Source organism: Schistocerca cancellata, chromosome 4, assembly GCF_023864275.1.
Source record: "Schistocerca cancellata isolate TAMUIC-IGC-003103 chromosome 4, iqSchCanc2.1, whole genome shotgun sequence".
NCBI lineage: Eukaryota > Metazoa > Arthropoda > Insecta > Orthoptera > Acrididae > Schistocerca > Schistocerca cancellata.
In genome coordinates, this window is record NC_064629.1 from 558,074,972 (window position 1) to 558,213,708 (window position 138,737).

The 138,737-nt window shown below is 41.9% G+C and overlaps 1 long non-coding RNA gene across 1 annotated transcript; it reads right to left on the reverse strand.

The window, feature by feature from the left end:
• Positions 1-25,834: 25,834 nt before the first annotated feature.
• Positions 25,835-70,002, reverse strand: LOC126183841 (uncharacterized). The gene is made up of 3 exons (XR_007536820.1): positions 69,726-70,002; positions 64,719-64,778; positions 25,835-25,968 (listed from the first exon to the last, which is right to left on the reverse strand). It is a non-coding gene; the product is annotated as an uncharacterized LOC126183841 (long non-coding RNA).
• Positions 70,003-138,737: the final 68,735 nt, after the last annotated feature.

Sequence of the window (138,737 nt, forward strand, 5' to 3'; positions counted from 1 at the left end):
TACCTTCACCGAGGAGTCAAGCAATATATTGCTCCCTCCTACGTATATCTCGCGAAGAGACCATGAGGATAAAATCAGAGAGATTGGAGCCCACACAGAGGCATACCAACAATCTTTCTTTCCACGAACAATACGAGACTGGAATAGAAGGGAGAACCGATAGAGGCACTCAAAGTACCCTCCACCACACACTGTCAGGTGTCTTGCAGAGTATGGTTGTAGATGTAGAAACTCTTGCCTTTGATCATGATGAAAATTCTCTTGAGCACAAAATAACAACAATCATTACAGAGATTTTTTGTGTTTATGCATGTAAACTGTACTTGCATCAAAAGTAATTTTTTTGGTTACATAAAAGCGCACAAGTTATGCGAGCAGTTAATTTTTATTACTGATACAACAATTTATATTTTTTAAGGACGTAAAATACTTAACAGACTAACACAATGGGTCTCAGTTCCTCTCTCACACATTCACTTATGTTCCTTTCCCTATCAACACAACCAGTAATCTTACCATTATATAGTGTACCAAAACTACCAAACCACAGTTTTGGTAGACTGCAAATCTACCCTGTCTACATGTATTACTCTTCTTTATGAAGAACTTGAGTGTGCCAATGCTTGAGCATGCAGCAGGATGGGTCGTTCTCTCTCTCTCTCTCTCTCTCTCTCTCTCTCTCTCTCTCTCTCTCATTATCCTTTAAACATTCTGTCCACCTACCTGGATAGACTTCAGATTGTCTGCCCCTTCACTATGCGACGGCAGATACTTGTTTAACTGACAAAAGCAGCGTTGATGATAAATCACTGAACTATCAACCATGCGAAGGCCGCATAACTCCATTCCATGGGCAGTAGCTGAAAGTTAGTTAAACTATCGAGTGTTTGGGATTATTGCAAGACTTATTTGAAAAAAAAGTCTAAAATCTCCTTTTAGTTGGTTTATTGTCTCTAAAACAAGGAAAATGGCTATCAAGTCCTTATTTAATATCCCAATACTAATTATGCAATGTTACTAATTGTCTCTGTCACAAGTTCACACCCAAAAGCAGCCAGAAGTTACTTAGTCCAACCTGATATTTTAAACATCCCAAACCATCACTGACCCACAACTAATTGCGAGTTAATACACTCAGTCGTTCAGTAGGTTTCTTGTACAGAAGTGCTTACCATAGCGTCTTGTAATTTGCATGAAACGCACCATGCGGAGTTTAGGTACAACTTGAAATGTTCACATTTGAAATCTCCCAAAATAAGTCACTTACAAAGCTCAACCTTTCTCAAAATACTCCACACTGTAGTCACTTTTCATCAACTACATGAGAACTGCTCAGATGTGCAGATTTCTTCATTTTGGTACAAATTTCATCAGTACGATTTAACATAGATGTTAATCAGAATATGACTCCAAGCGACCATCTCAACTCATAGATCTGAAGCACCAAGCCCTACTCAAAAGTGCAGGAAATGCTGAATCCCTATTGGCTAGTATGTTAAGGAGCCAATCAGATCACTTCTATACTCACAGTATTTCTAATGTCAATCAGATTAGCACAAGTAATTTATACTGGACATCTCTCAATTCCAGAACTAGACAAAATGTAATCAAAAACAAATATGATTCCTTTTCACAAAATAAATCATTAATAAATTTAATACTCGGCACCCCTTCTGGCTGCCCTTTTCTGACACATTTACAAATGTTTTGATAAAATATCACATTCTCACTTTACGTATGTCCTCCCTTCACTCTGAATCTCTCCAAAACACTCACACAACCAAAACACAATGAAATAATAATTTTCCAAGGTACTGTTAATTACATCAGGAATCTATAACAATGAAACCAAAGAAAATTTCAGAGAATTAGATTGTAAGAACCTATCCTCTTGGTTGTTTCAACTGATACTATAGATGTATAAATTACAGTCCCTAACTTGGTTTCACAATGCCAGCACAGTTATTATGTGTTTTAGGTGAACATTTATGTCTTCCAAAGCACTGAAGTTACTGATTTGAAATTTCAAGAGTACGGTTGTATTAGCAATAGAATCAGGCATACAAAGTATGAAAAAGATTGATTAATATCTAATAGTACTTCTTCACATTCACAGAGAGAGTGAGTGTGAGTGTGTGTGTGTGTGTGTGTGTGTGTGTGTAATGTATTGTATGCAGCGTCCAGATCTACATCAAGTTGCTCTTTTAGTGCAAGATGACAACTTGTAATAATTTGCTAAGTTACAAGTGCACAACCTTCACAGTCTTTCCTATACAATTCTGTCATTTCTATTCTGTGAGCACCCTGTTTAGCAGGAGTATTTGGGGTCAGCAGCCACCTCATTGATGGGTTTACTTTTGTGCGTGTTCAATTTTTGTTTGGTGACCGCCATAATTTCAGTAAGCACTTATATATAATTTTGTTTTTGTTTCCCCTCCCCCTCTCAGCTAGGGCACTACTATGAAGTAAGTACATGTAGCTGGTTGGAGAGACATATGTATCATTTAGCATCAACAGTAAGCACTGTTTCTAGTATTCTTTACTCCTCTAGCAAAACTGAAAATTTGCTGCCTCATACCAGGTTACTACACATACAATTCAGCATCCTTGTAAAGCATATGACAATGTCATGCATTTTGGGACCCCTTTATCAGCATATTCTTCCTAGGAAGAGGAAATATGTATATCATGGAATTTTAACACAACTTTACTATCATAAGAGGTTTTTTGTGTTTCAATTACAAAGATTTATTTCCATTGTTTGAAACTTCCTGTGAAATTAGTCTCAGCCAATAAGGTTGCACTGCCGTCTCATAATTTCCTGAACCCAACATCTCTTCATGGTATTTTCTGTATACAGGACGAGAAACTCATGAAAATCAAATCATTAATTTTATCATAATGAATAAATCTGCATTATCATACTGCATAATCCTGCTTTTTTTCTGTACTAATTCTTTAATGTCTGATGCCATCCCATGCTAATTTCTGTTGATGTGGCATTGGCACCTGGAGCTGCCCAGTTGCTCACACAAACATTCTTTTTGGTTTGTTTAGAAGCCATTCAAATCCCACAGAGAGTTAGTCCATGCAGAGACTTCCATTTCAACACACACACACACACACACACACACACACACACACACACACACGTGTCACACCCAACATTGTCAGATATGACCCACTGTTGTGGTGGTGCAAGTATCTGGCTATTTTTCAATGGAGCGAAAATCTATGGGTCAATGGAAAATGTCCTACATCAGGGATACCGAAGGACTCTGCACACATGCATAGCTCTAGCAAGTGTACAGAACTCTCATCTAGCTGCAAACTTTCTCCATGCCACGTTGTCTGGGTGGAAAGATGCAGAAAACGAGAACACACTGCATTAGATGGAAACGGCTTGCAGCTTGTTTTCATATTCCTTATTACTGAGGAACACAGATCACAAACACAATTATTTTCATCAATATTTATTTTTGGCTCGCTGAACACACAAAATTTATATCAAGCACAAACTGCCTGCACACAGAAGCTCACAGTTATGCAAATTTTAGTCAATTTGCCAGCCATTCAAGAATACTTTAGTTTCATGATACGAAAAAAAATTCACAAACATGTTCATCAAAACATTGATATCATGTTTACAGCCTCAATATAAAGATGAAGAAACTTATGCTGAGGAAAATTTTGCAGAACTCCTGGACACAATGTTCCAGAACTTATCTTTCAAATGGGAATTAGACTGCAGGTTGATCAACTCCATCTGCACTTGCACCAGGGAACCTTCAACTGAAATGGAAAATGGTCACAAAAACAGATATGGTTTGCTGTTGTACTGAAAGCATTTACATAATTATTCTTGTAATTTTTTCAATGTTGCAATGAATTCCTAATATATATATATATATATATATATATATATATATATATATATATATATATATATATATATATATATATATATATGCATTTTGTTTACTGCCTGGGAGCACTGTTGAATGTTCTCCTTTCTACCAAGTGATATTTTTTTTTAAACAGATCCACTTTCCTAATCAGATCAGAAATGAGTTGCTTCCCACATAGCAGCAATGTGTGCATTATGTTCACTAGAAATACAACATCTGGGATCTCTTCCAGATCTTCTAAGTTTGTTTCCCACTTTTCTTTTTCCTTCAGAAGTTCAACAATAGTAGCGCTTAAATCAGAAAATTGTTTCACACATGAGCCTAGAATTAACAGATGTATTTCACAATAAGATATAACTTCTCCATACTCTTCAGAAAGTTCCATCAGAAACTGCTGAAAGTGACTTCAAAAAATTTACTAATTGAGTCACGAATTTCATCACTTGCTCCAAGCCTACAAATTCTGCACCAAGTGCTTCTTGGTGTAGAAAACAATGACTCCTGTACAAATCATCTGTTGATCACTGTCATTTTTTGCTTTTTCATCAAGTAAATCTTTAAATACTTTTACAATGGTGTTGAAATTCCCTTATTTAGCAAATCTAGGGTACCTGTTGATTCTGCAATTGCATAATTAATAGAGACTTCTTGTTGTTCTCTTTGACAAATAACCGATTCCTGTTTAGTCTTAAGAGGCTTGCGAGTATAAATCACTAGACTGCCTCTTTTTGTGCAAATAACCACTCAACCTATGCACTTCCTTTATACCACGAGTAAATAGCTAAGGTTAAACAGTGCTGCCACTACAATTCTGCTGAACTGAGGGAAATCATACTGCTCATAAAATGCCACATCAAATTCCAGAAGAAACAATGTCACACCGCACTGATAAATGAAATGGACAGGCTGAGGCCTGGACCATGCATGTGCAGCACACTGTGCAACAGTGAAGTTTTGCATGCCATGGCTGACCCTGTCCTACAAGGAGAAAAGATAAAATTACCTCATTTCATGAGTGACTAGAAGTATGTCACAGGAAAGCGATTGATCTTATTGTCTCACTTCCAATCAATTTCTCATCATCCTCTGTAACACTAAACTGAAAGTTATCATAAGGAGTCACAGATGGTTCTGAACAAGACCTCCAGTTTGCTTCATCTGCCACATTACAATGGGGATTTTGATTTGCTTAGTACTTGATGGTGACACTTTTTTAGCATATTTCGCATTTTTTCTTTTTATTCTCAGTTACCGAGACTGGATGTCTTGAATGTCAAGATTAGTCTCTCTGCTGTTTGCATTCCCTACAATCTGATATTTACCCAGGAAATGTAAACAAATGAGTTTAAAATATGCAATATTTTACACAACTTGCAATTTTCTCCTTGCTATATGCAAATAACTTTAAAATTATACTGATCCTATCAACTGAGGTAGCTGACCTTCATGTCAACTATACTGCAGTCCAATGTGAACCATTAGACTGTTTGTAGTAGACTGTTCCAATGTTGACCCACAGAGTAGGGTCAATGGGGGGTGCCCACCTGTGTGCTCACAGGCAGGTTCGGCTGGTACAGGCAAATCACCAGGTAGCCCTATTGCACGTATTCTGTGCACATGCGAACCACTTAGCCACCCCAGCCCCAGGCACAAGGCAAGAGCAGTACACTGCACCACAACTACATAACTGCCCAAACTGTCTACCACAGCCCATGGCAGGCAAACACTCAAGCTGGAACAGCCTAATTTATGTGTCTGATACCCTTGGGCTACAGATGAATGGATTTCTGTCGGTGAGTGAGAAAGTATATCAAATGCAAGAGATAGTGAGTTTGATTTAGCACTAGAATCATGTTTCATGCTGAGCATCTGCCAAAAAATTGTTGGATGTGGTTCACTAACTTCTACACAAATGCTAGGAATCATGCATGCCGTACAAGACCAAACTGCAAGTGTAACTGCCTCATACAGCATTGCATTCAACGTAAATTAATAAGGGCAAGCTGATGTCAGAAGTGCTTCAATGGGAGAAACTAGGAAACAGTAATGTCTTCTACAATATTTTGGATATTGTTTCAGTCTTAATTATGCAGCTTTTATTTATCAGTTTAACCTTATCTTCAATGCATGGCCCGATAGATGCTTACACAGCTGGGGCATATAGAATAAGACAACAAGATAAATTTGACAATATTTTACTACGCATAAGATGATTCACATTGGGTCCTAAATTTTCATAATAGGGTTCAGCCAACCCATCTGACCCACAACGCCTTTTGTTGATGGAAAAAGCTTAGTTGGTTGGTGCCATATCACCTAGAAAGGGATTTTCACTGTATTATCACAAAATTTATTCCTTCAGGTGGAGGCATCTTAATCCATGAGGTACATAGTGAAATACAAATTGTGCATGAAGAAACTGTAACATACTTCATTTTTCAACCAAACAACCTTATGTAGCCGTATTATTATTTATGAGACATGGTTACATTTGTCACACTATAGTTAAGGCATCAGTCTCATGTATGCCATCACCAAGGATGACAACTACAAAAATTTGAACAATCAATTCTGGTGAAGGTTGCTGAAATTACCACATTAACATGGAGGACTGATCCCATGCAGAGCAATAAATCAGGGCTGAGTGTCTCACTGATGATGTTATTAGAAGGATGCAAAGTCGGATTGGGAAAGGATGAGGTAAGCAAACTGGTTAAGACTTTTTGAAAGGAAAATCCCTGCAATTACCTTTAGAGATTTATGTAAACAATGGGAAACTGGATGGCAGGACAAGATCTGAACCATGGTCCTTCCAAATGAGTCCAGTGTCTTACCACTGTGCAATGTCACTCAGCATCAATAGACTGATACAAATGCTGAGATGTATGTTCTTTATATACTCATCATGAATTAATTATTATACCCCTTAATTTGTCAGACATTGGGACAGATCCATTGCTGATTGGCATCATCTACATCATTTAGGTCAATGTACCTCATGTCTCCTTCATTTGTTGAGAGAGCACAAAAGTTTGAAACAATTTAATGATTGTGTTTCAGAGAGAAAAATCTCAGAATGCAACAGTATGAAGAAGATTCGTATTCTGGTAAACTATAGTATGATGAAAATCATTAATTCTTATTAAACTCCTGGAAATTGAAATAAGAACACCGTGAATTCATTGTCCCAGGAAGGGGAAACTTTATTGACACATTCCTGGGGTCAGATACATCACATGATCACACTGACAGAACCACAGGCACATAGACACAGGCAACAGAGCATGCACAATGTCGGCACTAGTACAGTGTATATCCACCTTTCGCAGCAATGCAGGCTGCTATTCTCCCATGGAGACGATCGTAGAGATGCTGGATGTAGTCCTGTGGAACGGCTTGCCATGCCATTTCCACCTGGCGCCTCAGTTGGACCAGCGTTCGTGCTGGACGTGCAGACCGCGTGAGACGACGCTTCATCCAGTCCCAAACATGCTCAATGGGGGACAGATCCGGAGATCTTGCTGGCCAGGGTAGTTGACTTACACCTTCTAGAGCACGTTGGGTGGCACGGGATACATGCGGACGTGCATTGTCCTGTTGGAACAGCAAGTTCCCTTGCCGGTCTAGGAATGGTAGAACGATGGGTTCGATGACGGTTTGGATGTACCGTGCACTATTCAGTGTCCCCTCGACGATCACCAGTGGTGTACGGCCAGTGTAGGAGATCGCTCCCCACACCATGATGCCGGGTGTTGGCCCTGTGTGCCTCGGTCGTATGCAGTCCTGATTGTTGCGCTCACCTGCACGGCGCCAAACACGCATACGACCATCATTGGCACCAAGGCAGAAGCGACTCTCATCGCTGAAGACGACACGTCTCCATTCGTCCCTCCATTTACGCCTGTCGCGACACCACTGGAGGCGGGCTGCACGATGTTGGGGCGTGAGCGGAAGACGGCCTAACGGTGTGCGGGACCGTAGCCCAGCTTCAAGGAGACGGTTGCGAATGGTCCTCGCCGATACCCCAGGAGCAACAGTGTCCCTAATTTGCTGGGAAGTGGCGGTGCGGTCCCCTACGGCACTGCGTAGGATCCTACGGTCTTGGCGTGCATCCGTGCGTCGCTGCGGTCCGGTCCCAGGTCGACGGGCACGTGCACCTTCCGCCGACCACTGGCGACATCGATGTACTGTGGAGACCTCACGCCCCACGTGTTGAGCAATTCGGCGGTACGTCCACCCGGCCTCCCGCATGCCCACTATACGCCCTCGCTCAAAGTCCGTCAACTGCACATACGGTTCACGTCCACGCTGTCGCGGCATGCTACCAGTGTTAAAGACTGTGATGGAGCTCCGTATGCCACGGCAAACTGGCTGACACTGACGGCGGCGGTGCACAAATGCTGCGCAGCTAGCGCCATTCGACGGCCAACACCGCGGTTCCTGGTGTGTCCGCTGTGCCGTGCGTGTGATCATTGCTTGTACAGCCCTCTCGCAGTGTCCAGAGCAAGTATGGTGGGTCTGACACACCGGTGTCAATGTGTTCTTTTTTCCATTTCCAGGAGTGTATTACTCTAGTAGTAGTACGTGACAAATTCTGTAATACTCTAGCTCACCTGAATTACTTCACACTCTTACATTCCGATCTCTCTCTCTCTCTCTCTCTCTCTCTCTCTCTCTCTCTCTCTCTCTCAACCAAAATAATCAAATTATTCCCAACTTCAGCCTGGTTTAACTGTTCTATCATTTCTCTTTGTATTGCGGTCCTCTTGTTTGAACCTAATAATGAAACAATTGATCACACAGTCGCTGTTCACCTAACACATCCTCTCCAACACTGTTTTCTATGCCAACAGTCAACAGACTGAACTTTTTAAATATGAACAGGTAGTAGTAAATCTATGTGTTTTTCTTTTTGTATAGTATCCACATGTCTCTCATGGGGAAAAAAGAATGAAAAACAACTGTTATACAGGCAGTTTCATCTCTATTTTTGTTCACCATGAGCTGTAGTGAAACCATATTGCAAAATTATTAAATGTAATCATTTTGCAGGTGGAAACTGAATGAAATACACAATGAGATGAACAGAAATAACACTTATTCAGAGACAACAATTACTCTGAAGTCACCGCAATTTACAGGTGGGACAGTGTTCTTAATATGGTGTGTGAAAACCATGGATGGCAATGCATGGTCTGCAATGTGCTCCCAGCTGGCCACCATGTTGCAGTTCTTGTGGTAGGGCATTTCACTCCACCACCAGTATGGTTGACAAATGCCTCCACCAGTATGGTTGACAACTGTTGGATGGTTGTTAGTGCATATAATGTCTACCCAACACATCCTACACATGCTCAATGGGAATTACCTCAGGGAAATGCGCATACCAGTCAATTTGCTGAATATCCTCTTGTTCGAAGACCACCTCCATCTGCACTGTTCAATGCAGTCATGCTTTGTCATCCATAAAAATGAAGTCAGGACTGAATGAAACCATAAAATGGTGTACATGGGGAAGGAGTACAGTGTCACAATAATGTTGATGGGTGACTGTAGCATGTTCAAAGATTTGGAGGTCAATAGGCCCATGGAAATTTATGCTCTCCACACCATAACAGTTAGACCTCCAAAATGATGATTTTCGACAATGTTCCCGGGAGCATTACATATCCTTGGTGTATTACATATTCTCATATAGTGAGAGGTGGGAACACACAATAAATTCAAGAAAAAAAATCCAGTAGCAGAGGAGCAACAACTATACACAATTTATCAAATTTATTTGGTAAAGACCAAACAATCCAGTGGCAAAGCAGATAGGAAGAACAATCTGGTAGTGTTCTGGCTGTAATATCTTTACTTGCCAGAATGCTTCAGACCGTTTTGTACGTGGAATACACATGAAGTTGTTTACATACAAAATTCTCTGGACTGATGACAAAAAGTCTTAAGTGACTGATTTTTCAGAGCTGAAAATTTCCGAGTGTATGGGTGGCAAATTGTTAATGGTGAATTTTTCATATAGTGTCGACATTTAGCAGTGAATTTGAACAGTTCTGGTTTCAACAGTTTATTTTACGTGCGCTACAATTCACCATGGCTCCATGGTAAAAGTGTGGAGGGAAACAAATGAAAGTAGGCTTTGGTACCAACCAAAGTTTTGCAATATGATACAACTAATGGTGATAAACTGTGCAAAATTATTGTAAATTCAGATAGATGTAAATATAAACTTTTAATGGTTGGACAAGCACAACATACACTTATAATTGCAGTCAAAAGCTTAACAATGTTGTCCACCTACCACTATGACACACTTTTGTTTAATGTGACTTTTACAAGCAGTGTAATCACAAATACCTTTTCTACCACAGTAGCAGATTTACAGAAATAAATGGACGGTGGGTAGACTACAATTTAATGTCTGTTGATGATGTGGACATTAGAGATGGAGTACAAACTTGAATCTGAGAAGGACATCTGCCTGTCCTTTCCAAAGGAACCATCCCAGCATTATTCTTAAATGATTTAAGGAAATCTGAGAAGACTTAGCAACCAATGGAATTTAACATATAAGTATACAGAAATTATGGCAGAAGCAGACTGCATTTACTTAAGTGACCAATTGTCTGCTTGAACCAAAGTTTGTAGAGGTAAATATTTTGCCAAATCATGTTGAAAACTTGAGGACAAGAAGGTTCTAACCTCAGCTTCCATGGATGAACCGTCCATTTACATGACTACTCCATCAATAGTTCTGTGTTAAATGGATTCCTGTGATTACAGAACAGGAAATCAACAATAAAAGCACACAGGAACACTACACAACTTCTCCTCATAAAAAAACTTTGTGTACAAATCAGCTTCCTGAAGTTGGGTTACAAGGTGTCAGTGTAGTCAAGCACACACGTAATTCGTCTCCTCAGTCACACACATACAATGTTTGATAAAAGGAAAAAGGGTTAATTTATTGGGAGCATTTAACCCAAATGACATAAAAATAAAAATCTTTATTTCTGAGAAATTTATGAAATAAAAATACAGTAACAAATATACCACATACCTCAGATCTGTATACATTATAAATATTTTGTACATATCAACAAAATTGACATTATCTTGATGTAAGACTGCAGTGAATTATAATATATACACATGAATGTCTTTAATGTCCAATTATTCACTGCAGTCCAAACGGTGGAATTGTGTTGTCCATCAGCCAACGTTCCACTGAAAGAGGAAGTGTAATTAATACCATTGAAACAAAAACACAAAAATGCAATCAGTATAATTTTTCAGTGTTGCAAAGTATCTTCTGGTATTGTGAAAATTAATACTGCCCTATGAGACTTAAAAGGGAAAGGTAAATTAGCATTTAAACATCCCAACAACAAGGTCATTGCAAATGTCACAAGCACACACTGAACAAGAATGTGGAAAAAAATCAGTGTCCTTTTCAAAACAAGCAGTCTTTCTCCCCATCCCCCCCCCCCCCCCCAGCCCTCCAGTTGATTTATGGACCTAACGGAAACCTACAAAAAAATGACTGGAGATGGGTTTTTCACCACATTCCTCTTAAAAGAGTTAGAGTTCAGTACCCTAATACCAGTGTCACATCACACAGTGACTGACAGGGTGGTAAATCCTACTGTGTCCTGCTCTCTTCAAATACAACATATCTGTAAATGAATTACAGATTCTAGCAGTCAGATAAGATACACATTATTTCTACACAGTGTGGCTGACAGAGGAAATGTACTTTAGTACATACAGAAGCTTGCACCAGTATCACGCACATAGTGGCAATGCTACCATTACCGTGTATTTTGTTCACACACAGTGACAAATATCAAGACAAATAAGAAAGGACACTGCAGCGTCAAAATACAGATGAAAACAAATTAAAGCATTTCTTTAATATGGAAGAGAGAAAAACACACAGCACACAGCATTATGAGAAAAAAATGGAAGATTAATTGGGTCACTGACAACAAATTAGAAGTTGGACCAGAGAATTTTAGAATTTCTATATGTGTCATTATTACACCTAAACAATAATGACCAGGATATATGTAATAATAAGGGCAATAATGTAATAAGCATGTAAAATACGTAGATGTATAGTTTATGGGGCATTTGTATATACTAAACATGTCATTAGCAAAAAAGATAATGCAAATTAATATCACAAGGGGTAGGATTATTTAAACACCTCACAAAATTCATTATCACACTACATAAATTATTATAGCAAGGAAAAAGTAAAGGTGAACAGTAAATCATGAAAACAATGTAGTGGTTTGAACAAAAACTTGTTCTGTTATTGCAGTAGCAGTATCTAGAATACACAGTATAGAAAACCTCAAAACTACTTAACTACCAGAGGGTGCAATATATGCACTACACACAGAAGGCCATGAACAACAGCACACAAAATAATACATGAAACATGTTCTTGGAAAATATCAACGAGCAAAATGAGTTTCATAGATAAGCTACTTAACATCCCATGGCAGAATATACAGAGTAACAAATGGCTTCTTTGGCACATGCAGTACACAGTTGCTTGGAGACACTAGGTGGTTGTAATGTACTCTAGTAGGTTGTTGCACTACTTGTGTGCCAAATTTGATGGAACAGTAAAATTATACTTTTGATGTGCTAACTAACTGAAATAAGGCCCTGCTTTGTTTAACTGAATCTACTGTTCAGAGGATGCACAAAAACTGTTGGCCTTTACTGTTGCTGTCATCATTGGCTTCTTCTTCTTCATTCCCAAGACTGGTTTGATGCCACTCTCCATGCTACTCTACCCTTTGCAAGCCTCACTATCTCCAAATAACTACTCCAAGCCACGTCCATTTCAATCTGATTACTGTATTCATCTCCTGGGTTCCCTCTACAATCTCCCCCCCCCCCCCACACACATACACATACAAACAAACAAACAAACATTCTTCCAGCATTAAACTTATGATCCATTGATGTCACACAATGAACATCGTGAGTGCAAGGTCGCACAAGGTCAATTACATTTACGATATTCGACACCCCACATATTTTCTACCATGCAACTTCAAATGCTGGCACAGCTCATGGCAACAGGGGGAGGGACTGGAGGTATCCAATGGTGAGCACATCATTAGGCTACAGAGCATCGTTGAACTGTTTAGTCGACATGTAGCTTACAACAGCGCTAGAGTGTTAGTGGTATCGATACAAAGCAACAATGATAATCAAAGCAAACATTGCATTATAACTACAACAACAGTTGCTAAAAGTGAAATTTCGTCAGAAAGGAACCCTAGGAGTCTCGCAGAGTCAGAAAGAAGTGACAGATGAGAAATTAGCGTTTCTGCAAGATGAGTCAGTGGAATGTGTGGTGTTGTATATGCTCAACTGTGCAGACAACGTACACGAGTGTAATGATCATCATACATGCTTAACAAGTGAGAGCGATATTGAAACAGGTGTTGAGTCATTTAGTTCATCATCCTCGTTTCTACAGGGAGCCATAAACCCAGTCTCCAACGAAACATAGTCAAGCACAATCATTATACAAGGAGCTGGTACTAAACACAATTATGTACATGGAAATCATTCACAGCATAGCAAAATTAACCTTCATTAACAGATTTCAAGCAAGTCCACAACAATATGACTGTGTAGCGAGTAATAAAAACTATGGTTATTCAACAGAGGACAAGGCATACTTATTATAGAAACTACTGTTTCTGCATTTAAAGGATGCCCGATACAATTTACAGGATGTGCATGATAGTGACCTACTACGTTATGCACATCAAATTATGTGCGACATACATTACGGTGATTTCAATGGCAGGAGTGGATGGTTGCATTACTTCAAACAGTGCTACAGAGTTGGAAGATGTATGACAACAAAATTTCAAACAAAGCATCAATTTTACAATGTATGGCAAACTGCAGAATCGGCCCAACAATTTGTAGATGACAAACTTATCGTTCAGTATGGCATTTGTTTTCAACTCAGACCAATTGGGATTTGACGAGGTAATACATATGAAAGGAACCCTGGAAATCAGAGATACCAAGAGAACTGTATGGAAATTAACTAACATAAATGCCTTAATGCATTCATATACAATTATGCCGACTATTAATTGGATGGTAAATTCAGTGGAAAATCATTTATTGTGCTGCAAGAAATTGGAAGTGGTCTGCCCCCTGCAATTCTCTCTCGTGTGGGGTCTTCCAAGGGCAGTAGGAAATATTTATGTCACAACAAGCAATAGTGGGTTGGGGTTGTTTTGGGAGAGGAGACCAGACAGTGACATCGGTGTCATCTAATTAGGGAAGGACGGGGAAGGAAGTCGGCCGTGACCTTTCAAAGGAACCATCCCGGAATCTGCCTGGAGTGACTTAGGGAAATCACAGAAAACCTAAATCAGGATAGCCTGACACGGGCTTGAACAGTTGGTTGGTTGGTTTGGGGAAGGAGACCAGACAGCGAGGTCATCGGTCTCATCGGATTAGGGAAGGATGGGGAAGGAAGTTGGCCGTGCCCTTTGAAAGGAACCATCCCGGCATTTGCCTGGAGCGATTTAGGGAAATCGCGGAAAACCTGAATCAGGATGGCCGGACACGGGATTGAACCGTCGTCCTCCCGAATGCGAGTCCAGTGTCTAACCAGCTTGAACAGTCTTCCTCCCAAATGAGAGTACAGTGTGCCAATCACTGCGCCACCTTGTTTGGTGCAACAGTGGGAAAATGGGTGTATGAACTACAATTATGGTATGAGCACTGCTTTGGGCCAACAGCTGATCAACATAACTTGCTTCTACTTGGTCTGCATATAAAAATCACACTCTTTTAGAGCAAACTATCCTCCTGAAAATTGTGTGACATTGCAATTCATACAACCCAGAATCACTGCACAAATTTAGCCTCTGGATGTTTGTTTTTTCTATGCCTATAAAACCTATGATCACACTATATGCAGCTATGCCTTAAAGAACAGCCAGTTTCACGATACCCTCTACAGCAGACTTTTGCATTCAGTTGTGTACCATACATTCGATCATTTCTCATCATCATATGCATCTATATGCATTCTTTAAGAGTGGATACCTGGACATTCATGTCCTGCATGGCTTGTAGCTGCAAAGGAGTTCGCCTTCGGTCTTGATAGTGGAAACCTTTTCTTTTTCAAGAATTTTGGTTAAAGCTATCAGAAGAGAGATTGGGCAGTAGTTGCTGGCATCAAACCTAATCGGCTTTTTATGCGTTGGTTTAACAATAGTATATTTCAGTCTATCAGAAAAAAAGCCATGTGTCAGTGAGCTATTAAGTGGTTGAGGATTCTACTTATCTGTTGGCAACAAGATTGTAGTATCTGCTGGAAATGCCATCAATTCCATGCCAGATTTTAGTTTTAAGTGAGTGTATTATTTTCCTGATTTCAAAATGACAGGTGGGTAGAATTTCAGTTTTATCAAATTTCATAGGTACTGCCTCTTCCGTATATGACTTTTGCCATTTCTAATGGACATCATGACCCTATTTTCTCCAAAACATCTAAAAAAAGATTATTAACAATATTTCTAACTACTAATTTTTTGTTAATAACCTTTTTATTCAGTTTGATGATAATTCAGTCTTCCTGTACACACTGGTTGCCCCGTTTCTCTTTCAACAATATTCCAAATAGTTTCACGTTTATCATCAGATGTGCTAAGCTCAGACATAATAAACATGCTTCTGGACTTTTTAATAGCTTCCATTAATACAGTACAGTAGTTTTTATAATATTTGACTGTTTCCAGGTCATCACTCTTTCTTGCTATAAAATAGGTTTTCCTTTTCCAGTGAAAGATATTTTTATCCTGTTAGTAAGCCACTGTTTTTTTACTTGGTTCTTTTATAATTACATTTCACTCTTTCCTTAGAGAAACTATTTTCAAATATGTTTGTGAGTATATCATGAAATAAGTTATATTTTAAATTAGCGCCAGATACCAACTAAACCTCATTCCAATCAACCTGCTGCAAGCTTTCCCTAAAATATGCATTTGTTAAATCGTTAACTGAAAACACCATTCTGGAGGGCTTTTTTGCTTTATTGTCTGAAGCTATATCATACTGTAACTAGCTGTGCATCATAATTAGAAACACCATTCTTAACACCATGAAATGAGCACATTTTTCTTATTTGAATGTAGTTGCACTTACTGGTGTCTGATGCTGATGAAACTTGGCAGACATGTTTTTATGATATTATAATATTCTTGAAGGATGTGACAATTCTCTTAACACATGCCTTCATGTAACAGTACTTCACAAAACTGGCAGTAATATCTCGTTTCACTTCTTTTACGATGCACTGCGCAAACTCTGCAAGGCTGTGCTGGACATTTCTCTTTTCCACTTCCCATGACAATCGACCAGGTGGATCCTTATTAGGTGCTCATTCTGTAGATCAGACTGCTTCAGTTTCCTCCACAATTGCTGCGCCGTCTTGTTGATCACTTGTCCAGGCTCTTGCAACTTCTTTTAGGAACATTTTATACTTTTTGTATATCTGGATTTAAGTTTCTGTACCTCTTGTATGCATTAAACAAAGCACAATTCATTAGAAACAAAACTACTTTGTCAATTTATTGGTTTTTCTCATTATTCCACAATATGAAAGATATTGATCAGCTCTGTCCACACCTTTCATAAATTTACTGTATGTCACAATACATTTTAGGTTCTGTATAATTTCCCCTTGTGTTTTTTACCTGTCACAACCATGGACTCATCATGAACTGTTATTCTCACCTCCCTTTTGTCTTTCCATACCTGCAGCAAAATGTCACCTTGTCTTCAAAAGGTAGTGTCACCTTTCTTTAGAGGTTTGGCTTTTGTTTGTAGACACTGAGGGAGACCTCTATTGATTCATGTTGTACCACAAAGTATTGTTTTCCTTTCCAGAAGTGCTTTGGCAACAGCTGTACTATTGTCACAATTGTCTTGATAAATGTAGTGCCATATTCCAAACTGAGGTGAAAGTACAGACAGAATAGTGTCTTGAAGCTTTTTTTCTTCCCTAATGTATATTTGTAGATAAAGAGATATACCCACTTATGCTTTCACAAACCATACGAACATGCAAACTCCAGGATTACCTGTCTGGAAATGAAGATGCCCTCCTCTTCATGGTACAATTGCTTCATGAAGTGAAAGCTCCTGTTCAGATTTGTATATGGTCTGAAATTCATCTAGGAGGTACTTTAGCACAGGTTCATATCTGCTGAAATTAATATCGGCTCATTAGCTTGCCAAAAATCTGTTGACCAATAGTCCATCAAATAATCATGGCCAGAAATTTTTTCAGTTCAGCAGCAGTGATTTTACAAATTAAGGAGACTTGGGAGATTCTTTATAAAGGTTTTTGCTTTGTTTGTAATAAAAGTTAGTTTGTGTCGCCATCTGACCAAACAATTCATCCTCTAGAAATAATTCCACAGTGCTTATAATGCTATTGATATAACTCAGAAGCGTTTTTACATCTGGAATTCCTCTAAATGTTTCTAAAATAATTATCTTGACCTCCTTCAGCCAACTTTCACTGTCAAAAGCTTAGTCATCTAAATTGTTCACAATTATCTCACTTGGCTGATTATAGCCATGTTGTTTTCTTCATCACTTCCACTACCAGTATCAGTATCATCACAATCACTTGGAACACAGAACAATTGTCTACAAACATTTCAGCAAGAATCTCTCTTTCTGTCAACTGTTTCCGCACCATACTGCACAAGGCAATAACTAAAGTACCGACTATTTTGCAGTACTGATTGTTGGCAGTATAACGAAATATAAAAATATGTCCATACTGTTGTTCATTGCACTGAGCCCTCAAATTTGTATATAACCTTTTGTTAAATTGAAATTGTTACTGGCATGAGAAACAGGTCTCAGAAAACGTGTGGAACGAAAAACGTAAATTTATGTGAGCCGTACACAATGTGTTAACAGGATAAATGTTTATTTGCTTAAATTTATCTTGGCCTATGAAAATATTAGCTATCAGTGTGCTGCTTTCCTATACTACCCAAGTAGGTACATCAAAAACTGATGACAAACTGGAAGAACCGATAATACTTAAAGGTCATTCTTCCTATCAGACTCTTTCAAAAATCTACACTGAAATTCCCACAAATAATAATTTGCTTCCCTCTGTCCGACAGATAGCAGAACAAAGAACCCAAGTTTTTTTAGTAACAGCTGAAAACTTCCCAATGGGACCTATATGCAGTTACAATTACAGAAGTACCACAACTTATTTTAAGCTCACAGGAACATGGTTCTATACTTTGCTGTTCGCAAAAAATTTTTGATTTTAAATTTTTCACACTATGATGTCTCTACTTAAATGTACTGAAAGGTTATATCTGCTTACATTTTCTTTTATCAAATCTGTGACTATATTATGTTCAGACAGGCATAGCACTTCTATTATATCCTGAGTTTCCAAATCTTCCAAACAAGAAGCTCATCTAGCTTGTTTTTAATCTACTGATATTCTGATACAAAATAGTAACAATATTTTCAACTTTACTTTTATGAGATTCTTGTGATATTTTGACATTTTCAGTACCTGCCTCTCTCAGCTTCTAATTAAGCTTAATTCCTTTTAATGCTGAATCAATGGACACTGAACTTAGCCTATGAAAAATGTACCCCTTGAGTTTCAGTGCCATCCCCCTTTAAGGATTTTGCTATCAACCCAGCCTCTTTCTCTTTCCTACTGACATGCAGGCCATGCCTCGTGAAATCCCTCCCTCCAACAGCATCAACAGGAACCAAATCCATGTCTCACCCAGTAGCCACCCAAAGCAGCCAATCTATGTCGATCCTCCTTACAGAGCTGTTCAACTGGGCCAATCATATTGCTTGAAAGCGGTCACCAATCCTACATTTGTATGGTTCAATGTATAAGATATTTTTACTGGGTCACTCTCAATATTGTGGCCTTAGTCCCTATCAATACTGTTTCATGCTCCGCACACTATCACAACATGATCCTGCTTTGTAAAGCCCTTTCACAAGGCTCTTAACATCATCTACCACATACACTGGGCTTGAAAAATTTTGTGATCTAGGACGTGTCACCTAACTTTTCCAGCAAAACCTGGCTCACACCTCTTCCACAACTACTTCCTAGCAACAAAACTCTCCTCCTACTTCCTACCTTTTTTAAGTGCTGGTTTCCTGATCAAAGTTTGTTGGGTATTAACTACTCGTACATCTAATTTAGCCTCTCCCTTGCTTAACTGAGGTAGCAAAGCAAATCGATTTTTTCTGCCAATGATGAAACTGATACTGTTCTCTTTCTGTGGCCCCTGTGGTCCTTGCTACCACTTCCCACTTATCTTTACCCATCCCCCTCTTAGCCTCATCAGTTCCTTCCTAGCACTATCCAGCTCAGCCTTAAGGGCTCTGATCTTCTCTCCTTGTTTAGGTATTTTCCTGTCTCTTGAACATACTTTGCAATACCATAGAAAAGTTATTTACTTCCTCAATTCCCATGCCACTACATCTCCCCTCCCCCCCCCCCCCCTCCCACCCAGTGAAACAATCAGTCACAACAGCTGTACAGAACCCCAGAACTAATTTTCCTCTGGCAGCTCAAAACACTTTGCACTCGTGGCTGTTCACAAATTTATTCACTAAATTTAGCTAAATAATAACTACAATATTCTATTAACTACAGACCACATCAGGCTTTTAAGTTATGTAGGACACTAACATATGTATGTACTATTAATATAGTAATGTAACACACAAAATTATGATAAATTGCTAAACTTGTACGCTCAAAAAATAGGGTCTAAAATTGTATAATCACAACATGGACTTCATGCATTTTAATAGAAATAAAACACAGAATATCAAATCTTTAGTTCTTCAATTAGATAACACTCTGCTACATATATGTGAAATGAAAACAAACTAAATTCTGCAAGTAACAAGTTATACAGACTCGTTCAGTTTGTGTAAACCTACATCTGGAACACGCAAAAACTGATCCTTAAGAATTTTTTTCTTTTCTTGAAAAACACGTTTGAAATAATGAAATCTTCAATAGTTAAGTTGGAACAGATGCTAATTAACTTCTTTACAATATAATCTTAAATTAATTAACAGCTATTAACAGTTAGCAACTTATCTTTATGAGCTCAATATTCCAGTCTCTGCCATTTGGGTCAGGGCTGCCCAACTTACACGAGCTACTGTCTAATCTTTAGAATTCTTCTGTAGCACCACATTTCATTTCAAAAGCTTGTATTCTCTTCCTGTCTGACCTGTTTACCATCTACATTTCACTTCTGTACAAGGCTGCACTCTAGACAAATACCTTCATAAAAGACTTCCTAGGACTTAAATCTTTATTTGATGTTAACAAGTGTCTTTTATTCAGAAATGCTTTTCTTGCCATTATCAGCCTCCATTTTATATTCTTCCTTCCTAAGCTATCATCATCAGTTAGGTTACTGCCCAAATAGTGAAAGTCATCTACTACTTCTAATGTCATTTCCTAATATATGAGGGTTGCCCAGAAAGTAATACAAAGCATTTTTTTCCAACAATTCTATATTGAACATAATGAGAATTACACACACAAAAGAATGGTGGTTTATCTACACACCCTATTTTTCTATGTAATCTCCATCCAGTCATTTGGCCTTCCCCCAGTGCGAAACAAGGGCATGTACGCCCTGTAGGTACCAATCCTTGTCCTGGTAGTGGAGCCAGTGCTTCACAATCTGAATCACCTCCTCATCGTCCTCAAAATGTCTTCCATGAATGTCATCCTTTAATGGCACAAACAAGTGGAAGCCCGAAGTGGGTAGGTCAAGGCTGTCAAGTGTGACAGTCGTGGATGATCTCCCTGAGCACCGCAAATTGTGGAACTCTACCGAATTGTCTTTTGATGACCTCACCCTTCCTGGCCAGGGACTAACTGTACTTCTGTCAACAGCAGATACTCCATGGACTTTGCATAAGCTTCTGTGAATATTCCCACAGTTTCTTTCTCTGCAGTGAAAAATTCAATGATGACAAGTTGCTTGTAAAGTACATCCCCTACAGACACCATTTTGAAACTGTCCTCCAGCTACACTACCTGTCAGGAGTGATGGAAACTTGGCACGTTCACTCAGATTTCAAATAATACATATGTAACATTTTGCATTGGTAGCATTGTTTTTGACTGAGAAAAAAAAGTGGTGAATTACTTTCAGGGCAACCCTTGCAATTCCCTCATTGTTCCCTGATTTAACTCACACCTACGTTCTATTATCCTTGTTCTACTTTGTTGATGTTCATCTTATATCTTACTTTCAAGACTCTTGCCTATTCTGTTCAATTGCTCTGTGAAGTCCTTTGCTGTCTCTGGCACAATTACAATGTCATCCATAACCTCCAAGTTTTTGTTTCTTCTCCCTGAACTGTAATTCCTTCTGCAAATTTTTCTTTGGTTTCCTTTACTGCTTGCTCAATGCACACATTGAATAACATTGTTGATAAGCTACAACCATGTCTCACTCACTCCTCAACAAGTGTCACCCTTTCATGTACCTCTAGTCTTACAACTAACATCTGGCTTCTGCAGAAGTTGTAAATAACCTGTTGCTCCCTGCATTTTACTCCTGCTACCTTTAGAATTTCAAAAAGAGTATTCCATTCATCTTGTATCAAGTCAAAAGATTTCTGTAAGTCTACAATTGCTATAAATGCAGGTTTGTCTTTCCTTAACCTATGTTATAAGACAGGGCCATCCATGGTACCATTTTACGGAGCAGCATGATTCTGTTCTTTGCTCTGGCTCTGTCAGTACACTGCAAGTGGGAGCACAGAGCACTTGACTGTTCATTTGGCAGTGGCAACCAAGTGGCACTGCACAAAGCTGGCTTATTCTTCTTTTGTTCAATACTGTGGTGTCGTAAGCAGAAGATAGCATTTGGAATTATTTAGTCACGAGTAAATCAATACTCTAGTGAGCAATTGGGGATATGCTTACTAAAGGAACTGTAAAAAGAAACAGCAATTCTGACTAAACATTTTGAACATTTCATGAAGACACGAATTACAATAGTCTTAATGCCAAACAGATTGCCAGTAAATAAAGAAGGGCAAAAATGAATGTAATTACATACTAAGTACAACATTTAATGGATGATGGCAAACTGTAAGGCAAAACTAGGAAACTGAATAACAAAGAAAACACAGAAAATTAATCCACCTTAGTTTTCTATTGCTGATTTCTACATTTATTTATGTTTCTTTGTGTATGAGCTTCAATGCTGGGACTGACTGATTCAGCACAGTTCAGTCTCAAAAGACATTTCAGATGATAATCTGATATGGAACAGCTAAGTCATGTTTTACACAGTTTCATTAGTGAAAAGAACTTTTCACAACTGTGCATTGATCTGGACGGACTAAGCATTCATGCTGCATGTCTATGAAGTTTCGGGTAATGCTTCTGTGACAAATGTTTGTAAAAGTCACTTGAAGTCCACAAAGTATGGAGTATCAAAGGTTCCTAAATCTGTTTACAAGTTCGAAATACCAGTTAATCTTGTTTCAAATAAAGTACGTAATTTTCTTAAAACATCTGCATACTCTTCAAAATCTGCAACAATGGTAACATTTGTTAATGCTGACCATTTTGGACAGTAACAGATGTTTATAGCTGCCAGCTGCCTTGCCCAGAATAGTAGTTTCATCTTGAATGCCTTTATTTCAGCACAGAAATGGACAATGAGAATATCCTTCCCTTGAAGCAACAAAAACAAGACACGAAGGCGATCTGTAGCAACAGTTAAAAAGGTTAAATTACATTATCCAGCAATCATCCGACGGTTCAGGTACACTTTCTCCCTTCAATTCCATGAACAACAATATTTATTTGTGCCACTACATGAAGCATTCCAGAACTTTAGCACAACTGTGCCAGCAAACCTAACAGTGATGGGATAAATCTCCATATTCACAGTCAACATCATACAGAAACACTCTGAACAAGAGATTATTGAATCCTTTTGCTTTAAGAGAATTAGATTATTCAGTTTTATGCTGTTGCAATACAAATGTTGTTGATGAATCAAGCAATGTATAGGGATAACCGGAAGATCATGAATCCTGATTTTTCTCTGGAAGCAGCCTTCTAAACCACTGATTTTGCCAGTCATAGCTGGAGCAACGTCTGTTGATACGGAAGTTAGTAATTCCCACAGCAGACCAAACTTCTACACAATCTTTTCAAGTGCATCGGACATGTCTTTATCTGTTGTTGTGTCCTTCAATGGGATGAGATCTAACATCTCCTCATGAACTTCCTGCATTTTGTTTACGGTCCTGATGAAAATTACCAGCTAAGCTGTGTCTGACAAGTCAAGAGAGTCATAAAGAAAACAACACTGTCATTAATATTCATTTTCAGGTGAGCCTCCACATCTTCTGCCAATTCTTCAATTCAGCCTGTATTACAGTGCCTCACTATTACAAAGCATTCTTAATAAATTCACCTTCAGCAAATGGCTTCAAGTTCACAGCTATCTGATGAGAAATTCTGTAGCTTATTTTCACAGAAGAGTCTCTTCCAAGATGATCAACACCCTACAAATAATACAAAATATTTTTATCAAATAATATCTGTAGCACGAGCTCTCAAAACTGGCATGGTGACTGTTGAAACAAAGCAATTTTGTTTTATTTCTTCCACTGTCACCATATTACAACAGAAAGTTATTAAGAGGTGACTTACTTTGTTTGAAAACCTGGCTTTCAGTACAAGGATTATTGTGTTTCGTTTGCTGTCAACATATCTGTCATATCTGCCACATGATGTACTGCATAATGACATCATAAATTGAATTTCCTGATGTGGTTTAATACTGTGTGACACACTACATTTTACACAGCCATCATATCCAGTAAAAAGATATAGATCATCTCATGTAGGATTAAAAGAAGGTGGTTCTGAGGGCCTGCTGTTGGGAGCTGCTTCCTGCTTCTGCCACATCTATGTTCACAGCTCGAACTGGCGGCCAACGAGGCTCACAATCTTTCAGTTGCTCTTGCCTGTTGCTCTGTTTATTTCCAGAGGCTACATGATCCTGACAAGCACTGCTGAATGGTCTTGTTCTAAGCAATGTTTTAGGGTCAGTATTGCCTCATGTGTTCCTACATTTCTCGGAAGTCCACACTCATCTTGCCAAGGTAGGCTCCTACCAATTTCTCCTTTTTCTGGAAATAATTCATGTCAATATTTTTCAATTACGACTTATTAGACTCATAGTTCAGTGATATCCACACCTGTCTGCGACCGCTTTCTTTGGAATTGGTATTATTACATTCTTCTTGAAGCATGAGATTATTTCACCTATCTCATACATCTTGCACACCAGACGGAAAAGTTTTGTCATGGCTGGCTCTCCCAATCAGTAGTTCTAACAGAATGTTGTCTTCTCCAGGGGCCTTGTTTCCAGTCAGATCTTTGAGTGTTCTATCAAATTATTCTTGCAGTGTCATGTCTCCCATCTTGCCTTCTTGTATGTCATCTCCCCTATCAATAATAGTGCCTCCTAGTTCATTTCCCTTGCACAGCCTCTCTATACACTCCCACCTGTGAGCTTTCTCTTGTTCGAACCCTTTATAATTCATACAGTTGCTTCTATTTTCCCGAAAGAATGCTTTAGTTTTTCTATAGGCTGTGTCTATCCTTCCACTAGTTGTATATGCTTATATAGCCTTGCATCTGTCCTCTAAGCCATTTCTGCTTAACCATTCTGCACTTACAGTCAATCTCATTTCTGGGGAGTCTATATTCCTTTTTGCCTGCTTCATATGCTCTACTTTCCCTCCCCCCCCCCCCCCCCCCCCCTCTCCTTTCATCAATAAAATTCAGTATCGTCTGTGATATCCAAGGATTTCTGAAAGGCTTTGTTTGTTTACCTATTTGATCATTTGCTGCCTTCACTATTTCATCTTTCAGGTTACCCATTCATTATCTTCTGTATTTTTTGTGGTAAGTTCCTATGGGACCAAGCCTTCTGTATTCCTTTCTTGTTTCTACCCATTCCCTGTCTTCTGTATTGCCTAACGCTGCCTCCTGAACTCTCAAACAATTTCTGGTTTGTTCAACTTACCTGGGTCCCATATTCTTAATTTTCTACCTTTTTCAGTTTTACTCTACAGCTTGTAACTCATAAATTAGGGTCAGAGTGAACATCTGCACCTGGAGGAGGAGGAGGAGGAGGAGGAGGAGGAGGAGGAGGAGTAGATGATTAGTGTTTGATGTCCCTTTCGACAATGGGGTCATTAGAAATGGAGCACAAGCTCCGATTGTGGAAGAATGGGTACGAAAGTCGGCTGTGCCTTTTCAAAGGACCCATCCCAGCATTTGCCTGAAGTGATTTAGGGAAATCACAAAGGACCTAAATCTGGATAGCTGTACACAGGTTTGAACCGTCGGCCTCCCGAAGATCTGTCCCTGGAAATGTCTTACAGATTAAAATCTGCTTCCTAAATCTGTATCTTACCATTATATATAAGCAATCTGAAACCATCCTGTGTCTCTGAGCATCTTTCATGTATACAACCTTCTTTCAGGATTCTTCAGCCAAGTGTTAGCAATGATTAAATTATGTTCTGTGTAAAATTCTACCATACAGCTTCCTCTTTTATTCTATTTCCCAAGTCCACAGCCTACTATTTTTACTTCTCTTCCTTGTCCTACTATTTAATTCCAGTCCCTCATCACAATGAAATTTTCCCCTTTCTTAACTATCTGAATATCTGTCCCTTACCATAAAATCTGAAGTTGGAATAACCACAGTGCAACAAAACCATTAAAATATTAGTAATATGACTTTATTCTCTTTACCTTCAGAACTGCATTAGAATTTTCAGGTAATTCTGCTGCTGGCATTTTTTTCCGTGGCTGTTGAGGATTTTTCACTCCCCTTGACTCCTGCTCCTTTTGTCGCCTTTCTGCTGCCTCCGCCATCTGTTTCCGTTTTGTTTCCTGAAATTAAAAAAAAGAAAGGTTCAATGGTTGCTATACATTATCACCAATGTACAAGGTGTGTTAAAAAAAATATTAGGATTTTTGTAATTTCATGAACTGTATTAGTCCAGTTCACCCAATTTTGATTTGTTGTGTTGGTAAACATGTCTGAAACATGTCTGCACACTGGTAGCCACATTGGACGTTTGGTCTATCATCAGTTGTCATGAAGGTTATGTCTCTCGGCTTACAACTGAGGATTACTGATTTGTTTTAAAAATGCATCAGAGAATTTGCAATAATTTTGCTATAAATATGGAATAAAATTTAAGAGAGTTTTAGAAATGTTTACCACTGTTTTTGGTGAAACGTCTATGAGTAAAACTGGGATTTATGAGAGGTATAAGCATTTCCAGGATGGCTGTGAAGAGGCTGAAGATGACCAACATTCTTGATGCCCCAGAACAATAACCACCAAAGAAAAGTCGGTAAAAGTTAGAGAAATGATTATGAACCATCACTGACTCACTATCAGAGAAGTTGCTGATGGTGTTGGTATATCAATCAGCTCCTGCCTTGAAATTCTTTCTGATGTTTTGGGTATGACACATGTAACAGTAAAATCTGTGCTGGAGGTGTCAAATTGCGAGCAAATCCAGTCGTGAATGGATTGCTAGGGAGTTACCAAATAATGTCAACAACGCAAAACTACTGAAACGTGTCTCAAAAGGTAATGAAACATGAGTGTATGGGTATGACATCAAAACTAAGGCTCAATGGTCTGAGTGGAGGCATCTGGCAAGTGTGGTCGAATGTCAAGACTATGCTCACCGTTTTCTTCAATTTTAACATCATAGTGCATCACAAGTTGTTGCCAAAAGGTTAAATCATCGCCAACAAGTACTATCTACAAGTTCAGTGGCATTTGTGGGAAGCAATCAGAAAAAAAGGAACCCAGATTTTTGGCAAAAAAAATTTGTGGCTTTTGCACCACAATAATGCATTTGCTCACACTTCATTGCTTGTTCACGAATTTTTTGTGGAAACTGACACCATAATGATGCCCTAGCCTCCCTATTTGCCAGATATTTTTCTGTATCCAAAAACAAAGAACCTTCCAAGATTAGACAAGATTAAAAGCACATCGCTGAACGAGCTAAGTGCTAACCCAAAGATCAAATTCCAGAAGTGTTTTGGGGATTGGAAGAAATGCTGGCCCAAGTATATAATATCTAACTGAGTCTACTTTGGAGGAGATAGCATTAATATAAATAAAAAAATATACTTATTTCTGGAAAACGAAAATTCCCAAGATTTTTTTAACATTCCTCGTATAAACTGAATTTTGCAGGAAAGTCTGCACAGTGCAACTTGCAAACCATAAAAAGGATTAATAGTCAATCAGCACAATGTAGCTGTACACATGAAAGAAGGGCGGGTGGGGTTGGGGGGGGGGGCACTGGGGCAACCGTGGGGGGGGGGGGGGGGGGAGGGGCGAGAACTGGGTGGCGGGGGCTGTGGGGCAAGACCAGGTGGAGGGTGGGTGGGGACAGTGGGTTAGGCTGGTGAGGGGGTGGTAGGGAGAGAGGGGGACAGAGAAGGGGAAGAGAGGTGTTGGTTGGTTGGATTAAAAGAGGGGGAAAGGGACCAAACTATAAGGTCATCAGTCCATTGTTCCAAATAAAACAATGCAACAAGTGTGAGATAAAACAAACGAAACTGACAACACAAAACAGAATGAAAGGAAAAATCCCAAGAACGATGAAGGGCAACAAACATGTAAGTGGACAAAATGGGACAAGTAAAACACAGGAACGCAAGAAATGGGATGAAGAGATTAAATTAACAAAGCAGATTACCATGGCTGGCTGACCATGAGAATAAAGAAGTAGAAGCCAGCCACTCTGCAACCATTAAAACATCCACCCTAGCACTAGGGTGGCGGACAAAGAACATGTGCTAAAACTTAGGTCAAATGACAAAACCCACCCTCACGAATAAAACGTAAAACTATATCAGCCAATGAGGCGTTGTCAGATAAAATCAGCGGAAATGAGTCCGGTAACCCAAGAATTCGTCGTTGGGCAGTAAAAGTGGGACAGTGTACCAGAATATGGGCCACTGTCAACCAGGCACTGTACCAACACTCAGGTGGGTCTTCACAGCGCAGGAGGTAAACGTGGGTCACCCAAGCGTGGCCAATGCAGAACCGGTAGAGAACAACTGATTCCCTCCGAGAGGCCCTCATGGAAGTCCTCCACACATGGGTAGTTTGTTGTGTGTACTGTTATGCCATTCCATCTCCCAGAGCCGAAAAACCCTGCAGGGTAAGACAGAACGCAAGTCAGGCTCAGAGATGCCTATCTCCAGAAGCGGTTTCCACATAGCTTGTTTGGCCAGCCTGTCGGCAAGTTCATTGCCTGGGATGCCGATGTTTCCTGGGGTCCACACAAACACCACTGAACGACGGGACCGATCCAGGACACAGATGGACTCTTGGAGGGACACTACCAAAGGATGGCAAGGGTAGCACTGGTCAACAGCTTGTAGGCTGCTCAAGGAGTCAGTACACAGAAGAAACAATTCCCCGGGGCATGAACGGACAGTTAAGTGCATGAGAGAGGGTCACCAGCTCTGCAGTGAAAACACTGCAGCCATCAGGCAAGGAATGCTGTCCAAAAAGTCCTCTGGGGATGTAGGTGAAGCCAACATGAACATCAGCCATTCAGCCATCAGTGTAAACCACTTCAGAGGCCCAGAACACGTCACGAATCGAGAGGAAGTGGCAGCGGAGAGCGGCAGGAGTAACCGAGTCCTTAGGGTCATGCAAAAGATCCAGATGAATCTGTGGCCCAGGTGTACACCATCGAGGTGTATGCGGACAGACCCTTTAGGGGGGGATCCCAGTTCAGACAGAAGGGATCACAAACGAACCACAATCGTTAGCCCTGACCTGGGACGCCGATGCAGGAGATGAACTGCCATGGTTGGGAAAAGAAGATGGTAATTCAGATATGCAGGAGAACTACGAATGAATGCAACATATCTGGCAAGCAGTTGTGCACGTCGGATCTGCAACTGAGGGACTCCAGCCTCCACCAGGAACTGGTCACCGGATTTGTTCTAAAAGCTCCTGTCACTAGGCGAACACCACAGTGGTGCACTGGGTCAAGTACATGCAATGCTGAGGGTGCTGCCGAACCATAAACCAGACTCCCATAGTCAAGGCGGGATTGAACAAGGTCTTTGTAGAGCTGCAGCAGAGTAGAGCGATCAGCACTCAGGCAGCGGAGGGCATTGAGGTGCTGCCAGCACTTCCGCTTAAGCTGACAAAGGTGATGTAGCCAAGTCAACGGGGTGTTGAAAACCAATCATAAGAATCGATATGTCTCCACTATAGTGAGTGGATCGTCATTAAGGTAAAGTTCTGGTTCTGGATTAATGTTACGACGCCGACAGAAATGCATGACACACGACTTTGCGGCTGACAACTGGAAGCCGTGGGCTAGAGCCCATGACTGCGCCTAGGGAATGACTCCCTGTAGGTGCCACTCAGTACCACCAGTACTGGAGGAGCAGTACATAACGCAGAATTCATCTACATACAGATAGGGTGAGACAGACAGCCCTACAGCTGCTGCTAGACCATTAAAGGTCACTAAAAATAGAGAGAGACTCAATACGAATGACATTCTCATTAGTAGGGGGGGGGGGGGGGGGGGACTATGGGAGGCACGGATTTGGCCACGGAAAGTATGGAGAAACATGAAGATTTAGATAAAAATCGGGAGCAGGCCTTGGAGACCCCACTCATACAATGTGGCAAGGATATGATGTCGCCAGGTCATGTCGTATGCTTTACGCAAGTCAAAAAAGACGGCAACCAGATGTTGGCGTCTGGAGAACACTATTCGGATGGCAGACTCGAGAGACACAAGATTATTAGTGGTAGAGTGCCCCTGGCGGATGCTGCCCTGACATGGAGGCAGTAGACCACGTGACTCCAAGACTCAACCCAACCGCTGACAAACCATATATTCCAGCAGCTTACAAACAAAATTGGCAAGGCTGATGGGCCGATAGCTATCCACATCAAGCGGGTTTTTACCGTGTTTGAGCACCAGAACAATTTTGCTCTCCTGCCATTGCAATCGAAAGACACCATTGCACCAGATCCAGTTGAAGATGACAAGGAGATGTCACTTGTAATCAGAGGAGAGATGTTTAATCACCTGGCTGTGCATCCGATCTGGCCCAGGAGCTGTGTTGCAGTAATGTGCAAGTGCACTGAGGAGCCCCCACTCCGTAAATGGGGTGATACTGGGTTCACTGTGGTGTGTAGTTAACAAGAGGACTTTACATCTGCCATTTGAGGGTGCGAAAGGCTGGGGGCTAGTTCTCCGATGCAGAGGCTCGAGCATAGTGCTCAAGCCAAGTGCTCAGCAATCGTGTTTGCATCGGTACATAGCACGCCATTGATGGTAACACCAGGGACACCTGTAGGGGTCTGGTACCCAAAAAGACACCTGATCTTCATCTAGACATGGGAAGGTGATGTATGGCACCCATTGGTCAAGACGTTTCTCGACCAACACTCCTGCTTCCGTCATTTGATAAGTTGGCGAATGTGGGCACAGAGCAACTTAAAGGTTATCAGTTGCTCTAGGGAAGGGTGCTGTTTATGTCACTGTAGAGCTCACCGACACTCTGCAATTGCTTCAGCGACTTCCAGCAACCACCAACTGACTGTCTTTCACTGGGGGCACCCTAAAGAGCAAGGGATCGCATTATCTGCCGCAAAAACAATTGTGGTAGTGACCTGCTCAACCATCAAATCGATGTTGCCATGTGGGGGAGAGTCAAAGGTGACATCAGACGTGGTAGTTTCCCAGTCTGACTTGTTTAAAGCCTATCTGGGCGCGCATCCGTGGGCCCGACACCAGGGCAGTGACAGGAAGAGGGGGAAGTGGTCACTACCACACAGATCATCATGCTCTGTCCAGTGGATACATGGGAGAAGTTCTGGGCTGCAAATTGATGAATCAATGGCTGAGTAACTCCCTCGAGCCACACTGAAATGTGTGGTGGCCCCAGCATTTAAGAGGCAGTAGTCGAACTAATACACTAAAGTTTTGACATCTCAGCCTTGCCATTAAGCATGGTGTCACCCCACAAGAGGTTATGCACATTAAAATCTCCCCAAAGTAGGAACAGTTTAGGGAGTTGATCAATTAGTGCAGCTAATACATTCAGGGGTACTGCACCATCTGGAGGAAGATATACATTGTAGACAGTTATTTCTTGCGTTGTCCATATTCGACAGCCACAGCTTCAAGAGGGGTTGAAGGGGCACAGTCTCACTACAGACTGAGTTTAGGACATGAACGCAAACTCCACCTGACACTCGATTATAGTCACTACGTCAGAGAGCAGGTGTAAAGTTTAACAGTTGCTGCAGCTCAGCCAGGGAGTGGAAAAAACTGCTGCAATTCCACTGGAGGATGACATCATGGTGAGACTGGGAAGGCATGGAGCATTCAATGAGGCAGTTTACGCCGCAGTATCACTTGCTGCCACCGACTTTTTGCCTGAGCAATCTATATCCATGGTGTCTGAGGGTCCAGCGAGATCCAGGTCCTCAGCGGACAGCAGAATCTCCACCCCATCTTCAGACACAGAGCTTGTAGGCAGTGGTGGTGTGGGTACCAACACAAGTTCCTTGTTCTTGGGGGTCTTCTTTTTCAATTTCTCACACTGTTCCTTGGGTTTCCCTGGCTGAGAGGACTTCACTGAAGCAGTCTCCAGGACTGAAGATTAGCATGAAGCCCTACAACCAGCTGCTTTTGGGCTCTTCAGCCACTGGCTGGTGTCATCTTTGCCACTGCCAGAAACCTGGGAAGGGAGTGACCCAAGGGATCCCTTCCTAGCGAGAAGAGCCGAAGAAGCCTTATGTTTCTCTGGCTCAGAAGTGGGGACTGAAATCCCCAATGGGTTTTTTTTTTTTTTTTTTTGTGGTTTTAGGGCGCAAAACTTCTGTGGTCATTAGCGCCCAGCCCGTGACTTAAGACAGTAAAAAGCCGAAATTGAAAACCAGCAGCAATGGGAACAAACTCATAAAATTGGAGAAACTAAAAGTAGAAAGAATGCGTAAAAATCCACTACAGACAGGGGGTGGTTGTCCCCAAAAAAAAAAAAAAAAAACTTCAAATGACTGACGTCATTTCACTGTCACTAATAAACTGGAGAACGCGGTCGGCTGAGCGCGTGTCATCCGCTAAAATCGACGATAGATCAGGCGATAGCTGTAGATGGGAGCATAACGGATTAAAATAGGGGCATTCAATTAAAAGGTGTCTGACCGTCCACGGCTGAGAGCAGTGGGGACAGAGTGGAGGAGGATCACCGCTTAAAAGATGTCGATGGCTAAAAGGACAGTGCCCTATCCGGAGTCTAGCTAAAATTACCTCCTCCCGACGACGCGTTCGGGAGGAAGAGGTCCAAGCGCAAGGAAGGGCTTTCACTTCCCGCAATTTATTACGGGGAAGTGTTGACCAATGCGCATGCCATAAATGAGCAACTTGGCGACATAAACCGCTCCGTAGATCGGTGAAGGGAAGCGACTGAATAGCTGGCCGAGGAAGAGAGACTGCAGCCTTGGCCGCCATATCGGCCGCCTCATTCCCACAGATACCAGCGTGTCCCGGGAGCCAGAGGAACGCCACCGAGACGCCCCCCAGGTGGAGCAAGCGCAGACAGTCCTGAATCCGGTGGACCAGAGGGTGCACAGGGTAAAGAGCTTGGAGACTGAGGAGAGAGCTGAGAGAATCGGAGCAGATAACGTACTGTATCCGCTGATGGCGGCGGATGTAGTGGACAGCCTGGAGAACAGCGTAAAGCTCCGCAGTATAAACCGAACACTGGTCGGGAAGTCGAAAGCGATTTGGGGTGTCGCCAACAATATAGGCACTCCCTACACCTAATGATGTTTTCGAGCCGTCGGTGTAAATAAACGTGGCATCCGTCATTTGTGCACATAGAGCAGCAAATGCCCGACGATAAACAAGTGTAGGGGTACCATCCTTGGGAAATTGACAAAGGTCACGGAGCAGGCAGATCCGGGGACGGAGCCAAGGTGGTGCTGTACCCCAAGTTATCAAGAAGGTTTTCGGAAAGCGGCAGGAAAGAGAATGGAGCAATTGACGGAAGCGGACTCCCGGGGGTAGTAGGGAGGAGGAGCGGCCTGCATACCCTACATCAAAGGAGGCGTCGAAAAAAAGGTCATGGGCTGGATTAGCAGGCATGGAAGACAGATGGCTAGCATAACGACTCAGGAGGACTGCTCGCCGATTGGACAGCGGAGGTTCAGCAGTCTCAGCATAAAGGCTTTCCACAGGGCTAGTGTAAAAAGCTCCAGACACTAAACGTAATCCACGGTGGTGGATAGAGTCGAGACGCCGAAGAATAGACGGCCGAGCAGAGGAGTAGACTATGCTTCCGTAATCCAATTTTGAGCGCACTAAGGCGCGATAGAGGCGGAGAAGGACCACTCTGTCCGCTCCCCAGGAGGTACCATTCAGGACACGGAGGGTGTTAAGCGATCGCAGACAGCGAGCCGAAAGATAGGAAACGTGGGAGGACCAGCACAGTTTTCTGTCAAACATAAGACCCAAGAATTTAGCGACATCTGAAAACGGAAGGTTGACAGGACCTGGATGTAAGGAGGGCGGAAGAAACTCCTTACGTCGCCAAAAATTGACACAAACGGTCTTACTGGGTGAGAAATAGTAGCCGGATTAGATGCTCCACGAGTGGAGGCGATCGAGACATCCTTGAAGACGTCGTTCAAGAAGGCTGGTCCGTTGAGAGCTGTAGTAGATCGCAAAATCGTCCACAAAGAGGGAGCCCGAGACATCAGGAAGGAGACAATCCATAATTGGATTTATGGCGATGGCAAACAGTACAACACTCAGCACGGATCCCTGGGGTACCCCGTTTTCTTGGGAGAAAGTACGGGAGAGAGTAGTGTTCACCCGCACCCTAAAAGTGCGCTCTGCCATAAATTCGCGAAGAAAAAGGGGCAGCCGGCCTCGAAAGCCCCAAGAGAACAGTGTGCGGAGGATGTTCTCTCCAGATCGAAAAATATTGCTACCGTTTGGCGTTTCCGGAGAAAATTGTTCATGATATAAGTGGAGAGAGCAACAAGATGGTCAACTGCAGAACGATGCTTCCGAAATCCGCATTGGGCTGGTGTTAAAAGACTGCGGGATTCCAGCCACCAAGCTAAACAGTAATTCACCATACGCTCCAAAACCTTACAGACACTACTCGTGAGAGAAATGGGGCGATAGCTAGAGGGGAGATGTTTGTCCTTTCCAGGTTTCGGAACAGGAACGACAATAGCTTCCCGCCACCGTTTGGGAAAGGTACTGTCGGTCCAAATTCGATTATAAAGGCGAAGGAGGTAATGCAGACTAGGGGTTGATAAATGCAGCAACATTTGGACATGGATACCATCCGGTCCTGGGGCGGAGGAGCGAGAAGATGAGAGGGCATGTTGGAGTTCCCGCATGGAGAAAACAGTATTATAGCTTTCGTGATTTTGAGAGGAGAAAGCAAGAGGTCGCACTTCCGCTGCACGTTTCTTCGGGAGAAACGCTGGCGGGTAATTTGAAGAGCTCGAAATCTCAGCAAAGTGCTGACCCAACGAGTTAGAAATTGCGACGGGGTCCACTAAGGTATCATGCGCGACAGTGAGCCCAGAGACCGGGGAGAAACTAGGCGCGCCTGAGAACCGTCGAAGCCGACTCCAAACTTCCGAGGAGGGAGTGAAGGTGTTAAATGAGCTAATAAAGAATTTCCAGCTTGCCTTCTTGCTATCGCGGATGACGCGACGGCATCGCGCACGGAGCTGCTTATTGCGGATACAGCTGGCCAAAGTAGGATGGTGACGGAAAATGCGAAGAGCACGTCGCCGCTCACGTATTGCATCACGGCATGCCTCGTTCCACCAAGGAACTGGGGGGCGCCGGGGCAATTCGGAGGTGCGTGGTATTGAACGTTCCGCAGCTGTAAGGATAACGTCGGTAATATGTGTGACCTCATCGTTGACGCTGGGAAAGCGACGGTCATCGAATGTCGCTAGAGACGAAAAAAGTGTCCAATCGGCTTGGGCAAACTTCCAGCGTCGCGGGCGCATATATGGCAGTTGAGGCTGCAGTCTGAGGACACATGGAAAGTGGTCACTCGAGTGTGTATCATCAAGGGCGAACCATTCGAAGCGCCGAGCTAGCGGAACAGTACCGACCGCAAGGTCCAAATGAGATAAGGTTGTCGTGGAGGCAGACAAAAATGTGGGGACCCCAGTGTTGAGGCAAACTAGATCCGCTTGGTGGAAGACGTCTAGCAATATGGAGCCACGTGGACAAGGATGTGGAGATCCCCAAAGCGGGTGGTGAGCATTGAAGTCCCCAACCAGCAAATAGGGGGGTGGAAGCTGACCAAGAAGATGAAGGAGATCAGCTCGTGCCATTGGTGTGGACGATGGAATGTATACAGTACAAAGAGAGAACGTGTATCCGGAAAGGGAAAGACGGATGGCGACAGCTTGGAAGGAAGTGTTTAAGGGGATTAGGTGATAATGGAGAGTATCATGGAGAAGAATCATGAGTCCTCCATGGGCTGGAGAGCCTTCAACAGAGGGGAGATCATATCGGACAGACTGAAAATGAGGGAGAACAAAGCGGTCATGAGGACGCAGCTTTGTTTCCTGAAGACAGAAGATGACCGGCGAGTAGGATCTTAAGAGGATCGACAATTCATTCCTATTGGCTCGAATGCCGCGGATATTCCAGTGGATAATGGACATGGGGTGAACAGAAAATGGAGGACTGTGACCAAAGTTGCTGTCAAGTCAAAGACTGCTCGGAGCTAGCGACCGACAGCATGGAATGGCAGTCAGCCGAAGGCAGAAGATCCTGATCCATAGGTTGGTCAGGAGCAGCTCCTGCCACCAGCGATCGGCCGGTTGATCGGCCACCAGCAGTGCGCCTCGGCGACACAGAAGACGGCCGAGGGCGATTTCCGCCAGGTGGTGCTGTAGATGGGACACGCCTTGGCGGAGAAGGAGAGGAACTGGGTTTCTTTGTAGCCTTCTTGGAAGAATGATGTTTAGATGAAGGAGGAACCGATGGTTGGGAAGTTGCGGTACGTAAAAACTCTTCACGAGTATGCTCTTTTTTCGAAGACTTGGCGTCCGACTTTTGGGCTCGAGATTTAGCAGAACCCGACGAAGGGTGAGCCATAGAGTGGGCAGGCGAAAGTGGTGAGGTTGAACGAGCGATCTTTGCGCTGGCCGATCTGACGACCGTGGCACTAAAGGTGAGGTCGCAAGTCTGCGTGGCCGCCTCCTTTGTTGGCCGAGGTGAAGCAAGGACAGTGCTGTATTTTCCTGTCTGAGGCACGGTGGGCTTGCGACTGGCGAATAATTTTCGAGCAGCAAAGGTCGACACCTTTTCCTTCACTCTTATTTCCTGGATGAGCTTTTCGTCCTTAAAAACGGGGCAATCTCGAGAGGAAGCAGGGTGGTCACCCATACAGTTGATGCAGCGAGGGGATGGAGGTGGACAAGCACCCTCATGGGCCTCCTTGCCACACGTAACACATTTGGCCGGATTGGAACAGGACTGGCTGGTGTGATTGAACCGCTGACATCGATAGCAACGCGTAGGGTTTGGGACGTAAGGGCGAACGGAAATTATCTCATAGCCTGCCTTGATTTTCGATGGGAGTTGAACTTTATCAAATGTCAAGAAGACAGTGCGGGTTGGAATGATGTTCGTGTCAACCCGTTTCATAACTCTATGAACTGCTGTGACGCCCTGGTCAGACAGGTAGTGCTGAATTTCTTCGTCAGACAATCCATCGAGGGAGCGTGTATAGACGACTCCACGCGAGGAATTTAAGGTACGGTGCGGTTCCACCCGGACAGGGAAGGTGTGGAGCAGAGAAGTACGCAGCAATTTTTGTGCCTGGAGGGCACTGTGTGTTTCTAGCAACAGGGTGCCATTCCGTAATCTGGAACAAGACTTTACAGGACCTGCAATTGCGTCGACACCTTTCTGAATAATGAAAGGGTTAACCGTGGAGAAGTCGTGACCTTCATCAGACCGAGAAACAACAAGGAACTGTGGCAACGATGGAAGAATCGTCTGTGGCTGAGACTCAGTATACTTACGTTTGTGAGCAGACATAGTGGAAGGTGAGGAAACCATTGCGGAAGAATCCCCCATGATTACCGGCGTCTCCGATGGCGCGCTCCTCCCTTGTGGGGGCCCTCTCTGAGGGCACTCCCGCCTTAGGTGATTGTTCACACCTCAGGTCACACCTCCCGACAAACGGACGGAGGGACCAATCGGCACTTTCGGAAGGTATCAGCTCGGGTAATCACCCCTCCCTGGGCCTGGCCGTTACCAGGGGGTACGTACGTGTCCTACCTGTCTACCCGGGGCAGGGAATTACGCGTTACCCCGTCACCGGCTACGCACAAAAGGCGTGGGTCGGCCTTCAGACACGCACAGGGAGGAAGAAAGATCAAGGGAAAGGAAAGAAGAGTGGTCTCAAACGCCGCAGCGGAGAAAAGGGAAAGAGAAGAGGTAAGGAAAAAGGAAGGACAAAGGAAGGAAGAAGACATAAAAGCAAGGAAGGCGAAGAATGCAGTACATTTACGAGCGTCCGTCTCCGGACGTAGGCACAAACCATACTCCCAGATGGGGAGAAAGGGAAGGAAAGAGCCAGAGGTGAGGGGAGGAGGGGCGAAGATAGGGATGGGGAAGGATGCGGAAAGGGAAGGTATGCAGCCCGGAAAGGAAGGAAGGCCACATTAGCTCGGGGTCCCGTGCTCGCTACGCACGTATCCACAAAAGAGCTGTGGACCCCCTGGGGGGTCCCCAATGGTTGGGAGGGGAGAGGGGGCGGAGGTGTTGCTCCCAAAGTAGGTGGTGCAGGAGCAACAGGGAGCGAAGTGACCCCCACCATCAAGCCATCAAGGGGGCAGGTGTAGTCTCCCAGTTCTGAGAGGTGACATGAACTTGAGGAACTGATGGAATGACAACTGTTCTCATAGCAGCAGCATGTGAGGAAGTCATACCCACAGGATGTAGGCACTCAAATTTCCTCTTAGCCTCAGTGTAGGGCAGTCAGTCCAAGGTCTTATATTCTATGATTTTCCTCTCTTTCTGTAAAGTCTGGCAAGCAAGGTGAGTGATGCTCTCAGCAGTTGACACAAATGGGAGGTGGGGCACATGGGGTATCGGAATGCGATGGATGTCCAGAATCTCAAGAGGTGGGGCTTTAAGTACAGTGGGAAGACATATGGCCGAACTTCAAACACTTAAAGCACCGCAGGGGGAGGGATATATGGCTTGACATCACAGTGGTAGACCATCACCTTCACCTTCTCAGGCAATGTGTCACCCTAGAAGGCCAAGATGTAGGCACTGGTGGCAACTTGGTTATCCCTCGGACCCCGATGGATGCACCCGACAAAATGAACACCTCGCTGTTCTAAATTGGCACGCAGCACATTGTCTGACTACAAAAGAAGGTCCCTGTGTAATATAATACCCTGGACCATATTTAAGCTCTTATAAGGCGTGATGGTAACAGCAATATCCCCCAACTTTTCCCAAGCTCATGACTGGGCAGAGGATGCTGTTTTTATCAAAACTGATCCAGAGTGCATTTTGGACAAACCCTCCACCTCCCCAAACTTTTCCTCCAAATGTTCCACAAAAAACTGAGGCTTGATGGACATGAAAGATCCCCATCAACTCAGGTACATAAGAGGTACCGGGGCGATTAAGCTTTACTGCCATCCTTAGCCTGGTGTTCCTCCCATGGTGTGGACAGGGAGGGGAATGACTTGGCGTCATATTTCTTAGCACTGAAATTAGACTTTGCCCGCTTAGAGACTGCTGGTGTTTGACCACCAGCAAGAGATGACGTACTACACTTCATGGTTTGTCATCCGCCCTGATGACACCCACTCCGACCAGGGGCCCTCCCCATGGGCACCACCCAGCCGCAGAAAAGGCCACCTGGCAGGATGGCCATTGCCGGAAGTCCCGATGTCCCAGGGTGACGGGCATCTACTCCTTGGCATACATGGGGATTCAAAGGCGCAGGCATCAGCAGGGTGATCCCTGTGTTGTCAGGGGGCTACAACCAACAGGGTACATGGCGGCCCCACCACAACAAACTAGCTACCATACTGGATATGAGGTGCAAAGAAGTCTATGGTCATCGTCAGCACAGAAAGTGACACTGCATAGTGCATGGCGGAAAATGTGTGCAGGAAGGTGTCTTCGCCCAAGAGATGGAGAATGAGCGGGACTGCAATGCAATGACGAGAAAGTGGGCTAAAGATCTCAATGCACAATAGACACGATGCACCATGTAAGGCGCCCTTCCCCAATTGGCTCTGCCTTCAGGAAAATTTCGAAAAATTGACTTCAAACCCTACAGGGGACCACCAGATAAATGCCGAAATGTGAGAGACTCCTTTTAGTCACCTCTTATGACAGGCAGGCATACCTTGGGCCTATTCTAACCCCTGGACCTGCAGGGGGGTGGGGGTGGGGGCGGGGGTGGTGGGGGGGGGGGGAGAGACAAGCGCGTACAAAACTGTGCGAGCACAAGCATGCTTGTGTGAGTGTGCCCATGCACACACTAGTTCAAAAAAGTGTGTGTTTACCTTCACTCGTAAAAATTTTCAATCTACTGAACTTCACATTACCATAAGTATAATAGCAAACTTAAATACATTGAAATAATGATGACCAAGTCTATTTTCCACATTAGAAACACATTTACTGTAGTTGCTGTTTAGGAGCTGAGAACTTAGAAGAGGCAGATGGGATGATCACTACCCAGAGATACGAGAAGCAATGAGAATGTATACAGAACTGCAGTGAGAATGTTTAGCAATAGTTAAAATCGAACAAGATACGAACAAAGAGCAAGACAGAAACTAGGAAAGAAAATACACCTGAGGCCACAAAACAAATTCAAAAACCATAGCATCAGTGGAGAAGAGAGAAGGAGTAAATACCGATAGGGGCAATACAGGTGTAAGAGATGAGTGGTGGGACAAGAGCACCTGTAGTTGAGTGACTTAACCTAATAAGGTCTGAGCAGTAAATGTGATGAAGAGGTCAGGGTTATTTTGTCACAGACCATGCTCTACAGAAGGTATTTCATGACACCACAAACCTAATCTGTGTCCACACATCTTCACTGACAGCTTTGTGCTCACATGTTGATATGAAAGGACAAATAACAGTTGTACATAATGTGATGTATACCACAGGTTGCCTTAAAAATGGGTATCTTTATGACTGAGCAATTCTTACCAGCAACATAGCAGAAGATTTTAGTAAGAGAGTGCACTAGCCCCAGTCTCGTAGCTGAAGTGGCCATGTGGATATGAAGCATTAAGATGTGAAGAGTGTGTGTGATCTATATATTGCAGAGTTTGGAAAGGGTGGTGTGAGGTTGCCCAAAGTTACTCAGGGTTGTATGGAGAAAAGAATGGCTAAGTTGGATTTAATTTCAGAATAAGATGTCCTACAATGGTGAACACTGGTTAAGACATTCCACTTGTATTTGGGAGAAGTAGATTCCAGATCTCTCTCTGGCCATTCAAATTTCCTTTGGAAAGGACATAAGCCGATTTCTTGCTCCTATCTTTGTCGATCCCTATTGACTTCACTGCAATCGGGTGTTAAACTTATCTTCCTTCCTTGCTGTAAGCAAGCTTGACATAGTTTAATGTACTCTAGCAGCACTGTTTTCTGAAGAGCAAGTAGTACTACAGTCACTGGAGGTGCAACATGCCTGAGGACCAGGCTGGTGAGAGAGTTTGAGTTTTCATGCAGCAAATCAGCATCTACACCAATATATTTGTCAAATTCCAAGGATGTAGGAGGAAAATTTCACATGAAGAGGATGACATTTAACATACTGCAAATACTACTATTTGTTATGGGTTATATGTCTTTGTCGATAGATAATAATACAGAAGAGTCCATGGAATCTGCACAGTTCGGGAGGACACTGTTCCAAGATGCCCTTCATCACCAACAGGCTGCTGATCATACAGCCTACTTCCCATAAAGGACACAACACAGACTGGCCACAGTGATTAGGCCTATAGTGTATTCAATGCTTTGTTGTTGGAACACTAAATGATGGGCCTCACCCTCTGCATACTTTGTCTGGACTTGCTCTTCAGAACACTACTAACCTTGCTCCGATGTAAACACTTCTAAGCAGTCATTGTTGTGCATCAATCACTTAATGAACTTAACATGTTCTGTAATACTATTCATGATTGTTAAGAAAGCAGATGTTGATGTAGATGTAAATCTAGTGAGGAGAATTCTTGTACTCTGGAGTGCAATACGAAGAAATGGATTCAGTGTCACCAAAAATTTTTGAATATCAGCAGCAATCACTGTTACAACATTCGCAATATGTGGAACAGCAGTACAGGCATCAGATATAATAAGAAGCATGTCATCAGGTATGTTTGAACAACAGCTGCTCCTGCTGGACTGGTTGCTGCAGCAATAAAAAAATCGTGAGCATCTGTTTCATCAGCACCACATCCTCTGTCTTCAGTCCTGTCCACAACATCTGCACCTTTCAGTAAGCCAAAGGAACCTCTGTACTCATTGAACTAATCTGACAACACTTCCACACTTTCCATGTGACTGATCAACAGGTTCAAATATTTTTTTCTCTCTTACTGAATGCAGATCTTTAATAAATGATACAATACATTTTCTTATCAAGGAGACACTATCCTTTCCCTTGTACAGATACATGTGACCTTTAAAGTTATCAATTTGTAACCATTTCCAGCTTGTGATAACTAAAGTTGCATCAGAGTGAATCATAGTGTTTTCATTACTGCTAGGTTTCATGCTTTCCTAGGTTAAGTTGCAATTGTTGTTATACCTGGCACAAATGTCAGTCATATGCAAACTCCTTCAAAAGTGATATATTGTTAAGATCTACTAATGCAACAGGAGGCATTAAAACTGTAAGATCCCTCTGTTGACTAATTATCACAGCATTCAGTGTGCCACAAGCTATTGGCAAAGCAGTTGCAATAAAAGCTGGACATTTCCGAAGTATAATATTCACCTCATTACCACTTATCAGATCTTTCCAAGTAAATACTGTGTTGCACAGTTGTGCTTGGCCATAGCAAACCATCAGGAAATAAAGATCTTTGCTGGCACAGTGTCACCCAACCAGTTGTGTACAATAAGAGGTGATTTTTGCCCTGAAATAAAATTCTCACCACAATGTCATTTATGGTTAAAATCAAAACCATCACAGCAATGTTATGCATATCCATCTTTTTCTAATGTTTTGTTCTTCATGACTGATCAATATGCCCAATGCAGCAGGAAACTTGCAGCTACTGTAACAAATGTGGATACGTATCTCACTATGTCAAAATTGAACACCAGCAAAAACTGAACCCCTATTTCACGTAAGTACCAATATCAACAGTATGAGATTTTCACTCTGCAGCGAAGTGTGCGCTGATATGAAACTTCCTAGCAGATTAAAACTGTGTGCCCGACCGAGACTCGAACTCGGGACCTTTGCCTTTCGCGGGCAAGTGCTCTACCATCTGAGTTACCGAAGCACGACTCGCGCCCGGTCTCACGGCTTTACTTCTGCCAGGCTGTGGCTAAGCTATGTCTCCGCAATATCCTTTCTTTCAGGAGTGCTAGTTCTGCAAGGTTCGCAGGAGAGCTTCTGTAAAGTTTGGAAGGTAGGAGACGAGATACTGGCAGAAGTAAAGCTATGAGACCGGGCGTGAGTCGTGCTTCGGTAGCTAAGATGGTAGAGCACTTGCCCGCGAAAGGCAAAGGTCCCGAGTTCGAGTCTCGGTCGGGCACACAGGTTTAATCTGCCAGGAAGTTTAATATCAACAGTACTACGCAGGCTCTAAAACATCACATCAGCTTTCACTTTAACTCCATCCAAAGAATCAGAAAATTGATTTTCAAGGAGCTACAGGGTCATCTGCCACATTAATTAACAAGGCTACATGTTAACTTAAGTACTTGGTATAACCCTGTTGTTATCCTAACAAACAAATGTCTTCAAATCACTGTAAATCATCCACCCCTCTAACTGGGACCACTCTAAAAGAGAAAATGATAGAAGCTGAAAGGGGAAAACGTGCACTAAAAGGGAAAAAAGAAGTAGAAGGTATTAAAATAATATAGCAAATGGCCTGGGCTGGCTGATCACAAGAATAAAGAAGGATGGGCAAGCCACTCTGCAACACACTAAAATGTCCAGACTAAAAATACATGACTACAGATACACAGCTAGGGAAAAGATGAACACCAAGGCACGCAAACAGCAAAGAAAGAGCAAGGAAGAGTTGAAATGGAGGGAGGGTGAAGGTCTAGGAGAGAAGGCCAGACGCCCTCCCTTAGATTGAGTGATAAAAACCTGGTTCACAAATGAAACGTAAAAGTAGATCACCCATCGAAGCAGTCTCCCTAAAACTGTAGGAAAGGTTAAAAGTCCGCCTCATGGAGGGCTAAAACTGGGCAGTCCAACAAGATGTGGATCACAGTCAAGTGGGAACCACAGCAACACTGAGGTGGGTCCTCATGATGGAGGAGGTGACCGTGAGTCATCCGAGTATGTTTGATGCGGAGCTGGCAAAGGGGAATGGAGTCCCTGCCACTGGCTCATATGGATGACCTCCACACATTCATTGTCTCCTTGATAACACTTAGGTGTACTGAGGATGCGTCATTCAGTATCCCAGATCCTGAAAACTTTACTGCGTAAGACTGATCGCAGATCAGTTCCAGGATCAGTTTACCAGTAGCCTGTTTGGCCAGACTGTCAGCAACTTCATTTCCTGGGATCCCGACATATCCAGCAGTCCAGATGAAGGCCACTGAACATCCACGGTTTACGAAGGCATAAACAGAGTGCTGGGTAGTTGTCACCGGAGGATGGTGGGGGAAGCAGTGGTCAAGAGCTCGTAACCTGCTTATGGAGCCACTACACATGAGGAAGCAGTCACCTGTGCAGTAACTGATGTGCTCAAGAGCACAAGAGATGGCTACCAACTCTGCAGTGAAAACATTGCAGCCATCTGGCAAGGAGCACTGTTCAGTATGTCCAGCATGAGCAGCAGTGACCTCTACATGAGCATCGAGCCATCAGTGTAAACTATTTCTGAGCCCTGGAACTCACCAAGAAGAGAAAAAAATGGGCAGCGGAGGACTTCAGGAAAAAATGAGTCCTTTGGGCCTTGCACCAGGTTCAGATGAGGCTGGGGCTGAGGCATGGATGATGGAGGTGTATGCGAGTGGACCCAGTGGAAAGGTGGTAGAAGGGAAGACTCGAGTTCAGTGAGAAGGGACCAGACACGGACAGCAATTGTAATCCCTGATCTGGGCCATCATTGCGGGAGATGGATCACTGTGTTAGGAAAAAGGAGACTAATTGGGATGTTGAGGCTAACTGCGAATGTATATGGCAGAAGTGGCAAGCAGTTGCTGTCACCTGATCCGCAATGGAGGAACCCCAGATTCCACAAGGAGGCTGTTCACTAGGCTCGTTTGGAAAGTTCCCGTCTTAAGTTGAACACAGTGGCGTATAGGGTCCAGCATCCACAATGTTGAGGTCAAAAGTCGAATTACACACCAGTCTGCCATCATCAAGGACAGGACTCTACCAAGGCTTTCTAGAGCTGCTACAGTGCAAGGCGATCTGCACTCTAGCTTGTATGGCTAAGACAGCGAAGAATGTTAAGATGGGGCCAGCATTTTTGCTTAAGCTGACAAAGATGGGGAAGCCAAGACAAGCGGACATCGGAAACCAGTCCTAAACAGCAGTAAGTCTCCACTATGTTAAGTACTTGATTATCAAGGTAAAGTGCTGGATGAGGGTGGGCAGTACGCCAACGACGGAAGTGCATAAGGCAAGTCTTGGAGACTGAAAACTGAAGCTGTGACAGAGTCCATGACTGCCTTTCAATGGCTCCCTGCAGTAGACGTTTAGCCACACCAACAGCAGATGAACAAAAGGAAATACAAAAGTCATCAGCATATAAGAAGGGTGAGACTGACGACCCAACTGCTGCTGCGAGACCATTAATGGCCACTAAAAACTATGGGACACTCAGAACAGAGCCCTGCAGGACCCCATTCTCTTGGACATGGGGGGGGGGGGGGGGGGGGGCAGGACTGTGAGAGGCACCAACTAGAACTCTGAGGGTGCAGAGCGACAAAAAGTTGTGTGTAACAGGCCCCAGAGATCCCACCCGTGCAATGTAGCAAGGATGTGGTGTTGCCAAGTGATGTCATAGGCTTTTGTCAGGTCAAAGAAGACAATAATAAGGTGTTGACAGCAGGAGAAGGCTGTTCAGATGGCAGACTCTGGGTATACCAAGTTGTCAGTGGTGGAGCATCCATGGCAAAAACTGCCCTGGGACAGAGCCAGAAAGCCCCGAGACTCAAACAGCCAACACGACTGCTGGCTCACCATCCAGTTGAGTAGCTTGCACAGAACATTGGTGAGGCTGATAGGATGATAGCTACCCACATCTAGCAGGTCCTTACCAGGTTTTAGCACTGGAATGACAACACTTTCCCACCACTGCAATGGAAATTCTCCACCGCTCCAGATGCGGTTGAAGACCGCAAGAAGATGGCACTGGTAATCCACCGATAGATGTTTAATCGTTTCGGGATGGATATGGTCTGGTTGAGGGGATGTGTCATGACAACTGACAAGGGCACTAAGAAATTGCCACTCACTGAAGGGAGTATTATATGGCTCAGGGTGATGTGGGGCAGCAGAGGTGCAAGCATAATGCTCAGCAAGACACTCTGCAATTGTGTCTGGGTTGGTATGTACAGCTCAATTTGTGGAAATTCCAGGTATAACGGCAGGGGGCCTGAAATCCGTAAAGGTGTCTGAACTTATCCACACCTGGGAAGGAGAGCTTCAGGTTCCAATGGTGGAGACATACTGTTCCCAACACTCCTGTTTCTGTCACTTGATGAGTTGATGAACCTGGGCACGGAGCTATTTTAAGGCAACAAGGTGCCCCAGGGATGGGTGCCGCTTATGACGCTGGAGGGCTCGCCTACCATCTCTATTGGCATCTACAATTTCCGGTGACCATCAAGACACTGTCTTCCATTGGGGGAAACTTGAGGAACACGGGATTGCCAATTCAGCTTCAGTAACAATGGTAGTAGAAATGGTCTGGATCACCTCACTGATGTCACCACGCAACAGAGATGAAGGTGAAACTCCCTGGCAAATTAAAACTGCATGCCAGACCGAGATTCGAACTCAGGACTTTTGGCTTTTGTGGGCAAATACTCTACCATCTGAGCTACCCAAGCATGACTCACGACCCATCCTCACAGCTTCAATTCTGCCAGTACCTCATCTCCTACCATCCAAACATCACAGAAGCTCTTCTGCGAATCAAGCAGAACCATCTCATTCTGGGAGATGAAGGTGTCCCAGTCAGCCTTGGTAAGAGCCCATCTGGTCAAGCATCCAGGTGCGTGATGCTCGGGGGGGAAGGGGGTGGGGAATAGGGAGACTGGAAAGTGGTCACTACCACACAAGTCACCATGAGCTCTCCATTGGACAGGTGAGAGAAGGCCAAGACTGAAAATCGAGAGATCAATGGCCAAGAATGTTCCATGTGCAACACTGAAATGAGTGAGGCCACCTACATTTAGGAGGCAAAGGTCGAGTTGAGTTAGTAGATCCTCGACATCTTTACCATGGCCAGTAATCTTTATTCCACCGTGCAGATGGTTATGGGTGTTAAAATCACCCAGAAGTAGAAGAGTTGGGGGAGGGGGAGGGGAGTTCAGAAATAAGGGCAGCCAACACTTGGTGCAGCACTTCACCATCTGAAGGAAGGTAGATGTTACAGATGGTAATTTCCTGCTTTGTCCTCACTGATGACCACAGCTTCTAAAGGTATTTGAATGGGCACAGGTAAGGACATAGGTACAGACTCCACCTGACATCCTGTTACAGTTATTACAGATTTTGTAGTACCTCCAATAGCCACAAAGGGCGAGGGTCCTCATTGCAGGAAACCAGGTTTCTTGAAAGGCAACGCAAAAAGGAGGTGTAATGAAACTTTCTGGCAGGTTAGAACTATGTGCTTGACTAAGGCTCGAACTTGGGATCTTTGCCTTTCGTGGGCAACAACTGCTCCACCCACCGAGCTAACCAAGCATGACACACAACCCATCCTCACAGCTCCAATCCTGACAGTACCCCATCTCCTATCTTCCAAGCTCTCCTGCGAAACTAGCACTCCTGGAAGAAAGGATATAGCAGAGACATGGCTTAGCTGCAGCCTGGGGCATGTTTCCAGAATGAAATTTCCACAAGTATGCACTGATATGAAACTTCCTGGCAGATTAAAACTGTGTGCCGGACTGAGACTAAAACTCAGAATCTTTGCCTTCCACGGACAAGTGTCCTACCACCATTCTTGAAGCAGGTGTACTGCTAACGAGTTGTCTTAATTCAGCCAGGTGGGAGAAAAAATCCGCCCAATTCCACTGGAGGATGACACTGTCTGTAGTCTGGGATGGCACAAAGGGACCAAGGAGGCAGTTTATGCTTTAGGGACACCTGCTGCCACAGGTTGAGTGCTGGTATCCAGTATCATTGTGTCTGAAGTGTTGGTGAGACCCAGTTCCTCAGGGGATGCTAGAATCTCCACTTCATCGTCAGATGTGGAACTGTTAAGGAGTGATGGGCACTGGAGTCTCATGTTTCTTAGCCAATTTCTTCTTCATCGGTTTGTCCTCTCGCTGCTCTTTAGGGGCTTGCTGGGAGGACTTAACTGAAGTAGCGACAGTAGAAAAGCACGAATCCCTTTGATCAGCATCATATGACTCCTTCAACCACTGGCTAGTGTCCATTTTTGCACTTGTGGAGACTTTGTAAGGGAGAGTTCTGAGGGGCTGGTTCCGTGCGAGAGGAGCCAGATAAGCCTGTTGCTTCTTCGGCTGAGATGTGGGGACTGATGTCCTCGGCATTTGGGGAGACGTTGCCCCCCAAAGTAGAAGCTCTGGGAGCAATGGAAGAAGTGCCCCCAACCACCAAGGAGAGGGGGGGCGGGGGGCGGGGGGTGTAAGTGTAATCGGGAGGCCCTGATGGCCCACTGTACACTGTACGAGGCAGAGACGAGGAGACTACTATCGCCAGTGAGAGTGATGTCGACACAGCTTCAGCATACAAAGATGTCAAGCGAATGGGGTACAACCATTCATATTTCCATTTAACCACTCAGTAAGCCAGCCGATCCAGGATCTTGTATTGGATGCAGTGGACGTCAACATTCTCGACATGTGGCACTGCAATTGCACCGGGAGGATATGTGCCCAAATTTCCAGCACTTAAAGCACCACATAGTGGGAGGAATGTATGGTTTTACGTCACATTGGTATACCATCACACTGACCTTTTCAGATAACGAGTCACCCTCAAAGGCAGAGATGAAGGCAACAGTAGTGACCCTATTCCCTTTTGGATCTCTATAGGTGCACCGGATGAACTGAACATCCCGCCATTCTAAACTGCTCATTGTCACCAGAGCTGCTAAAATTTTCTAAGTCAGTTATCGGTGCAACATTGCAACTGAGTGAGTTACCATTTGACTGACCGTTCTCAAGCAGTGCTGCTGCGTTCATGATGCCGTTTCATAGTTACTATAGGCATCGTAGGCATGAGCCTCCTGTTCATAAAGTTATTGATAGTGTGTTAGTGACTGCATCATCCAAAGTTGGAGCACAAGTTACTTTGCAGGGACCATCATCGTTTGTCGGCTGTGTGTTTAATTTTACTGTGACAAGACAGGCAACATGGTAATGGTTGGATAACTGCTGCTATAGTGCACTGCTCTGATGCTAATACAGTTCCTGGTCTTGAGTGTTTCAACAGTCATGATGTAATAGCTTATTGGACATTTAAGACTGGAGAGGTATATAACAGATATAGGTCATTCTTATTTTGTTTCTCGAATGCCTTTGGTTTTGAGGACTAGGAATTGTCATAAGCTAAACGAGTCTGAGGAAGTTTCCATTTGGTTTAAAGTCAATTTACATTGTAAAAGCATTAAGATTATTAGTGAGGTAACATTTTATTGCTGTAATTGAATAGTAAAGGTTAATAAAATTACACACTGATCTTGCCAACAGCCGAGACGCTATTTGTTTTCTTTTGTAGCACCTCTGGGCCCCTGCATTCTCTGGGTCATAGGATTCTCAATACAGTACCCTGATGAGTGTATCCTTGCCATCGGACTGCAAGAGAAGGTTGTGATGGAGAATAATCCCCTCAACCATGTTGGGGCATTTATGGGGGGTGACAGAAACGGAATATTACCCAGCTGGTCACAGGTGATCAACGTCCAGGACTGGTCTGGGAATGCTGTCTGAATCAGGACCGCCCCATTTCTCATTTTGGACAGTGCAGCCAGTTCCACAAACATATCCTCCAGGTTTTAAACAAAAAAATAGAGGCTTTGTAGTCAGAAAGAAGTCCCCATCTGTTCTGCTGCACACTGACCACTGAGACAAATAAGGCTCTTTTTTCCACCGCCCTACATTCCTCCCATAGTTTAACTAGCAAGTGGAACCATTTGGGATCATACATCACTGCATTATAGTCCACCTTGCTCTTCTTAGAGACTGCTGGGGACAGTCAGTCACCAACAATAGATGACTTGGTACGCTTCATTGCGGGTCAACTGCCCTGATGCCACACACTCTGATCAGGGGCACTCCCTATGGGCGCCACCCAGCCACAGGAAAGACTACCTGGCACAATGGCTATTACCGGGAGTCCTGATGCCCAAAGATGATTGGTATCTACTATTTAGCATACACTGGAGTTAGCTGCTCAGGCATCAGCAATGCGTTTCCTGTGTTGTCAGAGACTACGACCAAGAGGGTACATGACAGCTCCACCACGTTGGACTGGCTACTGGGCTGGATATTGGGTGAAGAGAAATCCAATATTGTCATGGGGGCAAAAGGGCACAATGGACAATGGAAGTAGATGATGTATCCCATAAGGTGTCCTCACCCAAATAGCTTGAGTGCTGGTAGAGTTGCAGAGCCATGGCAATAAGAGGTGCAGAAGGTCTAATTGTTTGATGGAAATATGGTGCACCACATAAGGCATCCTTCCCCAAATGGCCCGCACTTCGGAAAATTTGGAAAAATGGAGGTCAAACCCTGAAAGGGGACCATAACTCAGTAAACCAAAAGGTTGGACACTCCTTATAGTTGCCTCTTACGACAGGCAGGAATACCTTGGGCCTAGTCTAACCCCTGAACCCGGTAAGTTATTGAGACTGGTGCTAGACTGTTGCCATTACGTAGCAACACACATTTTAAACTTCTCTTACTTGAGTCAGTGAAGACCATTACGGGAGAAGCTTTGTAGATCACCAACTTCTGCTACCACCTTTGCAAATTAAATTGGGACTAACAAAACAATTTACAAAGACACTGAATAAAAACTGCACTTGTTTTAAACACCTAATGAACATGTTTTCTGTGCTCTCAGAGGCAAAAGCCAAAGAGGATATATTTGTAGGACCACATATAAGGGAACTAAGTAAAAATATAAGTTTTGAAGCAAGGAAGCATAGATTGGTTTCAAAGAAGTAGCTCAGAAGTTTTTGGGAAATGAGAAAGATTCAAATTAAGTGGAATGCGTGAAAAACATGCTGGAAAAATATAGAGTATTAGATACACTTCCTTTATTCGCATTTAGACATGTTTCCAGAAAAAGTTTGGGCAGTGACTGAATATGTGAAAAATTTCACCAAGACATTAAACAAATGGAAAGGAGGTATCACTAGCAATGGACTGCATCCATGATGGCTGGCTATTGTTGATTGTTGCAACATGATAGTCCTGCACAACAGAAGAGAAAATGTGGCACAAGAAGTGTTTCATCCAAACAATATTTTTACTATTAATTGTTTGCGTAAGTGAACAAAAGGATTGAATTTGATGTTTTTCCTTTGAATCTGATATGTTACAGTAAGTCTTAAATTAGTGTGTTTTTACTTTTGTGTACTAAATTTTCTCTTCTATGAAAATAGTGCAACACAATATGAATTTAAATCATGCTTAGTACATTATATTGGTCTGACAGCTCGTAAGAAATGCTGAATTGCTGCTTTAAAACACATTGTAAGCCTTTGTATTAAGTACAATTTTTGACTCCTGATGCGATACATGGAAACTGATTACGTAAATTGTTCGTCTTCAACATATGAAGTAAGTACTTGGATTTCAAAAAGGTCACAAAATTTTTTTGTTGGTTTGTGTTCTTGGCAAGCCAATGCAGGTGCAACTATTGCCAATGGGCTCCCGATCATGGCTATAATAAGCTGGACATAATTTTGTTGTCAATATGAAAGGATTTACAAATGCCAATAGTGTGGGTTCCATTTAAAATACAAATTATCACAGTAGTAATGGAACAACCCACAGCTGGCAAGAGAGATTACAGATTCAATGGCCTGAGAACATACCAAATGAACACTTAATATGCACCTTTCTCCCTCCACTGCAAATATTATCAAGACATTACAGTAAGCACTCTGATGAACGAACACTGAATATTAGTTCCAAATCTGTCACCACAAGCACCGCACAGACGCAAGAGACAAAGAGACATATGAGAATAACAATGATGAAAAAGCTACCTTGTCACCATGCATAATAGTCACTCTTATACGGCAATACTGAAAAGTTAAACACCCTCACCAGTTTTGAGCTGAAAACCATTCGGGTACACAGTCAATCTTCCTCACACAGCTAACACCACATTGTGTAGACTATGTCAACACAGCCCTAAAGTATTATTTCATCACTTTTGACACATCATTCCATTTTCTTTACGTTATCAATATGATATGAAGCACTACTACAGAAGCAAGCATGACAATATTCTCCACAGGAATACTACAGTTGTTTCAGATAATGGACCCTTATTTACCTCTAGCTACATTTGAACATTTTATAAAGAGAAATGAATCTCTCACCTTAAATCTTAAAGGGAGGAAGGGTATTTGCTTCGGCATCAAGATGTCAGAATGGTCCACTCAGACAACTGTAGACATGAGGGTACTTGCCACCCCACTTGAAATTGACAGTGTCAGTCCATTTTAGTACACCTGGGACTCTGCCATGCTGACTGCAAACACTTTTGAACCAGGCTCTTACAAACCTGTGCCTTGTATGATGATACATAGTCACTAATCGCCAAGGAATTGTGACTGTAATTGTCATTATCATTGTTCCATTCACAAGCTAGTTATTACGCACAACTATAAAAGTGACAACTCTCCTGTACTTAATAAATTTACCACCCAATTCATTGTTTTTGGGGAGGTAGTAGCTTAAGTATACAATTATACTTTGTACTTCAATTTTAAAAAACCTATTTTTGAGAAAAACTCAATTTCTAAAATTGGAATTAATTCTGCTGGTGCCTGATGACACATGCACTTCATCATTGGAATTTAAAAACATCTATTTTGACTTTACAAAAATAAAATGAAGAGTCCATTACACAAAAGAAGTGCACCCAACACTAAATGTTGGAGCGTATTCATAGTGATTCCTTAGGCAAAAATCACAAACTTTAAACATATTACATATTCAGGAAACAAGTTACCTGTTTAACCTTTGAAAATCTTTAAATACATCACAGAAAACTCTGACTGGTGATACATCATTTAAATATTTTCTTATTTAATTGTAAGTACTGTGTTCTGTTCAGAATCTCCTGGAATCAAAATTGTGATTTACTCGTAATTGTATTTTTGCTGGAATGTTGAGCCATTAAAGTGCATATTTCCTTTAATGTTGTGTTAAAGGAAATTATCAGTAAAGAAGTTTGTCAATAAAATGGCTATGCAAATAGGAGTTAATAATCTCATTGCACTTTATTCACTCCACCTCATGAATGGCTACATCTACACATGGTAGTATAACCAAGTCAATGATACACCAATAGAAGAACATGGCTTGGATCCATGTTACACTGCAAGTCCCCTTTCTGTCATTGGATAACTAGTTGGGACATGCACGACGCCTAAGAGATATCCAATTAATCGAAATCATTTTAGAAAACCGCACAGCAAAGATACATATAAATTCAAAACTGGTGGTTTTCTATTCTTTATGAGTAAAATAAAACTTTTTCCAAAAATCTACTTCAGCATGGGATACAGCTTTGCTTCATTTATTTGAAGAAAGTTTTGCAGCAGCATGGCAAATGACTCAACTTTAAGCTTTCTGCTTTCCTTGAGTTAAACACAGATGTGAACTAATCATCTTGTGGTGTTGCAGTTCTTTTTGTGTCCATGCTTGCTACGAAATAGGGAGAGAAATTCCGCGTTATGCACGACACCTTTTTTCTGTTTTCTTTCACCCAGACATGTTTCAGTACTTTTGTGCTATCTTCAGTGGGTTACTTTTTTATTTTCTAACTGTAAAATTGTTGTTACATATTAATATTTTGCAAAACTTTTGGTACATAATATTGACAACTATGAAAGAATAATTATTGTAAAATATTATACATCATATGTTAACAGCTGAGATGTGTGTTAACGACCTGATGCACTGTGTGTTGTTTATAACATAATGTCAAAGTTCTTAATTGGCAAAAAGAGTGGATGTATGCGTTAGGTTACATACCTTACATGATACTATTGGACATTTATTTTGGTACCTATTCTGCTACACAATCTACTATTTGTAAATGATTATTTGTTGCTAAGAGGTCAAGTATACTTTTGCAACCATTTATGCTTCGAGTGGGCTCTTGAAGTAATTGTTCAAAATAATTTTCTGAGAAAGCATTCAGTACAGTTTCGGATGACGTTTTATGCCTGCCACCGGCTTTAAATGTATAATTTTTCTAGCATATTGAGGGTAGATTGAAGTCGCCACTGACTATAAATGTATGAGTGGGGTACCTATTTGAAATGAGACTCACGTTTTCTTTGAACTGTTCAGCAACTATATTTTCGGAGTTGGGGGATCGTTAAATGATCCGATTAATAGTTTAGTCCAATTTTCAGGTATAACCTCTACCCATACTATTTCACGGGAACTACCTAATTCAATTTCACTACAAGATAAAGTACTTCTGACAGCAATAAATACACCACCACCAATTGTATTTAATCAACCCTTGGCTCACATTGCTAATTTATCATTCACTGAGGGTGTGTTCCCCCAGATTAAACCTAGAAAACAACAGTGTTGCAAGGAGTTAATTTAGATATTTTAAAACCTTTTGGTACTGTTAGTTATGAAATTCTTTTAGATACATTAGAAGCAATCGGGGGGAAAAGTGAGAGAAAACAAATGGTTTCAATCAAATTTACAAAATAAATAATAGGTTGTGCAACTCACATCAGCTCAATCCAAGCATAAAAACAGATTAGCATCTGAATCAAAGTTTAAATAGGTGTACCTCAGGATGGTATGTTAGGCACCCTCCTGTTTCTTATTTATATAAATTACACACACGCCTCAAACAGCAACTAAGAACATGTTATTTGAAGATGGCACTAACATAATAGTGAACAACATTATGAAATCTCCTCCCACAACAATAAATGAAGTCCTCAAGTCCTAGTATTGCCTGTTCAATGCTAATAGTCTGACCTTCAATGTGACCGTAACAAATTACATTCCCTTTGGAAAAATGAATTGAAGTCACATCTCCAATTGGTACTGGGTGGTAATGAGTTAGAAAGTATGATGCACAAAACTTTTAGGAACGTATAAAAATTAAGACAAACTGGGAAGGCTATGTAACAAAACTCTCCCACTACCTCAGTTCGGCATGTTTTGCCCTTGTGACGAAGCAAGTTGGGATATTTTTATTTCCCCTCTTGTTTTGCCATCTGCCTCCTTAGAATTCATTTTTCACTTTTAACTAATTACCATTAACATACATGAGCATACTGTGAATTTTCATAAAAGAGAAAGGTTGGCCCTCAGTTTCAAAGAACAGAACACCAGATTTAATTTTGTGCTTAGATATATGTATGTAACTGATTTCCTAATTTATTTAGACTATTCCTAGTTGTTATCTATTGTTACAGGTGAAATCAGTAATTGTTAATAGACATTTGGAGGAACAACTAATAGTATTCTTTAAGGATCTATTTGGCTCTATTCGAAAACATGTTAGCAAAGCTGGCTCTTAATTCCAAAGTAATTAACAGTTTTGTCAAAAGTATTGTTTGTGTAACAATATTTGTTAATTTCATGATTTAAACAAATAATTCGGCCTAACTCTTGTATTAAAGAACCAACTTTTCGATGTATTCAGTCAATTTAATGAGTTAAGTTTCAACTGTAACTTCTGTAAATTAAACTTCGAACAATGTGTAGTTTCAGTACCTATTATTGTGATTATATATAAGGGCCCAAATTTTGGTCCCGAGACAGTCAGTCCACAGCCAAGTTTCGGACGAGAAACCAGTGTTCGTTAGAACAACAACAATGCTTCAACTTAACTGTGAAACAAGTGACATAATTAGGCCCTGTGTTAAAACAATGACAATGTCTGATCAATTTGTACCTGATTATTCTGAAATAACAGTGAATTATGTGGTTATGTTTTTACTGCTCATAGATATTCAACAGTAAACAATTGTAGCAGTACGTGGATGTTAGCCTGAAAACTAGTACTGAGGCTTATCGAAAGTAGAACAATAGTGCACTTGCCATATTAAATATGTATATTGCGGGGGGGGGGGGGGGGGGGGGGGGTGAACAGTGAAAGTAATGTACTGTGAAACGCAAATGTGCACTTGTCAGCTACATCATTTAAACTAGTCAGTGTTGTACTTGCACAACCATTTTTCAGCCAGTGTAACAACGCACTACATTGACACCAAGGACAATCAACGAAGAAACCAAAGGTGCACCATCACACCATGAGCATCATTTCTAAGGTATTCTCCTCAGAATATACCAAAGTGGCTTATTTTGGTAACTTCAAGTCCATTCTAACTTCGGAATAGTTTCTCTAACATACAGAATAGTTCTTTAGGGTACAAATATAGTCAATTAAATGGTTCTTTTTACACTGCACGAAAGGGATATTTTAATCTTGTCACATAGCTCTTGCGAGTCCCTATTTAAAAAGTTTGTGTATTTACCGTACCCTCTCTATAATATACAAATGTGTGTTGATGAGCTAATCCAGCAGATCTAAAAACAAATACTTATTACCATAGCTATTAACACAACTGTGGGTCCCTCTATGTAGAGTTAAACATAACTCACACACAAATATGTGTGAGCCACTTTAGTGTCATTCTTTATAATATACTGCCACCTTACATAAAGAAGATGAAGACGGAAGCAGCTTTCAGAGCAGAGTTGAACTCATTTCTTGTTGAAAAGCATCTCTATATTGTAAATTAATGTGTTAGCTTACACATATACTAGACCCTTCTCTATTGCTGAGTGCTTTTTAATCTATTAACAGAGACACCACCATATCTGTATAAGAATGTTTCTGCAATTGATTCTTGTTTTCACTGTTTCAGATACAATGAAACAGGTCTCCTCAGAGAAGTGATCAGTTGTAGGAATTGTTGTGATGGATACAGTGTTGACAGGTGTTTCCACGTTTTACTTTTTAATAAGTGTTATGTAATGCAGCCATGTTTTACATTTCTTGAATATGTAATATAACAAAATGCTTGGTCCTATTTAGTTATATCACTGAGTATATTTCTTGGTAGTGTTGTAACATCCTTTAAAAATAGGTATATTGATTTCTCTCCAAATCATACCATGAGAGGTGCTAAGACAATGTGGAGGACAGGAGGAGTGCAGATCATACAGCATTCTTCTATCCTGATTTAGGAGTAAGGCAGACCACTCACCAAACAGCACAAGCATTGGATCATGCATGCTTGCAAGTGCACACACCCCTTTAAGGCCCTACACTGTGCCATCTAGCACAATGCCAAGAATGCAGTTTGGCAGGTGGATTACGGTGGAGTGAGGGTTGTGTCGAGTGAGTTGGGGAGAGGAAGAAAGAGGCAGGAAGAGTGGTTGGGTATGGGTATGGGTATGGGTATGTATCAGCTTGGAGGGAGGCAGCAAGTGCACTGGCTAGGAATGTGAGAGGGAGAAGTGGCAGGTGCATGGGCTAAACATGTGACACACAAGTGCTGGAACCGGTGAGGTGTGGCGTACAATGAAGTGACATGGATGCATGGGTTGGGACGGGGGTGAAAAGAGGGGAAGGGTGAAAAGAGGGGAAGGGTGAAACTTCGCGTAGAGTGTGAGAGACAGCGGGTTCCTGGAGAGTGACGCCAGGAGTATTACGGGAACAAAGAATGCGTTGCAAGAATAACACCCATATATATATCTCCCATGTGGCTGATGCAATAGGCTAACTAATTATTTTTGTTTGTTTAATATATTTTCTTTGGTAAGGATAAGGTAAAGGGAAGATTTTATTTAATTTCTATAATAATGAGTGAGATCACCAACAAGTTTAATTTTCTTACAGTTCTCAACACCTTTAACCCACACTGACACAGATTCAGATTCATTTATTTTACGATGATTCTTGGTCCTCAGAACAAAAGGCATGGTTGACAGGTAACACGATTTACCCATATCTCTCTTGTAGACCTCTGCAATGTGAAATGTCCGATAAGTGATGACGTCCCGGCTGTTAAAACTTTCTAGCCCTGGAACTTTGACAACTTTAGGTCCACGGACGAGGGCTACGGTTACCCAGCTGTTACCATGCTGCAACATATCACTGTTGCTAATAGTAAAGTTCAGAACTCCACCACAGAACACTGATGGACCATGCAGGATGACTTGTGCACCTACATAGTTCTCAGTATTAATAACAATATTGTCTATTGCTTTATAAACTATAAGATGCGTATGCCTTCTTCTCCTATAATATCGTGGCATCTTCTGTTTGAGCGGTCCAATGCTGTTGCTCGTGCGGCTGCACGAAGAGTGACACCTTCTTACCACGTTCATTACTTATCTAGCATTCTTGAGCCCCTGGTTCTCAAAGTACGTTCCCCAGTTCTTGGCTGACGCTACTTTTCAGAAATTTTCTACATCCAAGAAGTGGCTGATGGAAGGAAGGATCCAAATGGCATGAAGTGTGAATGAGCCACTAAACAACTCTAGCATCTTATGCTCATCCAAATGTTGTGCCAATGGGTGGTCAACTTCATTCTTGGTCACAGTTTGGTGATCACCATTATCATGGCAACATAAAAGGCTATGTTGTGATCATAGCAAAGTTAGTATATGATAGGGCTGCTTTCACAGGTGGCCCTGCCATTGATGGGATACAAACTGTCGGCAGGACTGGAGTAGGAAGTGCTGGGTGAGTGATTCAAGCAGGTCTTGTGCCTGTGCCTTCCCTATGGCAAGGAGTTCAGAGTGACATCAGGACAGACCAGGATTTTGTGTAGATTGGATGGGTGACAATACCACTTTCATAGGTGTGGGAAAGCTCTTGCATAGGATGAACATCATTCATGGGCGTTATGACAGATAAAGCTCTGACAAAGGATTTGGTTCAGTTCCAGTCCAGGCCAGTATTGGGTTATGAAAGGTGAAAAGGGCACTCCTTCCTAGCCGATTCTTGATGGGTGTGTGTGGGGGGGGGGGGGGGGGGGGGCGGCTGGAGAGTATGAAGGTATAGCAGTGGATATCTGTTTGTGGGGTAGGTTTCGTTCGGAGGTACTACCTGTCTGTCATAGCTCTTCTGAAACAGTAGGCATACAGGACAAGATACGCCTTACAAGGATGGCCATGCTGTATGGAAGAATTTTTTATTTATCTACATCTACATATATACTCCACTAGCCAGCAAGCGGTGTGTAGTGGAGGGCACTATTTGCACCAAAGTCATATTTCTCCCTCTCTGTTCCACTCACAGATCGCATGAGGGAAAAATGACTGATCGCCTCAGAACAAGCTCTAATTTCACTTATCTTTGAATGGTGATCACTGCGCAATCTGAAAGTTGGTGGTAATAATACATGCTCTACATCCCTGGTGAAGATCAGATTTTGGAATTTAGTGAGCAGCCCCTTCCATTTAACGGGTCATCTGTCTCCAAGTGTGTCCCACTTCAAACTTTCTACGAGACCTGTAACACTCCTGCGATGGCTAAATGTACCAGTCACGAATCCTTCCGCTCTTCTTTGAACCTGTCAATCTCTTGAATCAGATCCAACTGGTATTGGTCCCATACAAATGAACAATACTCTAAGAGTGGATGAACTAAAGTATTGTAAGCAACTTCCTTTGTTGAAGGACTGCATCCCTTCAGTATTCTACCAATAAACCGCAATCTAGAGTTTGCCTTACCCGATACTTGTTTAATCTGATCGTTCCACTTGAGATCATTTCAAATAGTCACACCCAGATGCTTGACAGATGTTATCACTTCCAAAGACTAGGCATTTATTTTGTACTCTTACATTAAGTGGGTTTTTCACTTTTTTATACACAGTAGATTACACTTTACGTATGACAGTAGATTGAAAGATAACTGCCAGTCATTACACCATGCATTAATTTTCTGCAAATCCTCATTGATTTGTTCACAACTTTTGTGTGATACTACTTTCCTGTAGACTACAGCATTATTGGCAAACAGTCTAATGCCACTGTCAATACCATCAACCAGATCATTTACGTAAATCATAAAAAGCAGCGGACCTATTACGCTGCCCTGTGGCACACCTGATGTTACGCTTGTTTCTGTTGAAGTCTCCCATTCAGGATGACATACTGCTCTCTGTGTATTAGAAAGCTTTCTATCCAATCGCATATATCATCAGATAGACCGTGTAAGAGTGCACTTTTTGGAGCAAGCAAAATTGCAGAACTGAATCGAATGCCTTTTGAAAGTAGAGGAATATGGCATCAACCTGAGAGCCAGTATCTAGCGCCTGTTGTTATCAGGGCCAGCTGTGTCTCGCATGACTGCTGTTTCCTAAAACTGTGCTGGTTTCTGCAGATGACTCAAAATCTAGAAAGGTCATTATGTCTGAACAAAAAAATATGTTCCATGATTCTACAACAAATCAATGTCAGTGAAATTGGCCAGTATTTAGGTGCATCTGATTTTATACCCTTTTAATAGACTGCTATGACCTGGGCCTACTTCCAGTCCCATGGAACTTTCCACTGTCCCAATGAATCTATGATAGATTATGGATAAGAATGGTACTATATTTGTAGCATAGTCAACATAAAATCTTATGGGGATAGCGTCTGGGCCAGATGCCTTGCTGGCATCTAAGTATCTTAACTATTACAATCCCAAATACACTAACCACTATGTCAGCCATCCTTGAGTTTGTTCAATAATTGAAAGAGGAAATGGTGCTGCAGTCCTCTACCGTAAATGAGTTTTTGAAAGCTAGGTTTATAATTTCGGCCTTCTGTTTATCGTCATCCGTTACATTACCTGTACTGTTAGCAAGAGAAGGTATTGAATTTTTTGTAGCGTTCATAGTTTTTACGTATGACCGAAATATTTTGCTTTTTTTTTTTAAATCTGCAGATACAATATTGCTTTCAAATTTGTGAAAAGAATCTGTCACTGACCTTTTGACAGCTGCTTTCATTTTTCATAATTTCTGTTTGTCAGTGGGGCAGTGACTACGTTTAAAATGACTGTGCAAAATTCTCTGCTTTCTCAGCAACTTCCTAATATGTTTGTTGAACCAAGCTGGATCCTTTCACTCTCCTATATTTTTGCTAGGCTTATATTTCTCCAACATGTGGTGGACAATACCTTTAAATTCCAACCAAAGATGATCAGCATCTTTGTATCCCATGGTGAATGCTTGGAGCTGACTATGAAGGTATTCATTAACGACACTTTTGTTTGTTTTCCCAAACAAGAAAACTCTATGCTGTTTCTTTGGTTTTTTTGCAACTTCCACTGCCGTAGAAGCCACGACGACGTTGTTGTTGTTGTCGTCATCTTCAGTCCAGGGGCTGGTTTGATGCAGCTCTCCATGCTACACTATCCTGCGCAAGCTTCTTCATCTCCCAGTACCTACTGCAACCTACATCCTTCTGAATCTGTTTAGTGTACATTATGGTCACTAATACCTTCTTCTAGATTAACTTCCTGAAAAGATCAGGTGTGTTTGTCACCAAGATATCTAATATGTTCCCATCTTGTGTTGGTTTTCTAACCAATTACTCAAGGTTTATGTTGAGAGTGCTCCTAGAATAACTTCACACAAGTTTTTGCTTCTGCCTCCCGTGATAAACGTGTAATTCTCCCATGTCAATGGATGCCAGATTGAAGTCTCCACCTATAACTAATGGATAATATGGATATTTATTTCCTATGTACTCAAGACTTTCTGTGAAACATTCTGCGACATTTGTTCTTGATGCTAGTGGTCTATAAAAACATCCTAATACAATGATCACTCCTTGTCTGATTGACAGCTTTATCCAGACTATTTTACAGTCCGACCCAGTATCAATCTCAACTGTGTTTAAACAGCTTTTAACTGCAATGAACACACCACCTCCCATAGCATCAGTCTTATCCTTCCTAAACATTGTCCAATCCGAGTTCGAAATTTCACTGCTATTTATATCTGGTTTCGACCAGCATTTAGTACCTGATACAATATTGGCATTACTATTGTTTATTTTGGACAGTAACTCAGGGATCTTGCTACAGACACTTCGACAATTTAATAACATGAGATTTAGCACATTTAAATCTGTTGGAATGACCTGTTTAGACGAACTAACAATTTTTACAGTTGGTACACCCACATCAGTGTCATGAACTGATAATTTTTCAGGCCAACAGTTTGTTTCCTGTGGGCAGGAACCAAATCTAAAAAACCCCTATGTGCATGCCACAAGTACTGTGCTATCCATGTAGGCTGCTTCCTGTGTGTAGTGCACCCATGATCTATCGAGGGGCATCCTACAACCTTCCATCCCATAGCGTAGGTTGAGGAATCTACAACCACTTTCGTCACAGAGTCGACGTAGCCTCTGGTTTAGATTCTCCACTCGACACCCTGGATACGATGCTGCAAATCATCAGCTTGACTTCCACTCCTCGAGAGATGGAGACAGCCTTCACCAATTTAGTCAGACGTCGAAAGGACCCAAGGATTTCCTCGGAACCCTGACGAGTGGCATCATTGGTGCCGACATGTGCAACAATCTGCAGCTGGCTGCATGCTGCATGCTCGATAGCCGCCAGAAGAGCCTCTTCCACATCCCGGACGAGGAAACCCCCCCCCCCTCCCCAGAAACACACTGAGTGAACATTCGACTTCTTCCCCGTCCTAGCTGTTATGATCCTGAGGGGCTCCATGACCCGCCTAACGTTGGAGCTCCCAATAACTAACAAACCCCTATCCCCATGCGCCTGTTCAGACCTTGCTGATGGAGCAGCCACTATCCTGGCAGGAGGTGCATTCTGATCCGGCACTATCCTGCGCCCTAACCTCACACAACCCTGCATAGAAGAACTGTTAAAATCAAACTCATTTTTAATCAGAAACATAAATAATGGTTTTTCCATAACAATAATGTCAACTGCTCAAATATAAAATTTAAGAAATATGGAACTGTTGTCACAGACAAATCAGTGGGTAGGTTCCAGCAAACGTCTGGGTAGCTTTTCTTTCTCTCAACAAACTGAGCACCATTCATTTATTATTTATGATATGGTAACTGTATCTACACTGAAGAGCCATAGAAACTGGTACACCTGCCTAATATTGTGTAGGGGCCCCTGCGAGCACGCAGAAGTGCCGCAACACGAGGTGGCATGGACTCTACTAATGTCTGAAATAGTGCTGGAGGGAATTGACACCATGAATCCTGCAGGGCTCTCCATACATCCATAAGAGTACCAGGGGGTGGAGATCTCTTCTGAAGTGCATGTTGCAAGGCATCCCAGATATGCTCAACAGTGTTCATATCTGTAGAGTTTGGTGGGCAGCAAAACAGTTTAAACTTGGAGGAGTTTTCCTGGAGCCACTCTGTAGCAATTCTGTGTGTGTGGGGTGTGAATGGATGCAGGTGATCAGACATGATACTTACATACGTGTCACCTGTCAGAGTCGGATCTAGACATATCCAGGATTCCATATTACTTCAACTCCACATGCAGCACACCATTATAAAGCCTACACCAGCTTGAACAGTCCCCTGCTGACATGTAGGGTCCATGGATTCATATCCGTACACATCCATCCGCTTTATACAATTTGAAATGAGATTTGTCCAACCAGGCCACATGTTTCCTGTCAACAGTTCAATGTTTGTGCTGACGGGCCCAGGCAAGGCGTAAAGCTTTGTGTCATGCAGTCATCAAGGGTACATGACTGGGCCTTTGGCTCCGAAAGCCCATATCGAAGATGTTTTGTAGAATGGTTCACAGGCTGACACTTGCTGATGGCCCAGTATTGAAATCCACTGCAATTTGTGGAACGGTTGCAATTCTGTCACGTTGAATGATTATCTTCAGTTGTAGTTGGTTCTATTCTTGCAGGATCTTTTTCCGGCCACAGTAATGTCCCAGATTTGGTGTTTTACCGGATTCCCGATATCCACAGTACACTCATGAAATGGTCGTATGGCGAAATCCGCACCTCATCGCTACCGCAGAGATGCTGTGTCCCATCGCTTGTGCGCCGCCTATAACACCACATTCAAACTCACTCAAATCTTCATGATCTGCCATTGTGCCAACCATAGCTGATCTAACAACTGTGGCAGACACTTCTTGTCTTACATAGGCGTTGCCGACTGCAGCGCCATATTCTGCCTGTTTACATCTTTCTGTATTTGAATATGCATGCCTCTACCAGTTTCTTTGGCACTTCAGTGTATTTCATACAACGGACTGGTGAATACATACAGACCATCAGACACATTCAAATCTTTGCATGTAACAGCTGCCCACAGTCTGGTGATTATAAATGGTATGCAATCACAATTACTGTATTTTTGCCAAATCATGGTGATTAAATCTTCTTCCAAAGCCAAGAATAAATTTTGTTAACTGTTAGTGCTGGGCAACCACCTAGTCATTAGTTATTTTCATTACATATTAATTGTTATACCATAGTGTAGATATCACTAAAACTGTATGTCTGTCTATAACCAATTAGGTCAAAGAAAACCGAAGGCTTACAACCTCCATCAGAATAATGTTAGTAAACCTCTTCAGTAACAAAGTAAATACTCGCGTTAATTTTGGCAGTGAAGCACATTTTCCTGTTTCTCCTCTATTAGATACTCATGCAAACTGCTAACATACAGCCATACAACAACGGGCAACTGTTACTTCAGAGAATCAGTTTTCACATTGCACATTTCAAAATGTAATGTATTATCATGCACATGATTAAGAGAAATTATAATCAAATAACTTCTTTTCCATATGATTTCATATGACTAGCTTTCAGTAGCCACCTCAGTATCACACAGCAAAAACATGAGAAACAAATTTTGTCTTCATCATTGGGGACAAAATTAAATTCTATAATTGCAGGTGTTAAAAAAGGTTACTACGGGTCTCCAGATAGACAAACTCACCAGCCAACAAAATTTTCAATAATTCTTCAAAGACTGACAGTCTATGTTGCAGGATACATTCTGTAACAAGCAGTGAGTAAAAACAAGACTACAGTTAGTACTAAAGTTCTCAGATGTAGCACTTAAAGACAGATCCCTCTGCAATTCAAGTCTTCCAAACGACATCCATAAGGGCACTATTTTTACTGAGGAGCTACACCCACTGGATTCTTATTTAGCAACATACAATGAATACAGATAGCAAGAAAGGAAAGAAAAAGTTGAAATACCACATCTAAAAACATAAAGGCAAAGTAGGAGCACACAGCTTATGGACTGAAAGATTCACCAATTTCTACCTAATGTGAGGCAAAGATTTAGCATGAACTAATATGTTTCGTAATTTGCATTCATTAATTATATGTTTGTAAGTGACCTGTGTACAACATATTTTAACATAAAATACATTACCAAAACAGAAAGGATGGTGTATGAGAAGTAGGTGCAGAGAATCAAAATTCTTTGGAGTTCATGAGAAATACACACTTATACAGTTCAAATCAGAATATATAAAAAAGGAGTATATTATAGTACGCATAAATATAGACATGAAAGGTCCACAGCACTACAGACTGAATATATCAATGAAATAGTGTCAGAGGAAGGGATATAAAGCCATTCTAGGGAAGAACTTTAATAAAAGAAATAATCCACACAGAACTATCTACAGATATATGGAAATAAAGGAACTGTAGGCTGAATGATTCCCATCAGTATGGCCTGCACAGCAGCAAGCAGGATGATGTTTTCTTTGTTTTAATGAAGTTGCTGATACCCACCCATAAAATTACTCCATCACCATTTTTCCAATCTTTTCCCATTATGCTGTGTGGATTACAGCAAGTTCTCTGTTTTATTATGACAAGTATGCATTGCAAATCAGTAAATCGCAAATCATAGAATAGTCCAGTGCCATCGATTCATGATCCTTCAAGAAAATGCTCTTTCACAGCTTCACTTTACTACTTTGTTTACTCAGAACTAGTATCAAGGTTCAAGCCTCAATATAAAGTGCTCCTACACATAAAAATCTCAGTTTAGTGTAAATATAGAAAGTAATCCAAAAATAATTACATTAATGGATTTATATCATCATATAGGACTAACAACTGCAAAGAGCCCATAAAACACAAGTAAGTTTAAAGTTACGTCAACAACACGGGAAATTCTATTTGCCAGACACACAGTTATATAATATTTTGGCATCATATGTACTTTAAGTTGTTTAGTTAGCTAGTTCATTACATGTTCCATGGATCAGTTGCATGATGAAGTGTAATAATGTGGAGCATGTCACTTTAAATTCATATCCCAAATTAATTTGTAAATATGGCTACATGATGAACATTTGTAAGTTCTTTTTATTATTCTTATTGATATACAGATGTGAGTTAGCAATTCCTACCCACCACCTTTTACACATTACAATAACAGAAATTTTCTACAGAACAGCAGGAAATACAGAGTAGGAGGAAACATCAGAGCTTCAGTATTTCTTTTGAATGTCTTTTGGTCAATGAGATTTAATGTTTTCTGTTTCTTTTTTTTTTTAATTATAATTAGTATCAGTTTCAATTATCTTCTTAATGTACAGAAAGTTCTGATTGAGAATAACGAATTATTTAGGAATAAAGGAGACAACTCACCTACAGGTAGAAGCACTGCGTCATCAACATATACACATACAGAAGGTATGGAGCTTTACTTTGCCAGCTTTCAGAATGGCGCTGTAAGAGCGCCACACAAGACTTTGCCTGAAGCGATTTAGCAAAACCATAGGAATCCTAAATCACAATGGCTGGACTGAGCATGAGCTTCGATCCTCCCAAATCAGAGGCCAGTGTCTTAACCAATGCACCACCTCGTTCTGTAGTACATAATGTACACTTAGGTATACATTGTTCACTGTCTCTTCAAGCTTCAGCCCATAACAGGAGCACTTGTCGGTTAGGGTACTGCCTTGAAACTAGTTCTGACTATAGTATCCATGTAGAGAAGTTAATCCTGAAATATGACCAGTTAAAGGCAAAAATTTTCTTTGAAAAAAATTGATGAGACTATGAAAGATTCATGATCTAATATCAAGGTTTGGGTCGACAGAAGCGTCCGATCCCACACATCGGCTTTGACCCGTGACGTCATGACGGCGCGGAGTTTGGTTTGTGAGTGTGGCATGTTTGTAGATGACGTCGTGTTGTGGTTTGTTGTGGTTTCTGGTGGTATGTTCAAGATTTTCGTTTGTGTGGTGTAATGGGCTCAGTTTGCTTTTGCTCATTATCCAGAATTGTTCGAGTGTCGGCTGTGTTTGTAGTGGAATTCGTTTCAGCGAGTTAACAATTTTGTGTGAAGGTTAATGTAGTGTTGTTCGCTGTACATCGTGTGGTAATTTTAGTAAAATTAATAGGTTGTTGTTTTTGTTCAGGAATGGATATGACAGATAAAATTGACAGTGCGCAGGTCAAGTGAAGTGTTCGATACCAATGTGTGGCTGTGTGTGTGTGTTGATATTGGTATCGGGAGATGTTTTTGAGCTATATAAGCCAAGGGAAGTGTTGGATCCTAATTTATGGGATCGAGAGCTGCTGTTGAGCTATATAGGTCAAGGGAAGTGACCGATTCCAGATGATATTGTGTTTAGTGGTATTTGGGGAGTTTTGTTAAGTTGGTTTTTTCGTCGTTTTGTGTGGTTTTGTAAGCGGTTGGGTGTCTCAATTTGTTTATATTTAGTTTGCCCCCACCCCAAAACACCCCATTATCCGCCCTTGTCCCGTTAGTGTCATTAGGCTTTTTGTGGAAAGTGTGTGTGTTTGTTTTTCGCTGTATTTTCGTCCTTATAACGTGTACGTACCGACTTTATGTGCGCCATATTGGAATCATGGTTTATGGTCGTTTCCGCCATATTTGTGACGTCATGGGTCAAAGCAGACGGGTGGGATCGGACGCTTCCATGTTTCCCAAGGTTCCTGTTTCTACATAAATGAATCTGTTGTCATACCAGATTGAGGAGCATGAACATACTACTAGTCATCTGGCAGCATAGAGACTGCCTGTGTGCAGCTGCCAAAGTGTGTTTGTGTTAATGTGTTGGGCCGTTACTGTGAGCTCTGACGCAACTTACTGTGCAGTTATCCTCAGATTCTGTGTTGCTGTTATAAACAGTGGTACAACTGCGAGGAGAAACAGAAGGATAACATGTCAAAAAAAGTCATTACTTTTTTTTGGACACAATGTTCAGGAAGCTACCAAGCATGGCCAAATTCCTGAGATCATGTCTAATCACCATCCACTCCAGAACTCTGTAATTCAGAAAATCACGAGAGCACATCAAATCAGTGATACTGCCAAGTTTAAAGTTTACCTTTGGAAGCCATGAACCACTTTCAGGGCAAATGGATATAATTAGTTACGAAGAAAGCTACACCAACAAGAGAACAAGTAAATAACAACCAGGAGGAACTTAAACAGCAAACTTCCTGCTTACTGTAGCTTACATATGAGATGTTAATGACAGTCGGCTACATTCTCCACTGAGGGGTAATCAATAATTCTATTATATCAGCAAACTAAGAGACTTCCTGTGTTCCCCTAAACACACCAACAAGCGTCACGAACCAGAAGTGTACAAGCTGAGCTGTAATTGTTGACTGGTCTATACTCGCAGGACAGGATGTAGTGTCAATAAACATACTGTGAAGCACGAGTGCAGTAGTATCTGGAACATCAGTAGTTTTATCATATGAGGCAGTCATACTCCCCTTGCCCATACAAAGCATTATTGGGTGAGCTCAAGCTCATATTCAACAAGGAAGTTGGATGACACTGACTACATTCCTTTCAAAGGGACCATACAGTTTCCAGAATGAATTCTCTCTATATAGTAGAGAGTGCACCAATATGAAACTTCCTAGCAGATTAAAACTGTGTGCTAGAGTGGGACTTTAACTTGGAATCTTTGCCTTTCACAGAACTGTTCGACAAAGTGAGCTATCCAAGCACCATTCACGATGCACCCTCGCAGCCTCCGTGCCAGTACCTAAACTCCTACCTTTGAAACTACACAGAAGTTTTTAGCACACTTCTTTCGCACTGTCAGTCCATAGAAAAAGATGGAATTTTAACAGCTCGCAAGGCATGACTTGGATTAAAGGCACTAAGCTCTGGCAATGTCAGGATTATGTAGCAACAAGGCAAAGCTGTTGGCAGAAAAATTATACTGGCATTCACTTGTACAGGTGAACATATTGGGCTCTCAATCCCACTTTCCCAGCATGAGAATGTAGTATCTTACAGTCATCACCACTTGTGCACAAGATCAATCAGTGGCATTGTCACAACAAACATTTGTAATACCTCTGTTGTCATACTGCGTATGTATACTTTCAGAGACGCCATAGTATCATATATTAAAGCCACATAACAAAAACATTTGAAATAAAAGGAACGGAGATCTCGGGCTGCACTACGGGTCAATTTATCATCACAAAAAATTTCTAGAGTGAGACAATATTACACAACCCTTTTTATTAACAGTGAAAGCAAACCAGGCCACGGCAGCAAGTATGCATCAGTTTCTAGAAGACAGTCATAATACAGCTGACCAACACCTAACATCATAAATTGCAGGACAAAAGTCACAGTTTTCTTTCGAAAGAAATGTTATTGCATGGTACAGTTATGAATACACAGTGAGATTTAGAACTAAGACACCATTGCGAAATGTTGATCTCATTTACACATTTCAAAGGAAGATACTTTGAAGTGCCTTTAAGATTTTCTTTGAATAGACGTATTACACGAGTGGAGTATCATTTCCCAAATGGATAATGGTTCAATATGGTTCCAGAAACGTCACTGCGCAGGTATATTATTATCAAATGTCCTCTTACGAAATGACATTAATGAACCACGAATTTTTTCTAAGCTAAGGACCCAATCACCTGTTTAGTTAAATCATTTCTACATAATTACCATATCAGGAGTCTCATAGTCCGACGCAGAACCTTTAAAACACGAATAGCAGACGCCCATCTTTCTTCACTACAGCTACCACACAATATACAACAAATATTGAAGCTATTCAAAGATCCTCATACATGAAGTTCTGTGGGACAAGATTACATTAAGTCAACTCCTAGCGGCACTAAAAACTTGCACCACAGCCACCCTTTCGAATTGTACAAGCCAACTTGACTGTGAAAGTATCCTACAGGTAGAAAGAACGGCCGACAGGCAGTACGAAATGTTTAAAGCCATCGACATTTACAACTACATGTTCTCTCCGACACCACCACCCCAGGAGTATCTACAACTGCCGACGGATAGTACTAGCGAGAAAAAAAAGCCTCTTTGGTTGCCGAGTGGTGTGCATTAAGAGCTGTCGTAGAGATAAGTGTGTAATTAAGTAATAACAATTAATTAAGGAAATATTATATCATAAATAAGTACATTAATACCTATTGTTGGCTATCAATTGAAGATTTCACATTTTTTGCGTATTTTCCGAAAAAGAAAACATTTCATAGGCGCAAATTTTTTACTAGGATTTGTTTATGTTATCGTATACTCTAAATTACGTAATTATTTCAATAAAGTATAATTTGTGTTGTTAGTGTATTCTTGCAAGCTATCCATTTGGTTCTCTAGTAAGTGGCCGGAGTGAAAAGTTCCGAAATATGTGAAAAGTTCGTATAACGTAGAGTCAGCTCTTTGTTTACTTTAGTTTCGTCACATTAACGATGCAGGTTTAATCGTTTTTATTTCTCTAGAAGTTTTGAATTAGTATCGGAACTTTAGGTCTACGCTTTCTAAGAAATTTAACATATTAACTGAGTAGTCTAGGAAGTTATTCTTGTTAGACTAAATCTAAATTTGTTTGCCATAAGTTAGTAGTGCATGACTTGCCATAGGACTGTTAGTTCCGGGGTGTGGTGTGAGAGCTGTTGCAGTTTCTTTCATGTGGGCGACTGTAGCGGTGTGGGAATTGTGGAAATAAACGAGGCTTATTGGTTGTGTAGGATTTTCTGTAGAGAGAGGAAGATAATAGAACAGCAGGAGAAGATTGCTGCCCTTCAGGCGTAACTAGATAAAGGAAAACAATATATGTAAAGGTTAAGAGGGGAGAAGGGAAAAGAAATGTGGGAAGTGATGACAGGTTATACACTCGTGGAAATTGAAATAAGAACACCGTGAATTCATTGTCCCAGGAAGGGGAAACTTTATTGACACATTCCTGGGGTCAGATATATCACATGATCACACTGACAGAACCACAGGCACATAGACACAGGCAACAGACCATGCACAATGTCGGCACTAGTACAGTGTATATCCACCTATCGCAGCAATGCAGGCTGCTATTCTCCCATGGAGACGATCGTAGAGATGCTGGATGTAGTCCTGTGGAACGGCTTGCCATGCCATTTCCACCTGGCGCCTCAGTTGGACCAGCGTTCGTGCTGGACGTGCAGACCGCGTGAGACGACGCTTCATCCAGTCCCAAACATGCTCAATGGGGGACAGATCCGGAGATCTTGCTGGCCAGGGTAGTTGACTTACACCTTCTAGAGCACGTTGGGTGGCACGGGATACATGCGGACGTGCATTGTCCTGTTGGAACAGCAAGTTCCCTTGCCGGTCTAGGAATGGTAGAACGATGGGTTCGATGACGGTTTGGATGTACCGTGCACTATTCAGTGTCCCCTCGACGATCACCAGTGGTGTACGGCCAGTGTAGGAGATTGCTCCCCACACCATGATGCCGGGTGTTGGCCCTGTGTGCCTCGGTCGTATGCAGTCCTGATTGTGGCGCTCACCTGCACGGCGCCAAACACGCATACGACCATCATTGGCACCAAGGCAGAAGCGACTCTCATCGCTGAAGACGACACGTCTCCATTCGTCCCTCCATTCACGCCTGTCGCGACACCACTGGAGGCGGGCTGCACGATGTTGGGGCGTGAGCGGAAGACGGCCTAACGGTGTGCGGGACCGTAGCCCAGCTTCATGGAGACGGTTGCGAATGGTCCTCGCCAATACCCCAGGAGCAACAGTGTCCCTAATTTGCTGGGAAATGGCGGTGCGGTCCCCTAAGGCACTGCGTAGGATCCTACGGTCTTGGCGTGCATCCGTGCGTCGCTGCGGTCCGGTCCCAGGTCGACGGGCACATGCACCTTCCGCCGACCACTGGCGACAACATCGATGTACTGTGGAGACCTCACGCCCCACGTGTTGAGCAATTCGGCGGTACGTCCACCCGGCCTCCCGCATGCCCACTATACGCCCTCGCTCAAAGTCCGTCAACTGCACATACGGTTCACGTCCACGCTGTCGCGGCATGCTACCAGTGTTAAAGACTGTGATGGAGCTCCGTATGCCACGGCAAACTGGCTGACACTGACGGCGGCGGTGCACAAATGCTGCGCAGCTAGCGCCATTCGACGGCCAACACCGCGGTTCCTGGTGTGTCCGCTGTGCCATGCGTGTGATCATTGCTTGTACAGCCCTCTCGCAGTGTCCGGAGCAAGTATGGTGGGTCTGACACACTGGTGTCAATGTGTTCTTTTTTCCATTTCCAGGAGTGTAGAAGAAATTGGAATAGGACTTTCTCAGACAGTGTTACTGTGAATGTGGGAAACAGGTTTGATCTGTTGTCACATTTGGAAACGGATGAGCCACGAGTACATGTAGGAACAGACAAGACACAACAAAATTTAAAATAGTGTTCGAAGAGTAAGACCCCAGAAGAAGTTGTGAAGAAGAAGAAAGTTTGTTGTTAGGTAGTTCACATGGTAGAGGTGTTGGCCATCTGTTGCAGGATGAACTAGGGTCAGATTATCAGGTCGCAAGTTTTTTTAAACCTAGTGCAAGTCTGGGTTAGGTAGTAGAGGATAGAGGTTCACTTTGCAAACATTTCACAGAGGAAGAAACTGTGGTAATAGTGGGTGAGGCAGGCAACACATAAACAAGGACCCTAATTATTCAATTGAGGGTGACCAGGTAAAGATAACTTCAGCAACGAGACATACTGGTGTTGAGCTTGTAACTGTCTGAGGTGTCATGACCTGCCTCATTAAAACTCTTCTATTAGGAGAGTTGATTTAGAGGTGGAAAGGCTGCTTGGATCCGGTTTGGGGCCTCATAATGGTGTGGCTCCTGTGGACTATACTAGGAATGGTCTTCATCTCAACAGGAAAGGGAAAACTGTCTGGGCTAATAGCAAATAACTTAAGGGAGGGCACTAGCACAAGTCATAAAGTATCTGTAGTTACAAGAGACAGAACGGCAGTTCTTCTAGCGTAAGGAGGGCAGAAACAAAAGATGTTCATAGACAGGCTGAAAATGACATTCATATTGATAAAACAGGCAGCCGGAAAGCAAATTTTAGTGTACACAATTCATGCAGACAGAGTCTGGTTGAAACTAGAGGTATTCGTAAATTGACAGGAAAATTACGTTCCTGTAATTCAGCCAGTGCACAAAATCAGTTATCCTTATTGTACCAGAATATCCGAGGACTAATGGGTATGCTTAATGAGTTGTTTATTTATGTTGAATAATTAGAGTTGGGCAAACCAGTTGATATAATCTGCCTCTCTGATCATCATGTGACCACTGGTATAGATACAATAAATTTTACAGGATTCGAGTTAGCTGCTTATTTCAATAGAGAAAATATGGAGAAAGGAGGAGTTGCCACATTCGTCAGAAACTGTTTTGATTTCAAGAATATTGATAGTAACAAATTTTGCCCAGACCAGCACTTAGACTCTAGTGCAGCAGAAGTAGTATTTCATAATAGATCCTTTGTTATAGTAAGTATACACAGAGTACCTTCAGGAAACTGTCACCTCTTCATACAAAAATCTGAAGCTCTGTTGTCCCACCTCACACTAAAAAACAAGGAAATAGTGCTTGCTGGTGATTTTAATGTGGATTTATTGAAAAGCTGTGCCACTGAACAGTTATTGCAGTCAGTAAAACTGTCATTCAATTTAATTACTACTGTGAGCTTTACAATTAAAATGCTCTGACACTGCTATTGATAATATCTTTGTAGACAGACCTAAGAAAAAGGCATATCACAAAACCAGTAGCAATTGGTCTATCTGTCCATGACATGCATCATCTTGTGTTACAGGATGAAACTTTTCAGGATAAAAAATGTATTAAATCTGAGTACAGGAGGGTAATAAATCAGTCAAAAACTGAGAATTTTAGGAGACTGCTCAAAGACATGGATTGAGTAGATGTTTACAATACTTCTGACACAAATGAAAAATCGAAATATTCGTTAATAAAGTTACTTCCTCTTTTGAACACTGTTTTCCCCTAAAGGTAATCCAAATCAAACAGAAGTCTAAAAACAAACTATGGATTACACAAGGAATAAAGATATGATGTGGGACAAAATGGAGACTGTATCTGTTATCTAGGAACAGCTCTGATGTTAACATTGTAATGCATTACAAAGGATACTACAAAATAGTGAAGCAAGTAATCCAGAAATCAAAGCAGCTTTATTATCAGAGAAAGATAATTATATCAGGCAGCAAAACAAAAACTGTATGGGATATAGCGAAGATAGAGACAGGTGGGGCCAGATAGCTCTAAAAATAAATGAGACATTGGTAACAAGTTCATGTAGTGTTGCAAACCTCTTAAACAAATACTTTGTTTCTGTTACTGATAGTTTGCGGTTATTAGGTTCAGTGAACAGTGCAATGAAATATCTGAGACCAGTCTTCAAAAATAACTTCAGTAAAATGAAAATGACACTCACGTCTCCGAGACAAGTAGCATCCATCACAAAATCCTTAAAATCTAAATATTCTGGTGAGTATGATAACATATCAGCAAAGTTAATCAAAGAGTGCTCAAGTGAGTTGAGTTCTATTTTTAGTTACTTGTGTGATCAACCTCTTATCAGTAGAACATTTCCAGATTGGTTAAAATATGCTGAAGTTAAGCCTCTTTACAAGAAAGAGGATAAAGAGATACCATCAAACTATTGAACAATTTCACTTTTGCCAGCTTTTTTTAAAAATATTTGAAAAGTTGAACTCAAGTTTCTCCTTAAGCATATGACTAAAAATAATATATTGTTCAAGTCACAGTTTGGGTCTTTTAAGGGTTCTGATATAGAGAAAGCTATTTACACATACAGTGAGAATGTGCTTAATTCATTAGATAACAAATTTTGGGCTACTGGCATTCTCTTAGACCTGTCAAAATCCTTTGACTGTGTGAATATCAGCACTCTCTTAAGTAAATTCGAATATTATGGTGTCACTGGCAGTGCTGCAAAATGGACTGAGTCTTATCTAACAGGAAACAAATGGTGTCATTGCGAAATACCAGTGCAGTAAGCAGTCTTCATCTGATTGGGAATTAATTACATGTGGTGTTCCTCAAGATTCCATCTTGGATCCGTTACTTTTTCTTGTATACATTAATTACCTCTTGTCTGTTACACTGCTAGCTGCTAAGTTTGTTTTCTTTGTAGATGATATGAACATTGCAACAAGTAGCAAGTCAAGTACAGATTTAGAAATGATTGCTAATCAAATTTTCACTGATGTTAATAAATAGTTTAGAGCTAATTCACTTTCATTAAACTTTGGAGGAGGAGGAGATAAGTGTTTAACGTTCCATCGACAGCGAGGTCATTAGAGATGGCGCACAAACTCGGATTAGGGATGGACGGGGAAGGAAACTGACTGTGCCCTTCCAAAAGAACCATCCTGGCATTTGCCTGAAACGATTTAGGTAAATCACGGAAAACCTAAATCAGGATGGCCGGAGACGAGTTTGACATAACATTGAAAAGAGCCACTATATGCAGTTCAGAACCTGCAAGAAATTTCCTTCCAGCATGTGTATAACATTTGAAGACATGCAGATCGAAGAGGTTGACATCGTTAAATTTCTGTGATTACAATTCGGCAATAAATTCAGCTGGGAAGGGCATACCACAGAATTTCTGAAGTGCCTAAACATGTCTCTACTTACAACGAGAATGATGTCAGATAAAAAAGTCACATATATTGCTTACTTTCCCTCTGTTATGTCATACAGGATCATATTCTGGAGTAACTCATCAAACTGAGCAAAAGTTTTTAGCGTGCAAATGTGTGTAATAAGAATCACCATGTTGAAACCTGTTCAAGGAACTTTGTATTCTAAGCACTACATCTCAGTATATTTATTCCTCAATGAAATTTGTTACAAGTAATATATTTTTATTTCCAACCAATAGCTCAATACATAGTATCAATACTAGGAATAAGAACAATCTACATAAAAACCTAAAATAACATACCTTGGTCCAAAAAGTTTCAATAAATTTCCAGCAACCATTAAAAACTTGGTTTCAGATAAAGCATGGTTTAAACATATTTTAAGAGATGAAATAGTAAAAGCAGCAGAGGATCAAATAGGCAAAAGACAAGGCCTAAAAGAAACCCTTGGATAACACAAGAGGTATTGAATTTAACTGATGAGAGGAAAAAATTTAAAAATGCAGCAAATGAAGTAGGCGAAAAGGAATAGAAATGTTTAAAAAATAAAACTGACAGGAAGTGCAAAACTGATAAGCAGGGTTGGTTAGAGGACAAATGTAAGGCTATAGAAGCATATTTCACTAGGGGAAAGATAGGAAAATTAAAGAGGCCTTTGCAGAAAAGAGAATCAGCTGTATCAATGTCAAGAGCTCACATGAAAAACCAGTCCTATACGAAAAAGGAAAAGTTGGAAGGTGGAAGGAGTATATAGAGGGTCTATACAAGGGAGATGAATTCCAGTTCCAAAAAAAAAAAAAAAAAAAAAAAGCAGTTGCTGACAGTTGTGAAAATTACCTAACTATCAGTTTAATAAGTCATGGCTGCAAAATACTAACAACAAGATTCTGAAGAAATGTAGGAACACATGAGGCAATACTGACCCAACGACTTACCTTGGAAGATAGGTTAAGGAAAGACAAACGTACGTTTATAGCATTTGTAGACTTTTGACGATGTTGATTGTTGATTGGCGACTCTATAGAGTGTTGTGTGCACAACGACTATATGATAAATAAAATTAGAAGTGGGGTTAGCGTTGGCCATAATTTTGATGATTTATTAATAAATCATCAAAATTACGGTCAACGCTGACCTTCCTTCTAATGTTGACTGTAATACTCTCTTTGAAACTCTGAAGGTGGCAGGGGTTAAAACACAGGGAGAGAGAGACTATTTACAACTTCTATAGAAACCAGACTGCAGTTGTGTGAGTCGAGAGGCATAAAAGGGAAGCAGTGGTGGAGAAGGGAGTGAGACAGGGTTGTAGTCTAGCACTCACCACGGCTGTGGGCAGCTCCACAGCTAGGTGAAGTACCGCGCTAATGCCTGAATAAAAGCGTCAAGTGGCGGCACCCCTTTGATACAGATACCTGAGAAATTCCTGTCGCCGTCCACTGCCATCTCAAGTGGTCTGTATGCATGAACTAACCAGTTGGACATCAGCGCACGCGAGAGACGCCTTCCTTCCGAAACAAATACCTGACGGGGAATCGATCCAGAAACACTTCTGAAGTTAATAAATAATTAATTTCCGGTCACATGATCGTGATGTAGGGGATAAAAGGCAGATTCAGTAGCTATTTCACACACGCAAATTGATGATGTCACAAAACTACTAGCAGGCTGATTCTAAATACACTTTAAAAAAAGATCGTTGCATACAAAGAGAGAGAACTATAGTTCAAAGAGAGATAACTATAGTTTGCTTTGCAGATGACATAGGAATTAGCATGGGATATTTCATTCCGCCATGGGTTCTAAATTACTCCAGCCTTCCTGGCGCACTTCCTTGTGGTGCATTTCAGGAACTGCTTCAGGTGTTATTAAATCTGGTGCGGAATATCACATCTGGAAGAATATGTACCATGAGAAATATTAATTAGATCGTTAATATAGCGTTTAAACAATTTGCTTCACACAGTTTAAAAATACTCTAAATAAAAAAGAACAACAATGCACAATAGTGTGGGTACATAAATAACAGTGTTACTTTTTTGACGAGAAATTTTATTAAATAATCAAAACCTGTTATTATTTCATGTCATGACTGGAAGCTGTGGTGTATGGAATGATAGCTGGAATTTCAAATTTCGACTTGAATTTATTAAGTCACAGTTACAGAGTTCCCGACCACTACAGGTCTGCTAAGTGTATTTTCTTTTTCAAAGCGCTATAGAATTCCTAACATGACTGGCTATTTCCACTACACCAGGATGGGACAGTGATGGACTAGTAGCAGCAGCAACAACAAATATCTATGCAAGCCAAAGTCAACTGTGATGTACTGAGAACCACTAAACACAACACACTTAAACCACAATCCAGTCCATCATCATAAGTTGTCACGGCTAGATGTCAGAGATCGCTATAAACCCGGAATTCGGCGTTGCGGCCAGGTTTTTAAATCATTAACGAAGATTATTTACATCATAACGGAAATGTATGAAGACTATGAATGTCAAGCACTACATAATGGAGAACTAACAGAGCCTTTCCAAGTTAACTTGGAAGTACGACAAGGTTGTATTCTTTCGCCAACACTATTTCTTTTGGTTGGTCGGTTGGTTGGTTTGGGGAAGGAGACCAGACAGCGAAGTCATCGGTCTCATCGGATTAGGGAAGGACGGGGAAGGAAGTCGGCTGTACCCTTTGAAAGGAACCATCCTGGCATTTGCCTGGAGCGATTTAGGGAAATCACGGAAAACCTAAATCAAGATGGCCGGACGCGGGATTGAACCGTCGTCCTCCCGAATGCGAGTCCAGTGTCTAACCACTGCGCCACCTCGCTCGGTTCTTCTTTTGGTGTTGGACCCTGTGATGAAGAGAGTGATGGGGGGACGGAAGAAAGGTGTGTAATGGGGGATGCGGGATAGACTCGAAGATCTAGATCTCGCAGACGAGATCTGCTTAATGGCATAATGATATCGAGACATCGAAGAGAAACTGGTCAGGTTATAGAGAGAGGCAGAAGTTGCAGGCCTCAAGATAAATGTTCGCAGAACCAAAGAAATGCGGATAAATTCGACCATCACGAATAGGCGGGCCATTAATGGAGAGAACGTAGAACAGGTACAATCTTTCCTCTATCTCGGAAGTATAGTCATGACTACAGGAGGGGTTGAGGAGGACGTCCGTAATCGCATCCGCAAAGCAGATGGTGCGTTTGTACAAGCGTACCCTGTTTGGAGAAATAGGAACATCTCAAGGAAGACCAAACTCCGACTTTTCAATAGCAATGTGAAGGCTGTTCTCTTGTATGGTTGTGAAACTTGGAAGGTGACTAACCACATCAAAAACCAGCTGCAAGTTTTTATCAGCCACTGTCTCCGGCGTATTTTAAATTTGAGATGGTCACATATAATGACAAATGAAGATGTTTGGAGGGAGACAAATCAGCAACCAATCAATATACAAATCAAGAAAAGAAAATGGAACTGAATTGGGCATACATTGAGGAAACAAAGATGAAGTTGTTGAAAGGGTGCCATTGGATTGGAACCCACAAGGAATTAGGAAACGTGGTCGTCCCAAACAGACCTGGAAAAGGACGATAGAGAGAGAAGCTGCAGAGGATGGGAAAACCTGGAGTGAAGTGAAGAGCCTTGCTGGAAATCGTACCACGTGGAGGAATTTCATCCCAGCCCTACGTTCCAGAGGGACCAACAGGAACTAAGTCATGAAGTCATAGAATACCTACATTTGTTCTCTCCATTACATTCGGCACAAGGAAAGCTGTGCTGTGTGATAGGATAAAGACAACAGCAAATGCCACTGCAAGACAGATTCCACTGGGATGTATTGAGAAGTACTGAACACGACATACTTAAACCATGATCCAGTCCGTAGTAGTAATTACCATGGGTAGATGTCAGAGACTGCTAAAAACACTCGCACATCCTGTGCACTTGTCCCGAGTTACATACGCAGTGCGCCCGTCCCCTTGTACACCGACGTTCAGAAGTCGGTGAAAATTACCACTGCGATCACAGCCGCTGTCGTGGACGCCTGTCTATGACGCAGTAAACCACCCTGGCCAGGGATGGCGTCTGGGGTTGATTGGAGTGGTACGAGTTCGGATATTATCAATACATCCAGCGCAAACACCAATTACTTTGAATCTTCTCTAAAGCAACACAGACACGTACGCTTCTGTCGCGCTCACCCAGCTAGAGCACGCCAAAACGCTGCTCAGTCTCGCTCGCTTCTCGTTGAGTACGCGGCTCATTATCGCTGGCACAGGCGCTGAGGTGGGGATCACTGACGTCACGCTACGAAACTGAGTTGAGACGAGGGTTGTCGAATAGGACACGTGCCGGCCAGAGACTGCGAGAGCGCGAGCTGGCCGAGAGACACGCATTATCGTAACGTAGCGATAGGCAGTAAACTGTCACGGGACTAAACTCAGCATGAGTGGTTCCGGAACCGGGACCAGTGCAATGACTACCATCACAAAAGATGTTGTGTTGAAGAAACTTGCTGATGGGACGTACATTCTGATAAATAAAGTGGGAGTAAGGAATGGCAGTTCCAGTTGGGAAAAATTTAAGGTAAGCCCTTCAATTATTACTAAATAATTACAGAATAGAGCTTCCGAATTCGATACGTGATAGTATTTGATTAATGGAATTGCTTCGTTTGTCTAGCATTTTTAATGATTTGATACGTTTCTTGTGTCCGTAAACGAAAAAAAAAATTGTCTTCGTGAAACATACATGAAGGTGTTTATTACGACTGTTTCAGGTGGTTGTTGAAAGAGATACACACCTTCCAGTTGGTTACGTTCAGTGCCAAAATGGAAATTGTGGAGCAATGCTTGCTTACAAAGGAAGCACAACTGGAATGAACAGACATAAATGTAAGGATAATCGACACTTGTCAAGCGTTGCAGCTGCCAGTGCTGATAAAATATCTATTAGGGACAAACGTGTTTTAATGGGTGCAACAGACCTCCGACCATTTAATATGGTAAGTGGTGAAGGATTCATAAGCTTAGCTCAAGAACTGATAAATACAGGAGCAAAATATGGACAAATCACCGCCCAAGACGTGCTACCTTCCCCAAGGACTGTAGCACGACATATTAAGGAATTGGCTGATGAAGTCAGGAGTGAACTTATTCCAGTAGTAAAAGACGCAATTGGTAAAGACCAGTGTTCAATGACGTGCGATCTGTGGACAGAGTTATCGTAAGACCCATTACCTGACTGTCACATCCAGCTATATTGATGAGTCGACGGACAAATGGATACTAAAAAACAGTGTACTCTTAACTACGAGGTTTCCAGATGTTGCCAAGACTGGTGAACATATCATTACGGAAATATATGAACAAATGGCAGAGTTGCAGATAACGTCCTAGGAACTAAGACAGGTTACTTTCGTTATAGATCAAGGAGCTAACATCAAGAAAGCACTAGAAGCACATAAACGACTCCCATGTGTGATGCACTGTATTAATACAGCACTGAGGCACACATTCAATGAAGGTTTCTTAATGGATGAGATTCCAACAGTGTATGACTCCATCCTGACTGTACGTAAACCAGTAGGCTTTGTGAAGCGATCTGGCTTAGTCACCAGATTAGATAAAACCTTACACCATGATGTAGAAACCAGGTGGAACAGTGTGTAACGATGTTAGACTCATTCCATTCACAGAGAGATCAAATAGAGACGGTTTTGCGTGATTCAAACAAACACGAGATGATGACGTCGTATCAGAATGCGACTGTGGAAAGTGTTATTCAATTTCTGAAGGTTTTCAAAGAGGCCATGGACGATTTGGAAGGAGACAATGAGCCAACACTACCATTTGTAGTGCCATGGATTTTGAAACTGATAGGTCTCTGCGAAACTGGAACCGACGATGTGACAATGTGTAAGCTAAAGAAATGGGCAGAACTGTTTATAAAACAGAAAGTTCTAAATGAACTACATGACATTCATTACGTGTCAACGTTCTTGCATCCCTGTTTCAAGGAACTATTAGTTTTTCCCGAAGAAAGAAGAGAAAAAATTCATCAATATGTGCGAAAAATGTTAAATAACGTTGTTGATACGAACGTTACCAAAGAAGTCATGCCTTCTCCCACAAAAAGATTTCAAAATTGGCGAACATTCACCTAAAAATCGAAAGATGAGATTGAGAAATACGTGAACATGGAGAGTCCAAACAATGAGTTCACAGACCTTCTTTCATGGTCGAAAACAAATTCGTGTACCCTGTCGAAACTCAGAAAACTCAGCAAAGAGGTTTTGTGTATACCTGCCAGTAGTGCCTCAAGTGAAAGAAATGTTAGTAAGGCAGGGTTGGTACTGACTCAGAAAAGAAGTTGTCTAGATTCCGATCGCGTTAATGATATTCTCATCATCCATAATAATAAGAGAACCAAATAACCTAAATTTGAATCACAGAAGCAAAGGCAACTGATAACTGCTCTTCCGAGATGTGTACATAATCAAATATAATACTGAGAAGTGATAAGTAATGACTGCACAATTACGCAGTGAATATTACATACTTCATACTAAGTAAAGTAAATTGTTGTATAACTATGGTACTAACAGGAGAACAGACTCAACTGCAGTGCAATATCTTCAGAAATGGGACTGCTGAATTAAGGTTTCAGATTAATTTGCGAAACTATATTCTACATTATTCGTTTTGAATATGTACACTTTCTTTTAATAAAATGAATTTATTATTGTGTACTACGGTCGTTTACATCGCTTGAGTAGAAGAAAATTGGTTGTGTATAAGACGCTACTTCCTCACTAAATAACAGATTTATTCCAACGTACTGTTTAGCAGGTGGATCGGTTCCTCAGCTGCTGCTTTAAATCGTTTTTCTTTTGGGTGCTATTGTACGACTGCCGGTACAACAGTCTTTGGTTGGTCAGTTAGTTAAATTTTCGATAGATCATTTGAATGATTGTTTTATGGAAATGATGTGGAAATAGCGTCTTTTTTTTCTCTGGCTGCCACCTTTTCAATAGACATTCTTCAATGGAACAGAAGGAGTTGTCCAGGAGACGTAATTTTTAAGTTCGATTTAAAACTCACTTTGCTATCTGCCAGACATTTTAATTTTTAAGTTAAATTTGAACTTACTTTGCTACCTGCCAGACATTTTATGTTATTGGGCAAGTAATCAGAGATATTTGTTATTGCATATTGAACTCCTTTCTGAGCCACTGACAGCTTTCACAATGGGTAAGATATTTTTTCCCTCTAGTGTTCTCCCTATGGACAACACTGTTCTTCTCAAACTGTGATGGGCTGTTTACCTGTATAACGAATGTCAGTAGCAAATATATGTATTTTGACGGCGCAGTTAAAATGCCAACCTGCTTGAAGATTATTGTGCCTACATGATTTCCGTGAGTGAACATCACATATTATTTTTACTGTTCTCTATTGTGCAATCAGTATTTTCTTTCTAAGTGATGAGTTACCTCAGAACATCATTCCGTAACGCATCTCTCTTTGTTGAGTTGAAGCATCGTAATCTTAAGGTTCTTTCAGAGTTAGCAACAGGTGGATCCGGCATTTTGTAGTTTTTCTTAGTCTGTTGCTGTGGTTTGTATATTTTCAGTCAGCTTTGGCAGCTTTACTTTTGTAATTACGTGGATTGGATTTGTTCGAATGTCTCAGTTTTGATTCGTTCGAACGAAATGTGTCTTAAATCTCCCAAAATGCATTCATACATACCAGCACAACTGTGACATGTCACACGTGCCTGTTCCTTACTAGTACACTTGTAACTCGGATAGCCGCACACAGCACGATCCGCGTTCGGAACGGTCCCATGCGACCGGCGGCGCTGCGGGGTGGCCAGCCGAGAGTGTCGGGTCGCCTCGTCATCGAGACCGCGCTCTCGGAACACGATAATCTCGCAGGCAGCATTCTCGCTGCTCAGTCTCGCTTACGAGAACGAGCGGGAATACGGCGACAGTTGACGGCCTCTACATCCAGCACACTGGTCGCTTCGCCAGCTCTGGCTGCCACAGGGGGAAGATCACACAGGTTGGTGCATCCCTTGTACTTGTCACAAGCTGAGCTAATCCGTTGTTCCCGAATGCCGACTCCTTGTGACTGCCGCTGCAGCCAGCCGCGGTGCACTGCGAAACGAGCAAAAAAATGGCTCTGAGCACTATGGGACTTAACTTCTGAGGTCATCAGTCCCCTAGAACTTAGAACTACTTAAACCTAACTAACCTAAGGACTTCACACACATCCATTCCCGAGGCGGGATTCAACCCTGCGACCGTAGCTGTCGCGCGGTTCCAGACTGCAGCGCCTAGAACCGCTCGGCCACCTCGGCCGGCGCGAAACGAGCAGCTGCAGCTTGGACGTATACAGTAGTTCTAAACATCTCCACCCTGACATAGACCCACCAGTTTAAAAAAATTCAGCTTTACTCAATTCGAGGCAGCGATGTTGTTTATCATATGCCCCGAATTTCTCACGTTAAATGTAGATTTCTTCCTTTTGTAGGGATTGTTTTCGAAGGAAGAAGAAATCGAAGCATACATGCTTCTTCACATCGCTACAAGTATCGTTACTTCTTGTGAAAATCCTGTAACAGTATGGCATAAGCTACATTTCCTCTAAGCATTTTCTCACGGTGTACGAAGAAATCTTTTCTTGTCGGATAGGTCACACATCACATATTAAACTAATTTCTAAATCATAATGGCGTGCTAAGACCTACCTGCATCACAGGATGCCTCCTCACTTTCTAACTTTATCTTAAGATAACTAAATGTCCTTTAATATACCAGGTCTTTTAAGGTAATAGCACAGAGAAGTTGTAAATTTAAGATTTATACTATGTATCACTTTATAAATACGGCGAAATAGATCTGATTTTATTACGATTTTCGTCTCTCCCTGTGTAGATGAGAGATTGAAATATCGCTAAAGGATATCGCCGCAACAAAAGAAAAATAAAAAAAAATCGCCCGATTAGCGCTCCCACTCCCGAATCATTTCCGTGGTGTCCTAGACATCGCCTCCACCCGCCAGGTGGTATGTCACTGATATAAAATTGATAGGCTAATTAATTAAATTGGTCATGACAGTAACTTTGCATGACGAGTAATTTTTCTTTTTCAGTAATTGGATTACATTCAGCAGGTAGTACAAATACGAATCCCTGGAGAGAAGAAGATATTCTCTTCGAGGACACTATTGAGAACCGACATCTGAAACTTACCACAGAATGATTCTACAGCTAGCAACACACGTTTCGCTTAAGGGCCACGCTATTAAAAACACGATCACAACGGCTATGTAACCGTCACACTGTTTAAAAAGCGGCCTCGGTTCTGCAGGCACAAACGAGTCGCTGGTGGCGTTACTCCTTCTGGTAGAAATGCTGTCCGCTATTTGGTATCAAGTCTCCCCATTCAACTACATACTTGCGTTGGATACCACGGACATCTTTTAATGATTGCAGCCACTGTTGAACCATACTCATGCCACTCTCATATTTCGAAACGAATCACCTTTTTCGAACCTACCTGTTACAGCAAAACTTCAAAGTGGCTTTAGACGGTCCGTCTGCATGTAACTTTTCCTCAGTCTCTGCCCCGACCTCCCTGGAGCTTCGTCCATGCGATCGTCCCAATTTAAGTCGGAACTGAGTAGAAGTCGGAGAGCGCTATATCTAAGACCTCCTGCAACCCGTGGAGAATCAGGGTTAGCTGAGTTAATGCGACAAGGCCGTGTTCTGAGCACTTGGTGGAAATGGGGACATTTTGTCGTAGCTCCACCAATGGTGTGCGATGTGTAAGGTCAGCGGCCAAACCAAGCTTTCTCTGCAACATGAGGTATTATAAAATACGGTACAAATAATTACAGTGGTATTTCTTATCGGGAAAATTAGGAAGACCCCACATCATACAGGAACTGGAAGAAGGACGAGGATTTTGCTACTACACTGCGCTGCGTCTCCAAACTACATAGAGATACTGCAGTCCGAAGGAGATCTGGATCCCTCAGGGTGCATTAATGTCCCTCACCCAACCATTCTATTATCGTTATTTTACACCAGGCAACAGAGATAAACTACGAACTGTCATCCAACAGAGAACTTGGTAAGATATTACTGCGTCCCTCTCTTCACATACATCGATAACAAATAGCGTCTGCAAGCTGGCATCGAGCATATGTGGCGATCGTATTAAATATAGAGGTATTGGTTCTTTGGAACAGGTGGCCAGTGATTGAACTCACTTCCACAAACCAGTGTAAAGTTTTGTCACCTGTATTGTGGGAGGACCATATCCCACAGACTGTCAGTTGCAAGAGAGGGTTCCTGTGTTGTTGTTTGATTGTTTTTTCTGCTGTAACACATTCAAGCAGTGTCTGACTACAGCTACATATACAGCCACCATTTTATTTTGCCACCATGACTTCGAGGTCTGCGTCAGGTGCTAAACCAACATTAACACATTTCCATCCATTGGCTCTCACAGAAAACTCGATATCGCACTGTGTAAATTATCCTGCTGCTGCTTCCACAATACAAAGGATCAAGGAAATAAAAGACAGGAGCATTGTATCTTACTGACAAAAAAATGCACAAGACATTGCGACATATGGAAACTGGAAGAGCTTTGCAGCATTGTGGGGCATTTTCAAACAGCTGTCCGAGGGTGATTGATCACCTCTACATTTAAACTCATCTTTCACAGTGACGTTGAAGCAGATGTCTAGGTATACCGTTTCAATTAATCCCTCGTTGATGACCCCTACATTTAAAGTTACATTTCAATATTTAATTTTGCAGTCATGTACATGATCCCTGTTTCAGTGCTGGCCATCCTCGGAAGGTGTTGTTTTCACCAAGATTCTGTCTCCATCTCAAACAAGTACTGTTAGTCAATCATTATGTAGTAATCAACAGCATACCAGTAGACAGATGGAATGGAAAAGACGCCGTAGATGAACTGTAATAAACACCATAGTTGATAGTTCGATCAATTTTAGCAATTTTACCAGTTTTTTCTGTAATTTCAACGTTGACCCATGACACGACAGCATGATTCCCAATTCCTGTAGCCGCCCTGTGTGGCCAAGCGGTTAAAGGCGCTACAGTCTGGAACCGCGTGACCGCTACGGTCGCAAGTTCGAATCCTGCCTCGGGCATGGATGTGTGTGATGTCCTTAGGTTAGTTAGGTTTAAGTAGTTCTAAGTTCTAGGGGACTGATGACCTTAGAAGTTAAGTCCCATAGTGCTCAGAGCCATTTGAACCAATTCCTGTATCATCGTTAACCACCCCTCCATTACTTTGCGAGTGCCACTGCGAATACAGATGACTGAGCAGTACGTCCATTCATTGTTAATTCTCGAACATATGCACCAAAGTATACCAGAAAGCAATCTACATATTTCTAACACTTCGATCTTAGGGCATAATTTACGATTACAAAAGCCAATCTTTCCCTAAGCAGATGGCAGTCACAGAGCATTCTCGCATTCTTAGGATAAAGTTAGAGACTGAAAGATCTCTTCGCATTGTCTTTGACTAATGCTCCTTGCGACACTGTCTCCGATTTAATTTGCGGCTGACCAGAAGTAGACCGCTGCACACTATATTCCACGTCTCGTGAAGGGACAGAGCGAGCAGAGTCCGTAAATGCTGTTCAGCGAACGCTGTTCCACACCAGTCTCACACACAGCACGAATTCAGGTGCACAACATATCTCCAGATGCGCGCATGGCGAGGAGTTTAGCACCCCTTACCGGTGAATAGTAGATAAGAGAGTGTTGTGGTGATATACCAGACGGTGATAAAAAAGAAACGTGAGGTTTATGAATGATGGATCCCCAGACGGACGTACTTTGAAGCATTTACGTAAATCAACTGCATTATCAATTCACAAGTATTGTTCTGGGGTCTGAGGTCAGTAGCAAAAAGGTATTGGTAAGAGAGAAATGTTCGTGAAACATAAACACATGCATTCCTAAGGCAACACGGTTTTGTACTTGAAAAACGCTCTAACGCTAGAGCGGTGGGACTTCCGACCTATTAGTTGCGCAGATTGCAAAATGGTTCAAATGGCTCTGAGCACTATGGGACTTAACATCCGAGGTCATCAGTCCCCTAGAACTTAGAACTACGTAAACCTAACTAACATAAGGACATCACACACATCCATGCCCGAGGCAAGATTCGAACCTGCGACCATAGCGGTCGCGCGGTTCCATACTGAAGCGCCTAGAACCGCTCGGCCACACCGGCTGGCTTGCAATGCTGTTAATATTCCAGTGTGAGAAATGTATCCCCAACGCATGTCATACATTCTCCATCCAAGTTTCTCCAGAATAAACTATGGTGACAAACTGTAAAGTGATAAAACTACTACCCTGCACACCAAAGAACACGTTTGTAACATAAACACTACATATGTTTCCAGAGGTGTATGAGACCTACTGTTTACTAAGTTCATGCTCGATTACAACATGGAAATTATGACATGCTCACAACAGCTCTATAAAATGATCGTTGACAGTCGAAAAGGCATTCAAAGGAACAGTGACATCTTAGATTGGAGTAAATACCACCATTAGTAGCCAGAGGACATGTAACAGTCTTACTGCAGTTTACCACCACCCCTGGTAACCTTCCTCTTGCACACAGAAATCGTGATCTGATGTTATGCTGTATTAGTCATATGCAGGATAATATTGCCGTTTCGCCTTGACGTCACGTCTCTAGAATGCCTCCTATATTCACTATTAAAGTGTGTATATGTAGAAGCAATCTATTCTCTTACAGAATGTGATTCTCTGAACTCTCCATCAATCACAACCTTGCCATTCCAGCTAACATACAGTTGCTGCATGGCAACATTCTACTATATGTCTATTGAGGTAATAGCAATACATGCAAGATGACTGCTGTCATTGATGCATTCCAGAAAAAGAGAGCCATCTCCCTCTAAACATACATGGATCTGTGTCAAAGGACTATAGGAGTAGTGGGGCAAGAGGGGCACCAGTGCATTTTGTTAGTGCAGGTTGCCTACATCAGAGACAGGTATGCACTCATGGGCAAACCTATTGTTTTCCTTTGATTGACAGGTACTTAACTTATTATTCTGCTAAAAGTATCCTTCCTTTTGATTGATTGGCACTTAAAAGATTGTTTAAGTGAAATATCCCCCAGGATGTGGCTAAGCCATGTCTCCTCAATATCCTTTCTTCCAGGAGCGCTAGTTCTGCAAGGTATCCAGAAAAAGTTCTGTGAAGTTTTTAAGGTAGGAGACGAGGTACTGGCAGAATTGAAGCTGTGAGGACGGGTCATGAGTTGCACTTGGGTGGCTCAGTTGGTAGAGCACTTGCCCAAAAAGGGCAATGGTCCCGAGTTCGAGTCTCGATACGGCACACAGATTTAATTTTCCAGGAAGTTTCATATCAGTGCACACTCCTCCGCATAGCGAAAATCTCATTCTGGAAATTTCCCCCAGGCTGTGGCTAAGTCATGTCAAAGCAATATCCTTTCTTCCAGGAGTGCTAGTTCTGCAAGATATGCAGAAGTGCTTCTGTGAAGATTGGAAGGTAGGAGACGAGGTGCTGGCAGAATTGAAACATTGAGGACGGGTCGTGAGTCATGCTTGGGTAGTTCAGTTGGTAGAGCACTTGCCCGCGAAAGGCAAAGATTGCGAATGCGAGTCTCGGTCTGGCACATAGTTGTAATTTGCCAGGAAGTTTCATATCAGCGAACACTCCACTGCAGAGTGAAAATATCATTCTGGACATATCCCCCAGGCTGTGGCTAAGCCATGTCACTGCAATATCCTTTCTTCCAGGAGTGCTAGTCCTGCAAGATATGCAGAAGTGCTTCTGTGAAGTTTGGAAGGTAGGAGACGAGGTACTGGCAGAATTGAAACATTGAGGACGGCTCGTGAGTCATGCTTGGGTAGTTCAGTTGGTAGAGCACTTGCCCGCGAAAGGCAAAGGTCCTGATTTCAAGCCTTGGTCCGGCACACAGTTTTAATTTTCCAGGAAGTTTCATATCAGCACACCCTCTGCTGCAGAGTGAAAACCTCATTTTGGTAATATCCCTCAGGGTGTGGCTAAGCCATGTCTCTGCAATATCCTTTCTTCCATGAGTGCTAGTTCTGCAAGGTATGCAGAGGAGCTTCTATGAAGGTTGGAAGGTAGGAGACGAGGTACTGGCAGAATTGAAGCTGCGAGGAAGGGTCGTGAGTCTTGCTTGGGTAGCTCATTTGCTGCTCGGCTGCAGAGCTGGACGGACGTGTGGCGGCAGCGTTAGGAGGGCTGGCATAAACAGCGGTTGTGTGGCTGTTACGAAGGTCAGTAGAGCGTTTTGTTTACTTTGCGTCTTTCAGTGATTTAAAATGACAAAATGAACGAAATTAACTGTGAAAGAAGAGAATCAGTTAGATTCACTTTCGATTGGACCTGCAAAAGACCAAAGGCTTTTGAGATCAAAAGGTGGCTTTCAGAAACAGTAAAAATCACAGGAGACGAAATTATTGGCGTTCATCTTTCATTTGTTTCCAATTCTGTATTTTTGAAATTGATTTCCTCTGATTTGTGCTCCTCGATAGTTGACAAATGTGGTGGCAAAATGAAATTTAATCATGCAGACAGAACCGTTTGTGACGTTCTTGTTTCTCATGCTGGGCTAGGCATTCGAACAGTGAGAGTTTTCGAACTGCCGTTCGAGGTCACTGCCGGAGCAATCAATGCTGCTCTTTAGCTCTATGGTAGAGTTGTATCTAATATTGCAAAAATCTGCAGTTAGACAGATTAAGATTGAGCTCTTACGACATATCCATTCTTACTTGAATATCTGTGGCCATCGCGCTCTCACAATTTATGATGGGCAGCCGCGGACTTGTGCGTTATGTAACGCACGTCACGTCAGAAGTGAGTGCAGTAGAAGGCGTGTTCCTCAGTTACCGACTAACGAGACGGCTGTCCCAGGACATGTTGTTAGCATGCAAGTGACGTACGCTGCCGCGGCAGCTAGCCGGGCCCCCTATCAACAGAATATAGCCGAGCAGGCGGGACCTTCCGACGCGCGCACGGAAACGGGAAGCACCGCGGAGTTGACTAACGATGACAATCAGAATCTGGCCAGTAATGACGTCACTGAGGGCGCATCGCGCTTGCCCTCTGAGTCTGACAACTCTTCCAACGAGCGACAAGCTTCATCGATAATACCTGATGTAGACATGGTAGAGTACGAAGCGGTAGTTACACACGAAAGGGCCAACAACCCAGAGGGAACTACAGTGGAAGGGCATAAAGAGGAAGTGATGCAACAAATAACTGGCAACCACACAGATGGCAGGACACCACAGACAGGTTCAGGAAACGTCAAAGGAAAAGGGGGGACGCAAGAAGACGAACCAATGACACCACCCATCTCACGTGTCGTAGAAACAGCAGCAACGGCCGACTCCGAAATTAACGGAGCTCAAAAATCTTCCGCCACGAAGGCGGGACACGTGACTTCTCCTCGACCTTCCATGGAGTCGCCAGGAAGTTCGCCAAAGGTTTCACCGGCGATTTCACCGAAATCATCAAAAAATAAAAAGAGACGAAGAGCACATCAAGCTGCAGAGAACTTGGCCCCTCCCTTAAGAGAGCGGCTGAGGAAGATACAGGAGACCGAAGAGAAGGACGAAGATACACAAAAGGAAGCGTATCGGAACAAGAAACAAGAACGGGCTGACACGCCACACGGAACATTTGAACCCTTGCATGACAATACGACATCAGATATGGACAATGAAACCCGACTTGGACAAGGACATGGGCACGACATCACCGCGCCACGATTTAACTGGGCGTACGAAAAGGCGGATGAGACCGATGCGATGGGGGCGGAAGGGGCTTTGGAGGAAGAATTTTTTTATTAAAAATTGTCACACTGAACTCTAATAAGAAAGAAAAAAAAAGATAAAGGAAGGAAAACCGTCAATGGAATAAAAATAAAGTAACACTATATACATCTAAACAGAATTTATTGTACGCGGCTCCAATAACGTGTCCTCTATTTACTGTCTTGTAGCGTCTGACAGTGGAACATACATATAACGTGACCACCCTAAACATAAACAAAATTCAGAGTCAAGCAAAGGTAGCTGCACTGAAGGACTTTCTGTGTCAGTCAGATACAGATATCGCCTTTCTGCAGGAAGTTAATGTCAAAGAAATGTATGTTTCAGGGTACAAAGAGGTGTTGAATGTGGCTCCAGAAAACGTGTGTGGAACAGCCATGCTTGCTAAACAAGGGATCGAGATGACAACTGTGTGCCTTTTAGAGTCGGGGAGGGGAATTAGCTGCAAAATTTTTAACACCACTTTTATAAACCTTTACGCACCATCAGGCAACAACGTGAAATGAGAGAGGGCAGTTTTTTTTAAAAGTGACATTTTATTTCTACTCCAAGAAAACCCTGCAGACATTGTCATTGGTGGAGATTTTAATTGCGTTTTAAATAAAAAGGATCAGCGACCAAATTTTAACTTCTCCCAAGAACTGCAGGCGTTGGTCACCAACATGAAGTGTTTTGACGCATGGGAAATAAAATATCCGACGCTGGTTCGCTTCACATATATCACTGGTGCTTCACAGAGCAGAATCGACAGAATATATGTCACCCACACTTTAGCCACCAGAGTCAGTAGTATCGAGGTGATACCAGCTGCCTTCTCTGACCACCTCGGAGTGAGGTGCAGCATAAAATTAACCAGGAAAAAGACATATTGGGGTCGCTCTAGCTTTAAAGATGCAAGAAACTTGGCAGTATGTTTTAAGGATGCGTACTAAATATAGAATAACTATTGAATGGTGGACTATGGCCGCTAAGAAGAAGATAAGAGCAGTGCTGATATCTTACGCCAAAGAAAGGGCAATGTGGTCAAGGCACACAATGGAGTTTTACTACTCTTGCTTAAGAGACCTTTACGACCAACCAATGTCTCAAGACGTCTTTACCAATATTAAAAACTTTAAAGCCAAAATGATAAGTATCAAGAGGGTACATCTGGAGTGATTACAAACCAAATCACACACTAGAACGACAGTGGAGGCAGAAAAGACCTCCATCTACCACTTGATACAACACAAAAAACAGAAGAAGAAATTTTATTGCCAGCCTCAGAACGGAAGATAACAGGGTTCTGGCAGAACAAAGGGATATCTTAAATGAAGCACATAGATTTTTTCAGCAATTATATTCTGGAAATGCTACTGTCGACAACTCAGTACAAGAGTTTTTACAGAACTCCGGAATAGAGGCAGTTGTTACAGAGGAGGAGAACAGAGGTTTAACATTAGAAATTACGAATGACGAGGTTATGATTTACTCAAATCTTCACTTTCACGGAAGTCTCCCGGCCCAGACGGCCTGCCTGTGGAGTTTTATTGGACCTTTTGGCACCTAATAGGTTCCCAATTCACGGAAGTAGTAAATGACGTCTTGAGGGGAGAGGAAATTCCTGCTGCTTTCAAGGAAAGTGTAACTGTACTACTTCCAAAGGGAAGGAGTACGGACACGAATGATATTACTAAAATGAGGCCGATCAATCTAATGAACTCAGATTATAAGGTAGCTGCAGGTGTAATTAAAGAACGAATGGGACCGATTTTAGAAAAAGTCATTGGATGCCACCAGACGTGTCTCCGCCGACGTACAATTTTTAAGGTTGTATGTGAATATCGAGACATTATTTCTATTTTCTCATCATCGTCAGCGAATGGAGGCATTGCCTTCACTGATTTTGCTGAAGCGTTTGACAGAGTCAACTACGGATATCTGTTCAGAACCTTGAAACACATAGGTTTCAATGATGGAAACTTAGCGGTTTTAATGAACATCGTCAGAGGCATACGAACCAAAATCTCGATCAATGGACAATATACTAATGAAGTATTGATATCTAGTGGAGTTCCTCAGGGAAGTCCCCTGTCCATGTTGTTTTATGTGGTTTCTCTGGAACCCCTTTTACGGCTTTTGAACACAACCTTAGAAGGCATAACAACAGCTGGGCTGAAGACGGTTACAAATGCATACGCTGACGGTGTGGGAGTTCTAGTAAGGAGCGACGATGAATGTGCACAGCTAACGGACAAGTTATTGCTTTATAGCAGGATAACTGGTGCGAGGATAAATGGAACGAAAAGTTCCTTTTTAAATTTACAGGGTCTTGACAATGTGCAGCTACCGTGGGCAAATAGGGTGAACCGTCACACTGCTTTGGGCATAACTTTTTACAGTTGCACATTAAGAACACCGGCTGCTAATTGGAAACAGGAGTTAGGAAAAATCAGAGGCAGCTTAATACTGCATGAAACGAGAGACTTAAATATCAAGCAAGGAATTAAACTAATAAACTGTGCAGTTCTTTCGAAAGCTGCATATGTCGCTCAGATTTTACCTACACCTCCAGACATAGCGAAATCTACACTCCTGGAAATGGAAAAAAGAACACATTGACACCGGTGTGTCAGACCCACCATACTTGCTCCGGACACTGCGAGAGGGCTGTACAAGCAATGATCACACGCACGGCACAGCGGACACACCAGGAACCGCGGTGTTGGCCGTCGAATGGCGCTAGCTGCGCAGCATTTGTGCACCGCCGCCGTCAGTGTCAGCCAGTTTGCCGTGGCATACGGAGCTCCATCGCAGTCTTTAACACTGGTAGCATGCCGCGACAGCGTGGATGTGAACCGTATGTGCAGTTGACGGACTTTGAGCGAGGGCGTATAGTGGGCATGCGGGAGGCCGGGTGGACGTACCGCCGAATTGCTCAACACGTGGGGCGTGAGGTCTCCACAGTACATCGATGTTGTCGCCAGTGGTCGGCGGAAGGTGCACGTGCCCGTCGACCTGGGACCGGACCGCAGCGACGCACGGATGCACGCCAAGACCGTAGGATCCTACGCAGTGCCGTAGGGGACCACACCGCCACTTCCCAGCAAATTAGGGACACTGTTGCTCCTGGGGTATCGGCGAGGACCATTCGCAACCGTCTCCATGACGCTGGGCTACGGTCCCGCACACCGTTAGGCCGTCTTCCGCTCACGCCCCAACATCGTGCAGCCCGCCTCCAGTGGTGTCGCGACAGGCGTGAATGGAGGGACGAATGGAGACGTGTCGTCTCCAGCGATGAGAGTCGCTTCTGCCTTGGTGCCAATGATGGTCGTATGCGTGTTTGGCGCCGTGCAGGTGAGCGCCACAATCAGGACTGCATACGACCGAGGCACACAGGGCCAACACCCGGCATCATGGTGTGGGGAGCGATCTCCTACACTGGCCGTACACCACTGGTGATCGTCGAGGGGACACTGAATAGTGCACGGTACATCCAAACCGTCATCGAACCCATCGTTCTACCATTCCTAGACCGGCAAGGGAACTTGCTGTTCCAACAGGACAATGCACGTCCGCATGTATCCCGTGCCACCCAACGTGCTCTAGAAGGTGTAAGTCAACTACCCTGGCCAGCAAGATCTCCGGATCTGTCCCCCATTGAGCATGTTTGGGACTGGATGAAGCGTCGTCTCACGCGGTCTGCACGTCCAGCACGAACGCTGGTCCAACTGAGGCGCCAGGTGGAAATGGCATGGCAAGCCGTTCCACAGGACTACATCCAGCATCTCTACGATCGTCTCCATGGGAGAATAGCAGCCTGCATTGCTGCGAAAGGTGGATATACACTGTACTAGTGCCGACATTGTGCATGGTCTGTTGCCTGTGTCTATGTGCCTGTGGTTCTGTCAGTGTGATCATGTGATGTATCTGACCCCAGGAATGTGTCAATAAAGTTTCCCCTTCCTGGGACAATGAATTCACGGTGTTCTTATTTCAATTTCCAGGAGTGTACAATGAGCACAATCTGTCGATAAGTATGGAAAGGCCATATTTCTAGAGTAACAGTAGGAACGACTACATCGAGACCCGAAAACGGAGGCCTAGGGCTGACAGACCTTCGGAGGAAAAACACTGCCCTCTTCATTAAAATAACCCTAAAACTTATATAGAGACGCAGCCGAACAGCATAACTGCCGCTCTATTTGACCTTCTTAAACCCGGAAGCATGCAGCCGCCAGTAGATGTTCACAACATAAATTACAACCTAAAGCATGTTAAGGATTTTTATGTAGAATTAAGCTACTTGACATGCATTTTAACAGACAAAAATAAAAGGACAAGTAAATATATAGTAGAGAAGTTACAATCACGCGAAAACCAAAATAAAATGGAGCTCAAGTATCCCAACAAAAACTGGGAAAAAATATGGACTAATATAAATAACAAATCACTGACTACGGAAGTGCAAGCGTCATGGTACAGAGTTGTCAACAACATCATTAGTACCAATGAAAAACAGTATTCAATAGGACTACATGCACCCATGTGTGCCAAAAATGTCACAATTTGGACGCCTTAAAGCATCGCTTCATCTGTAATGGATACAAGAATATTTAGAATGACATTGTATTGCAAGTCGCTTTTCTCAAACAGACCGATGGAAGAGAGATCACACTACACGATATACTCTTCCCAGAAGAAGAAGTCCCCTACCACAAAAAAAAACAATGTCATCTTGTGGTTATTCGGACATTTTGTCAATTATGTTGTTCCGTTAATGCAGTCAACAGTATAATAGAGAGAGTTATTTTCACGGTAATCTATTCGGATTACAATTTTCTAACATTGTCTTCAAAATGCAATTCAGTTTCATAACCCATAACCCATAAAAAAAAGTGGGACATTGAAGCTCACCGAAGAAGGCGCATGAAGGAGAGCGAATGGAAGGGCTAGAAGGAGAAATAGGAGGCACTAAGAAAAAACAGACGAGGGACTGGCAGAACTGAAACTGTGAGGATGGGTTGTGAGTCGTGCTTAGGTAGCTCAGTTGGTAGCATGCTTGCCCGCGAAAGGCAAAGGTCCCACCCTAATTCGAGCATCGGTCCGTCAAACAGTTTTTTTTTTGCCAGGAAGTTTCATATTAGCGCACACTCCGCTGCAGAGTGAAAATCTCATTCTGGAAAGATCCTCCAGGCTGTGGCTACGCTATGTCTCCGCAATATCCTTTCTTCCCGGAGTGCTTGTTCTGCAAGGTTCAAATTGTTCAAATGGCTCTGAGCACAGGTCATCAGTCCCCTAGAACTTAAAACTACTTAAAACTAACTAACCTAAGGACACAACACACATCCATGCCTAAGGCACGATTCGAACCTACGACTGTAGCGGTCGCGCGGCTCCACACTTTAGCGCCTAGAACCGCTCGGCCACTTCGACCGGCTGTTCTGCAAGGTATGCAGAAGGACTTCTGTGAAAGTTGTAAGGTAGTAGACGAGGTACTGGCAGAACTGAAGCTGTGAGGATGGGTTGTGAGTTGTGCTTGGGTAGCTCAGTTGGGAGAGCACTGGCCCGCGAAAGGCAAAGATCCAGAGATCGAGTCTCGGTCCAGCACAAAGTTTCAATTTGCCAGGATGTTTTTTTTTTTTATCAGCGCACACTACACTGCACAGTGAAAACCTCATTCTTAAAATATCCCCCAGGCTGTGTCTAAGTCATATCTCGGCAATATCCTTTCATCTAGGAGTATTAGTTCTGCAAGGAAAGCAGAAGAGCTTCTGTAAAGTTTGAAAGGTTGGAGACGAGGTACTGGCAGTATTGAAGCTGTGAGGACAGGTCGTGATTGATGCTTGGGTAGCTCTGTTGATAGAGTACTTGCCCGAGAAAGGCAATGGTCGCGAGTTCAGGTCTCGGGCAGGCACACAGTTTTAATTTGCCAGTAAGTTTCATATCAACGCACACTCTGCTGCATGGTGAAAATCTCGTTCTGGATATATTCCAAAGACTGTGGCTAAGCCATGACTCCGCAATATCCTTTCTTCCAGACGTGCTAGTTCAGCAAGGTATGCAGAAGAGCTTCTGTGAAGTTTGGAAGGTAGGAGACGAGGTACTGGCAGAATTGAAGCTGTGAACACGGGGGTTGAACCGTGCTTGGGTAGCCCAGTTGGTAGAGCACTGGCCAGCAAAAGGAAAAGGTACTGATTTCGAGTCTCGTTCCAGCACACAGCTTTAATTTGCCAATAAGATTCACATCAGCGCACACTACGTTGCGGGGTGGAAATCTCATTCTGGAAATATCCTCCAGGCTCTGGCTACACTATGTCTCCACAATATCCTTTGTTCCCGGAGTGCTTGTTCTGCAATGGTTCAAATGGCTCTGAGCATATGGCACTTAACTTCTGAGGTCATCAGTCTCCTATAACTTATAACTACTTAAACCTAACTAACCTAAGGACAACACACACATCTATGCTCGAGGCAGTATTCGAATCTGAGACCGTAGCGGTCGCGTGGCTCCAGACTGTAGCGCTTAGAACTGCTCGGTCACTCCGGCCGGCTGTTCTGCAAGGTATGCAGAAGGACGTCTGTGAAGGTTGTAAGGTAGTAGACGATATACTGGCAGAATTGAAGCTGTGAGGACGGGTCGTGACTGTGCTTGGGTAGCTCAGTTGGTAGAGCACTTGCCCGCGAAAGTCACAGTTCCCGAATTCGAGTCTCGGTCCGGCACACAGATTTAATTTGCCAGGATGTTTCATATCAGCAAACACTCCACTGCAGAGTGAAAATCTCATTCTGGAAATATCCCCCAGCTGTGGCTAAACCATGTCTCCGCAATATCCTTTCTTCTTCCAGGAGTGCTAGTTCTGCAAGTTACGCAGAAGAGCTACTGTGAAATTTGGAAGGTAGGAGACGAGGTATTGCCAGAATTGAGGCTTTCAGGACGGGTCGTGAGTCGTGCTTGGGTAGCTCAGTTGGTAGAGCACTTGCCCGTGAACGGCAAATGTCCCGAGTTCGGGTCTTGGTGTGGCACACAGTAGTAATTTGCCAGGAAATTTCATATCAGCACACATTCCACTGCAGAGTGAAAATCTCATTCTGGAACTTTAATGCTTATTATTTCATTTATCGGTGGTGTCTTTTCCATCCTATCCGTCCACTGGTATGCTGTTGGTTACCACATAATGATTGACTGACATCGCTTGTTTGAGTTGGAGAAACAGTTTCGGTGGAGGGACAACACCGTCTGGCGTCTGGTGTCTCTTAAACAATGAGTGCAATATGAGGAATCATTTGAAATGGAATGCGGAGTCACCAGCTATTCTGTTACTCTGACAGATGAGTTTAAATGTAGAGGTCATCATTCACTTTTGGACAGCAGTTTGGAAACTCTCCACATCGCCACCAAACTCTTCCAGTTTCCTTGTGTTGTAACTGTCTTTTATGTAAAATCATCCACTGTGTGCGGCGTGCTATGGTAGGCGCAGTTACAACATGATTTACACTTTGCAACGTCTAGTTTTCTGCGAGAGACAATGGATCAGAGCGTGTTAATGTCAGTTTAGAACCTGACACAGACCTCGGAGTCGTGGCGAAAAAACAAAGTGTATGTCAGTGTACAAAGGGTGTTACATCAGAAAGAAACAATGTTTCAAACAACAACACAGGGTCACAGGGAGCGTGTCTTGCGACATACAGTACAGTCTGTGAGATACGGTCATCCCCCTACAGTGTAGGTGATGAAACTTTAAAACTGGTCTGTGCAGTGGATCAATACCTGTATATTTAATAGGATCGTCACATGTGCTCGAAGGTGGCATGCAACCGGTATTTGTTTGGAATATATGGGAGGAGATAGATGCGGCAAAAATCTTATCGAGTTCTCTATCGGATGAAGTTAGTAGAGCTTTTATAGTTTGTAATTTTTCTCTGGTGGCTGGAACAGAATAACGATGATAGATTGTTGGGGTGATAGACGATGAATGAGGTCTGATGGATATGGTTCTGTAGCACCTGCTTGTAGTTTGGAGAAGCACCACAATGCAGTAGCAAAATCCACATCCTTCCCCCAGTTCCTGTACTATCTTTTATACTACTTCATGTTGCAGGAACAGGCCTCGTTTCTGTAGAATGGTCAAAACACAGTTATGTTGCAGTAACTCTGCTTAGCCTGTTTCTACACGGGTTGCAGAAGGTGACAGATACAGCTTTCTCTGACTTCTTCTGAGTTCCGAATTACATTAAACAATCACATGCACAAAGATGTGTGGGCGGTAGTGCGGAGTCTGAGGGGTAGTTGCAAGATGCATAGGGGTTGGAATTTTACTGTAGCAGATAGGTTCGAGAAAGGTGGCTCGTTTCGAGATATGAGAGTGCCAGAAATATGGTTCACTAGTGGCTGCAATAATTAAAGGACTTCTCCATAGGATCCAATGCAGGTATGTGGTTGAATGGAAAGACTTTATTCCAAATCATAGACATCATTTCTACCGAAAGCGTAGCACTAGAGATCTGAAAAGCTAGTGTACATTTCTTACAACCTCAATCATCACACCATGTACTGCTGTTTGTGATCCTTCTCAATCAATCATCGCCTATAAGTCAGTGGATATATCGCAGAACCCCTGACATGGCACTGAGACAGAATGAGTTACAAATACTGGAGATATATCTAGTCGCAGCAGCATGAAGAGGTTGCAAATACCGGTTTCATACCACGCTTCCTAGCCAAAACATTTTCAAAATTCGGTAATTTTATTACGAGGGTGCACCATCGGCGACGTGTAACTGCACTGCTACTGTGATAATATACACTCAGGCGATCACCGTCTATATTCAGTGTCACGGTATTTGTCTGGAAAAACCACGTCATCCATAGGTAATGGCGTATGTGGATTTATAAAGCTGGTATACCTTGTAACATGGGTACTTGTTTGCACCTGCAGAACTAAGAACGCTTGTGATAATAATATGTTTTTGTTTAACATATAGTGGTTTGTAAGACGATTACACCTCTCTTTCTAAGACATGGTGGTAGCACTCGCAAGAAAAATTTATGAGACATGCCCACCAGTGGTTGATTTTCGGACAGTATTATTTCGTATCGCCAGCAACCGGTTATTGACGAAGTATTGTAATTAGTAGTTGGGGGTGCGTGATAGGTTCGCCTTGAGCATCAGGCTTATAAAGTATGTGTTTGTGTTTCGACATGTGCAAAGGAAATGACTATGTCCAGTCGTAAGGAAGGTATGGATTTGAAGTGGAGTACTGTGATAGCAAAGGGAGGAGTATGTCAGCTCAGAAGAAGGGTTCGATATTTCTATTTCCAGAACCACAGCCATCAGCAGGGTGTATTACGATACTTTTCTCATTGTCGAATGTCGTTCAACTGAGATCGCAGTCGTAACATTTAGTTATAAGTACAGGGATAAAATATATATGAGGCTGGTTTTTTTCCTAGCACGATTCTGTCTATGCGTGCTTGGCGTGCGGCGCCTGTGGCGGGAATGATTCACGTTTCCCGTTAACTGTAGGAGCCGTCCAAATGCAGAGACCTGTTGGAGTGTAGGAATGAAGCTGACTTAACCGTGTTTTCCTCTCGACGACCGAACAGCGAACTAATACTTAGTATGTGTTGGATAGCTTTCGTAATCGCTTGGAAATTTTTGAGAAGATTCAATATGGAGGTGTGTTTGCGCTGGACTGTTATTCCCTTCCATGTAAATTGTCTGGTTGACTGCTTCTGCGCATTTCGCGCCTTTACTTAGTTGAGGGAACCCTGATTGTGGTGTGTGCATCTAGGAGGTGAAAGACAGGTGGAAGACACGTTCGCTGGTTCTCTCTAGACATGAGAAACACCTTAATTGACTTTGTAAATTATAGGGATGATTTGGAATCTGTTAGATCATTTACATCAGTATTCGCTAGTGGAAATATGAGTTTCATCTATTTTTTTCGAGTTCTCACGTAAAGGTCTTTGCAGAGGGGATAAGTTCCTAGTTACTCAGTGGTTTACAGCAGTCTCCACCTAGCTAAAGTTTCGGGTTTGTAGAGAAATAATTTGAGAACTATATCTTCGGAATTATGTTGCACAAGTGAACAGTAGGATACTGCAGTGTGCTTGATATCGAGAAGCACAGTGAAAATGGTATGATATTATGGCAAACCATGCGAAAATAAATTTGTTCTTGTAATCCCAGAGTCTGGAGATTGGTGTAGAAAAGCAAGCAACCAAGCACGTCCACACCAGAAACAGTAACGCGTTTGTGCCGAGGGGAAACGAGCCCCAATTTGTAGAATAGTTCTGAGAGTGACTTCGGTACGCTGAGGGTGCTCTGGTCAATCGTTGGGAGTGGATGACTTGTGACCATTGTCTGTGGGAAAATATGTAGTGCTGCTAGGAGTATATACAGTTCTGTATGTCTTCACGGTATATATACGAGTGTCTGGCAGTCGATAGCTATACGAATGATGAAAGAGGGGCGATTTTTGTATGGTGCAGGTGGTTGAAATGACTCTGAGCACTGTGGGACTTAACTTCTGAGGTCATCAGTCCGCTAGACCTTAGAACTACTTAAACCTAACTAACCTAAGGACATCACACACATCCATCCCCAAGGCAGGATTCGAACCTGCGACCATAGCGGTCGTGCAGTTCCAGACTGTAGCGCCTAGAACAACTCGGCCAACCCGGCTGGAAATGTTGCAGGATACGAATTGTATGTTTACCACATCGACATGGTACAAGGTGATATATTGCTGGGTTGGAGATCGGTTTCACGTTCTAATATTCAAGCTCCTGTCCTCAGTTGGATAGCGGTGTAATTGAGTAAGAGTCTTTACGTATTTGATGATATATAGGGCACTTTGCAAGGTTTAGTTGTGGGTGCAGTGCTCTCACACCAGCAGCATCAGTAATACGGTAGGTAAATTCGATAAGAGCCCATCATAATACTTGATTCATTCACAAGACTTCTTTTGTGCTGGGATATAGGAGTCTCTACATAGAGGTGAGAACATTTGTGTATGTTGAAAGCAGGAAGGGTAAGACGTGGTGGACGGGGTGCCACGTTAGGATCATCAGGAGGAATGCATTTGGCGTTCTTCCACGCTATTTTCGTAAACATATTCTGTTACGGCAAGAATTTCCGTGCATATGAGCCGAGACATCACAAAAGCTCCTACAAAAGCGTATGTTAAGTATTTCTCGGACACTATACAATTTCCGAGAGTTCGACTTAGTTCCTATTTTAGATAGCCATGTGACATCAGTATAACATTGAGAACGTTGCCAGATGCACTTGTGATTGTATGTTGCTACGCGTAGCAATGTGTCAGCCACATGTCATGCAAGTTCTGTTAGAATCGCGAGCAGTCGAACAAATTTCTATTGCATGATCTGTGACATCAGAATGCGCATCACACATGTCGCATTAGGATCGCAAGGAACAATGCACCCTGTGCTATTCTGGAACAGATTTCTGCAGCGTCTGCGAGGGTGAATCGCTCGCCAATTAGGTTTTCGCTGGACGACAGGTAGGTAAAGGGATCACACCAGCAGCAGAGAACACATGCACATGCAACCGGAGGATGACTTGGCGCTTATTTAGATAGACATGTAATGTCAGTATGACACTCAAAGAACTTTAACTGTAGAGGTGACTTTGACATGCCGTTGGCAGTGGTGGGAGATTGAAGGTTCGCACTGGTTTGCATCCAGCGGTGGCTCACAGTGGTGTCAACGCGTGCGCCCATTACCATTTTATTTTTTATTTACTCATCAATTTCCGTAGGACCAAATTGAGGAGCAAATCTCCAAGGTCATAGAACGTGTCAGTACATGCAATACAACATAAATGTAATAACAGATAAAAATAAATGTCCATGAACCTTAAAATAGTCAGTCCATAATTTTAAGTAAACGCAATCAGCAATACAATAAAAATCAGCTTAATTTTTCAAGGAACTCCTCAACAGAATAGAAGGAGTGACCCATGAAGAGACTCTTCAGTTTCGATTTGAAAGCGCATGGATTACTGCTAAGATTTTTGAATTCGAGTGGTAGTTTATTGAAAATGGATGCAGTAGTATACTGCACACCTTTTTGCACAAGAGTTAAGGAAGTCCGATCCAAATGCAGGTATTAACCGAGTGAAAGTTGCGTATTCTTGGGAATAAACTAATATTGGTAACAGGAAACGACAAAAGGAATATACATATTGGGAGGCCAATGTCAAGATACCCAGGCTCGTGAACAGAGGTCGACTAGAGGTTCGTGAACTAACACCACTTATTGCCCAAACCGCCCGTTTCTGAACCAAAAATATCTTTATAGAATGGGAAGAGTCACCCCAAAATACAATACCATACGACAATAGTGAATAAAAATAAGCAAAGTAGACTAATTTTCGTGCCGAATGATCACTCACATCTGATACTGTTCGAATAGTAAAAATGGCAGTATTAAGTCTTTGAACAAGATCCTGAATGTGGGCTTTCCACGACAGCTTACTATCAATCTGAACACCTAGAAATTGTAACTGTTCAGTTTCACTAATCATATGCCCGTTCTGTGAAATTAAAATTTCAGTTTTTAATGAATTGTGTTTTAGAAACTGTAAAAACTGAGTCTTATTGTGATTTAGAGTTAGTTTATTTTCTACAAGCCATGAACTGAGGTCATGTACTGCACTATTTGAAACCAAGCCAGTGTTGCACACAACATCCTTTACTACCAAGCTAGTGTCATCAGCAAATAGAAATATTTTAGAGTTACCCATAATACTAGAGCAACATATCATTTATATAAATAAGGAACAGGAGTGGCCCCAACACTGATCCCTGTGGCACCCCCCCCCCCACCTGACAGTACCCCACTCAGACCCCACATCACAGCCGTTATCAACATTGTGAATAATGACCTTTTTCTGCCTGTTGCTAAAGTAAGAGGTGAACCAATTGTGAGATACTCCCCATATTCTGTAATGGTCCAACTTCTGGAGCAATATTTTGTGATCAACACAATAAAATGCCTTAGTTAAATTAAAAAATATCCAAGCGTTCGAAACCTTTTGTTTAACTAATCCAGTACCTCACAGAGGAAAGAGAATATAGCATTTTCAGTTGTTAAACATCTTCTAAAGCCGAACTGTAAATTTGATAGCAAATTGTGTGATATAAAATGATCAATTACTCTTACATACAAAGCCTTTTCAATAACTTTTGCAAACACTGATGGCATAAAAATTGGTCTAAAATTATCTACATTATCCCTTTCTCCCTTTTTATAAAGGGGCTTTACTACTGAGTACTTTAATCGCTCAGGAAACTGACCATTCCTAAAGGAAAAATTACAAATGTGGCTAAATACACAGCTGACATGTGCAGCACAGTACTTTAATATTCTGTTAGACACTCCATCATAACCATGAGAGTCCTTAGTCTTCAGTGATTTAATTATTGACACGATCTCCCTCTTGTCCATATCACAGAGGAGTATTTCAGACATCAGTCTCGGAAAGGCATTTGCCAAGAAAGTTATATGTTTTCCTGCAGAGACTAAATTTTTATTTAATTCACCAGCAATGCTCAGAAAATGATTGTTAAATACTGTACATATATCTGATTTATCAGTAACAGAAATATATTTACTGAGAACTGACTTTATACCGTCGACCTTGTGTTGCTGACCAAACACTTCCTTCACAACAGTCCATATGGTTTTAATTTAATCCTGTGAATTAGCTATTCTATTGGCATACCACATACTCTTTGCCTTCCTGATAACATTTTTAAGCATCTTACAATACTGTTTGTAATGGGCTACTGTAGCTTGATTGTGACTACTTCTAACATTTTGATATAATTCCCACTTTCTTCTACATGATATCCTTATCGCACAAGTCTGCCACCTGGGCTGCCTATTACTGCTAGTACCCCATTTAGAATGTTCTATTGGGAAGCAACTCTCAAAGAGCATGAGAAATGTGATAAAGAAAGCATTGTATTTATCATCGATGTTATCGGCACTGTAAACATCCTGCCACTCTTGTTCCTTGACAAGGTTTAAAAAACTCTCTATTGCTGTTGGATTAACTTTCCTACATAGTTTGAAATTAAGTATGATCTTGGTTTGAGTACAAAAGCCTCTTAGTGTTAAAATTTGTGTATCATGGTCTGAAAGGCCATTCAGGCTTTTACTAACAGAATGCCCACCTAGTAATGAAGAATGAATAAAACTATTTTCTATGGCTGTGCTACTGTTCCCCTGCACCCTAGTTGGAAAAAACACAGTTTGCATCAGATCATATGAATTTAGGAGATTTACTAAAATCCTTTCGCTTGCACCATCATATACAAAATTTATACTGAAGTTGCTACATATAACCAGTTTCTGGTACTTCCTACAAAGTGAATCAAGAACCCTCTCTAGCTTGAGCAGAAATGCTCTGAAGTTGGAGTTTGGGGACCTATAAACAACAACAATTAGAAGTTTAGTTTCACTAAATTCAACTACCGCTGCACAACATTCAAATATCTTATCTGTGCAGTGTCGTGATGCATCTACGGACTCAAATGGAATACTGTTTTTTATGTACGGAGCCACTACCCCACCCCGCAAGGAACGCCTTGAGGAACAGCCAGCTAATCTATATCCTGGTAAAGGAAGCCTCTGAATTGTCAAATTATTTAAGTGGTGCTCTGATACACCAGTAATTTCATAGCCAACATCTATAAGCAGTTCACCAACTTTATCTCTACTTCCTCTTATATTTTGATGGAATATGCTAATTCCTTCTCTACTTGGAAACATTACATCCTCTGGAGGTGAGCCCTTAGTTAGAGGGACTTCCTTTAAGCAGGTATACCTATCAGCTGACTTCAATCTAAAAAGTGTGCACCTCTAACACCAACTACTACAGGAATTTTTCCATGAGTGACACCACCACCACCACCACCACCACCACCACCACCCACTCCACTGTCACCTATAAGCTTAACCAGCATCCCCTTCCCATACCTATTGAAGTGCAGGCCATGGCTAGTGAAATCCAATCTATTGATAGACCCAACTGGCACCACTGATATGTGACCCATGCCCTCTGCCATCAGCACCCTCTACAGCCCCACGTTAACACACCTAACTGCCGCATTAAGGTGAGGTCGATCATGATGCTGAAACAGTTACACGAAATGCACATTAGGGCCACCAGTTTGAGTAGCTATCTTTAACAGGTCACCACCTACATCATATTCCCCATCCCTATTGAGACTATTCCCTGCTCCACCCACTATCACTACTTGACCCTCCTTCATAAAATTCCTACATAACTCCCCTATGCTATCAGTCACCTGAGCCAACCCTGCACTAGGTTTCACAATGCTGGTGACCTGGTACTCACTCCCCAACACTTCCTGCAACTGCTGGCCCACACCTCTACCATGAGAACTATCTAGCAGCAGAACCTTCTTCTTTCTGCTAGACTTTGCGATTACCCTAGGCCTCCTAATTGCTGAGGACTGCTGCATGTTCCCTACATCTACAGCTACATGAGGCTCCTCTCCACTCAACTCTGACAGTTGGTCATATCTATTGCATATACGCAAAGTAAAACTGTCTGAATACCTCTTCTTCCTAGCTACCTTCTTGCCAAGTGCCAATTCCCATTCCCCATCACCCTTCACCCTCCTCAACCTACACTCCTGGAAATGGAAAAAAGAACACATTGACACCGGTGTGACAGACCCACCATACTTGCTCCGGACACTGCGAGAGGGCTGTACAAGCAATGATCACACGCACGGCACAGAGGACACACCAGGAACCGCGGTGTTGGCCGTCGAATGGCGCTAGCTGCGCAGCATTTGTGCACCGCCGCCGTCAGTGTCAGCCAGTTAGCCGTGGCATACGGAGCTCCATCGCAGTCTTTATCACTGGTAGCATGCCGCGACAGCGTGGTTGTGAACCGTATGTGCAGTTGACGGACTTTGAGCGAGGGCGTATAGTGGGCATGCGGGAGGCCGGGTGGACGTACCGCCGAATTGCTCAACACGTGGGGCGTGAGGTCTCCACAGTACATCGATGTTGTCGCCAGTGGTCGGCGGAAGGTGCACGTGCCCGTCGACCTGGGACCGGACCGCAGCGACGCACGGATGCACGCCAAGACCGTAGGATCCTACGCAGTGCCGTAGGGGACCGCACCGCCACTTTCCAGCAAATTAGGGACACTGTTGCTCCTGGGGTATCGGCGAGGACCATTCGCAACCGTCTCCATGAAGCTGGGCTACGGTCCCGCACACCGTTAGGCCGTCTTCCGCTCACGCCCCAACATCGTGCAGCCCGCCTCCAGTGGTGTCGCGACAGGCGTGAATGGAGGGACGAATGGAGACGTGTCGTCTTCAGCGATGAGAGTCGCTTCTGCCTTGGTGCCAGTGATGGTCGTATGCGTGTTTGGCGCCGTGCAGGTGAGCGCCAGAATCAGGACTGCATACGACCGAGGCACACAGGGCCAACACCCGGCATCATGGTGTGGGGAGCGATCTCCTACACTGGCCGTACACCACTGGTGATTGTCGAGGGGACACTTAATAGTGCACGGTACATCCAAACCGTCATCGAACCCATCGTTCTACCATTCCTAGACCGGCAAGGGAACTTGCTGTTCCAACAGGACAATGCACGTCCGCATGTATCCCGTGCCACCCAACGTGCTCTAGAAGGTGTAAGTCAACTACCCTGGCCAGCAAGATCTCCGGATCTGTCCCCCATTGAGCATGTTTGGGAGTGGATGAAGCGTCGTCTCACGCGGTCTGCACGTCCAGCACGAACGCTGGTCCAACTGAGGCGCCAGGTGGAAATGGCATGGCAAGCCGTTCCACAGGACTACATCCAGCATCTCTACGATCGTCTCCATGGGAGAATAGCAGCTGCATTGCTGCGAAAGGTGGATATACACTGCACTAGTGCCGACATTGTGCATGCTCTGTTGCCTGTGTCTATGTGCCTGTGGTTCTGTCAGTGTGATCATGTGATGTATCTGACCCCAGGAATGTGTCAATAAAGTTTCCCCTTCCTGGGACAATGAATTCACGGTGTTCTTATTTCAATTTCCAGGAGTGTATTTAGTTCCTTCTTTGTGAATTGTAACTGCATCCGAAGGGCACAGATCTTACGCTCCTGCTTCTCTATCAACTTATTTCTACTACAGATTCTGCATTCCCAGGAGAGGATCTCACTAAAATGACCACTGGCTTCCCCACTGCATTCCCCCCAATGAAAATACTTTGAACAAATCCCACACCGTAACCCACTACTCACAAACCTATGACAGAGCCCACTCTTCTTACTCATGGTAAAATTTTACAGTTACTGAAAAAACTATTTGTCTACATTACCAATGTTCAGTTACACCAGTAGACCTAAGTAAGGACTAAAAATAATGGTATCGAAATTCTCTGCCTATTAAGAAAGCAACTACTCGTATTAATACTACTACACCACAGCTAATACCAATACCAACAAAATTTGCGTCGGCATTCTGCAAATAGGTCTTTGCTCCTGTCAGGTTGCGTCAGCAATGATGCCTAAGTGATCACGTATTTCTAGAGGAATTTCTGTGGTGTCAAGTATGAAAGGGATGCCGTCGCCTCATGCTGGTGGGATCTGAACAGGTACCTGTGTGTGTGTGTGTGTGTGTGTGTGTGTGTGTGTGTGTGTGTGTGTGTGTGTGTGAAATCTAATGGGACTTAACTGCTAAGGTCATCAGTCCCTAAGCTTACACACTACTTAACCTAATTTATCATAAGGACAAACACACACACCCATGCTCAAGGGAGGACTCAAACCTCGGCTGGGACCAGCCTGCATAGTCCATGACTGCAGTTCCATAGACCGCTCGGCTAATCCCGCACGGCTGCACCTGTGTGTGGCTTGGCAGCTAACGGCCGAGTTACATCGTGGGGGCTGACGGTGCATTCTGACTTCTGGGAGCATTTGAGGTAGCCTCCTGTATCGTCTAGTGGACAGGGGGCAGCAGGCGGTGCCTACGCATGTTATTTGCATGTCTGTTGCATTATTTTTTGAGCAGGTCTGTAGGCTGTGCTATGCATTATGTGGACAGTTTACAAGTTGATTTCAGTCTTCACATCAGTATACTGTATTAGTTAGGAGGAGTTTGCATGTCTGTGTGCTGTGTACTGAAATTATTTTGCTAATTTAGGACTTGTTTGCGTGTCTGCAGAGTGTTATTTCGGTAATTTACAAGTAGTTTACAGGTCTGTAGGCTGTGTGGCGTGACCACAAGCATGTCAGAGAGAGTGTTTTGGGTCATTGTGATAAATATACTATCTCAAATCCATCCCTAAATAAATTGTTCCAAAATAAATTAAGTATACTCCTTCCTCTCTCCAGCAGCCCAGCACAGGCTGAGTCATTTCCCTCCTGACAGCCATCTTGGGATATGTCACGGAACAAATGACAGTTCCCTCTGGTGGTGGTACTGTGTACTAGGCCCAGACCCCTTGGTGAACACACTGTTTCCCCCCATTTTCCCTGCCATCTAGGATTACGTTATGGAATGGACGACAGTGCCCTCTGGTGGCAGTACTGTGTACTAGGTCAGTTGAACTCCGGACCCCATGGCGATCACATTGTTTCCTGCCATTCCCCCCCGCCCCCCACACCAGACCGTCATCTTGGATTATGTCACAGAATGGAAGACAATGCCCTCTGGTGGCAGTACTATGTACTAGGTCAGTTGGTCTCTGGACCTCGGGGTGAACACAGTTGATCGAGGTACTGCCTCTAATTGCTTAAATAAACAGTGGATGGAAAATAAAGACTTATGCTCAGCACAGGCTGATTCCTTTTCCATCCAATTCCTAGGAAGAGGTGGCAGCTGGATGACTAACGTTAGTGGAGGTAGCCCAAGTGCCCTTTTTTCCCGCCTTTTTCTTAGGTTAGTCGAGGTAGCCCTGGTATGTTGCATTGTCCTGATGGAATTTGAACTGCCCGCCATTTTCTGGGGGAGGGGATTTACCAGTGAGTGAGAAGTTAATTAGTTGATCAATTTAATTAAGGAGTCAATCAAACTGATAAGAGTGAGAGGAGCTATTCCAATAACTCAGACCTGAAAGTGTACCTGTAGCAGATAAGGGGGAGGGGTCGGGTGGGGGAGGTGGAGGGGGCACAGGACCAATAGTTTATGTACCTGTCAATCAAAAGGAAGGATCCTTTTAGCAGAGCAATAGGGTAAGTACCTGTCAATCAAAGGCGTAGGTGACTCACTGTCAAACCACCATCTCACCCTTGTTTGTGGTGCACTGTAGCGGATTTTGGATTAACTGACTCAACAAATCTTGAAAGAGCAATGCTGCGAGCGGGAACCGGCATTCAACGCGTGTTTTCGGTGAAAGTGCGACATATTATGATTCAGACACGTTGTTTTGTGTTATTCAGATCTGTACTTTATTCAATGTAAGTAAAATTTTTGTAGGCCCTACGAAATATGTTCTAGATTGAAGATATGTCTAAAGTTTGAATATAGCACATTATTTGAAACAATGAGAAGCATAAATGTTGGTGGTTTTGCTGTAAAACCACTATGCTATTATGATACCTTTACCACAGAAAGCTTCTATTCTTATACACAGTAAGTTATAATGCAGCAAAAAGTGTCTACTTGTTTGTGTCGCTCTGGCACAATATTTCGGCCACTTAACTCGTTGACCACTGGGGAAGAGACAACACATTACAAGCAGAGCCAGGCGGGCGCGGATGGCAGAGAGAGCACCCAGCGCCCTATGGGCATAAATACTGGACAAGATCCTCCTATATGGCAGTCTCAGGTAGCACCTGAAGAAAGCAACAAGTTACGTGGCCGAAATATTGTGCCAGAGCGACACAAACATGCGGCAGTAGACCCGGTTATTCCACATGTCAAGATATCGCCGGGAAAGCCTGAAGAGTTACAGCAGCAAAAAGTGGTTTTGCAGTGAAACCACTGTGACTTAAAGGGTTAACTTTTACCTCTATTTAGATGGATAAAAGATACACCTTGGCGGAATTAGATGAGGCTGCTGTCTACAACCTACTTTTTGAGGACATTCCAAGCGATTTGTCAGAACTGTCAGAATCTGAAGAGGATGAACATGGTAATCTGGAGGATATTACTCAGGCCCTTGGACAAGAATCCCCCACACTCCTACTTCTTTAGCAGCTGAGAAAGAAGTTTCTGAAGCTCCAGCTGATGTCAGTGAACTTCTTACTTTCAGCCAAGACCTTACAGAACCAAAGTGGGCACGTGAGTTCGGTGATTATGACCATGTAAATTTTGTGGAGGAAACTGGGCTTTCGCCCAATTTCGATAATGTTTCTTTCCCAGTTGACTTTTTCCTTGAACTTCTTACGAATCACACATTGGAGGAAATAGTGTATCAGACAAATTTATATGCTATGCAAAAGGGCAGTGGTATCATTCCCCACCCTACAAATATAGCTGAGATGAAAGTGTTTTTAGATATTAATTTACTTATGGGTGTAAATACACAACCTAGTTTTAGGGATCACTGGTCATCTTTCCCAGTATTGCAGGATGAATACATTACCCAAAGAATGCCACTGAATAGATTTGTGTAGCTCCTTTCTCATTTACATGTAAATGACAACGAAAAAACAAGCACAGAGGGGATCAGCAGATTCTGAAAAACTATATAAATTACGACCATTGCTAAATTCTCTCTCCACAACCTACAAAAATTGTTACAAGCGATCTATGAAACATAGCATTGACGAGTCAAGATTAAGTTCAAAGAGCGATCATTTATGAAAATGTATATGCCACAGAAACCCATAAAAAGGGTTACAATGTGTGGGTAAGCACGGACTAAATGGGGTATATTTGTTAATTTCAAATCTACACAGGGAAAACTGGAACCCAGCTAGAAAAGAACCTAGGTGGGAGAGTTGTTACTGATTTGACAAGATCACTGATAGGTCAGGGTTATGAAATCTACGTAGACAACTATTTTACATTAGTTCCATTGTACAAAACCTTCTATTAGATAAAATATATGCCTGTAGCACAATTAAAAATGTCAGGAAATACTTGCCAAAAGATTTTAAATCGGACAAATCTTATACTCATGGGGAATCAGAGTGGAGGAACTGGGAGGGAGTAACCTGCACTAAATGGATGAACAAAAAACCTGTTATTTTTCTCTGAAACGTCCATCCAAACCAAGAAGCCACAGTGAACCAAAGAAAAAGAGATGGCTCTCAGGAAGCAATAAAATGTCCAAAAGTCATATGTGACTACAATACTTCAGTGGGTTATGTTGAGAAAGCACACATGCTCAAATCAACTTATGAATTAAACAGGAAAAGCAAGAACTGGTGGCACAGAATATTTTTCCATTTCTTGAACGTCACTGTCGTGAATGCCTACGAAATATATAAAATAAAAAGTGGAGGAACACCACTGAAAATAAAAGATTTTAAGATACTAGTGGTTGAGGGTCTGTTTGTGCAAGGCAGCATTTCTCATGGCAGGAAAAGGATAGTATTTTCCCAGCCAGCATCATCTAAGAAGACATTTAGAATGAAAGTGACTGTCGATAAAAGACAATCGAATAAACTGCATATTCCTGTTTATAGCAAATCAAAAAGCTGTGCGAATTGTAGTTCAAAAAAGGAGCCTCATAGGACCAGATGGTCACGCAAAGTATGTGATGTCGGATTGTGCCTCACAGAAAAAATAAACTGTTTTTTGGAGTATCATGAAAAGTAGAAAACAAGTGTTGTATGTAATGTACTCTGATATTTTTCATTAAACAAAATTTTTTTGTGGGCATCAGTTGATAAAAAAAATATGTATGAAAGAAAATGTAACATCAATGTAATAAAATATTGAAAATTAAAAATTAGTGGGTTTTTAAAGACGATGAACAACCCCTTGCATTACAGTGGTTTCATAGTGAAACCACCTATGTATACTTTATTTTAAATTGAAAAAATTTAAAAATTTTTTAATGTGCTCCAGTAATGCAATAAAGAAGGATAGCATCAAATTTCAGCGCATATAAAGTCCAAAAGTACTTGTGTGACACAAAGGGTTAAGAACCTGTCAATCAAAGGAGAACAATAGGTTTGCTCCTTAGTGCATATCTGCCTCTGATGTAGGCAACCTGCACTAACAAAATGCACTGGTGTCCCCCTTGACCCACTGCTGATAGGAAGTAGATGGAGTGATCAGTTGAGAGGGAGAGAGGGAGACATTGCTGCAGCTCATTTATCACACATTCTATCATTTTTTCCATTATTCTCTAGGGGCGCATCAGTTGTGTGGTATAACATGCTATCGACTCATATACAACTGCATCTTCTGTATGTGACATAGAGTACTTCCTATATGTGAACATTAATAGTATACCTCTCCAAACCACAGTCATCAGAGGACTTCCATCTCGTGTGTGATGGAACATGTCCATTGATGGAAAACCTGTTTAGGTACCCTCCTCTAGATGAACGAATATGTGTGCAAAGTAGGCCATTTCTCTGCCACATCTTGGAGGTATATCGGGTCTTTAGTGTCATAGGTACGAAACGACTCTTACTATACTTTTCAGTTTCGTCCTATCCTAAATTAATGCAAGTGGATCATCGGGGAGAGGTCAAGTCTTAGGACTTTTTAGTAGGCTGGTGTGTAATAACTGCAGATATTCTTGTATAAAATCAAACACGACCTAGGTATGTCGGCAACAGGACCATATACAAATAGAAAATTTTGTGAAAATATGGAAGATAATATAAAATAGGTAAAATTCCAGGCAAATCTGGTATAATCAGGAAAAATTGATGTGAGATACATAAAAATTTAAGGAAATAACATGAGCTATATAAAATTGCGAAAACCTAGTAAAATTAGGAAACTGACTGAGGATACATAAAAATAGAGACAAATACCATGAAAAAAGTACTGAGCAAAATCAATAACATTGCGTGTTCTGGAGGAAAATAGACTGCTTCTACATATATACACCTTAATAGCGGAGAGATGAGGCATTCTGCAGACGTGACATCAAGGCGAAACGGCAGTATTATCCCGCATATGAGTATCACAGCATAACATTGGACCATGACTTATGTGTGCAAGAGAAAGGTTACCAGGGGCGGTGGTAAACTGCAGTAAGACTGTTACATCTCCTATGGCTACTAATCGTGGTGTTTACTTCCTCCTAAGATGTCACTGTTCCTTTGAACGCCTTTTCGATTGTCGATGATCATTTCATAGGGCTGCTGTGAACATATCATAATTTCCAGGTTGTAATCGGGCATGAACATAGTAAACAGTAGGTCTCATACACCTGTGGAGACCTATGTAGTGTTTGTGGTACAAAGGTGTTCTTAGCTGTGCATGGTAGCAGTTTTATCACTTGACAGTTTGTCACCATATTTTATTCTACAGAAACTTGCACAGAGGAGGTATGTCATGCACTGGGGATACGTTTCTTACATTGGAATATTAACATCATTGCATTCTGTACGACTAACACGTCGGAGGCCACACCACACTAGCGTTATAGCGTTTTTTAAGTACAGAACCGTGTTGACTTAGGAATGGATGTGTTTATGTTTCACGATCATTTCTCTCTTACCAAGACCTTTTTGTTACTGACCCCAGATACTAGAATAATACTTGTGAATTGATAGTGCAGTTTATTAACGCAAAATGCTTCAAATTACATCCGTCTGGAGCTCCATCATTCGTAAACCACACGTTTCTTCTACATCACCGTCTGTTATGTCACAAAATCACTCTCATATCTACTATACACCGATAAGGGACGCTAAACTCCTAGACATGAGCGCATGAGGAGAGATCTAGTGCACTTGGATGGGTGCCATGAGGAAAATTGGTGCAGAACAGTGCTCACTGAAAATCAGTTACAAACTTAGCTTGCTTTGTTCCTTCACAAGACATGGAATGTAGTGTGTAGTAGTACATCTGCTTAGTAGGTTCTAGCTCACTTTTCATTTACTCCTGAAAATCACTCGTTTCACTTATTCTTTCCACTAGTAAATGAAAACTAATCTAGAACCTACTAAATGGATCTACTATAATCAACTCTTCAGGTCTAACTCACTTAGAAAAATTAATAACAATTAATAATTTTCGCATAAATGTCACCAATTTTCAAAAATAATTATTTTTTCATACAGGAGGTGAACGTAAGAAAATTAAATTTAATATTGGTTTATAAAATTTATATGTAAGAAAATTAATAAAATGAATTATTATGAATGCAAGAAATCTATTAACTTTTTAATCCCTTCTTCTTGAGCAGCTATAAGATTTTTATGATATGTTGTTTGACTATCTTTTTTGAGATAAGTCTCATTTACAGTTTTACCACATTGTCATGTAACTTTGATCTTCTGGTGTCTTGATACACATTCCTTACAGATCCAGCAATATCCATCTTTTCAATATTTATATTTGTTTCATTCATTAATATTCTTTTCCTCTAGACAGTCACCACACTGCTTTAGCTATTTGGTATGCACATTTAAAGATTATAAAATTTAGTAGGAACTAAGGTTGCCATACGCCACGGATTGCACAGACAGTCCACGATTTTAGGGTAAATAAAAACGTCCGGGCCGAAAAGGCAAATGTACGCGATATTTGCTGGATTTGAAGTCAACTTCCAGTAATTTCAAAAATTGCTGTCAAAGAAGCATCAGTATGTTAGCTCTTCGCCTTCACATTATATAAAATCCGAACAGAACAGAACAGCTTCCGAGACATGGAAACAATGGGCAGTCAGGCTCAGGTGTACGGTACATCCTCTTCGATTTGCGAGATTGCGAGTTGTCGATACAATGGGTTGAAAAGACATTCAAGTGGATGCACGAAAACACAAGCTGTAAATTGAATGAGTCCCTTCTCTTTGACCAAGTACTGAAATTAAAGTGTGTTTTGGGGGAGGTCAAAGATGAAAGTTTTGAGAATATGATGTCACATAAGAAATGGGTGTTCATTCATAATTGTATTTCTAGTGAGCAGTATTCAGAGTTGCTGAAAATTGTGGAATTTTATTTCTCCATTCCCAGTCATAATGCCAATATAGAGAGAGTCTTTTTCCCTCATGAATTCTCAGTGGACAGACGAAAGGAATAGGTTAACAGTAAAGTCAGTTAATGCAATGATGCAAATACAGTACAATATGAAAAATGTAAGTTGCAGTGAATTCCATGAACTGATCGAGAACCCGATTAAATTCCTTACGATTGGTATAAGAAAAGCTCAAATGATGACAATAGAACTTCGTGTACTGAATAATGTAATGCATATTCTTATTTTTTGTAATAAATGCTTTCTTAATGAGGCAGTCCTTCCTAAAGTCTGGATCATTAATTAAATGCACATCTTCCCTAGCTTATGGGCATGAGGACTCCTTATTCCTCTTATTTCCTTCGATTGGCTACAGTGACCGTAAGTTTTGTCCTGATTTTGGATTCTGAGATTATGGCAACCCTAGTAGGAACAAATAAAATTTTGTACTGACTTTAATCTATGACTAAACTGGATGTCATTTTCAAATTGACATACTAAATTTTTCAGTTTTTATTTTCACCTTCTTTCTGAAAATACTAATTTTTCATTCATTTATATCATTAAAATTTTTCAGTAAATATTCAATGCTGTACACTGTAAGTTAATTTTTCTTACCATACTCTAAACTATCTGTAGGAATTTTTTCATTAAAAGTTGCACAAAGTTTCATAGTTCTTTTCTGTGAACATACAGTATTCTTTTTATGAGTCATATTAATTTCATAGATAGGATAGTTCGATATGAAATTATATGGAGTTATGTCAGTGTCTGATTTGAGTAGTGTAACTCGTTTAAAATCGAGAAATGTGTCGTATGTTTTGAGGAAAATATTTGGAGGAGTACTATTCCACATTTTCTGTGGGAAAATTTCGTTTCTTCCATTTTTATGTAAACATATTCTGTAGATTAATGTAGTCGAATAATGAAGAGTCAAGTAACTGATGACTTTTTAAATGTGTCTTAAATGTAACAAATACGAAATATGGCATATCAAAGTCCACTGAGTTATAGTAATTTATGTTATCTAGATTGAAACTTTTCTTACCACTCAATCCTGCGACAACTGTAGTTCATAGTTCATAAAAAAGATATTGGAATTTTTGGATACTTTTAGAATATTTTCTTTGTTCTAACTCGTAATTTGGTTCATTTTAACAATTGGTACACGAATTTCCACCGATTCTATTACAATTTTTCCCTCCTTAGAAAGTGTATCTTTAATTTCAAGCTGGCCGCAGTGGCCTTGCGGTTCTAGGCGCTGCAGTCCGGAACCACAGGACTGCTACATTCGCAGGTTCGAATTCTGCCTCGGTCATGGATGTATGTGATGTCCTTAGGTTAGGTAGGTTTAAGTAGTTCTAAGTACTAGAGGACTGATGACCACAGATGTTAAGTCCCATAGTGCTCAGAGCCATTTGAACCATTTAATTTCAATTCCAGCATCGATATAATCAGGCCAATTAAGAATTGCTTCACCAGAACTAGAAGATGTAGTAAAATTATTGTTAAATATCCTTCCCACATAGTTTCTTTATAATCCTTAAAAATTCCTCCAGACATTGATAATGGAAAAGTACTTAATTTTTCTTGATCTTTATTTTGCCTTTATTAAGAATATGTCTTTCCAAGCTATTTTATCAGTAACAGATGAACTTAAATACAACATAGCTGTTGATGAAATAACATGATGTTCGATTCTAGATAAAATAGTATTTCCTTTCTTTATGGGCGCAAAATAAAGCAGATTTGCCACATAATTAATGATTTATTTTTATTGGATTTTCTGTCATATGTTGGTTAATCTTATTCCTTCCATCTCGATTAGCTATAACAGTTCTGAAGTTAATGTATAATTATGCATGATTTGGGTGAAGCCATCCATCACCAATATTTATTTCAGTCCCTGTAACTTGTTGGCTGCTTTTAAATTATTTTTTGTTTTCTCATTCACACTGAATGAGTAAAACTGATAACTCTCGATTTTGTTCATGATTTACTAATGAAAAAAATTATTTGTGTCAGAAAAAGCAGACTTCAGTCTGTGACTAGGACATTTTTAAAATAACTGCTACATAGGCACCATTAAAGTCAATGAAAGTATAATTTTCATCAGTTATAGTAATTTTTAAACCTTGAATAGGATTAAAAATAGTAACATCTATAGGATAATGTGGTTCATAAATTATTGGCCTTCCAAATTCAGTATTTGGTTTAAATGAAACAGTAAATTAGTCTCTCTATGAAAATGATCAGTATGTTTAACAAACATGCCATCGGCCAAAAATAACACTTTTATTAACTAATTTGAATGGAATAATTTTAGGAACATCTTTAGCACAGTTTTTAGGGGGCAGTAATTTGATTATTAAATCCTAATATACTTTTATATCCATGTATAATTTTACATCAATTTAAGTAACAACTCTACTTAAAACTTCATTTGCTTTGATATGAAGTTCATTATTTTTCGATGTAATATTTAGAGTTAAAAATCTGAATAAAAAGCAACCAGTCAAACATTTCTATAAGTTTTTCTTGTTGGAACGGTTAATCTTTTTCTTTAAGAATAGCTGATTTTTAACTTGACTGAAATAATATACCCATTTACAATTAAAAATTTATTAAATAAATGACAGACTGGAAACAAAAAATAAGAATTCCAGAATAGTAATAAAAAATAAACATGACAAACTTTTACTTGATTCTATTTGTTGTGCAATTATAGGACCAAGTTGTTGTGGAAAAACAACCCTATTGATCAACAATTGTATTCTAGCTCTAGGATCATTGAATTCGAATAAAAGCAATCATTTGTATGTTTATTCAAAATGTTTAGGACAATCAAAATATTAAGAATTTATAAAAAAAATATGTGAAAAATTGGAGAATAGCACAAGGAAAAACTTACAAGGTTTATTGAAAATAATGAAGAAATTATTATATTTCTAGATAATTCAGTTGTTGTATCTGATGATTTTATTCTTAAAAATCAAGATGTAGTTAGAGAATATTTTATTAGAGGAAGACATAGAGGAATAGATTGTATTTATTTAGCTCAAACTTATTCAAAACTACCAAAACAATTTGTTAGATATAATATAATTTTTATCATATTTTTAGACAAGATGACACAAATTTAAATCATATTTATCATGAGTTTGTTGGTGGTGATTTAAAGTTTGATGATTTTAAAGAAATGTGTAGTAAATATTGGAATAATCAATTTGGATTTCTTGCAACAGACATGACTTGGAAACCGAATGATGGTAGGTTCAGAAATAAAATATAGAGTTTCATAACAACATAAATGTTAAACATAATCACAAACATTAAACATAAAGTTAAACAAAAATGTTAGGTGTCAAAAATGATTAATTAATGTTTTTTCATCTCTAACAAATGTCCACAAAACATGATGCAGAAATTGTTAACAAAGCTAAACAATATAGAAAAAAAGCTGAAGATTTGAACGAAAAATTAAAGCTTTGGGAAAAACAACCACAAACAGAATATGAAATATAAAAATGTATATCAACCAGTCACTGATGGAATTGAACAAGATGAACAAGGAATCGAAGGATTAGGTGATAACTTTTTGAAAGCTGTTGAATAAAACAGGGAAGTTGTAAAACAAATGGTTCCTTGTCATCAATATCCTCCTTTAGAAGAATTTTGAGATTTGTCACCAATTAAAAAACCAGGAGATTGGTCTGATGATATTCCTGGTAAGTATGACTTTACATTAAGTGAATCAGAAATTCAAGCTGCATTGAAAAAATATGAAGAAGAGAACAAAGGTGCCATTAAAAAAGTAAAAGAGACACAGTCTAAAGACAGCTATGGCAGTCGCCAGGATGATGTCAAAAAAATAAAAGAGAATATGTTTAAAAATGTTGGTGAAAGAATCCCACTGAACATCCAACTTTTGGATTAAGACCTGTTGATAGATTTAAATTTGTTAAGCGTTTTCCAGTTGATTTTGATGGCAATAAATTAAAAACTGGTGGAAAAGAATACAAAGACAGAAATGGTTTAAAGAATCTTTTAACTAAAAAACAGAAAAACTTGATTCCATTTATTTACCAAACTATGCAGATATATTGTACTTTCAGGAGCATTATATTCTGAAACTAATCCAAATAAAATATAAAGTCAAGTATAGGTAAAAAATACAATAAACTGATAAATGAAATATTTAACATCTTTTTTCCAAAAGTATATCAAGTATCATCAGTTTCTTCAGATTATTCGTATGCAAAAACAGGTGATGTTTTAATTTAAAAATATACAGAAAAACCAGTCAAATATATTTGGATGAGTGATATTAGAGATTTAATTGATAGATTAGCAGTAACTCATGGTGAAGAAACAGCTGGAAATAAAAATTATCATAATGAAGGAGTTGGCATAGTTCAGATGTTAACAAATAAATTTAGCCATTTCATAATAGATAATTCTAAAGGAATTCCATATTTGATTAGATTTTTGAATAATTTACCACATACATTTTAGAAAAGTGATAAACATGGTAAAGGATTAGTAAATTTGGCTTTAAATAATTTACCAGTGCCAGAGATGCATCTACCAGGATATTTGTACTGTGGACCTTTTACTAAACAGAAGAAAGATTAGCACAGGATGATCCAGGAAAAAATAAATTAGATGAAGCTTGTGAAAAACATGATATTGCTTATCGTGATCATAAAGACTTAGAATCTAATCATCAAGCTGATAAAGAACTTCAATGAGTTGCAAAAGAAAGAATGCATGCAAATGGAGCTTCATTAGAATAAAAAATAGCTGCAACTGCAGTTGGAGGCATTATGTATAGAAAAAGGAAATTAGGAATGGGACGCAGTCCTCATCCTGTTTCAGCTGGTGCTGGTCTTGGAATTAAACGAAAATGGTTGGGGACTGTAAAAATATTAATCCTTATAAATTTTTATCTATATAAATGAATAACTTTTCAATTGATTATACTTTGCTACCAAGTGCAAAAATAACCCAAAATCAATTAAAATAAATTAAATAATGAACAATTACATAGTACTGAACCATTTTAACTCATGTACAAATGAAAGAGAAAAAACTGGTGGAAATTTACTTCTTTCATTAACTATTCCTGTTGTGAAATAGATTACTGAATACCTAACATAAAAGAAAGAAAGTAAATGACTAACAGAACATGAAGGTAGATTTCTTCCATTACTATTAGCTGCATTACCTTATTTAGCAAATACTGGTTCACTTGCTGGTGGTTCTGCAACAATCGCAAATGCAGTTATAAATAAGAAGAAAGCTGAAGCAGAATTGGAAGAACAGGAAAGATAATTTGAAACTGGAAAAGAAAGGAAAAGGAGTAAAAGATTTCGAAAAAATAAACAGGCAGTAAAATAATCCTTTATTTAATTTTGAGGCTGAAGAGTTAGTTAAACAATTAAAAATTAATAATTTTCATAGCATTTTATGATTCATGAATTAGCTAATGAACCAAAAAATTTAGAATGTGGAGTAGTTAATTTAGTTACATCTGATCATCCTGGTACTCACTGGCCTTTTTTTATTATAAAAGTAGTAATAAAAATTTTCTATTTCATTCATTTGGTGGAAATATTCTGAAATAGTTGGTTAAATATCTCAGTTCAAGTGGGTTGTACTGTAATGGACAGCGAATTCAGAATTCTGATTTGGTAATATGTGGACATCTGTGTCTATTTGTTTTAAAACTATTAAGGATGAATTACAAGTTTAATGATATTTTGACTTTGATAAATGGACATCTTTTGGAAATAAGAACAGCCTGAAGGTCATCTAATTAATGGTCAGATAAATTTAGAAAACATGAAAATGAATTAGAATCAAAAAAATAGCAAGTTTAATTAAACATTTCCATAAAGAATTACATGTCATTTTTAAAGTAACAGAAGGATATATTGATTTTAAAGGTAGAAGAATTGCGAATAAATATTGTCACATATAGGAAGGTGTGAGTAGATGAATGACGAACACTAACTTAACTTAGCAAAGGCTTATTCAGCACTTGCACATACAAGAGCACGAAGCGTACTGCCTCCAGCCAGAACACATACAGTATATACACAGCTACAGAACATCCCAGTACAATGATTCTTGCCATTTGTGGATACTTCTAGAATGTACTCAAATCGAATATAGAAATTAAAATATGCACAGTGCAAGTGAGTTTTTAACTCACGACCTTCGATGCAACAGTTTAGTATCATATTCACTACACCACAGTGCTACTCTGCTTCTTCTGTGACATTGCTCCCTCCTTAAACGAGCACCATCTCGGTGTTACGTCGTCCTAGTCCGGGAATGAGTCATCGGTCCTGCGTACTCCGACTCCCGATGACTGATGTTCGCCCTGGCGGTGATTTTCTTAGAACTTCCCCTGCCGCTACATTTTTGTTACCTTTCCGCTTGTTGCCTGTCGCTGGAGCTTAAAGGACTTCATTCGAAGGACGTGGACCGTATCTCTGATCTTTCGTCGTCTTGTGTCAGGGTCGAAATCTTCAACTTCATAAGTAACATCAGACAACTATCTTACAATCTTATAAGATCCAAAGTAGCGCCTGGGGAGCTTCTCAGAGAGACTAACGTTCCTACAGGTGTGAAGATTCAGGCGAGATCACCAGGCTGGTAGACTACAGGGTGGTGGCTCGCGTCATACCTTCGGCGATCGTTTTCTTGAGCCTGCAGCGTGCGAAGTTGAGCTAACTGCCGAGCTTCCTCAACTCTTGTTAACACCTGCACGATGTATTCGTCGTCCACGTCATCAGGATGTAACGGAAACACAGCGTCCATTGTCGTCGTTGCCTCACGCCCATGCACCAGGAAAAATGGCGTAAATCCCGTGGTGTCTTGTTTAGCGGTGTTGTAGGCAAACGTCACGAAAGGTAGCACCTCATCCCAGTCGCTCTGCTCAACATTGACGAACATTGACTGTATGTCGGCCAAGTCCTTATTAAGGCGTTCAGTAAGCCCGTTAGTTTTCGGATGGTAGGCAGTCGTCATGTAATGAGTAATGTTGCATCGACGGTTTATTTCTATCACAAGATTCGATTGAAAAACTTTTCCTCGATCCGTAATTGACGACCTTGGAGCACCGTGTTTGAATACAATGTCTTCTACGATGAATTTGGCTGCCTCGAATGCTTCGGCTGTTTTCATGGCTTTTGTAATGGTATAGCGCGTCAGATAATCAGTGCAAACAATAATCCATCTATTGTCACTAGCAGACGTTGGAAGTCGTCCTAAGAGGTCAATCCCAACACACTGGAAAGGCGTTTCGACTGATGAAATTGGTATGAGTCGACCAGGTGGTCTCTGATGAACTGCCGTTCTCCTCTGGAACTCTCAACAGTGTGACACATAGTGATGGACACTCCTAAATAAACCTAGCCAGAAAAATCTCTCGTGGATCCTATCGTATATCTTAATAAATGGCAAATGTCCGGCCTCAGATGTGTCATGGAATTTCTGTAGAACATCTAAGCGCATGTGTTTAGGAATCACTGGTTTCCACCTCTTTCCAAACGGATCAAAGTTTTTCTTGCAAAGTAATCCATTAACTACCTTAAATTGTCATTTCACATCCTCTGACCGATTTAAGGCAAGCATAATTTGAGATATCTTGGCGTCCTTCTTCTGCTCAGCAGAGAGATTCTGGAATGCAGCGAGACACTTACTATCTTCATCAAAATCTTGATGGTCTTGCACAGGGTTTCTTGAGAGACAGTGGGCATCTTGGTGTTTTCCCCCACTTTTGTACACAATGGTAATGTAATATTCTTGAAGATGTAGCGCCCACCTGGCGAGTTGTCCTGTTGGATCCTTAAGACCTGTCAACCAACAAAGTGAATGATTGTCTGTAACAACTTTGAATGGCCTTCCATAGAGATACCGTCGAAATTTGCACATGGCCCAGATCACAGCAAGACATTCTCTTTCTGTAGTTGAGTAGTTGTTCTCGGCTTTTGTAAGTGTCCTAGAAGCATAGGCTATAACCTTCTCTTTTCCATCCGAAATCTGTACCAGAACAGCACCGATCCCATACCCACTGGCATCTGTGTGTAGTTCTGTAGGTGCACTCACATCATACAGACCATGTACAAGGTCAGTCGTCAGAGCTTTTCGCTGCACATTCAAAGAATCTTGTTGAGCATCACCACAGATAAATTTGGCATCGGTTTTTAACAACCCTTGAGTGGCCTGGCTTTGATACAAAAGACTTTCATAAAACGACAGTAACTGGAACACAGTCTGAGGAAGCTTCTCACATCTCTAATACATTTAGGAATAGGAAATTCCGTTATGGCACTCACCTTCTCTGGGTCTGGCCGCACACCTTCGTTTGACACAAGATGCCCTAGTATTTTGATTTCTTTTGTTCCAAAGACGCACTTTCTTGGATTAAGTTTCAGTCCAGCTTGTTGGAGACACTTAAGAACGCCCCTCAGTCTTTTTATGTGTTCATCAAATGTCTCTGAGAACACCATAATCTCATCTAAATAACAAAGACATATCGTCCACTTCAGGTGCCTTAGAAAACTATCCATTATTCGTTCACAAGTTGCTGGTGCATTACACAAACCAAACGGCATTACCGTAAACTCGAACAGGCCCTCAGGGGTGATGAATGCAGTTTTCTCACGATCAGCCTCATCTACTTCGATTTGCCAGTATTCTGAGTACATGTCCATGGTTGAGAAAAACTTAGCCCCCTTCAGACAATCTATTGTATGGTCAATTCGTGGAAGGGGGTAAACACCCTTTTTAGTTATCATATTACGCTTCCTGTAAAATATCTGAATGGTGCGAAAAGTGGCAGTTGACCCTAAATAACGAAAAGTGTGAGGTCATCCACATGAGTGCTAAAAGGAAATCGTTAAACTTCGGTTAAACAATAAATCAGTCTAATCTAAAAGCTGTAGATTCAACTAAATACCTAGGTATTACAATTATGAACACCTTAAATTGGAAAGAACACATAGAAAATGTTGAGGGGAAGGCTAACCAAAGGGTGCGTTTTATTGTCAGGTCACTTAGAAAATGTAACAGACCTACTAAGGAGACTGCCTACACTACGCTTGTCCGTACTCTTTTTAGAATACTGCTGTATTGTGTGGGATCCTTACCAGGTAGGACTGACACAGTACATCGAAAAAGTTCAAAGAAAGGGAGCACGTTTTGTATTATCTCGAAATATGGGAGAGTGTGTCACAGAAGTGATACAGGATTTGGGCAGGAAATCATCAAAAGAAAGGCGTTTCTCGTTACCACGGAATCTTCTCACGAAATTCCAATCACCAACTTTCTCCTCCGAATGCGAAAATATTTTGTTGACACCGACCTACATAGGCAAGAACGATCACCACGATAAAATAAGGGAAATGAGAGCTTGTACGGAAAGATATAGGTGTTCATTCTTTCCCCGCGCTATACGAGATTGGAATAAAAGAGAATTGTGAAGGTGGTTCGATGAACCCTCTGCCAGGCACTTAAATGTGATTTGCAGAGTATCCATGTAGATGTAGATGTAATCAACACAAAAGCGCCAACTATCATCCTTCTTCCTGATGAGAACTACTGGTGACAACCATGGGCCCTGCGAAGGCTGAATGATGTTATTCTTCATCATTTTCTCTACCTCCTCGCGAATTATTTGACGTTCCGTTGCTGACACACGATATGCTCTCTGGCTTATTGGTTGATGGTCTCCAGTGCTAATCCGGTGCTTCACCGTTGCTTTGTCTAATTTGCTCTTCACCTGTGGATTGAAGCATTCAGAGAACTCTTGAAGAATGGCAAGTAGCTTCTTCTGTTTTTCGTTAGTGAGATCTGGTGATAGTTGAGCTAGAAGATTTTGTCTTATAGTGGTAGCGCTAATTTCGCCCACAGATTCGGCATCGGATGTTTCTACGACGCTCAGCTGTTCTGCAATTAACGGCTCAGTGCTTGCTACGCACATGCGTCTTGGCAGGATCTGCAGTTCTCGGTGACAGTTAACTATCCACAATTCACCGAATCCGTTCTTAAACGAGACGACAGAGGCTGGGATGACCAAGTTATTCTTGAGTGGTATGCTTCTCTTACATTCAACTACAAGAGCCATGGGCTGAAGCATGACATGACACATGACAGCCAACTTTCTAGCGCTGACTGCAGGAATGACCACTTCATCCAGCGCGCATAGTCTCCACACGTTTGGATGCGCATCTTCCTGTCCACAGTATCTCATCTCGTCTAGCATAATCTTCGAGCGAACACAATCTATAATTGCTTGAGCAGCTTTCAAAAAGTCCCATCCGAGAATAACGTCATGACTACAGTCTTGTAAGATGATGAATTCTAAGGGCTGTGTATGGCCACTCATAACCACACGAATGACACATCTTGCTGTAGGTTTTACATATTTCCCATTAGCCACCTTCAGCAGAGATGTTTTGTTGTCGACGAATACGGTTTTCTGAAACTGGCGACGGTACTTCTCCGAAACGACTGAATATGATGCTCAAGAGTCCACAAGAGCTTGGGCTGGGTGGCCATCCATGAGGATTTCGACGTAGTTTCCTATAATTTTTGTAGTGATCGATGGTGGAGGATTTTTCTCTTCGTCGGCCTCACTCCCAAGGAAGGTCACACCCTTTAGTTTTCCAGGTTGCGGAGGCTAGGTGATCGGCTGGAGCTTCTAAACGGCGATGGAGACCTTGATAGGCGTGTTGGGGAGCGTCCTCTCCAGCGGCTAGCTTGCGGCGATGGTGACCTACGTCATCTTGCACCCACATCTTCTTGCTCATCTTCGTCGTCCCAGAGTTGGCGTCGGTTAAGATCGGTCTGCTGGCTTCTGGCGCGGGTGTCATCAAATATCCGCCGCCTTTCTCGACAATAGCGCACCACATGTCCTGGTCGTCTGCAGTGGAAACATACTGGTTGGCTATCCTGGGTCCTCCAGACATCACTCTTCCTTGGTGTCCAAACAGGTTCCTCATGCGGCATTGTAGGAACGTAACTTCTCCTGGATCTCGAATTTTTTACGTTTTTAAAAGGAAATGAAGGCCGAGAGACTGGGTTCAATGTCTGTTCTACTTCCTCCCTTATGACCTCTTAAAACGGCTCGGTTTTTTGCTCGCCTTGCAATCCAAGTGCCTTCTGAACTTCCTCTCTCACTATCTGACAAAGAACCAATGCGACGTTTGGAAGCCGTTCAAACTTCTTGTGTGTAATTCTTTTTTGATGCATTGTCTTGATTACTGGCAACATTTTATGAAGTCGTCTGTTGTCGAAACCTCCTTCAGGAGTAGGGCTTGATACATGTGCTCAGCAACACCCTTCATGAGATGTGCAACCTTATCTTCCTCCTTCATTCGAGGATCCACTATTTTACACAGTCTTGAATGTAGGATGCTGTCGTTCCCCCTGGACGCTGTGCCCTGCACTTCAATTTATCTTCAGCCTTGCTCTCCTGTCTTTGTGTGTCGGCGAAATACTTGCGCAGTTCTCCTGGAATACTTGCCAGCTTGTGAACTTCTCCTCGTTGTTCTCATACCATTATTTGGCAGTGCCCTCCAAGTAGAAAAATACGTTAGCCAAACACACGGTGTCATCCCATTTGTTAAATTTGGCTATACGCTCATATACCTTCAGTCACTTGTTTGGATCTTGGCCATCGTCACTAGAGAACCCGGAAGGATGTCTCATGTGGTGGCACACAGTTGCTGTCATCGTGACGTCCTGTTCTTCTTCTGTCTCCGATAGATTGCAATCAGTTGAATATGGATCGAACTCTGGTTTCTCGCCACGTAAACGGCGGCTCTGTCGTGGCCTGATGGGAGCCACTGTGTCATCGATAATGTAAGGTATCCCAAGTTCCCCTACCTGGTGCCTCCACCAGAATAATGTCACGTAGATGAAGGTGTAAGTAGATGAATGACGAACACTAACTTCACTTAACGAAGGTTTATTCAGCCCTTGCACATGCAAGAGCGCGGAGCGAACTGCCTCCGGCGAGAACACATATAGTATATCTACAGCAACAGAACATCCCAGTACAGTGATTCTTGCTATTTGTGGATACTTGTAGAATGTACTCGAATCGAACATACAAATTAAAACCTAACAGTCCAAGTGAGTTTCGAACTCACGACCTTCAATGCAACAGGGTATTATCATAACCGCTACACCACGGTGCTACTAAGGTTCTTTTGTGACAATATGATCCAGTAAATGGTTATGAGTCTGTTACTAAACAGTACTTAGAATGTTACAGAACCTGAATATACAAGTATTTTAACGCAATTCAGATATTATGTCACTTCTAAGCAACTTACTGAAAAAATTAATCAATTTAATAAAAATTATGTAACTAACTACTTTACAAAAAAGGAAATAGAAAAAGATTTACAAATTATTTCTCAAAGGCAGATTTAACACCATACCTAAGACTGTTAAGTAAACTTCAGAAAAGAATGTATGACAGACAAAAACTGAAATTTCTTTTTGTTAGAGTGATGAAATATTGAAATATACATTTGAATACACTATAAAAATCAAGAGAATTATTTTATGTGGGGCCAATACAGATAGTGATATCTCAATTACTGATTTGAAAAAAGAGATAAAAAGACAAAATAACGATGAATTACAAATTTTATATCCAACTCCAACCAATAATCCATTACATGAAATGAAAATTAAAGAAAAATTAATTATAACTCTAAATCAATCATTTAAAACTCTACCTGTTTCAGGCGAATTAATCATGTTTGGTGAACTATTTTAGAGTTAAATAATGATGATAGAATGGAACAATAATTTAAATCTTATTTAATTTTCCGCCTATATAAATGGAGAGTCATGCTATGCATCAGTCCTTCAGGATAGTAACATTTACTGTTTGAAGTGTAAAACATTTACTGAAACAAATAATCCTCGTAGATTAACAACTAAACGCCCCTGTCTTTTATTTACTCGTCCTGTGTATTGTGGAAGCAGCAGCAGGATAATTTACACTGTGCGATGTCTAGTTTTCTGTGAGAGCAAATGGATGGAAATGTGTTAATTTTGGTTTAGCACCTCACAGAGACCTCGAAGTCATGGTGAAAAAACAAAATGGTGGCTATGTATGTAGCTGTAGTCATAAATTGCTTGAATGTGCTACAGTAGAAAAAACACACTGTATCAAACAACAACACAGGAACCCTCTTTTGCAACTGATAGCCTGTGGGATATGGTCCTCCTTCAATACAGGTGATAAAACTTTACACTGGTTTGTGGAAGTGAGTTCAATCACTGGCCACCTTTTCCAAAGAACCAATACCTGTATATTTAATACGATCGCCACATATGCTCGATGCCAGCATGCAGACGCTATTTGTTATCGATATATGTGACGAGAGGGACGCAGTAATATCCTATCAAGTTCTCTGTGGGATGATGTTAGCGAAGTTTTTATAGTTTGTAGTTCATCTCTGTTGGATGGTATTAAACAACGATGGCAGAGAATGTCTTCCTAATTTCCCTGATAAGAAACACCACTGTAACTATTTGTACTGTCTTTTATAATACCTCATGTTGCAGAGAAAGCTTCGTTTTGGCGTTGACCTTACACATCATACACTGTTGGTGGAGCTACGACAAAATGTCCCCATTTCCACCGAGTCGTCAAAACACGGTCCTGTCGCAATAACTGAGCTAACCCTGTTTCTCCATGGGTTGCAGGAGGTCTTCGATATAGCGCTGTCTGACGTCTGCCCAATTCCGACTCAAATTGGGACAATCACATGGACGAAGCTGCAGGTAGGGCGGGACAGAGACTGAGGAACAGTTAAAAGACGCAGAGGGACTGTCCAAAGCCACGCTGGAGTTTTGCTGTAGCAGATACTTTAGAACAAGATGATTAGTTTCGAGATATAAGAGCGGCACGAATACGATTCAGCAGTGGCTGTAATCGTTAAAAGACATCTCCATTAGATCCAATGCAAGCATGTGGTTGAATAGGGAGACTTGATTTCAAATCACAGACAGAATTTCTACTAGAAAGCATAACGCTGTCAGCGACTGTTGTGTGTGTCGGTAAAAACAAGACCGCTTTTTATACAGGGATAACATAGTTGTTGTAATCGTGTTTTTAATAGCGAGGTCTTTACGCGGAATGTGTGGTGACAGCCGTACAATAATTCTGTGTTTAGCTTCAAATGACGGTTCTCAGTAATGTTCCTCGGAGAGAACATCGTCTTCCGTCCAGGGATTCCTATTTGAACTACCTGCTGAATGTAATCCAACTACTGAAAAATAAAAATTACTCGCCAGGCAAAGTGACTCTCATGATCAATTTAAGTAATTAGCCTATCAATTTGATGTCAGTGGCATACCGCGTGGCGGGTGGAGGCGATGTCTAGGGCACCACGGAAATGATTCGGGAGTGGGAGCGGTAATCGGGCGTTTTTTTTTAATTGTTGCGATATCTTTTAGTTATATTTCAATCTCTCATCTACACAGAAACAGACGAAAATGGTAATAAAATCTGATCTATTAGGCCATATTTATAAAGTGATACATAGTATAAATCTTAAATTTACAACTTCTCTGTGCTGTTACCTTAAAAGTCTTGGTGTATTACAAGACATTTGGTTATCTTAAGAGAGAGTTCGAAAATGAGGAGGTGTCCTGTGATGGAGGTAGATCTCAGCACTCCATTATGATTTAGAAATGAGTTTGTGATGTGTGACGTAACTGACAAGAAAAGATTTCTTCGTACCTGAAGAGAAAATGCTTAGAGGAAATGTAGCCTATGCTATACTGTTACAGGATTTTCATAACAAGTAACGATACTTGTAGCGATGTGAAGAAGCGTGTATGCCTCGATTTCTTCTGTTTTAGAAAATAGATCCTGTAAAAGGAAGAAATCTACATTTAACGTGCGAAATTCGAGGTATATGATCAACAACAGCGCTGCCTCGGATTGAGTAAAGCAGATTTTGTAAACTGGTGGATCTACATCGGGGTGGAGATGTTAATAACTACTGTATACGTCCAAGCTGCAGCTGCTCGTTTCGCAGTGCACCACGGCTGGCTGCAGCGGCAGTCACAAGGATTCGGCAATCGGAAGTAACGGATTAGCTCAGCTTGGGACGAGTCTGATCTTGCCTGTGGCAGTCAGAGCTGGCGGAGTGACCAGTGTGCTGTAGAGGTGGGCCAAACGGTTATTCTGGAGTAACCGTTATCACAGTTCCAGTTATTCTATGATAACCGTTTTTTAACGGTTATCAATAACTGTCAAGTTATTTTTCGCTACCGAATAACGAATACTCCGATGGGGTGACAGTTAAATAACGACATAGTTTGAATCCATCAGTTTAGTTATCAGTATACCTGCGAGTAGTGTGAAATGGCAGAAATGTCGTATGAATCATGTCATAACCTTAGCTATTAACTCCAGGTACATTTTAGTTGATGTTAGAACGATTATTAGTGTTTCATATTATATGTGTATAGGTTATCGGTTGCTATTAGAAATATTATCTTCGCAGCTGCAACAGGAAGTACGCGGAACTTCGCCAGAGCACTGTTTAAGTAAAATGTTAACAATGTGCATTTTTAAGTATGAAGTAATATGTTAACTGAATACTGTAGGTTAAATTCGAAGCTTAATTTCTTGTGCTGCTCACTTAATAGAATAAGTGTACAGCTTTGTAATACAACAAAAATATACGTAATGTGACAGATTCGTTTTCTATTGTCCTGTACAAGATGTCCTATTGGGAAAAGTGTGATACGCTAAACCAAGTTTTATGTGAGATTTGGAAAACTGCTCGATTTCTCCAGCTGCAGCATATTTATAACATATGAAGACATGCAGATCGAAAAGGTTGACAGTATTACATTTCTGGGACTACAACTCGATAGTAAATTCAGTTGGGAAGGGCATACCACACAATTGATGAAGTGCCTAAACAAATCTATATTTGCAGTGAGAATCATGTCAGATGTAGGAGACATAAATATAGAAAAGCTTACATATTTTCATTCTATTATTTCATAAGGGATCATCTTCTGTGGTAACTCATCAAACGGAGCAGAAGTTTTTCACATGTAAAAGCATGTAATAAAAACCTTTTGTGGTATAAATTCAAGAACATCATTTAGGAACTCGTTCAACGAACATTGTATTCTAACCACTGCTTCCTAGTATATTTATTCCTTAATGAAATTGGTTGCAAGTATTTTCAACCAATAGCTCAATACATAATATCAGTACTAAAAATGGGAACAGCAATCTACATAAAGACCTAAATTCACTTACATTGGTACAAAAGGGGTCCAATATTCAGGAGCATGCATTTTCAATAAACTGCTAGCAAGTCAGCAACCATTTAAAACTTGGTTTCAGATAAATCACGGTTTACAGAGTGTTTGAAAGACTTTTTGATACAGAAGCGTCTGATTCTACCCGTCTGCTTTGACCCAGGACGGCATCAATATGCCGGAAATGGCTATTTTAAGTGTGTCTATGACGTCACTACATACACATGGCAAAAAACACGAAGATACATATAAATAACACAATAACATCTCCCACCAAAAATACAATCAAACCAGTGGGACAACTGCGGGAAGTTAAGGGTTTTAGGGTGAGGACAAGCTAGTAAAAAAAACACACCATGATCCCAAAACACAAAATGAAGAACAAAAAGAAAAAAAATACAGCATTACGCTACACCAACAAAATCTGCAGGAATCGGACACTTCCCTTGAACAATATAGGCCAACCATAGGTGACCATACCAAAACACCAATACCCACAACTAGAAGTATGAAAACTGGAATCGGACATTTCCCTTGAACTACATAGGTCAACCTCAGATGACGATACCAAAACATCAACACTTACAACTATGAAAATGGGAATCGGTCATTTCTGGTGACCTATATAGGTCCACCACAACTACTGATGCCAAAAAACCAACACCTACAACTGCAAAAAATAAAACCAAAACCACAATCTCAAAAATTCACAAATCAAACATCCCTGCATAAATTAAAACACATTCAATACTCCAAAAGTACACAAAACAGCACAACTAGAAAAAAAAGGTTAGTTACCTCCAGCAAATTCCAGCACTGCAAACTAGATCAGCCAGCCCAACACACACACACACACACACACACACACACACACACACACAAACAACTCATAAACACCGTGCCGTAATGACATTCACACACCACAACACCTTTACGTCAAAGCAGACGGGTGGAACCGGACGCTACCATTCACCCCTCCTTCTACTCTGTAGACGAATATCTTAACAGAGACTGTTAGACCAGCTTAAGTAAAAATTCTGTTATATTTCAGTTTTGACAACACTTGGGCGCAACAGTCAAGATCAGGTATTGTGTGTATGACAAATTTATTAAAAGTGCTTAACTGTGTTTTATTCTGACAGTGCTTCAATTCTGTAAATATTAGCAGTTACTGTAATATATTCACATATTTTAACAATCTCTTGACAAATGATGAGGATAATAATTATTATAATCAAATGTATTATGTTATACTTTCTGACATGTTATTTGTCATTCACGATGGCCAGTGGCTATTTCCGAAGCAGTACGAAAGTATTTGTTCACTCCAGTAACTGTCCTCTCTGGAAATATCACTGGGGTCTACAACTGGAGTCACTGAGTAAGGAACACAGACACACAGTTATTCCATTACCAACTTCCAGGTTACCTGTAGTGGTAGCCTGATAACTGCCAGAGAACGAGAACTGTGAGCCAATAACGATAATTGCTAGAGAAAAAATTTTTTTTTTCTTTATTGAGTTTCGATTCCCCCCAAAGGAGGCAGGCTGGCAGCAGCTTAGTACGACGCTCTTCAGCACACAGAATTTGTTTTAAAAAGGTGAAGATAATAAGTAATAAAAGCAGGCGATATAATCGGTGACTTAAATGGTAAAATAGCGGAAAATCGTGGAACTTAAAACAGAATTAAAAAATATACAATTAAAAAAACATGGCGACAGTCTGGTTTCTGTTCGCAAGAGATATGAAATGTATACCCAGCAACAGCATGGTTTCTGTTCGCAACACTTTGGAAAGACGCACAACACTGAACATTCACTTGAACACTGCACTAATAAAAAAGTGGCACAAATATGGTATACCTCAGCCGAGGGCAGATGGGGGGAACCTGGACAGATGACGGGAAAGGAATGGGGGGGAGGAGAGGAAAAAACGAAGTGGGGGGAGGGGGAAAAGAGCCAATGGAGGACAAGGACCCATAAGAGGGGGCGGGTGCTGGGCAGACACGACAGGGAGTGAGGAAAGGCAGAGGAGGGGTATACAAAAGGACTCGGAGCAAGGGGGGGAGGGGAGGCAGAGAGAGGTTAGGTGCGGAGAAAACAGGATGGAAGGTTGGGAAGAGGGAGCCTGGGGAAAGAACAGAGTAGAGGAGGGGGGATGACGATCAGAGTTGATAAGAGGGATAAACGGAGGGCATCATCCGGGAGGGGGAGTTGACGGAAGCCACCTTGGGAAGGGAGATGAAGAGTGTACAGAAGGAGGGTAGGGGGGAAACATAAGTAAAGGCGTGGCAGAGGGTGGGGATTGGAGAGGAGAGGAGCAACCAGGGAGTGAGGGGGATCGAGACTGGGGGAGGTGTAGAGGATCCGAATATGTTAGAGGAATAGGAGCAGATTGGGGAAAGGAATGAGGTCGTAGAGGATCTGTATGGGGGACAGGAGGCATATACGGAAGGTGAGGCGGAGTGCATGGCACTCAAGGATCTGGAGGGACTTATAGAATTTGGGGGGGGGGGGGTCGGATATCCAGGCAGGACTGGCATAACAGAGGACAGGACGGATTAAGGATTTGTAGGTGTGGAGGATGGTAGAGGGGTGCAACCCCCATGTCCAGCCAGAGAGGAGTTTGTGGAGTTGAAGGTGGTTGTGGGCTTTGGATTGGATGGAGTGGAGATGAGGGATCCAGGTGAGGTGACTGTCGATGGTGAGGCCAAGGTAGATGAGGGTGGGTGAGAGGCGGACAGGACAGGCACAGATGGTAAGGGAGAAATCCAGGAGCCAGAAGGAGCGAGTGGTATGATCTACGATGATTGCCTGGGTCTTGGAAGGATTGATTTTCGGGAGCCACTGGTTACACCATGCGGCAAAAAGGTCAAGGTGATTCTGGAGAAGGCGCTGGGACCATTGGAGGGTAGGAGCGAGGGCAAGGAATGCGATGTCATCGGCATACTGCAGGAGGTGTACTGGAGGGGGGGTTGGGGCATATCTGCCATGTAGAGGAGGTAGAGGAGAGGGGAGAGGGGGGAGACCTGGGGCACACCTGGAGAGGGGTAGAAGGTGTAGGAATCAGCAGTAAGGGTGGTAATGTAGGAGGAGCGGCAGGAGAGGAAGGAGGCCATCAGACGGATGTAGTTGACAGGAAGGGCGTAAGTTTGGAGTTTAAACAGGAGACTGGGATGCCAGACACGGTCGTAGGCCTATCCAAGGTCGAGGGAGACAGAAATGGCAGAGTGACGGTAGTTAAGCTCGATGCCTCAGATGAGTGGGGCATAGGATTTGGTCATCTTCAGAGAAGGAAGGTCGAAAGCCACATTGGGTGTTGGGGAGGAGGTGGTTTTGGCGGAGGTGGTGATGGATGCGCCGGATAAGAATCGATTTCAAGAGCTTGCTGAACACTGAGGTGAGATATAGGATGATAGGAAGAGGCATCAGATGGATGCGTTTTGGGAACATCAGGATACGAGAGGTTTTCCACAGGTTAGGGTAGAAGCCAGTGGCAAGGATGACGTTGTAGAGGGTGGCAAGGACTGCAAGGAAGGAGGGAGGGCAGTGTTTGAAGTGGCGGTGAGAAAAATACCGATCTTTGACAGTTATTTCCATAGTCGTTCGAATTCCTTATGGTAACTCTCTTTATACTACCCGCCCAAGCTAAACTGACATATAAGGCGGTGGCTCAAGGGAATGACCGTACCTGTTAATCCCTGTACTGCAGCTGCTATCAGCCACAGCTCGGACATTAACTTTATTTAACTGTTTGTGTTAAAGTAACGAAGGTGCATGAATTAGTACACAGTTCTTATCAACAGATGGCGCACAATCTCACAGTTATTCCCATGGCCTATAGAACGCCTTCCAAATCGTCTATCCCTCTCCTTCGTTCGTAGCCAGATCTCTGATGACCTGACACGAAAGCATAGTACGATCTTCGGTCAACAGATGGTGCGAGGCACTGTTGACACTAGACAGTTATTGAAATAACTGGCAGTATAAGAGGATCGGTTATCGCAGTAACCGTTACTTCTCAGTAACCAGTTATTCCTATCAGTTACGTTATTTTTTGCCAACTCTAGTGTGCTGGGTGAGCGCGACAGAAGCGGACGTGTCTGTGTTGCTTGAGAGAAGGTTCGAAGTAATTGGTATTTGCGCTGGATGTATTGATAATACCCGAATTCGTACCATTCCAATCAACCTCAGACGCCCTCCCTGGCCGGGGGTGGTGTACTGTGTCATAGACACGCGTCCACGACTGCGGCTGTGATCGCAGTGGTAATTTTCACCGACCTCTGAATGTCGGTGCTGCCGGTGTATGAGGGGACGGGCACACTGCGAGTGTTTTTAGCGATGTCTGACGTCTATAACAACAACTACTACTACTGCTATGTATTGGATTACAGTTTAAGAGTGTCGTATTTAGTGCTTCTCAATGCACCCAAGTGGACTCTTTCTTACAGTGGTATTTGCTGTTGTCTCTGTTCTATCATGCAGTGGGCCTTCCTCATTTCGAATGGAGTGGAGAGAACCAATTTAGGTTTTCTATAGTACTTTAAAAACTCAAACGCAATGTCAGATTCCGATTCATAGCGATTTATGAAATCTAGCCATGAGAACTTCTTACTGTGGATTGGATCATCCTTTAAGTTTGTCGTTTTCAGTGCTTCTCAATACCTTCCAGTGGACTCTTTCTTGCAGCGGTATTTGTTGTTGTCTCTATCCTATCATGTGGTAGACCCTTCCTCCTCCTTCAGAACGTTGCACAGAGGACCAGTTTATGAATTTTATAATGCTTTTAAAAACGTCGAATTCCCGATTGGTCAGTTTACTGTTTCCGATAGTTGTAACGTGACCACGCATCTGTCCAGCCCTCCCACAAATTGCTTAAGGACATAGCATGCAACTGAGGTGAAATTTGAAGTTTTCAGGTACCTCCAACGTGTTGGACTTCCTGCCAAATGACTTAACTGTGTCAGTATCCACCTATAGGAGGCAACGTGGGCAAAATCCTGTAGGGTTTGGAAACCAGGTCATTGCAGTATCGTCAAATATTCCAGTCCTGGTATCCGTCATTACTAAGGAAGAAAAAATTGTCCCACACAAAGGATATCGATTTAATTAACTAGTCAGTCAATCTGATAGAGTGACGGGATATTTCCAAGACATCACAGCTGAGGGTTTACCAGGTAAATGCTGCTTTGTTTGCGGTTTGGTCTGACCACGACCGACAGAGCATGCAGCTCTGGCAGTGGTACGCATCAGGACAAGATAGAGAGAGCAGGCACTTCGACAGGAATTTCTCGGGTGTCAAAAGGGTTGTCACCACCCGATGCTTTTGTTTGGGGATTAGCTTGACATCCGGTGTGTCAGTTGCAGTGCCCAAGCAGCCACTCAAGACACCGGCGCGTAGCGCAATTGCCCACGGATACATCACTCTGTGGGACCTCAAACGGCCTGTATATGTGATGGACTTAGCGTGCTTTGCAATTGAAAGCTTTTTAACAATGTAACTAGATGCGATGACTGTTTCATGGCAGTATTCTTTGCGCAATCGGAATAAAAAATGCGATCTATTTAATTACTTCTTTTTGATGTATTTTATAAGATCTGCTTCTTCCCTAACAACAGAG